The sequence below is a fragment of the Alligator mississippiensis genome, chromosome 2 (assembly GCF_030867095.1).
Source record: "Alligator mississippiensis isolate rAllMis1 chromosome 2, rAllMis1, whole genome shotgun sequence".
NCBI lineage: Eukaryota > Metazoa > Chordata > Crocodylia > Alligatoridae > Alligator > Alligator mississippiensis.
This window is the reverse complement of record NC_081825.1, coordinates 289,982,323-290,126,501: the sequence shown is the minus strand read 5'-3', so window position 1 is coordinate 290,126,501 and position 144,179 is coordinate 289,982,323. Positions and strand designations below refer to the sequence as shown.

Sequence of the window (144,179 nt, the reverse complement as noted above, 5' to 3'; positions counted from 1 at the left end):
TGCTTCCCTCCACAGCTGTGGTGCCCCCAGGACCACCGGAGTCAGGCGCCTGAGGGCAGGTGCTGACTGTGGGGGGGCACTGCTGCCACGGAGGGAAGCACCAGCCCACAGCCCAGGGACCGCTCCATCTGCCGGCAGCTTGCCCTTCCCAGCCTACTGTCAGAGAGGCAGGTAAGTCAGGTGTTTGCACAACATGGGGATTTAATTGGCACTAAATTGAAGCGGTGTTTTAAAAAACCCACTGCTTCAATTTAGGGCCCCGGTTTCGTTAGGGCTGAATGTGAAGCTGGTAGGATGTGTTAGACGTGCTCTGAGCAATCTACTAAATCAACCCTGGTGCCTAGAGAATACTACCGGTGAAAACTTAGTGTGACCTAGGGACTTTCAGGCACCTTTGGGTTTAGACAGAAGTTTTGTGAGCTGCACCCTCTGGGTGCATCTACATGTGAATATTAATGTGACACAATAAACTGTGGTGCAGCACATTGAGCTGGAACGGTGCAGCCCTAGCTGGCAGGGAGTCCAGGGGATCATCCTGCCAGCCTGAGCTGCTTCGCCCCAGCTCAGTTTGCTGCTGAGGAGCTGGCTGGGACACAAGGATGCTACAGCGTAGGGCTAGCTGGCAGGCAACCCTGCATTGTAGCACCTTCATGCTCCAGCCAGCACCTGTTGCTGTGCACACATGCATGTAGAATAGTACTTGTGTTGGGTACTTCTATCCTAATGTGGAGTTAGTTTATTCCAGCCTAATAGCACCACTCATGTAGATAGGTGACACTTTACTGCAGAACTAATTGGGCAGCTCTGGAGTAAGCATCTTATATAGATGCACCCTCTGAGTGGAAGTCTAAAGTCCGCCTAAGTCCTGTTTTAGGTGCCCAGGTCTTTAGCAGTTCTGGGCAGCTTTAGTGTCTGCTTTGAGGTTGCACAGGAAAATCACAAAATATACTGAACCCAACTATGAATCTATTTGCTCAGAAAATGGGGGTCAAACTGTATCACAGATAACGTACTTCTCTGGGTCACATCAGTTAATGGTCTCCTATAGTCTAGAGCATAGTGTTACCTCTCAGCTCCGTGTTCTTGGGGAACCTGGCACAGGACGCAGCCTGCCTGACTCACAAAGGACTCTCCCCCTCCCCACCTCTGCCTGAACAAGAGCTGATTAGAGGAGGGACTTACAGAAGACAAAGAAGATGCAGTGGGAGACGCACCTAAAGCCCTCCAGACAAGGGTGGTAAGAGTGAAGCAACTCCCCTGGTCTCATTTGCATCCGAGATGGAACCAGATGACAACTCATTTAAATGGGAGATGGGACCGGCATGCATCTTCATTAGCATTCAGGATGGAGAACAGATTCCATGGCAAGGACCGCACTGAATTCTGGGATCAGAAGAGCAGGGGAGCACTGCATGATGGGGAATCCTTGCTCCAAATGCTAATCAACCCACATCTGCACACACCCGGCTCAGCATTTATCAGACCAATTCTAGTAATGACTCCTCTATTGGTATCCAAAACACTGAATCTTCCTGTCTGTATTGTGAGCTCCCCCAGAGTAATGCCACCTATAGCCAGCAGTGATCAGTTCCTCTTATCCAGCATATCAGCCATTGCTTACCCTAAACAAACCTAGTGTTCTCCCTTGAGACATTGTTAGTTCCCTACAAAAACCCCTACACAAGCTCAAGTGTCTGTCCTGGTGCTTGGATCCAAAGCTGCATCCGATCCACGCCTTTTCTGCCTGGAATCTCTCCATTGATTGTGCTGGGGGCTCTGCCTGTCTGCCGGCTCCAGCAACACCTGGGAACTGCAACTGGTTCAAGCTTCGCTGAGTGGCGAGACCCCCAACTCCCTCCCTCTCTCTCTCGCTCTCTCTCTCTGACTCCAGGAACCTGACTTATTCTCTTACTCCAGGCACAGCTTTGTAAACCTGACTTTTGCTAATCAAACTCAAGCTAGACTTCCCCAAAACCCTAATTGAAACTATGTAATATTGTAACTGTTTAGTTGTCTCTCTTGTATGGCTATTATAACTGGTATCATCATAAGTTCATATACCTGGCAATAAATAACTTTTATGGTCAAGCTGGTTGCTATATTTTTTCTATGAACCTCACCTACTCTTTCTTTCCCTCGACCTCTCCATTTGCTCTGCAGCAACACTTCTTTTACCTACGCCAAAGATCCCTGTAATGCCCAAAACCGCAATGGGGTCTGCTTATCAAGGGGGTTACTAGTAGGTCAATTAGGGCAGAAGATTGGGACGTGCTGAGTTTGAGACACGTAAGGGGATCGGCTTGTACAGGCTGATTGACCCAGTTTGGCTCAGACGTGCCTTAATGAACTGAATGCTGGCCCATGAAAGTGTCAACTGGACACCCTGCTGGATTCAGAGGTATTCTGTTTACCCGTGTGCTTGTGTCTGACTGCATTTTGTTGTTACCTTAATGAACTGATACCTGGCATATGAGGGTGTCAGCCTGTCCACGCTGGTCAACCCGGCTGGGTTAGGTGTGTCACATTAATCTGTGTGTGTGTATATTTGACTGATTTGGTGGCTGGAGGAACCCAGCCCCATTGAAACTGAGTCCTGCAAGGTAGCTCCATTGGAGTGAGGACTTGCAAAAGGGAGAGATACAGCTCCATATAGAAACACAAGTAACACAAGCAACACAAGCAGCACAATTACAGAGATCCCCAGAAACGAACTCCTAATAAATGAGCACACCCCGAAGTGATGGGCAAATCTGGTAACAATAGGTTTTGACTAAACAAAATAGTTTGAACTTTAGTAATTAAGATGGTGCTTAAGAGTGTTTGAAACATTTCACATGTGATGTCTATCCACTCCTATGTTTTGTTGCCAATGCGCAAGATGGAGATGGTGGAGTCTCCATCCCTGGAAGTTTTCAAGCGCAGGTAAAACAAACATTTGGCTGGGATGGTTTAGGCACAGATAATCCTGCCCTGAGCAGGAAGTGGGGACTAGAAAACCCACTGAGGGTCCTTCCAGGCCTACTTTCCTATGATTATAAGGCCACTCTCCACGTGTGTAAGTAATGGCACAGTGGGATCTAATGTGCGAGTGTTATGGAGCACCTTCCTGATCTTTGGTGCTCATGCTGATCGCCGTCCTTTCTTGGACTTGTCTGCCACGCCTCGATGGGAGAAAGTAAAGAATGTACCAAAAGAAGGAAAACTGGTGACTTACATGGGATGATAGGTATGTGGGGTACTGGCCTCCATCACAGGGCTCTGCTACCCCTTATACCCTGTCCATGCCCAATCAACCCGTATTTTGAGGTCTGTCTCTGAGGTGGCCATGAACTCCTCACCCAGCTTGCAGACTCAGTGGGTTTGTTCAGCCAGCCGCCCTCTCCACCCCCTCAATAATGGTACATTCTGTTCTTGAAACCCTGAGTTTCCTGTCACAGGGCTCTCGGTAGTCCTAAGGGGGCCAAAAAGGTATCTGCCACCCCTGATCCCCCTCTAGAGTCTCTCACTCCTCTTGTTGTCTCTCAAGGTTGCAGGGTCACTGATCCACAATGGCCCTCTCACATCACTCCTTCTCCCACTTTCCACTGGTTGCACGATCGCCTGATACCTTCTCTCCATCGCTCAGCTACCTTGTGGTCGTACACCCACACTGCTGCAGATCCACAGCTGTCTCAGTCAGTAGAGCTCTATGCCTCCGTGTAGACTGGTGCAACCCTCTCGATTGCCCCGTGGTCCCCTTTTCTGGGGCCCTCACCTTCTCTGTTGTTACCTTTTCATCGGTACTTCCCACCATCCGGACCAGTCAGGGACATCCCTCGCACCGCCGGTTGCAGATGGCTTTAAAACAGCCTGCCGTGGGCCACACATCTGTCTCTGGTAAGTAAACTCACTGCATTTCTTCTTCTAAACAGGGGCCGGTAGTGGTCCCCTGTTACAGCATGCTACACAATCACACTCCTGCCATGCCACATGTGTGCTCCTAAGTCTTGCACAGAGATCCATCTTGCCACATCTGCTTAACTCTCCCTTGGCTTTTGCTGCTTGTTTAACATCAGGTTAAGTCACACTAGGGTATTATGAATTTATAATGAAGACTTGCTTATTTTCACACAAAGGGGAAAGTATAGACAGCAAATATTGCAGGATATTTTCTTATTTATAATATATGCGTTTTGAGACGAAAGAAGTTTTCCTCTGTAATGGAGAAATGGAAATTGAAGGTAAAGGAAAGGCACCTCTCAAACTAGAAAAGAATTACTCTAGAATTGAAGATGATTCAAATGGAATAATCTGAGCATAAAAAATGTGGCGGCTAAAACTGCCTTGTGTTAATAGCTGTGTATTTACTTTCAAGTGCTTACTGGAATAAGTCACCATTGCAAATGGGAATAGATACCACTTAGTCATTAGCAGACATAATTGAAATGTTTTTTTTCTGCTGGAAAAATAAATCTTCAACAACGACTGTATTATGTCAAAAGATAAAATCAAGCTTTGCTTGGGGAAACTGAAGAGTTTACTAGAAACCAAAAACTTCATCTTTTCCAAAAGTGTTCACGGAGTGAAAAAATCCTTTTCTCACTAACCCTAGCTTTTAGCTTTGCTTATTGAGATGTGCTGCTTTTTTTGGCCTGTAATAGAAAAAGTAAAGAGACGGGCTAGAGAATAGTCAATACACAATGAAGTCATTTCTTCTGTCTCTACAAAACACCACTCAATAAACATTTGGCACAATGGAGAAGTACTGATATCAGATATTGCCAATAAATTCCCAGCTGCACTAAGACGTAAATGTAAAAGACAAACATTAAAAACAGAAGAGAAACATTTTATGTAAAGTGCATTCGGGCTAAAGAAACATGATCTAGACAAAGAAAGAGGATTGGATTGGATTCTGCGGAACAACTGGTTTTTTTAGAAATACAGTATTAGCTGCTAACTCTTAAGAAATATACTCAGGAACATTGTAAATATGACCCATTGAAATGATTCCCACGGTGGAATTTCTGATGGGTTTTTCCAACCATGTAGGTAGGACAAAATTCCCTCGTGGGCTTTGAAAATCTCAGCTTTGGCTTTTGCATTCTCAGGTCTCTGCAAAGAGGTCTCTGCAGGCTTCAGCTCCCTGCCCCGTGCACAGTTTTTTGCATGATCACAGCATTGAGTATAAAACCAGCCTGTGCATGTTGGACCAAATTCTGCTTCCAGCCCGTCCCAGGTCACCTCATGTTCACACTGGAACTGAAAGCAGAATCTGGCCTTTTCTATGTAACCGTACCGTTTACGAGGTATAAGAAAACACATTGACAAACCTATCATTTCATTGAAGCCCACCCCTTACAACGAAGACATGAAACTACATTCCAATGTTTTCTTTACAGTAAAATAAATGAAATGGAGGAGAGAGGAAAAACCATGAGCCTTCTGTTTAAAATAAGAGCTGTAAGCAAAGAGCCCCTCGAGCAGCCCATATTAGGCAAAGTTCACTCTTTTCTTGTAAAAAGTTTGAAGAATTGTAGATCTGCTGTCCCCTCTTGTAAGCATCGGTGCACTTGTATATCTTGAATGAAAACAAGACGAGATGCCAGGATACCGGAGCAGAAGTATGAACTTTAAAATCTTCGGTTAGGGCCGAGACCTGTAAATTACCCAGTGACAAAATGTACACACAGAAAAATGAAATAATATGTCTGCCTGAAATGTATGCCCTGGTGCTGGAGTTTGGTTTAGAGGGCTGGAGCTGTGACTTTTAGCACGCTCGGTGCCCAATCCCACTGCTTGTTTATTCTAAATGTGTCGGAAGTACCATTATTTCCTATATTTTATTTTAAAATATAGTAAATCTTTCTGCTTGTTACTGTTTTTATAATCAGTTTGGATTAATATAAATAACTTGTATTGTGCTACCTCAAGGAGGTTTCAGGTGAGGTTGGCTCCCATTGTACAAACACATCAGGAGACATGAGCTTTCATAGGCAACAGCTACTGTCTGATGTAGGAGGCTGTCATCTATGAAAGCTCATAGAAGCTCTCTGGACCAGTTAGTCTCTAAGGTGCCACCCTGCCCTGCCTTCTGCCTGACTTCAGACAAACACAGCTAACTACCTCTCTCAACTCCTAGTGAGAGACAGCTCCTGGACCACTGATCTCACAGTTAGAGACAAGTCATACAAAGCATCTGAGTAGAACATATTATTATTCATATTCAAGGTCATGGCAGTCTGGGCACAGCTGAGAGCTGACCTCTGGCTTCTGGAGTTTCAATGCACAGGATTGTCCTTTTTGATATGGAGCCAGAATTAGACACAGGTCGATTTTTATTTTTTTGCTATGGCTATTTTTATTTTTTTTCTCTGCCAGACCAGAAAAGGGCAAGTTCTGATAGAAATCACAACCTTGAAAAAAAATGTATTCCTGGGGGTTGTCTACAGGGGTGCCAAAAGCAGAAGCTTAATGGGGAGTTTTGAAGGACTATTTATAGGCACCTGTGCACTGAGCCCTCGCTGTATTCTTATGTCGGCGATGTGCATTCGAGGCAGAGTGCACCACAGGTACTTACAGAATAAAGGCTGCATACAAAATCGAGAACTTGGTCATGAGTAATGGTGATAGGTATCCTAGCGAGGGGAGCACGAGTAATCAAAAGTATACCATAATAAACTACCTGGGTCCAGATATCCAGTTATGATTGCTGTCAGGTACACAGTTGAAAATGTGCTGATGATATCTGTTCTCTCTCAAGGTTGGGGGATTAGATTGGTTTATAGTCATGCTTATATTAAGAGCAAACAGTTTATCATTGTAGATTCTCCCTGTGCTCACTTCATTCTACCTCCTTGACTTCATACCTCCATATTATACCTACCACTGGGCTACTTCACTCCTCTTAGTTCCCACCCCGCAGGCCTCTGTGTTTGAGGCTGTTTTGTGCTGTCCCTGTGTTACACTCCTTGCCCCCCTCCCTCCAAGCCAGTAAGATGCTCCCCCTCACTAAATCTTGCCCTAACATCTTCCTTTCTGTCCTTCATCCTGCAAAGTGATCTGTGCTTGTGCATGTTACGCAGCACGGGCTGGTATATGATATGAGTATGGCATTGTAAGTTGTCTGTCCTTTAGCCACCGTTTTCTGCCTCGCTTGCCAAAGGTTTGGGGTTACCCTGTCCTCACTAAGGTATGTCCCTTTCCAGATAAACTCTGACATGCGGTGGTGCATTAAAAATTGCTGCATCACCAAATAAAAGTAAACAACTCTCTCTCCCGGGTAAGATGATGAAAAACATAAATTATGTGATCTTTAAACAAATGGGAAAGAGTTGCCTTATTAGGCTTCAGGGTGTTGTGTGTGTATATGTCCCTTGTAAAATCCCTGTCATCCCGGGGGCTGTAGATCTGTCTAATGTTCTGCACAGATCCAGCCGAGCGGTCAGCATTTCACAGCCCTGCCTGGCTCGGGGGACCTCTCATACACATGTGTATTTTTTTTTCTTATAAAGTGGCTTGGCAGAGTTACAATCCATGCTGATACTTCTGCAGGACCGTCACCTTTGGGAGGGACGGCCTGTGGCTTGCTCATGGTGAAAGATCTTTCTTCTTTTTTTTTTCTTCCTATCAGGCTTTTTCTTTCTCTCACTTCACAGCAATGTTTCCTCCAGCAGGCCAGCGGACTGCCAACGGGCTGCGCTCTGCAGTCTCATTCTCTTTTGCTTCTCGGTTGCGTCTGGTTGTTTCCTCTCCTGCCATCATTCACCTCCATTGCTTCTCTTCAGTCCTTCTGCCTCAAGCAGGCAGTTGGACAAGATGACCTTTGGAGGTCCCTGCCGAACCTACTTTTCTATGATTTCTATAATTTCATTATTTCCTCCCATTTTCTCCTCCTTTCACTCATTCCCCAAAACTCTCCTCTGGTTCTCCCTCTCTCTGTTTCTTTCTGTCCAAGTTCTCCTGCTTTCCCTTCTCCCGTATCCTCTTTCTCACCCGCCAGCTGCCCTAGTCCTGCTCCTTGCTCTTCTCCCACTCACCTGCTGCTCTTGTAGAAGGCCCTGCATCTGGGCCACCACCACCCCCAGTTGGGAAGGCCAAGCTAACTTCTTCACTGCCCATTTCCCCTTGGACAGCTCAGTCAGCAGCAGCCACCGAAGGGTTTGGAGGCCTGGCATCTGCTCCCCAAGCCAGGAGAAGCAGCCATGGGTGTAGGAGGGAACGGGAGCCTGAAACACCCACCCAGCACTGGTCCAGAATTTCCCGTTGCAACTTTTCATGCCAGAAAATTATCCTTTTTTAATTGTTTTGTGGAATGCTTTTATGAAAAGTGTTCTTCCCACAAAACTCTGTTTGAGTTTTTATCTGAAAAACCTGAACAATGCCTGTAAAAAAAAAATTCTGACAAAAAAAATCAGTTTGGGGCGTTTTCAGGGTTTTTAATGGGGAAGACAAATGCTAAGCTGAATGTGCTTCCCCGTGGAGCACTAAGGATCATGGAGTCTACACACAACTAGGAAGGGTGGTGTGAGAAAGAAATGTATTTTTAATGTTGGGAGGAATGACTTCAGTTTTGTTGAATCTCTCCATGGCAATTTAGGATTTAATGGATACAGCTTGACCTCTGCCTGGCATTCAGCAGCCTGTATTTAAATCCCTTACCCCAAGTAAAAAGGGTTAACCTGCTGCAGTGGCTACCATTAAGACCTGAGCTTTCCCAGTCTGTGGCAATCATATTTGCTGTGGTCTTTGAGGCATCCTTATCTGAATGATGGTGAGATATGAGAGCACAGTACCTTCATTTTCAAAATGGTGCCAGATTTCCCCTGCGTTCCAGCACTGGCCCTTACCTAAGTAAATACTTTTACCTAGGTAAATAAAGTCTAGTTCCTTGTATGCATTATAGGAAATATTTGAATACTACAAATAATGAGGTTATCAAGCTGGAGATAAGGCAATTGCCCTGTTTTTAGGGGCCACCACTATTGACTGTGATTAAATAAGAGCCTGTTGATATCTGTTTTACACGTTCTTACAAAATCTAAAAGGTTTGCTTTCTTCTGGGGAGCCTTTGAATGCAAACTTCCCAGCCTGGTCTTTTCCCCCAGCTTTATTTTCTTAAATTATGATCTTTTAGCTCAAAATAGAGAAAAGGAACTGACAGAAGCCCCTGACTACAAGAAGAGCTATGGAAAGGTAAATGAATAAATGTGTAATGAAGCCTACTTTGATATCTGTTGTAATACTCTCCCTCCTTCCTTCCCTCCCTCGCTGCTGATTCCCCCCCACCCCCAACTGCCCCAATCTATGCATGCTGCTATGTGTAATTTGGGTTTGAGCACTAGCAACTCACATTAAAGTTAATGAATTATTTGAAGCTATTCATGTCAGTGGAGAATGTGGATGAACAGCCAGTCTCAGGATCAGGCCATGAGATTATACACTCTATTGAGCATCTGTCTGTTTTGCTGGTCGGTAACGAAACATGCACAGCTTTCCTCCTCCTTTCCTTCCTTGTATTCCTGCCCATCAGCTCAGGGCTGAATTAAGTCTTGCCACGCATTTGGTTTCTATGATCTAGCATTCACCAACTGTTTAATCACAATTCCTTGGCTTGCAGCTATGGTGCCTGGGATTCCAAGGTGGTCACCCATCCAAATACTAGCCAGGCCTAGGGCTGCTTTACATCTAAGACCCAATCAGATCATGCACATTCAGTTTGGCAAGGACAGTCCATAACTGCTTTAAGCACTATGTTAATACTTACATCGAGAACAAACTATTTTAAAGCAATGCTGAGATTGCAGCATCGAGCACACAGAAGTTAGGATATACTAGAATGAAGGCTGCCCATGCAAACTGACTTCAGCTGCCTTACGTGTAAGCTTTACAATAGATACAGTTTATAATTACCTAATAACACGTAAGTTTTCCTGCCTTCATTCAGTATTTCTTTTTATATATCTCAATACACTGATGCTCCCCAGTCTAATTTGGCATATCAGTCCAACTTTTCACTCAGTACAATATTATGAATTTCCTCATGGGCATTTTAAAGTGTATGTACTGAGCACGTATGTAAAGCATCTGAGCACATGCCAAACAAGAATGAAAATATCTTCACATCATCCCTGTGAGATTAGGTAGTTTATTACTCCATTTTTTAAAGACAGGGAAAGAAGAGATTAAGCCTCAGACTGGCATGCACTCGTTCATTTTGACTGTTCTTTCTGAGACACTCGGGCTAATTTTTCACAGTAGTTTGTATTTATAGTTCTTTGTGTATTCAAAGCACAGCTCCCATTGACTTCAACTGAAGCTCTGAGTACTCGGCACTTCTCAAAGTCTGAAATCAGGTTTAACACTGACCCCCTTTGTGCCCCTGAATACCAGCCAACCCCAAAATATATAAATTTACCTGCCTTTAAAAAACAATGAATGACATTTTTTAAAAGACAAACAGACAAACGCCCACCCAACAAATGAAAGGGTTCTAGTCTAAGCAGAGATGTGACCCTAAAGAATCACCAGTGATCTAATACTGTCCACTAGCGACTTTGCTATGGCTGAGGATTATACATGGAAGACCATCAGACACTTTAACTATGGACAATAAGATAAAGGTATGAGGTAGAGGTCTCATACTGGACATGCCAGAATATGAGGAACAAACTGGCTGGGAACAATTAACAACACTTCTGTTCAAATGAAGTGCCCAATATCACATAGGGGCTCTGCGGCAGAGACAGGGGTAGCATCTAATTCTCTAGGGTGGCGTTCACTTACCTTAACCATGAGACCATTTTTTCTCTTCCGTTGCTTTGTTCACTACACATCTTCCAGCTTCCGCAAAAAAGGAAGTAAGGAGTGACCCTGGAGACCAGCGGTGTACAGCCAGTCTTGTGCTGCTCCTAGGCCCGAGGAATCTTACTTGTCATGAGGCCCTAGATGTGTGAAAGGTCTGTTGTTACACCTGTTGTTGTATTCAGCTTAGGCCTCAAACCTGCAAGGACTTGCACACATGCTTAGTTGTACAAACACAAACACACGTACACATGCAGGAGCATGAATCCTGCATGCCCCTGGAGCTTGGGAGTGCATGGCAACTGCCCGCAGGCAGCAGTGGCAATGTTGGCAATGGGGGCATGGTGTCGGTGACTGGGGAGCTCCCACAGGCAGCCGCGGGGCTCTCAATGGTGGGGGTGGGCTGAGCAGAGATCTCCCGCAGGCAGCCGCAGCAGTATCCGTGGCACAGGGTGGGGTGGCGAGCAGCGACCACCTGCAGGCGCCACAAGCAGTGTCGGCAGCACTTTTTGCGGGGGGTGCACCGCCAAGCTCACCAGTGCACAGGGGGAATGCAGTGGTGCAATCTCACCCTTCTTTGATTCTGTGTCCATACAAAGTGTAAAACCAACTGCCTGGTAGTGGCAACAACATTTCTATTCAGCCAGCCTTGAGGGAATCATTTATCTTCATGACTTATCATAATCTACCTGATTCCTTCTAAACTCTTCATTCCACAGAGTTAACAACCCCCTCTCTCCTTTTACATGGCCTTGATGTTCCACTAATCAAACTGTCCTTTCTTCTGCAATTCTGCTGTCTGTTAGCGGTTCCTGGCAAAGTAGCTCCTATTTCACAGCTCCGCAGACTGTTTTTAACTTTAGCTAAAAAAAAATAACTTGCATGTGGAAATGTATCTCAGATGAACGTTAACTACGGTGTGGAAATAACTTTCAGTGAGGTATTGGATGCACTGTCAAGATGCTCAAGAAAGATGGATTTTGTTTTATGAATCTTAAGAGAACCGTACATTTCATGCTAATGACTACAGGGATAAGGAAACAACATATGTTGATTACTTTTTGCCTAATCTGTTGTGTTTTATGCATGATATATGACATTACATTATAAATTATATAGCACATTACATTCCAAGAAAGCTCTACTTGTTTTTGCTTCAATCTTAAACTGAATAATATAACCCTAGGGCCCTAACATATTAGCAAAGCTTCTAGTTTCTTTTCAAATGAAGAAAAATATGTGTTACGCTTTATGTGGTGATGCACCACACCATCTGCACCACATTTTTCAAAATCCTAGATCTGCCCATGTGCACACACAAATGCACATGCACACGCACACATGCACTGACTTAACTGACTGTCCTATATGAGTAAATTTACGTGTGCACATAAGTCTTTGCAGGCTTGGGGGCCTAAGAAAGTGAGTTCTGTGGGGCAGTGGACAAGCTAGCTACCTATTAGGGGTGTGCAAAGCAGGCCCTATTCAATTTGGATTTGGATTCGGCCTGAATTGTGGACAATGATTTGATTCGTCGATTTGGATCACTGTCCCTGATTTGATTCAGCTGAAACCGAAATGAAGATTCGATGCTGATTCAGAGAATCAGCAATTTGGACATAGACACAGCTTTAGAAGTTTTTGCTACATGTTTTGAGGTACCAGTGTGGCTTGTAAATCTGATGCTGGGGCAGATGCAGTGTCCCACAGGAGTGTGGGAGGACCCTCCACGTGCTTGGTGGTGAACCTAGAAGTGGGCTGGAAATACTTCCGGTCCACTTCTGGGTCCGCCAGGGAATACACAGGGGGGACCCCCATGCCCCCTGGCTCAGCAATCAGCCATGGAATGACCCTGTGTGCCCACCCCCAGGCCCAGGAGGCACCAGTCGCTGAGCCGGGGCAGGGGGGAGAGAAGCGTGCTCCCCAGCAGACCTGGAAGCTGTCCAGAAGTATTTCTGGTCCACTTCCGGGTCTGCTGCCAAGCACGCTGGGGAGCCCCCCGTGCTTCTGTGAGACACTCCATGTGTCCCAGCATTGCAGCATTCACAAGCCGCCTGCTACCTAGAGGTATGCAGAAAAAACATTTAAAGCTGCGTCTATATCCAAATCTCTGAATCTTTCCGAATCAATTCGGAGGGTTCCAATTCGATTCAGAGAAATTAAAGGGTCCTCTAATTTGATTCAGATTCAGAGATTCAGCCACCGAATCGGGCCAAATCTCCGTTGAATCGAATCAGGCACTGAAGCTTCACACAGCCCTACTACCTATCACGATCTTTGTTCAAACTGCCTCTGCCTAGCTTTGTGCGTATTCCAGAGATCAGGGCAGCTTAAGGGAAGACAGAGGTTAAAATCAAGCAAATCCCGGGACGTCATTCTCCCCCTGTACTCGGCCTTAGTGAGGCCGCAGCTGGAGTACTGAGTCCAGTTTTGGGCTCCACCATTCAAAAAGGATGTGGGAGAAGCTTGAGAGAGTCCAGAGAAGAGCCACGCGCATGATCAGAGGTCAGGGAAGCAGACCCTACGATGACAGGCTGAGAGCCCTGGGGCTCTTTAGCCTGGAAAAGCGCAGGCTTAGGGGTGATCTGATGGCCACCTACAAGTTTATCAGGGGTGACCATCAGTATCTAGGGGAACGTTTGTTCACCAGAGCGCCCCAAGGGATGACGAGGACGAATGGTCACAAACTACTACAAGACCGTTTCAGGCTGGACATAAGGAAGAATTTCTTTACTGTCCAAGCCCCCAAGGTCTGGAACAGCCTGCCACTGGAGGTGGTTCAAGCGCCTTCACTGAACACCTTCAAGATGAAACTGGATGCTTATCTTGCTGGGATCCTATGACCCCAGCTGACGTCCTGCCCTTTGGGCGGGGGGCTGGACTCGATGATCTTCCGAGGTCCCTTCCAGCCCTAATGCCTATGAAACCTATGAAACCTATGAAGCCTATGAAACCTATGAAATGATCTGGATGAGCAAAGCGATATAGGTGCTCGAGAGGCAGAGGCAAGATGCATATGGACTTAAACCTCAGCCAGATGGTACTGGGGGCTGATTCAAATCAGTCATTGGGCTTAGTTAAGGACCTTGCTTTCAATTAAATGGGCATGTTTTTAAAGTGGTCAATAATTTAAAGGTGATTTTCATTTCTGAGTTCTTAGCTATGCATATCAGAGTGAATTTGTTTAAGGACTCTTTCTCCAAAACCCTGTTGTAAATCTATCTGAACCAGAGCAGAACAACATCCTGCATTTTTGCTGAACACACTCTCCTCTTGTTATTCAACACCCCACATTATTTTTATCCGATTACTGATTAATTTTACTTGCCACAATCTTGTCAGAACCCCACAAAATCATAGCACACATAGATTCATGCATTGCTTTGGAGAACAAAGGCTTTGTAATCTAACAAAGTGACTGGAATTACTTTCTGGGGAGAACAATGCAGTTCACACAGAGGAAGCTAATTACAAACATTTGCAAAACTCAGCTATCTGCCATTTTATCTCATCAAATGGAGATTTGCTGTCATAAGTAATTCATCTTAATTTATCATAATATTCAAAGTCTAATTCTCACTTCATTTACACTATTATAAATCAGGAATGCATCCAGGCATGTAAGTGGAGGTTAAAAAGGACAGAAGGTCATATGCAGGCCTAGGAAGTCTAGGCAAGTTTAGTAGTTCTGCAGTAGTCCCAGTTTTTCATCTGCAGTGTAGCTATTAACTGGTTAATTAACAATTTAATTAGCTGATTCATCAGTGATTTAGAAAATTATTGTAGGCTTATAGTATTCTATGGCAGATGAGTGAGTTATGCATTTCAAATGAATACTGTGATTCAAAACGTAGCTTAGATTTGTGAGAGTCACAACCCATTATCTCCAGCAACTGTACTGAAATTACCCATACAAAGTAATTCCACATGAAAATATACAGGACAACCTTGCTGATCCATGCTAATTACTGGGAGATCTTTCCACAACTCTGCCAGGAGCACAGGTTAACAATATCTTCATGGAAAATTTAGTTTTTTTCCAGCTTGAATGGCCATCATTGACAGTAGATCCAGCTATGTCTCTTTGCTAAGGCAGGGCCAGGTGAGGGACCTGTAGAGATCACTGGCGTGATTTCCAGCTGCCCTACTAAGGCATTGTGAAGTCTCCTGTATGTCAACTTTTGTGATAGTTTCATAGTAGCTAGGGTCAGGAGGGACCTGAACAGATCACCTAGCCTGACCCCCTGCCACAGGCAGGAATGAATGCTGGGTTCACAAGACCCCAGACAGGAGATCCTCCAACCTCCTCTTGAATTTGCCCAAGGTAGGGGCGAGGACCACTTCCCTGGGAAGTTGGTTCCAGATTTTGGCCGCCCTAACTGTAAAATATTGCCTTCTGATCTCTAACCTAAACCTATTCTCCACCAGCTTATTACCATTGTTCCTCGTCACCCCAGGTGGTGCTGGGGAGAAAAGGGCTCTGCCTATTTGCTGATGATCTCCCCTGATGAGTTTGTAGGCAGCCACTAGGTTCCCCCTCAGCCTCCTCTTGCTGACACTGAACAGGTTCAGGTCCTTCAGTCTCTCCTCATAGGGCCTGTCCTGCTGCCCTCTCACCAAATGGGTGGCCCTCCTCTGAACCCTCTCCAGGCTGGTCACATCCTTTTTAAAGTGTGGCGCCCAGTACTGGACACAGTACTCCAATTGTGGCCTGACCAGTGTCGCATAGAGGGGGAGTATCACCTCTCTGGACCGGCTTGAGATGCACCTTTGGATGCATGACAAGGTATGGCTGGCCTTGCTGGCTGCGGTCTGGCATTGGCGGCTCATGTTCATCTTGGAGTCAATAATGACTCCAAGATCCCTTTCCGCCCCTGTGCTTTCAAGAGGGGAACTCCCCAGCCTGTATGTATGCTGTGGATTCCTTCTCCCAAGGTGCAGCACCCTGCATTTGTCTACGTTGAACCCCATCCTATTCTCATTTGCCCACTTTTATTGTCTGTCTCAATCTAGTTGCAGCCTCTCTCTCCCTTCAAGTGTGTCCACCTCGCCCTACATCTTAGTGTCATGATCTCTCTCTTGTATCTAAGTTACAGAGTTGGGTCACCCTGAAGCAGTGGAGCCAGAAGGAGGAATGAAGGATCGAGGTTGTTTACATTTACGTTCATTGGGTCTGTACAGTCATTTCATTTAGATTGACCTAACCAGAGTTAGGTCAATCTAAATGCCTGATCTTGCAGGCATTCAGAAGGGTTAAGTCAACCAAAAAATGCCACACCTGGTCTAAGTTAGTGCACCTCAGGAGGTGCGCTAACCTAGACTGAGAAAGTGGTAACCCAATCTAAGAAAGGGTTAGCTAGATCTCCTAAACACCTATCATATGGTCTTGGGCATGACTGTAAACTGCATCCAACTGGAGGGCCTGGTGGCAACATGGTTGGGCTACTCAGGGCAGGGTAGCTCCTATAAAATACCACAATGTTGCAACCTCCAGAATAAAGCAAATATAGGGAGCCCTAGCCCCCACTGCCTTGTGGGTATTCCTTAATTAGAGTTAGGCTAAGGGACATCACCCTGACAGAAATGTGCTCTCACTAAGGTATTAGGCAGCTAGCAGCAGGTCTAATCTCTTGCTGTCTGGCAGAAGCTACAACCATCGAGACACTGAATGTCTGGACTCAGTCTGGCCTTTGGACTCTGTCTCAGTGGTCTAAGGGGAGGATGGTAGGTCTAGGGTAGCCTCCACTCCTCCATACTTTTGCCTAGTCATACAGATCAAAAGTCATGATATAATGGTTGGATTGAACACTATGGAATTCTGTACTCCAGGGAGACTGAAATAAAACAAGAAGAGCTTGAAGGATTACCACAGTTCAAAGTTATGATGGATTTGGACAACGAGCCATATTAGAAGATTTGCAGAAAGCCATTAAATCAACCCCTGGGAACAAGGCATCAGACAATGACTGCTTGCCAGCTGAAATCTACAAGTGTGCCAAGGACAAATTACTTCAAAAGCTCCATGAAGTTATACTGCCCTGTTGGAAAGAGGAAGCGGTACCACAAGACTTCAAAGATGATTGGTTTGTACAGTTATACAAAAACAAAGGGGACAGAAGCAACTTTGACAACCATAGAGGTATCTCCCTGTTGAACACTGATGGAAAATTTGTCACTTGAATCATACTCCCTAGGCTGCAATCTCCAGTTGAAGGTATCCATCCTGAAAGTCAAAGTTTTTCTTCAGGACGCTTCACCATTGATGTTCAGTCAAGCAACTGCAAGAGGAGCATAGAGAAAAATGAATACCACTGTACATAGCCTTCATCAATCTGATGAACGCTTTGAATATGGTCAACAGACAGGGGCCTTTTACTGTTCTCAAGAAATTGGGTTGTCCCTCCAAACTGTTGAACATCATTCACTCATTACATCAAGGTATGAAGACAACTGTAGTGTATGAATACCAAGAATCAAATGCCTTTGCCAAAAACAACTGAGTGAAACAGGGTTATGTCTTAGCCCCTGTGTTCTTTAACATCTTTTTAATTACTTACAATTATTGACAATCTTAATTACAATACTTTTTAATTCTTGCTTCTTCATGCATTTAAGGACAGCAATGATGGCATTTATCTTTGAACCAGACCAGATGGAGGCTTGGTTAACATCGCAAGGTTTAGAGTGAAAACCAAGGTAAAGGACCTGGTTCCGAGAGATTTCCTGTTTGCAGATGATGTGGACTTGGTTGCCCACCATGAATCTTCCCTCCAAAATCTCTTGGGCAGATTTTCTAAGTCATGCATGAGCTTTGGGATGACAATGAGTCTCAAGAAGAATGTGATCACGTACCAAGGGGTGGAAGAACCAATACCTAACATCACTCTGGAGGTTAAATCTCTTGGTGTCATGGACAGCTTTTGTCACTTGGGTTCTACGATCAGCAGGAATCTTGACCTTCAGACTGAAGTGACTAACACAATAAGAAAAGCAGCTAAGAATTTCAAACTATTCTAGAAATGTGCATGGAATAATAGCAAACTATCAACAAAGGTGAAGATGTGAATCTATGAGACTTGTGTGCTGGTATCCCTGCTTTATGGTTCAGAAACGTTCATATGCTGGGCACATCAAGAGACTGAACAGCTTCCGTATGAGATGCCTGTGTAAGATCCTGGGAATAAAGTGGGAAGATAAAATACAAACACAGAGGTACCAGAGCACACAGGGCTGACATGCTTAGAAACAGTTATCAAGAAAAGGAGGTTGCAGTGGCTCAGCCATGTCAGGAGAATGGGAGGAGACTGTATCTCCAAGGATATTTTGTACACCAAGATTTGAGATGGCTCTAGAAAGCAGGGTTGCTCTCTATGGCTGTACCATAACATGTGCAAAAATTATATGAAGTCATTCAAAATCAGCATAGAAAGCTGGGTGGAGCATGCAGAATCCTGCCCAATCTGGTGGGAACATGGTACTGGGTGCAGGTCAACATGATGCAGGTTTGCTCCAGAGGATGGAAGCAAAGTGAGGAGGAAGAAAGCAGCATCCTGCAAAGTTGGATTCCAACTCAGACAATACATGGATCTGTGAAACTTGTAATAAGCTGTCTCACTCTTGCATTGGGCTCATCAGGCACTCGAATGGACCTCTTACGCATACACCACGATCCAAGGGATCAGCACTTACCTATATATGTGTTCTCAGAACTGCCCCAGGGCTGGAAAGGTCCAGCTGCTCATCCCAGCCCTGGGGCTCGGCTATTCCCACCCCTGCAACCCTGACCGGATTATTTTTATCCCCCCGCTCCTCCTCCAGCCAGGCAACCTCTGCCACATACCCACCATTGCCCCTTCTGCAGACCCACTAGCCTCCCCCTCCAATCCCATAAACCCCTGCCCCCTGGCCAGCCCTTCCCTTCACCCTGACTTAGTTCCATCAGGCTCGCCATGCAGCTATCTGCATTGCACTGCTCCTGGTCAATGTTTTGGTGTGAACATACACTGGGTGTGGTGAGTGGCTGTACATACCCCTTACTTTCAAATGTCAGGAGGCTTTTTAATGCATAATGTTAACACTGAATTTCCCAGCATCCTGATGTTCGAGCTTTTACCTTTCATTTGCTGATATGTACTTATAGCCTAAACTCTACCCAAACTCATCTGGAAAATTGTTGTTTATTGCATGATGTCATCCATATGTAGCTGTTTGAATAAACATACCTATATCTATAGCTAAAGTAATGGAGAGAGGAAAGAAATGGGTGGAAACTATACTACTGCAGTGGTTTCAAATGTGACACGCTTTCTTGAAATGTCCTTGTCAGTCAAGCTTGTTCTTTCCCACATGTACCCCTAGCCTACTGGTTTCAGACAAACCTTAGAGCTAAGTACAGACAGTCAAAAAGCCTGAGGCAGGTTAGTCTAAGCTGCGTAGATTGAACCAATAAGCGAGTGAATAGACATTCACTCTTGAGTCTGGAAATGCAGCCACACGCCTGCAGTGGTCCAGGCCAGAAGCCGGGGCATGGAGCAGACAGCTTGGGCCAAGGCTGGCCCACCCACCCTGTAAGGGGTGAGGGGGAGTTGTGGGGGAGGTGCAAAGCATCCTGGGATGCTGAGGGACTGTGAGTTAACTTGAATCTGGAGAGGATCTGAGACAGAAGTTCTATAAACTGACGTAACCTAAATCAGTTAAGTCTGATGCCACATCTATCCTGATTTATCTTAAACTGATTTCAGCCATTTTGAAAGCAGTTTATGTGCACTGAACTTCTGTTGCATTACAGATTTGAACCTGTTTCTGATCACTTAAACCAGTCATGTGTAATTTCTGTCCCTAGCCCAGAAGATCTTTGTAGCTTACTGAAAGAGCAAAAACCCAACGCTGATATTTCTGTTGCTGCTCTATCCAATGTTAACTGAAGAACTGGGGATCCAAGCAGCACTTCTAAATGCACAGCCTGGTATTTCTCAACGTTAAGAATCTTCCCCGAAACAAATAGGATTCTAGGTGACAAAAACCTGCAGTATTGTAGGTCACAGTAGTTATACTGCAAGCTCATCTATACTCATCTAGTTCCAACCTTGGTGACGTACAAAGGGAGGAAATGTAGTAGAATGTAGTAGAGCTGTAACACTGCACGGTTTGTTGTACAGGAGAATTGCTATTGGGCTCTCTTCTCTCTCTGTAAAAGCCATTGAGAATCATGATTTCCCCTTTCACCTGCCTATAAACCCCCTCAATATATACAGGCAGAATGGTGTGGCTCCCATGATGACCATAATAAATAAAACATTTATGCCCCCAATATTCCCAGTGGTATTTATGGCACTGCCAGGCCAGCTGCAAAATGCAGTTTGTGAGCTACAGCTTTGCAGTGAGATCAATTAGAAAATTGCTGTTATGATTTAGAAATACTCTGGTCCTTTTTGCTTCTCTCTTTGCCACTCAATTTTCTTTTTGTTGAGATTGCCCTTTGCATTTGGAGCTAGACTGTTCTCAGTGGTGGCAAATGACAGAACAAGGAGCGATGGTCTCAAGTTGCAGCAAGGGAAGTTTAGGTTAGATATTAGGAAGAATTTTCTCACTAGGAGAGTAGTAAAACACTGGATCAGGTTACCCAGAGAAGCTCCATCCTTGGAGGGGAGGTTTTCAAAACCTGGCTAGACAAAGCTTTGCCTGGGATGATCTAGTTGGGGATGGTCCTGCTTTGAGCAGGGGGTTGGACTAGATGTGACCTCCTGAGGTCCCTTCTGACCCTCATTTTCTGTGATTCTATGATTTCAGAGTTCCATTTTGCAGAACCATGCCTTGGGCTAGTGCACATTATGGAACTGTGTCTGGCCTGCCAAACTTGGTAGAGGCTTTTTGATAAACCTTTGGCCAAGATCTGTACCTATATTGCAATTATATGTACCACTTGCCATTGATTTTACGTGGAAGACACTTGAAGTCTCCAGTGATGGATGGCAGAATAAAGCCTTAGATACAAAAGAAAGAAGAGAGGGTCTCAGTGCAACTCACACATGTATACTGTAGCATTTTAATTTACATTTGATTTTTTTTTAAGTCAAAAGAAAGGCAATGAAATAATGCTGCAACACAGAGATACAGACTTCAAATGCGTTTTCTATGTGTCTGAAGACAATGCCTCAGGACAACTTGAAAGGGCTGTGGGTCACCTAGAAGTCAGTGACTGTTTCTGAAACCACACAGAAAGTTTCCATTAAGGGTAAGTAGCTTACAGACTGCCTGCTTTTGCTGCAAGAGTGCAGAGCTAATGGGAGTTAGAGGGGCAGGTCTATATGTATGGGAGGCAGACACAACCCTGTTGGATCCAGAAGCTGACTGATGTAGAAGCTGACTGTAGAAGTAAGATCCCTCAGCTCTAGTCCGACATTTTGTACTTTCCCAAGTAGTGACTAAAGGCTTCCTCTCTTACCAGAAACTGAGGGTGGTCAACAGTCAGATCAATGTCTGCTGTTGGCTGTAGGAGACTGTTTTATTGAGGAGACTCCTCTGTGTCTAGGGCAGATCTCTACCATTTTCCTTCAGCTCTGAAGAATCCACAGGACACACATACATTTTGAGGCCACGCTGCAGGGACTAAGAATTCATCTGTGTGAGAACTGGTTGGGTTCAGTCTGTCTGCAGCTGTCTGTGGAAACCTGTGAAATAGTCTGCTAAAGAAATTACCTTAAAATTCTAATAGAATAAAAGGCTTAGTCTATCTGTCTGTCTGTCTATAGAGCTTTTGCCCAACTACGCGTGCGCCGATTGGCTTCGTGGGCCAGGCGACTGGGGGCAAGGCTAGCTGAGTTCAAATGGGAGCCCCTCTGCCACTGCTGCCTCCTTCTGAAGCCTCCTGTGCAGTGGCTCCCTCCACCTCACCTCCACAGTGGAAAAAAAATAAATTGGCATGAGCACTTGACAAGTGGCATGGCCAGCTGAGGATAGGTGGGAGCCCCTCTGTTGTAGCAGGGTCCTACCCAAGGGGGGAGCGGGGTCACACCTGAATGGGGGGCGGGAGGTGGGATGGAGTCAGACATAAAGCAGACGGAGGGGTTGGGGCAAGGCTGGACCCGAACCTGAGTGGGGAGGGAGTGGAGCAGGGTCAGACCAGAACCTAGGGGGAAGTGGGGTTGAGTGGGGTCAGATCCAAACATGGCGGGGGTGGGGAAAGATCGGACCCGAGGCGGGTGGAGCAGGGTCAGACCCAAAGTGGGGACAGGGTCAGACCTTAACGGGGGGGTGGGGAGCGGGGTTGGACCCAAATGGGGTAGGGGGGTAGGGTGGGTAGGACCAGAACCTGGGGAGAGAGGAGTTGTGCGGGGTCACACCTGGGAGGGGGGTGGGGGGGGCTGGACCTGAATGTGGGGGAGCAGGGTTGGACCCAAAGCAGAGGGGGGGGGGAAGTGGGGTCAGACCCGAAGTAGGGGGTGTGGGGGGGACAGGGTCGAATCCAAACAGGAGGAGGGGGCGGGATCAGACCCGAAGCAGGGCCCGGGGTTGGACCCTAAGCAGGGGGGAGGGGGTGGAGCGGGCTTGGGCTTGAACTGAGGGGAGGGGGAGCAGGGTCAGACCTGAATGAGGAAGAAGGGGATGGGGTTGGACCCAAACAGCGGGGGGAGGGGGCGAACCTGAACTGGGGGAGGTGGGGGCGGGGCCGGACCCAAACCGGGGGGGGGGGAAGTGGGGTTGGACCCAAAGTGGCGGGCTGAGGGGGAAAGGGTTGAATCCAAACAGGGGGAGGGGGTGGGGTCATACCTAAAGCAGGAGGGAGGGGGTGGAGCGGGGTTGGACCCAAACTCAGGGCAGGGGGGGTGGGCTCGAATCTGAATGAGGGAGAGAAGGTGGGGGCGGGGGCGGACACAAACGGGAGGGAGGTGGAGACAGGGCCCGGGGCTGACCTGAAGCAGGAGCGGGGATGGGGTTGGACCCAAAGGAGGCGGGCACAGGGCCAGATGCGGGGCTCCATGCCCTCTGGCATCTCCTCCCCCATCATTCTTGATAGGCGATTTGCTAGTAGGTCAAATATTTGCAAACACCAGTGTATGCACTAATTCGTTCGCTAATAAATAGCACGGTGCTCTTTCTGTCTACCGGTGACAGGTATTAACACCTACTCAAGGTTCTACCTGCATTAGTTAGGAGGCTAAACTCTGTCTGATTTTCATTTCAAGTGAATAGACCGAACTTCGCCTGTGTCTCAGCATGGAAATAAGATGGAGGGAGGTAGGAAGGGAGAACTGTAAGTTTTATGAGTTACTTCATCATCCCCTTAGCCCAGAAAAAAATAAAACCAGAAGTAATGTAACTGTGCAGCTCTGTATCCTGATGGCCCTGAGATCTGGAATGATTCCCACTTGAAACACGATGCGTTGCAGGAAGTACATGCGGTGTCCTTAGTTTACAGAGATCTTGCTCCAAGGTGTTGAAACGTTGGAGACCATGTTAATCTGAGGTTTAGCTCATACATTTTTAGACAAGGCCCGAAAATAGCAGTTGAACTGGCACTGCTCGTCTTTGGTTTTCAGAAAATGAGTGATAAAGTGAGAACCCACTGTGCTGCTGAGTTGTTAGCACCTAAAGGTTGGTGGGCACAACCCCGGTTCATGCAATTCTCGGAGGGAGCTCTCCATAGGAATCAGTCCCAAGGGAGGGAGATGGCTAAACTTTCACCTCCTGCTATGCCTTTGGGACAGCCCCTCCACTTAGGAAGTGATGTGATGATGACAAGGTTGTCCCTAAAGGTTTCTCTGGTGGTTAACTTCGAGCAGACACCTGGTCCTGTTCTTTCACTGCTTTGCTCCTTAAGGAGTCCTTGACACCTGTGAATACTGAGTGCAAAATAGGTGCAAAATATTTCTGCAATGTTTCTCATCCCCTTTTCACTCCCTTCTCAAGACTGTGAATGATTACACGAGGGACAAAGCAATGGAAAATCAAGCCCTGGGTTTGAATTTGTCACAACTGCAAGACTGGGATTTTAAATATCTCATAAGGTCAGCAGCTTGGGCTCTGTGGATTTTGGTTGGACTATAGTGAAATATGGGCTGCTTGCAGAACTGGATTCAGCTCTGAGTTCAGCAACACAGACTATCAAAGTTCTGGTAGCAAGATGTGCTTAGGCACATTTTATTTCATGTGCGTGGCCTGGGAAGAGTTTAGTTCTAAACTTCTCCACAGGCAAGGCAAGGGCAGGATCAATTCTCTCTCGGTTTTACTCTATCAAAAAGTACCTTGAGAAAGATAGCTAACCTGAGGCCTCTTAGGGCACCTGTATAATGTGGCAGCAGTGTACCTGGTTGGGATGTTCTCTAGAGTGGTGGTTTTCAACCTTTTTTCATTTGCAGACCCCTAAAGAATTTTGAATGGAGGTGCAAACCCCTTTGAATTGTACATGTGGGTATTCACATACTTTTGATCGATTATAGTCATCTTTTGCAGACCCCTTAGACATAGTCTGAAGGCACCTAGGGGTCCACGGACCACAGTTTGAGATGGACTGGTGAGGTTGCTCCAGGGTCATCTCCAGTGGCTGCATACAAACATGTTAGATACTGAGGTCTTGAGAACCAACCACAGGTACATTTATGGGCTTGCTGTGTGGAAGCAGGAGTGGGGAGGGGTGGCAGCATCCCTACTTGAAACTGTGGTGGAGACATACACTTGGGCCAATTTGATTCCATCTATTAGGTGTGTAAGTGGCCTTAGGTGCCTAAATGTGATTCTATTCCACCCTGCTCAAGCCCCTTTCCCCTTGCCCCCCCCCCCCCCCCCCCGCCCCAGTCCACTAATGCAATGCTTGTAACATGCCGTTACCTTATCCTTAAGACTGAGTCAAAAAAACAACAAAAAAGAGGAGGAAAAGAACCCACCTCCCTTTGGCATTAATCGTGCATCAGGGATGTAGGGTGGAAGATGGACCAGGATTGCACTTGGGCACATTAGAAACACCTTAGAAAAATAAATTAGCTTTGGCTTTCGTGAATTAGGCTGGAGAGTTGTCTTTCTTTCAAAGCTGAAAACAAGCATTCGGTGTTTGTGTGGGGTTTGAATTGGATTCAGAGGCTATTATCAGCTGGACCTTGAAAAGAATCCCACAGTGCATTTGATACATTAAAAAAAACAGAGCGTGGTGGCGAGTTACCAATAAGTGAGTCAGTGAAGGGCTGTTTATCATGTAATGACAATCATTTGTGGAAATGTCTTTGTAAGAACAGAAGAGTCTATTTGATGGTGGCACTGACTAATGTAAATGAGGATTAATTAATGTTTTCCTGCAGTGATGTTGGCAGCGATAGTGCTGTATTCATGTAATTTAATTTCTATTGACAGGCTGCTAATGAAAATGGATACTAATGGGCGTTGCATACAGCAGGCCCCTCTTTCACAGGAGTAATTCTTACTAGTAGTGGGACATGTTCGTTGCTGGAAAAGTGATGTAATAAAAGGGGACTAGTGAGAAAAAGCAGTTCATAAGTTGATTTGTACCAGCTGCCCTTCTTACCTTCTATACCTTTAGTGCCTTGAAAAAGAGCTCAGAAGTCACCTGTGAGTGGGTTGAAGGTTCTGCAGCTGTGAAAGCATGAAGACAGAAATTAAGTGATTATATATTGTATCCCAAGATACTATCTCATGCTGAGGTCTTGGAGTGATAAACTAACCAGATTTTACTGTATTTTACAGTGGAGCACAGGTAGGAGCTGCGCTCAGAGCTGCGTAGGCTGGGGGTGATCTGAGCATTACAGAAGGAGGATTGTAGGCCCTTGGTGGGTTTTGGAGTCAAACAGGGAGGTGCCCAATGAGGTCAGGCATTTCAAGGCAGCAGTGGAAACAGAGTTTTTTGGATTAGGCACCTCAGTTTCTCCAAGTCCTACTTTCAGTGTCTCTGTTATTTATTGAATCTAATCCCAAAAGTCTCTGGGAAGACACATCCAGACTAACAGGCATGTGCCTGTTGCAGCATCTCAATGCACTATATATAGAGAGGCACATTGGGAACAAAAAAAATGTTTCCCATGCGCTGCATATTTGCAGCACGGACTCTAGTTTTGATACCAGGAAATCCAGTATCAAAAAAACACACACCGGAAAAAAGGGGTGCAGGGCACACTCCTAGAGTGTGTTCTGAAGCAACTGGAGGCTGGGTCCTCAGAGAGACACTCTGGCACCTGGCCAGAGTATCTCTATGCCTACCCCTGTACCCTGCTACTCAAGCATGCTACCGCAGCATGCTGGGGAAATAGGAGTGGGGCAAGGCTGCAGCGGTGGAATGGGCCCAGGCTCTGTGCCAGGTAAGTAGAGACATGGAGGTGGGAAGACTGAGGATGAGGGAGAATTGTGAGTGTGGGGGGACTGTGAGGGTGGTGGGGACTGTTTGGGAGAGGTGGGTCCCATGCCCACCCCCTACATGGTGCACCCCCCCGCCTCTGCAGCAGCAGCCACTGGGGTGCTCAGGGTCCACCTCTTCCAGAATCCCACCATGGCACGGCACAGAACTGGCCACCTGGGACCCAGCACATCTGCACAAGACCCATACCCCCAAAAAGCTCATCCCCACAAACCCCCACCCACCCCCCACATCTCACCACAAATCTCACAGCCTGTGTGCCCAGCTGCCAGATGGGACAGGACCTGCTGGCAGGAGCCATGATGACTGCCACACTGCAGCCCTGCCCCATGTCCACACCAGTGCTGGGACATGCGGCCCCAGACTCGGGGGCTCCTGGTCCCACTCACTTGGGTGAGTGATGGGCTGGGAGGAGAGGCAGAGGTGGCAGCAGGGTGTGTGTGAGAGAGAAAGAGGGGTCGGGGATGGGGGAGCACTCTGGGTAGGAGAGGCCACCAGAGCCGGGCTTAGAGCCCATCAGCCCCTCTCAAGCAGCCTGTGCAGGGGAAGGCTGGCCTGAAAGCGAAGGGGCTTGAACAGCCCAGTCCCTGAGTCCCAGTCATGAGCACCCCAGGAATGACATGGGGATCGCTGGGGCCTGGGCACAGGGAGCAGAACAGCGAGGGCTGACACTGCTCAGAGCCACAAAGCAGAGGGTGGGACAGCTGCAGCTGGACTCATGTCCTGGTGCTGGGACGGAGCTGCTGCTGGGAGGGAGCTAGTGGGGGAGGCAGGGGCTGTTGGTCAGGAGTGAGGGGTGCTGGGGGGGCTGTGGGTTGGTAGTGAGGACCAGGGGCAGGGCACTGGCATATCAGTGCTACTCAGCGCCTCACATCCTGGTAACAAAGGGGGCAGGAGCAGCTCTGATTTTTCTATGATAAAAAAAACCAAACACAAATGCTGAAGTGTATAGATATTTAGAATTCATTTATTATGATGATAGAAGCACTGGTAGGCTTCCCCATCGTAAATATATCAACAAAACATTGCCCAACTGATCTCTCTATATATAGTGCATTTAATTTTAATAGCAGAAGAACATGGATTTTGGGTATTTTTATGAAAGAATTTGGGTTTTTTATTAGAGAATTTGCAATTTTTAAACAGGGAACACCAGGATCTCTGCTTGGGAGGCAGGTGGCAAGACCCAGGCAGAAGAGTCAGCCCAGGGCCAGCACTGAGAACCCAGATGGAGGGCAGACAAGGTGGCTAAACTCCTGGCCATTTGGGACGAGGAGGACATGCTTTGGCCAAAGCAGGCCACCACAACGAGCATACCTTCTGGGCGATAGCTGCCCACATGGCAGAGCGGGAACACCAAAAGACATGACAGCAGTTTCACACAAATGCGAGCTATGCAGACATGGCTCTGTTGCAGTGCCCATATCACAGCCCTGGCAGCTGTGCGATCCCCATCTGGGTCTGGCAGGCATACAGCCATAGGGCTACAGGTGCAAGGGGGCAAATGATGTCACAGGTGGCAACCAGTCACAGCCAGGCAGCAGTCCCCAGTGCCAGACTGCTACAGTGGGTAGAGGGTGCAGGGGCCACTCTAGGCTAGGGCTGCTTCAGCAGTCCAGCTGGCACAGGGGGTAGTGACCCCAGATACCATCTGGCTGGGCCTCAGAAGCTCCTGAGGGCAAGTAGCCCTGAGCTGCTCGCCAGGGCAGCTTTTTATACTGCTGGGGCCAGCACAGGTGCCGGCCCCAGCCTCTAGCTCTCACTGGCCAAAAATCCAGGAGGAGTTGGGCAGGGTCAGTTTGCCCAAGTGGCACAATTTGCCCTACAGCAAAGAGCATGTTCAGGCACATGTGCTGAGGCACAAATGTCCAGCACAAATTTATGTCACTGCTATTTGTCTGCATGTGTGAATGCCGAAAGAGTCCTAAACTGCACTCTAATAGAAATAAACACTACTGATAGGTGCCTCATTCATGTGGGAGCAGGTTTTTCACTGGCTAGAGGTGCTTTATGGACTGCAGCCTGAGAACTGCACATTTTAGAAAGCCTCATGTGTGTCCTAGAAATGAATCTATTTCCCCGGCTGCTCCTCCTCCTTGTTCCTTGTGTTGGGTCTCTGACAAAGAGTTTAAAAGCCACTTCTGGATTTGGTTCTTGGCAGGCTCAGAACAATGTTTCTAAGTGACTGCCCACATCTTTACTCAGAGGAGCTGTACCATTATTCTTTTTTTCTAACCACTTGGGCTAGGTACAGACATTCAAAGCCTGAGGTGGAACCAGTCCAAGTTACATGGTTTTTTATAAGCGGCGTAGTTTAGATTGGTATTGAACAGAGCACACATTCACCCTTTGGTTTGGGGGAGCAAATCTTAAACCGGATTCCTCTGTTTTTAAACCAGTCCATGTGTGCCACACTTCTGTTCAGTTATGGGTACAGACCAGTTTTGTGCGCCAAACTTCTGTTCTCTTATGGGTATAAACTGGTATCCAGTGACTTATATCAGGAAAAGTATAATTTCTGTACCTGCCCTTGGTGGCATTTCCCTTGCTCACTGGCATGTGTAAGCACCTTCACTTAAACTCTGTTACTCTTCTTCCAGGAGATGTGACCAGAATAACTCATCTTACTCTGCTGGATCCATGTCAAAAACATTGATTATACCCTCTGCTTCTAAAAAACACTCTGGTTGGTCTTACTGTAATGAGAGTGTGTCACAATAAGTCATCAACATTTGCATGCCACATAGTAAACGTGCAATTATCAAATGTTGTAAATGAAACAGAGTTAGAAAGTCTATCTGGAGATATTAGAGGCAGGAGGGCATTGTTCAGTTTGCAGCACATCACTGCAGTTTCAATCGACTCTTTCATGCCCAAGGTGTAAACAAACAGCCTATTTAATAAGTAGCAAAATTCTGTCAATGTGGGTAGTTGCTATGGTGAGAATTCTCTCTGCAGCAGTGTACTACTTGGCCACTATGAAATGCCTACATTTGTCTGTTTAGATGATAAAGCAGTATTTACAACCCTGTGTTTGAGATGCATCATAGGGCAGGCAATAAGATAGCACCTAAGAACAAAAGAAGCGCCACACGGGTGCACCCAGAGCATCACGTGTATCAGCATCCCTGCGCTGAAAAATGGTGGCCGGGGTTCTAAAACTAAAGCTCATCTAACAAGTTTTAGTTAAAGCACCTGGGCCACCATTTTTCAGCAAGGGGGACACTGATACACATGACACTGGAGTCTGCTGGAGCGTGGTAATTACTATGCTCCAGCAGACTCGATTAATTGATTCTGTTCAGATGCACAGTACCTACAGCACATTGGAGCAGCCTCCCTGCAAGTGTACAGGCACCCCTAGTTTTCTGGGTGGGCCTACCCCACCACTCCCTGCATGACAAATAGTCCTGTCTGACAGTGGCAGGAGTAGATGCTTTAGTGGGAGAGCACTGAGCCCGGGTATATCAGGAGTCATCTGTCCCCTGTTCATTATTTGCCCTGGCATCTGCCTTCGTTAGTTTAAAGATGCTGGAGGATACATCATTGACTATTCTGTTTAATAGCTATTAATAAATCTATTGTCCATAAATTTATTGTCTAGTCACTTTTTGAACCTGCTTCCACAACTTCCTGTGGCAATGAGTTTCACAAGTTAACCACATGCGGTGTAAAAAAGGACAGAACATCTAAGATAGAGCGGGGAGGAAAGGCGGGGCTGTGGCGCTCTACATTAAAGAGCAATACACATCCTCAATTAGCAGGATGGGGTCAGAGGAGGAGCAGGCTGAAGTGCTCTGGGTCAGAATACAGGGGGGTCATGGGGAAAGGGACTTAATGGTGGGGGTCTACTACAGACCTCCTAACCAAGGGGAAGAGCTGGACCGCGAATTCTTGGGTCAGCTTGCGGAGCCACTTAAGGCAAGGGATGTAGTTGTCATGGGTGATCTAAATTACCCGGACATCTGCTGGGAGGAGCAGTCAGCCATGTCGGACAGCTCATGAAGGTTCCTTGCTGAGATACAGGACCTCCATCTAACCCAGGAGGTGCACAGTCCCACCAGGGGGAATGCCCTTCTGGACCTGGTCCTGGCCACAGACAACGACCTGGTGAGGGGACTCCAGGTTCTTGACCACCTGGGCGACAGTGATCACTGCCTGCTGGAATTCACCATCCGGCGCAGGGTGTCAAGGGCCTTCAGCAAGGCAGTAGCCTTAGACTTCAAAAGGGCCAACTTCAATGAGTTGAGGAGATCGGGTCTGTAGGGAGGCTGTTAGGAAAGCTAAGGCAGATACTAGGGATCAAGGACAACAAAAAGTCCTTTTTTAAATGCACAGGGAGTATGAATAAGGCCCCGGGTAATGTGGGGCCCCTGCAGGATACGCTAGGCAATCTGGTGGTTGCACCAGAGGAAAAAGCAGACCTTTTTAACAATTTCTTTGCCTTCATTTTTTTGTGCAGGGACCGAGACTCCCTCACCGAAATTCGGGACGGACTCAGGAGAGACTCTGCCAGGCTTTGGGTCAGGGAGGACCAAGTTAGAGAATTTCTGGAGGGGCTGGACTTGTTCAAATCAGCAGGTCCAGATGCTCTCCACCCCAGGGTGTTGAGGGAATTGGCAGGGGTTATCGCGGGGTCCCTGGCACAGCTTTATGAGCGCTCATGGTGCTCTGGCCAGGTGCTGGACGAGTGGAAGAGGGCCAATGTGGTCCCCATCTTCAAAAAAGGGAGGAGGGAGGACCTGGGCAACTATAGGCCCGTTAGTCTTACTTCAATCCCGGGGAAGCTCTTTGAGAAGATTATCAAGGAGCACATCTGTGAAGGGCCAGCAGCAGGGATGATGCTCAGGGGCAACCAGCATGGTTTCATTAGGGGCAGGTCCTGTCAGACCAACCTGATTGCCTTCTACAATCAGGTCACAAAATCACTGGACTCAGGTGTCACGGTGGATGTAGTCTTTCTGGACTTCAGGAAGGCCTTTGACACTGTCTCTTACGCCATTCTCATTAAAAAGCTAGGCGACTGTGGCATTGATGCCTACACAGTCAAATGGATAGCAAATTAGCTAAGAGACCGCACTCAGAGAGTGGTGGCAGACAGGTCATATTCGACCTTGAGGGATGTGAGCAGTGGAGTCCCCCAGGGCTCGGTCCTCGGGCCCACATTGTTCAATTTCTTTATTAGTGACTTGGACAAGGGGTGAAAAGCACCCTGTTTAAATTCACAGACGACACCAAGATTTGGGGTGAGGTGGGCACGCTAGAAGGGAGGGACAGGATACAGCTGGACCTGGACAGGTTACAGGGGTGGGCAAATGAGAATAGGATGGGATTCAATCCTGACAAGTGCAGGGTGCTGGACTTGGGCAGTAAGAACCAGCAGCATACCTATAGGCTGGGGAACTCCCTTTTCATAAGCACAGAGGCAGAAAGAGATCTTGGAGTCATTATTGACTCCAAGATGAACATGGGCCACCAATGTGAGAACATGGTCAGTAGGGCTAACCGTACCTTGTCCTGCATCCACAGATGCATCACAAGCAGGGCCAAGGAGGTGATCCTCCCCCTCTATGTGACACTGGTCAGGCCACAGTTGGAGTACTGTGTCCAGTTCTGGCACTGCACTTCAGGAGGGATGTGGACAGCATGGAGAGAGTCCAAAGGAGGGCCACTTGCATGATCCAAGGACAGCCGGGCAGACCCTATGAGGAGAGGCTATGGGACCTTAACCTGTTCAGCCTTCACAAGAGAAGGCTGGGGGAGGGGACCTGGTGGCCATCTATAAACTTACTAGGGGGGACCAGCGGGGAATGGCAGAGACCTTGTTGCCCCAAACGCCTCCCGGAGTAACAAGGAATAACGGCCATAAGTTGCTAGAGAGTAGGTTTAGACTAGACAGTAGAAGGCACTACTTCATAGTTAGGGCAGCTAGGATCTGGAACCAACTTCCAAGGGAAGTGGTGCTGGCTCCGACCCTGGGGGTCTTTAAGAGGAGGCTCAACATTTACCTGGCTGGGGTCATTTGAACCGTTTTCTCTCCTGCCCAGGGCAGGGGGTCGGACTAGATCTGCAAGGTCCCTTCCGACCCTATATCTATGAATCTATGAATCTAAGAGCACTAGAATGTAGCATCTGCTTTAAGGGTCTAGTAATGAATCAGTCATATCCAGGAAATGGCATTAGGAGAGTAGCTGGAAAAAGAAGAGATGTGAAGCCAAAAGATCAGCAGTTCAAATCCAGCTCAAGTTAGGACAGCAATAAAATTATCAGCTGATGATCACTGGTGAACCTTGTGAAACTAACTGACCTCTAGAGCATAGTCTTGAGTGAGTAGAGGTCCGTAGCACATAATTCACCAGCACAGCTGCCAGAAGAGATGCCAAGGACCAAATATAATTGGAAAATTAACAGCTCTTTTGGCCCTACCGGTGTGTTGTGAAGAGTGGAGGATAAAGTGTTGCTTGATGTGCCTCCGCCTATGCTCTATCTTTTCTATGGAAGGAAGATTCCAGGCTCCAAGGCTGTCAAGACATCAACATTCAGGAAATTAATTTTACGGGTATGGTTACATTTAAAGAAAATAAAAGATTAATAAGTGATAGCTGCTGGAGACGGTGATGGCTACAGAAGCTTAGTTTTCACCAGTAGAAACTGAGTATTATTTTGTGATTTGGCACCAATATTTTAGCAGCCTATAAAAGGTAAAGTCAGTACTATAGCCAGCCATTTGTACTGTACAAATAAGAGCTGTAAATGTATTCTGGAAGTAATGTCAAAGAGGACCAGATGGGAAATGAGCAACATTCATTCTGATTTGACAAAGACAGCTAACCCAGAACTCGCATTAACATTTAGCATTCAGACTCCATTCAGAACAGATTCTCAACATCGTTTCCAAACAAAGGAAACTGAAGAAACTGCTCCTCCTCTGTGAATTACTATTCTTTTGAAATAGCAAAGTTTTGCCTTTTATCACAAGGTGTTGCATGTTTGGCCTGGAAGCTGTGCAGGCACCCCAAAATCCTACATTTGGGCAGCCAGCCAGACATATGCATAGTGCTCTAACTCCCTATTTGAATGCACACATGGGTGTGAGGCACACCCATTCTGCTTTACTTTGTATTTTTGCTCCATAAGGACAGGGGGAAGATGCTAAATGCTAGACTTTAATTTTTCAAATATTAACTCCTTCTTGTCTATCCCAGGAGCAATTAGGGTGGGACTAATGGGAAACTTGAAGGGAAACCATGGAAAATTATTGCCCCAAAATAATAGGGTTTTTTCTGAATCCAGCAGAATATGCAATCTTGTTATCAAACCAGGTGCCTTTGTTTTTTTTCTTAAATGTACAAAAGGGAATTAAATGGAAAGGATAAGCAAAATACTAAACTTCTTTCTAAATTATTTTGGTCTTTTTTTATTCTATAGTTTTACTTTCTTGGGTGTCTTTACTGAGGAAGGAGTTCAGGATTCTCATGTGAAAGTTTTACCATTAATATATGAAGGCCAAAAATGCAAGGGTCCTACATTTGATCACACTGGAATGCCCTTGTTTATAGTGTTATGGGGACACCAACTAAAGTGGAGCAGGGTGTTCATTTAAAACCAGATAATTTATGAAAAATGCAATGCAACTCTCATGTCACACGAGCAAATATATTGTCAGTGAATTCCTAGTCTGTCACAGAGAAATCTAGAAATCTTGCTATATTTGATACTAAGCTTTTTCTAAATCTCAAACTAAGTAAAAACCTGCAAAAAAAGAGTGAGGTTCCACCAGACTGTCATTATGGTTCATTCTGGCTTTACAAATCTATACATCTGATAAAAATGTATAGCTGTGAATTGCAAGTTGACCCTGTACAGAAATGTTTTCTCTTGTGATCAAAGCATCTTCTTTAATGAATTATTTCAGGCCTTTAGCTGGGCTGTTATTCTCCTATTTTCATGTTTTCACCAAAAGCTTTGTGGCAGTATAAGCCAGTAATCAGTGTGTGGAGGCCACCGCAAATCATCTTTGTCTCTTGCAATATACATATAATATATACAGATGGTATGTGAAGAAGTCACTCTCAGAAGCAGAATAGGATCTCTAACTTTCCAAGTGAATGATCTGCCATTGATCTAAAGGAGCAGCTGTGCTAGCTGAGCTCAGCGGGGACTCTGTTATACTTGGGGCCGATGGAATTCTACAGCATTCCAGGGCTAATTTCTGCAGCAAGTGCAAGATAATTTTGTGACAGATTTTACCAAAATTTTCTGTACTCCTGTGGATGTGCCAACATGTAACCATCTGTGATTCTGCACCCACAGATCTCTACAATATTTCATACACACTGGCTTTTCACAAACCTACCCAGCCACAGCATTAACTAAGGAAATATTTGCCATGTCACTGATAAAGTTTTCTCAGGACTCCTCGGAGTAGCGTTGAAGACCACGAGTGACCGAAGGAGCCTTTGCTGGACTCTATGTAGAACCACTGCTAATAATTCCTACCTACCTACCTGCTCCCAGGAGGTACGAGTTAGGTCCTCATCTTGATGTTGCATTTCACGTGATGCAGTTCACGTGAGTCAGGTTGTGCTTATGTTTCAGTGTATACAAGTCCAAGGATTTACTGCCTATCCAGCAATTTGAACAAAGTTAGGTTTCTGTATTATATAAAGGCTAGGGGTTGTTATTGTCAGAAAAAAAACAGCAAAGGAGAAAATCCCAGCCTACAACCACGTGTGATATTGTATATTTAATATACCAGGGAATTGCTGTGATTTTCCTTGTATATAAGCGCCTTCTGCAAAGCCAAGGTGGCAAATATTTGCAAAGACCACTGTAATAAGACTGTGATGTCTTGATATTGAAGTCCAAGCAGCAACAAGCCTTATAGGAAAGAGAGTAAGTAGTAATTCCAATTCAGAAACTCTGCTTGTAAAAGGCTTTTAAATAATATCCTTCCCCTTAACGAAATTACAGGCACAGTTTCCTCCTTTAATAGCACTCTTCTGCTGGATAATCTTGTTTTAGTTATGGTTTGTGACGGGAGGGCGCCGATAACTCCTTCAGCTGTCCCCCCTGGAGTTTTCCTCACCGGGCTCCAGGAAGAGAGAGGTTTTTTGGTTTTTGTTGGAGTTTTTTTTGGAAAGAGGAAGTCCTCATTTCCATTTGCTCTTAACAGAGAATAATGAACATTTTATTTGACTGGTAAGATAAGGCATAAAACTGCATAAGCCTGGCACAGAGTCTTTCCTTTCCAATTAATTGTGTTACGTGGTCCACATTGTAGAAGTGTCTTTTGTATTTCCCTATCCACAATGCAACACTTCTTAAGGAGAGGATGGCAGGCACTGGCCAAAAGAAAGGCCAAAGGCTGCCTCTAGTCCTTGATGAAACAAGAGCTAACAGAGGCAAAGGGTGGGAGGCAAGTGTTTGAATTCAAGATCACTGAGGCAATAATAGCCATTTCTCTGACATCCTACAAAAACTTAGTTATGCAGTTGTCCAAATAAATGAACCCAGAGGAATCTTAATCCATTTGTGGCCGCTACTGTATGTGATAGTGTTGCTGTGTGGTCAACTTTGCAAAACGATGATGTAGAAATAGTCCTTCTTCTCTATTCTGCAGATTGATGCCACATAGGCAGCCTACGTGCCACCCTAAGAGCTAATTGCAGGATCAGGGATCAGATCTGATCTTGCATGTACTCACTCAGTCAAATCTACTGACTCTAGTGCTAGAAATACATTTTTACTGCCATTAGCCCTATACATGCAAAGCAACTAACTCCTATTCTTTCTTGAGCAGCAGCAGCAGGATTGGTGCAGCTCTCATAACCTTCAGCCCCTCGGATATCAATAGGCTTAGATGAGTTTAGCTGAGGGGACAGTCTGACTTCTCCTAATTGGCCCACAGAGCCTTTATTGCTAGTGATGATGTGTAAGAACCAAAGAAGTCAGAATGATTTTTAGATCCCATGATGAATTTGCAGGGCTGGCAGCCTGAATAGCTTCTTTGCTTGTAAACTGAACATTTTGATATCATTATTACTGAGGCCCAGCAAACTTGGACCATTAAAGTGCCAGTTTTATAATAAAAATAAAGGAGGAGGGACAGGTCTGCCAAAGGAACAAGGTGCACATTAAATTAAATTATGTGCCAAACATCAGCTTCAAATATGTTTGTAACAGGTTCAGTGGGGAACACCTAAAACCGTGATGTTATTGCTGCTTTTAAACAGATCTGTTACAGTAGTGCGTAAGGACCAGCCCAGACTGGAGCTGTATCGTGTCAAGCACTGTGCAGACACCGTGACCCCCACCCCCTCTCAGTGCTTCCAATCTAAACAGCCAAGAGAAAAAGAGGCTGGGGGATGGGGTATAATCCACCAGCAGAATGAGCCGTGGGACAGGAGAGGTTAGGCCATGAGATCAGCTACTTGGAAAGAAAAGTGCAGGTAGAGGTGGGTAAGAAGCTGTCTCAGCTCATGATGCGTCTCATCTCCCGCCCATCCTGGAAAGCACTCTTTTTCTCTCTGTCTTTCATATGCATGTGCTGTTATCAGCAAGACCAGCACTCTGAGTGACCTCTTTCCTGGACCCACCAACATCCCAGGTGGGTTCCCTGGTGATGAGTGAAAAGGGTGACACGCAGTGCTGGATTATGACATGTTGCGGCCCTAAACTATGTCCACTTTAAGAGGCCCCATATGATAAAAAATAATCCATGAAATCCATGAAAATTTCATAGATTTCATAGATTTCATAGACATTAGGGCTGGAAGGGACCTCGGAAGATCATCGAGTCCAGCCCCCCGCCCAAAGGGCAGGACGTCAGCTGGGGTCATAGGATCCCAGCAAGATAAGCATCCAGTTTCATCTTGAAGGTGTTCAATGAAGGCGCTTGAACAACCTCCGGCGGCAGGCTGTTCCAGACCTTGGGGGCTCGGACAGTAAAGAAATTCTTCCTTATGTCCAGCCTGAAACGATCTTGTAGTAGTTTGTGACCATTCGTCCTCGTCATCCCTTGGGGCGCTCTGGTGAACAAACGTTCCCCCAGATACTGGTGATCACCCCTGATAAACTTGTAGGTGGCCATCAGATCACCCCTGAGCCTGCGCTTTTCCAGGCTAAAGAGCCCCAGGGCTCTCAGCCTGTCATCGTAGGGTCTGCTTCCCTGACCCCTGATCATGCGCGTGGCTCTTCTCTGGACTCTCTCAAGCTTCTCCACATCCTTTTTGAATTGTGGAGCCCAAAACTGGACGCAGTACTCCAGCTGCGGCCTCACTAAGGCCGAGTACAGGGGGAGAATGACGTCCCGGGATTTGCTTGAGAAGCATCTATGGATGCAAGCCAGCGTTTTGGTCGCTTTACTAGCCGCAGCATCGCATTACTATGAAAATGGATTTTCATAAAATTTTAAGATGAATGATTGCTATTTCTGCACAAATTTATGAATTCAATATGAATAATAATTCTGGAACCATATATTTATGTATATTTTTGTCATATTAGAATGAAAATACCCAGTTGGTTTTTTTCTTATTTAGAGGCCCCTCATATTATGATTCCCTAAGCTGTAGTTTAAATATCTTAAGCCTAAATCCGGCACTGGTGACACAGAAGCTTTTCCTACCAGTCCCCATGCTTGCTGGGCTTCTTGGTCAAACAGATTCTCTAGCAGATGATTAGGCTTGAGTTTTTCCCCAGAGTGACCCCACTGGAGGGTCTTTCTCCCCTCTGGATTGCCTGATGCTAAAGTGTGAGCAGGTCATCAGTACCCCTGAGCACCATCTATCCCATGTCCTGGTCTGAACCCAGTTTGTGCTCGTTTCAGTTAGAAAAGCTGGCAATTGCCCTTTGCCTAGTTTTTTTATGAGCTTGGCCAGCGATGGTTGGGCATGGACTCATACAAGATAGTAATCAGGCTGAACCAACCTACCCTGAGTGGGTTTTTTTCACTTTTGGTCAGACAACTACATGCTTGAGGGTAGAAGGAAGGATTTCTTCCAGGAATGAAGCACTGGCTGTTTTGTCCATGAGCAGCACTGGTTGCCTTTTTTAATTGCATCTGAATGGAAGGAGATGCAACAGGAAGCATAAGGAGGGGAGCGCGGCTGTCAAGTGGATCCCCACAGACAGCAGGGCAGCTGAGTTGCTTGCTGTAGGGCAGTGGTTTGTAAACCTTGTTCCAGGGCACCCTGTGGTTCCAGGATACCTCGTTGGGGTTTCGTAAAGAGACGGGAGGTATTGGCGGAACGGGCAGGGAGGCAGTGCACTGCCTTCAATTTGGTATCCCACGATCACCTCTTGGCAAAACTGGCTAACTGCGGGCTTGACCTCACCATGATCCGCTGGCTGGGGAATTGGTTCCATGGTAGGACCCAGAGGGTAGTGGTTGATGGAAGCCAACCGTCTTGGTGCGCTGTGACCAGCCTCAAGGCTCTGTCCTAGGGCCTATACTGTTTAACATCTTCACCAATGATGTGGACATTGGTGTCAGAAGTGGACTGGCCAAGTTTGCTGATGACACCAAACTCTGGGGTAAAACATCCACACCCGAGGACAGGAGGGGTGATCCAGGCAGATCTTGACAGGCTCATGAAATGGGCAGATGAGAACCTGATGGTGTTCAACATCGAAAAATGCAAGGTTCTCCACCTTGGGAGGAAAAACCTGCAGCATCCTTATAGGCTCAGCAGTCCTACGCTGGCTAGCACTACGGATGAAAGGGACTTGGGGGTCATGATCAACCACAAGATGAACATGAGCCTTCAATGCAATGCTGCAGCTAGTAAAGCAATCAAAACCCTGGCTTGCATCCATAGATGCTTCACAAGCAAATCCCAAGTCGTCATTCTCCCATTGTACTTGGCCTTGGTGAGGCCGCAGCTGGAGTACTGCGTCCAGTTTTGGGCTCCACAATTCAAAAAGGATGTGGAGAAGCTTGAGAGAGCGCAGAGGAGAGCTACGTGCATGATCAGAGGTCAGGAAAACAGACCTTATGATGAGAGGCTGAGAGCTATGGGACTCTTCAGCCTAGAAAAGTGCAGGCTCAGGGGTGATCTGGTGGCCACCTATAAGTTTATCGGGGTGCTCATCAGGATCTGGGGGAACGTCTGTTCACCAGAGCACCCCAAGGGATGACAAGATCGAATGGCCACAAACTCCTCCATGACCGTTGCAGGCTGGACATAAGGAAGAACTTCTTTACTGTCCAAGCCCCCAAGGTTTGGAATAGACTGCTGCCAGAGGTGGTTCAAGCACCCACTTTGAACGCCTTCATGACACATTTGGATGCTTATCTTGCTGGGATCCTATGATCCCTGCTGACTTCCTGCCCATGGGGCAGGGGGCTGGACTTGATGATCCTCCAGGGTCCCTTCCAGCCCAAATGTCTATGAAATCTATGAAGATAAGCTCCATCCAGGAGATCAGCAACTTACCTCTAGTCCAATCAGAATGAATGCAGCCCCTTGTCTTGGGTTACCAACTGCTATAAAATAGCATCCTCATAAGCTGATGCTGCTTTGCTTTCAGGAAGAAAGCATGCTCGTTGAAAATGAACCACAAGCATGAGACAAATCATGGGCTGAATAGGAAGAAAAGGAAAAAAAAAAAAAAGACAAAAACAATGTTTCTCTCAGTCTCAAGGGAAGAAGCACATCTTGATTCAGACAAATTCAGAAGTATTTCACTTCAGAGTTTTCCAGGGGGAAAACCCTCTCCTCTGTTCCTGAGGAACTTTCCTTGCTCTGATTATTAGACTCAGCTCACAGTACTGTCCTTGTGAAGAATGAGAGGGAAATAATTCATCACCGCTGGATCTGTCCTGTAGTTCCAGCACGCACGGCAGGCAGCCACAGTCCTTCTGTCCAGAAAGGCAAGGTTAACCTCCGATCTCTCAAGCTTTGAATGAAAGAATGTCCATCCTAGCACACCTTCCAGTGTGATCCTTCTGCCCTCCACCCATTTCCTGGGGTTAAAGGTTACTGTCTGATGTGGTTTACTCCTATAGAATCAATCAGTTAGGATGTCTAAGGCAAATAAGTGAAGTATCCCTTGTGTCTTCATAACCCACCGGGGGAAAATTGAGCTGACTGTCAAGTGGTTAACTGGCCAGTCATCAACTGGTTCCCTCCTTTAAGGTGCAAGTTTTGTGCAGCTCCCTGCATGAAATACTTCATGCAAATGATCTGATGAGCTTTGAGTTTTGCATATACCCATATACATTAAAAAACAGCATGTGAGGGGGTAGTGATGAAAGGCACAAATCCTGCTCCAGAGAGCTAGGTGCAGGGAGGAGTGGGACTGCAAACAAACCCCACCCCGGTTCCTGCAAAAGGTGGTGCTGAGCCCCTCACGCCAAGGTTCTTCATTTGCTGCTGAATGAAGTTCTGCTGAGTTCAAGATGGAAATGACTCTGAGTCCAGCATAGCCTCTCCCAGGCCCCTTTCTACTGGCTGGTCCTCCTCCACACTTGGTGTCCTAGACCTGGATGCATGAGGAAGAACAGAAAGAGGTGATAATAACTCACAGCTTCCAGGCTTTAAACTTCATCTCAATAGTGGTTAACTGTGTATAAATGAATACCCCAAGAGCAAAGATGAGGAACATCGGAGACCTCAGGAGGGTGGGGAGGAACTCTGAGCCCCTCCTCAGGCAGAGGCCAGTTGTCCTCCCATGAAGGAGGTATTGTATGCTGCTAGCCCAGCAGCAGGTGAAACGGCTGTCCTACTTAAAGCAAGGTAGATTTGCATCTTTTAGACTATTTAAATCACAGAGGTATAGCACAAGCTTGCATGAGCCCAAGCTCACTTTGGGACTCTGTCTCCTGAGACGGTGAGAGTGATGCATACAGTCACTGTACAGGTGTTGGGGTGTAATGGTAACTGCTGTGGGGATACCACTTAAGCTGGAGTAAGTAGTTGGGGCAGCAGCATTTAGTGACAGGGCAGCTGCAGTACCCTCCCCCTAGGATCCAGCAGGTGAGGGATAGCAAGCTGGCAGGGGGCTTCCTACACTGAAGCAATCCCTTGTTTCCTGGGGCAATAAGTGCCAGTAAAGTGCCTGCATCTTCTGCGCAACCCAGCCAGATGCATGAGAGTCGGGCTAGGCTATGAGATTGGGTGACATTTTGGCTGGGCTGCAGGCATAGAAGTAACATGGGATGTGTCACACTTGGCAGCCTTGGACCTTGTGGGGGCACTGGATAGCACAGCTGATTGGGAGTGAGTTATAAACCTTTCACCTTTAAGTTGCTTGTTTAAATCTAGTCCCAAGACCTTGATCCTACGTGCTGCTTTATGTGCCTACACCACAATTGGGTGCCTGATCAGGGCCCTCGCCAAAAGCAATAGAAAATTATTCTTTTTCTGGGGTAGATTCTGCAGTTGGTGCTGCTCACCCAATCACCTGCTGGCCTCACAAGTTTAAGTATAAGCCTGCTGGGGGCTGGGTGGTACTCCTGTTAAAGAACTTGGTGATTTCAAAACAGCCCCCCTGGGACATAGTCCGCACCACCAAAATCACCACAATTGGTAGTCTCTATAGAAGAGACAAAGAATAAATAAGGGAGGCAGTTTGGCCTCCATTCTTAGAGATGGCTTCACTGGGACACACAGACCTGATGCAGATGGTTTGAGCAGTGAAGGAAGCTTCCCCTGCTTATTCTTTGCTTGTCCTATGACTAGTGAGCTTCCTTCTCTGCAGCTAGTAACATGACATATCCCTAAAGCACTGGAAAGCTTTTTTTTTTTTTTTTTTTAAAGCAGCTACCTGTTGTCAATAACTGCTCCAGACCCAGGTGTAACCAAACAGCTTTGCCTACAGGTAGAAGAAAAGGGTGATATCCTGCAGCAGCTGAGAAATAACAGCTATGGTGAAACGCAGAATAGGAGAACAAAATGAAGCATTAGGAAACCACTGTTGTGGCACAGTGAGAAATAGCTAAACTGGTGGGAAAGGCACAATCTGAACCAAGGAGAATGACTGGAAAATGGATGAGGGGAAGCGTTTTTAAAAAGTGGTCATAGGCATAGATGATACTTTGGTGGTCCATCATCACAACTACACTGTGCAGGGCCAGACACAGGCATGGACGAACTGGGTAGCTGCCTGGGGCCCGGGCAGAAAGGGGGCCTCAAAATGGTAATTTTAAAATTATTATTATCATTATTTCTGGTGAAGGGGGGCCCGATACTAAAAGCTTCCCCGGGGCTGCCGGGAGTCTAGGTACAGTGCTGACGCTGTGTCCTGTACTCCTGGAGGGCCTGAATACCTCAGCATTCACAGAGGGGAAGCTGAGGCAGAGAGACTCGGGCAATAAAGGGGCCCTGTGGTAGACACACAGATCAAAGTCCCAACATATGTATATGGTGGGAACCCCAGGCTCATCTTGCTGCTTCTCCTGGAAAGAAGCAGAAAGTTGCTTTTAATGCTTGTTCATGATGAGCTGCAGAACCAGAATGGCCTTTGCTTCAAATATAGCTGGCTCCCACCTACCGTTCTCACATCAGGAGGCACAGATCTGTCTCAAGAAACCTCCCCACTGGCTGTCAGAAATCTCTACATGCTGAAATGCAGTTTCCCCTTCCATGTAGGACTGGGGATGGGATTTAGATGGATGGGAAAATGGCATGGGCTGGGATTTAGTGGAGATTTTGCCTAGCAAGGCATAGCAACCTTAAAACACCAGACTAGCTCCACTTCTGTTTCTTTTCCACTTCCTTTCCCTTCTGCTGAGAAATAACCCTAAGACATTTTTACAGGCAGCCATATTTTTAGAGGAAGGAGATAGAGCCAAGGCTGTCTTAACCATTAGATGTATAAGTGCTGCCATGGTGGAGGGCACCTTTTTTGGAAAAAGCAGCGTAAAAATGAAAATGACTATTTTCTTCATTTCTGAGTTTTTTGCTTGTTTGTTTGATGTGTAGAGGGAAAACCAGGCAATCAATGGTAACTCTTTGTGGGGAAGGAGGGGAAAAGGTTTCCTGAAGCGAGAGTCAGGTGAATAGGGACAGCTGTGGGGGTGGGTCCAGGACAGCAGGAGAACTGGGGGCACTGGAGCAGATTATGGGAGTGGGAAAGATGGAACGGGGAAGCAGGTCTGAAGATGGGTAAGCAGGAAAGTGACAGCAACAAGGGAAGCAAAGCAGGCAGGAGGACTTTGGCGAGTGGCTGGCCAGCTGACACACATTTAGCAGCTGCTGCTGTGTCAGCCTAGGGAAGTAGTTGCAGCTGCATGCTGGCCATGAATAGCAGGAGGAGTGGTGTGCCGGCTGGCTGTCGGAGAGTCAGGCTGGGATCTGAAAAGAAAGGAGGAGGGTGGGCTCCGTGAAAGGGTTGCAGCACAGGGGGAATGCTACAGCCCTTTGATTTCTGACCTGTTTGTTCCCATTGTGCCCCCTTAGTGGCTCACCAGTACTACAGGGTTAATGAGGAGGGGAGGCTGCAGAAAATGTTAGGGTAGAAATGCTGATTTAGCCTCTGATAATGTATCCATGGCACTGCAGCTCTATACAGCTAGGCCCCTTCGTGGTTGCCAATAGAGATCAAAACCACAGACCTCCGCTTTGCGGGCTGGCGGAGAAATCCTCTTCTGCACCACTTCTACAGTTTCAACCAGTCCCTGCAGGACACCATCACCCCACTGAGCCATGTGCCCTGTACGTGCCACGCATGACTCCCGCCACACTGCAAGCGCTCATGTGTATCCCCACCCACGACTGCCTGACTGTGCCTCTCCCTAGGCCCGGGGAAACCCACACCACCGCTCCCCAAGGGCGAGGAGGGCAGCTTCCCCTCTACCTTTCGGGGCCAGGAGAGCATCCAGGTGGGCAGACGCCACACAAAACCCTAGGCCGTCAGAAATGCAGAGACCAGTCTCCTCAACCAGGCCTTTTTTTTTCCCCTTCCTCGGAGCAGTCGATCCCAGCCCTGCCGCTGCCCGGAGGTTTCTGCCAGCTGCTGCAAGTGGCAAATCGTCCAAACTCCGGGCGGGCTCCAGGCAGCGCTAAGCATCAGGTCCAGGCTCCTGCAACAGCAGCAGCAGCAGGAGGAGGCGGAGGCGGAGCTGCCCTCCCCGAGGGGTGGGGCCGGGGCAGGTATGGGAGAGGAGGGTGGGGACGGAGGAAGACCCCTGCGAAGTGGGGAGCAGTGGGACACCCGCCCCTGCTGCCAGGGGCTCCTCAGCCAGGGGGCGGTGCCGCCTCCGCCTCCTCCTCCCGGCTGCGGGCGGTTGGGCGGGCGCGGGGCTGGGGAGTCCCCGGGGCACGCAGCGCCCTCCCTGCTAGCGCGGGTTAGCGGAGCGCCGCTCGTGGCCACACCCGCCCGCTCCGGGCTGGGGCCCTTCCCCCTCATGAATATGAAGGCAGCGGCGCCGGTGACTAATGGGTAACGAAGCTGTCACTCCGGCACCTACTTGTTGGCCGCTCGCGCAGTCGAGGCGCAGAGAGCGGAGCCGCCCGCGGTGCAGCGCGGCCGCCGGCCCATGCCCCGCGCCTCCCGGCTCGGCCGCGCCGCGCCGCCCCCGCCCGCGGCCCGTGCAGCCCCGGCGGCCGATGCTGCTGCGAGCGGCGGGCGGTCCATGGCTTGTGTGTGATTGCCCGGAGCAGCAGGCATGCGGGCTGGCGGCGGGCGGCGCCGGGCTGCCCTGGCTGCGGCGCTGCTGCTAACTTTGTGGGCGCAGGTAAGGCGCCGCGCGCCGTCCCGGGGGCTCCTGCGATGCACCGGCGGGATTTGTGCAATGCACCGGGGGGGGGGGGGGGGGTTCTGCAATGCACTCGGGCGGGGGGGGCGCCTTTGCAAAAACCACCTTTTTTTTTTTTTTAAAGAAAAATATTATTTCTTGCATTTGATTTTTATGTATTTTTTTTAATGCGTTTTCTGCCCCCCCCCCTCCCCTTCTTTTATTTTTCTGTCTGGAGGCGTCGCAGGCCACGGGCTATTTCGAGCTGCAGCTGAGCTCGGTGCGCAACGTGAACGGCGAGCTGCTCAACGGCGAGTGCTGCGACGGCGCCAGGAGCCCCCAGAGCCGGGCGTGCGGCCGGGACGAGTGCGACACGTACGTGAAAGTCTGCCTCAAGGAATATCAGGCCAAGATCACGCTCGTCGGGCCGTGCAACTACGGCTCCGGATCTACCGCCGTGCTGGGTGGGAATACTTTTTATTTGAACGGCAACCGATACTCCCATCAGGGCCGGAGCTCCGACGGGGGCAGGATTGTGATACCTTTCCAGTTCGCCTGGCCGGTAGGTTGCTTCCTTTCCCCCTCGCCGGGCTCCGGCGGGTCCGCCTGCCCCCCCCTCCTCCTCCCCCGGGGGTGCTTTCTCGTGCGGGGCTGCTCGTGCTGCCTGCAGCGGACAGCGCGTGCCCTGCGCTTGCGGGCGTGCGAGGGGGCGTGCTGCTCTGGGCTCGCACATGGGGCTGCCCGCCCTGTCCCATCCCGTCCCGTCCCGTCCCGTCCTGTCCCGGTCGGCCAGCCAGCCGGCCGGCCGCTCGGGGCGGGAAGGCGGGAGACCGCGCAACAGGTTGCGACCCGCCGGGTGGCCGACCGGCCGGCAGCTCCCGCCCTTGCGAGCGCCCGGCGGCGGCTCGGAGCGCGGCGCTGGGGGCCCCCAGCAGGGGGCGCTGCGGGGCCTCGCGCGTGCCGCCGGGCGGGGCGGGGGGAGCCGGCGCGTGCTGCGGGGGGCGGGGCGGGGCGGGGCGGGGCGGCTCTCGCGCGCCCTCAGCGACCGTTGGGCGCGAGGCGGCGGCGCGGCCCTTTCCCGCGCGGAGGGGGCTCGCCGGCGGCACGCGCGTGGAGTGGGCGGGCGAGGAGCGAGGGACAAGCACGCGCACAGGTTGCATGCGCTCCTCACGGGACCCCCAAGTGCACACGCACACACACGCTCCTGATGGGACCCCAAGTGTGCACGCACACACTTTGCATATGCTCCTAATGGGACCCCAAGACACACCTTTCATGTGCTCCTGTTGGGACCCCAAGTGCACACATGGACACGCACAGCTTGCATGTACTCCTGACAGGACCCCAAGTGTCCTTGCACGTGCCCCTGATGGGACCTAGGGCTGGATTGGGGTCTGGGTGTGTCGGCCCCTGCACAGCAGCGTGCTGTGCCCCTGGCCTTCTCCAGCTGAGTTTGGGGCTGTCGGGGCTGAAGGAGAAAGCTCCTGAGATTCCCTATCTGCCCCCTCGCTTCAGGTTGTATGGCAGTCTGAGGAGAGGGGTGGGCAGGAGCGCTGCTGTGCGGGGAGTGCTTGGGCAGGGGATTTGGGGGAGCTTTTCAGCTCTGCTGTAGGCAGGAGCAGGTTCACAGCTGTTACCCCTCCACACACCAAAAAACTGGGGCTTTGGGGATGGGAATTGTTAGGTTCCTGGTGAAGCCTGGGCTGCAACGGTAGCGCGGCTTCAATGGGATGCAAGCCGGATATTGGCGCACGATCCCCGATTAGGGAGATGCTAGAAAATGGGATTTTCTCTACTAGTATCTTGCAATGCAAAGCTGGCACTATCTTTTTTTCCTCCTTGCTTTTGTCTGGGTGTCAGTCACTGAAAATGTTTGTCGTGAGCCCTGTCTGTAACTTGAAGGAATAAGTCCCGCAAAATTTTAAAATCTGTGCAGTGCTGAAGTCTCTTCCTCTTAAGGCTCGCACTTCCACCGAGAGAGACTCCCCTTCTCCATCCGAGGCAGGCTGAGGCTCTGCAATAAAGGAGGGAGCGGAGGTGCTTCTGATTTAGAAAGACATTGGCATGTTTTTAAATTGTGAATTCTAGACGAAGGATTTTCGAGAGCATGTGAGCTTTTACGTGTTGGGTTATGTGCAAGGTGGTTCGGGTTTTACTAGCCACGTTAGAAGGCCCGTGTTGGCTGCATAGTTCTGCTGAGTTGTCAGGGTTCCTGTCGATGGGGGGATGGTGCCTCGTACAGAAGCAAAAATGTCTCTAAAACATTAATCCAAGAAATAGTGTTGGGTGTGGCACTTTTTAAGTGAGCTGTAAAATTTAGGCAAGGAGGAAATCCTAGTTTTGACTGAGCAACAGAGTTCAGTAATGTTCACGTCTCGGATCACAAATGATCTCGGTGAAGAAGCGGAGGCTGTTTAGCTCACCGTTTTAATTTACCAGTTTCTAGTACTGATACTTGAAACAGGCAGGGAATTGGCTAATCCTTTTAATACAGGTTCCTGCGGCCTGCCCTTCTATTCTTGTCTGTCAGAATAAGCACTCTCTTATCTTGCAGCTGCCGGATATTATGTTCCTCTTTCCTGGATGAACCTTAAATGTTTTACAGCTCATAGTTCTGCAGGTGAATTTAGTGCAGTATGTCTGGCGCACAAGCAGCATGCCTTCCATTAAAGTTCTTATACTGCTACATCTCACCACTCTGTGAAATCACTGCTGCTGAAACATTTAGTGTCTTTATTTCCAATGCTTTTTTGCAGCTGTTGCAAACCAACCTGTAATTCATTTAAACTTTGCAGCTGGGCACAAAATGCGTTCTGGTGGGTGGCTAGCATTTGATTTTGGAAGGTATACTGAGCACTTTTCCTGCCCACCCTTAACACTAAAAATAACTGTAGACTTGCTGCCTGGCAGTTTTCAGAACTCCCCAGGCTTTATTATAGCCTGCATATAAACTTTTATATCTGTCTCATATACTGTAGCCTCTTCCTAAGTGATCTCATTGTAGCTTAGTGTCAAGTCTGATCATGGAGAATAGCGGACATTAGTGACAAGCTGCATAGTAAGGCGCATAATGAGTGCAGGCTCTGTTCCAGTTACTTAGATATGTTTTGATATAGATGCTAGAAATAATAGCTTAACATCAAAAAGTTTTTTAAATGGGTTTGCGCTTGTTGCTGAGTCGAATCAAAATAGAGGCACCATTTAAAACTTTCTAAACTGTTTTGATAACTGATCTTTTTTTGAAACTTTATGTATAGTGTTGTTTACTGTAGTCTTGGTGTTGTGGCCTAAAAATTAGCCCAGTGACACTTGTACAACAGTGTAAAGGATTGTCTTTTATCAACCAAGCTGGAAGAGAGGCATTTTCTTGTCCCTGTTAGTGGTAATCTTGATCAGTTTGGCATGCATTTGGCTTGACATAGGATTTTTTTTAAAGCCCCTAAATCAATCTAAAACATTTTGGATAGAATTGGAAAACACAGACTCAGTATAAACCACATTTGATGCACGTGGACCTCTTGCTGACCACTAATGGAAAGTTCACTTGCTCACCGCAGCAGACTAATGTTAACATTGATTGGTCACAGCAGCATGGGCACTGAAGGTTGTATGGCATTGGTCTTCCTCTCCCACTCTCTTCTTTTGTCACAAGCTAGCAGCAGCTGGAAATCAAATGATCAGTGCTAGTTACAGAAAGCACCCTCTTAATTGTTAAAGACTACTTAGTTAACCTAAATTGCAGTTTTAGCTGTTCATATTTAAACTGTCCCTTCCCTTTTTTAATTAAAAAAAATATATGTATTTTTAGTCTGAGGTATGACATACCTATTGTATAGCACCCAATTTCAGAGGTGCTTGGAACTTGATATGAACTGTCAGTTATGTTGCTTATTCGTCACTAGTCTGATCTCCTTTCTGTAAGTGAAGGTTGAAATATTGCCAGAAGTCCTTTAAAATTGCTACCTTGGGATACATCTTCTGCATAAATTTAGCAGTGGGAGAAGTTGAACAGCTAGAACAATGCAGCTGTCGTTTTCACCCACCTACCTCTCTTCTCCCTTCCCTCATGCTCTAAAATTTGAGAAGCTGAACACGCAAAAAGAGAATATCAATAAACAAATTTTACTTGGTTTAAAATAAGATAAATATTAAAACAATATTTTTATTTGTAATTAGAATATTAAGGAGTTGTTCTACATAATTTAGAATTATCCAACAGGGTCTTCAATACCATTGGCATTGCACCTTTTGAATACAAAGTAAAGTAGAAGTTGTTTGACTAATATTGGGACTAACATACCCCCAAAAGCAGACTTGTCAGTAATCTTCAGAGTGTAGATTGTTCAGAGGTAGAATGTGACTTGGGTTCTTCTACTTGCAGAGCTTCATCTCTTGTTCAGTGTAAAAATGAATCTGCTTTCAAAAGTTTGTGACTTTTTTTTTAAGCACGCTTTAAACTGTTAGGTTCTTTGAATGTCAAATGTACTACATAGACCTTTGCACTAGTGGGTGCTGCCTGTATCAAGATTGTTGGAAACGTCAATTTTAATGTCCCTTCACCTCTCGCTACACAACATGCCCTTCATATCTTCGCCAGTGTTTATGCTGGAATAAGTTGTCATGGCAACATGTTGCTAACTATTAACACTTCACTTAAATTATTGCTGCATAAACCCAGTTCCTTTTTTCCCTGCCTCCCTCATGAGTTCACTTGTGGCTTCTTTAAACATAACTTTTAATTTTGGAAGCAAGTCCCTGATTTAAGACACAGGAGAAAATAAGTGATAGGGTAGCTTTCAAATTTTTAATACATCTAATATTTGGGGGAAAATGTCTTGTAAATTCTGCTCCTGCATTCCTCCAGTTCATGCCTTTATAATTTTAAAAATTGCTCTGTACCTCTATTTGGACGATCAAATATTAACATCTCTGTACTAGTATTTTGTTGGCAGTTATCTCTGGTGGTTAGAGCAGAGGACTGGAATATGGGTCACTTTTTAATGACTTTGACACTTGTAAAACTTAGTTTTTGTGAACAGACAAGGTTCCTTGGGTGAATTTGATATCTTTTATTAGACCAACCCAAATGGTTGGAGAATAGTTATTAAGCAAGCTTTTGGGTTCAAAAACCCTTGGAATTCTTGAGATTTATAGTTAAAGGTGGTAATTATAATGCTGGGTAAAAATAAATTATCCACAGCTGGGTTCTGGCTTTGTCGAGTCAAAAGGGGGACGGATGCCTTCTTCTGACTTGCATGGTTTTAGGGCTGTTTGAGCCTTTTACAGAAGGGAAGGTAAACTTCCTTCCCTTGCCTCCATCCTTTCTAGGATTTCAAATTGTATCTGTAAGTTTTTGCCAAGAAAGCGAACATAGATCATATGTTCTGGAGAGATCTGGTTTAATGCTGGAAAAAAAAATCTGCACTGAACTGACTTCTAAGAAATGGGTTCTCATAAACTAACAGGGGACTAATTGAAAACTTGTACTGATGACCGTTGTTTCTGAATCCATTAATTGGGATGAACACATTTCACTTGGGTTATGAATGGTTGCTCTCCTTTTTAATGAAATTTGTCTTTATCCACTGTAGTGGGAGAGATCCCTGAAAATCCAGCTGGAAGCCAACAGAGTGGTGCCTGGCTAAGCTGAATGCCACAATTCAAATTGTGGTCCCGTGGGTACATGGATGTTAGCATTTCTTCTTGGTGCCAAGAAAAGGGTGGGGGGGAGGGGAAGAGTATGATGCATGAATGTGTGTGCCCTATAAAACTTGTTGTTTTTCTGTACCAGGCTCCCTAAACATTGATCCTGTATCTGGGACCTCATTTAAAGATAGTTCTGCAAATGCATCCTACTAACAGGTCTCGATGTTCAAAAGTTTTTTAGACAAGAAAATGGTTTCTTACAGAGGTGTGTGCATGTGGCATAATAGACACAATTACCTTGCTTTTCCGGACAGCCATTTATCAAACCCCTTGAGCATGATAGATGGTTGTTGTTCTTTGGTTTGTTTGTTTGTTTGTTTGTTTTTTGGTATGACAGAAATGGAGCTCCAGCGTTATTTCACATTGGGCAGAGCTGAACCAGGATGGTGATGAGTTATCGAGGGCAATGGAAGATGGGGCATTCAGTAACTATGTGATTTGCAGTCTGTGCAGGGCACTGCATTCCCAAGTGGCACTTGATGTCAGGCCTGTTTGATGCAGGAGCGGCCATAGCTGGTTCAGAGTCTATTGAGGCAGACCCAAGAGAGTCTGTCTGGGTCTGCCTCAATAGACTCTGGGAGGTCTTGTAGAGGGGTTTGAGATAAATGTTTTGAGTCTGCAGTTTTTGAAAGCCCATCGCTCTTCCCATAGTTGTACAGCTGAGTTATCTGGGGAAGAACCTTTGGAAATAGAGTTCAGGTGGGCAGTGCAGGATTTCTTAGTTTGGAGGTGCTGCTGGACCGGAGGGTCTGAGAAGATGTGCTGAGCAGGTAGTGAAAATATGAGAAATTCAGAGTGCTGGGGTTTGGAGAAGGAGAGATTGTGATCAGAGTGGTCTGATTCTTTCTTTCTCCTTGTGACATTTGGTCTGCACCTTGTCTAGAACATTCAGGCCAAGTAAAGATTGATATCCAGCCTCTTTTATCCAGAGTTAGCTACTTTCAGAATTTGCCAGAGTAAGGTATGCTCTCCAGTTCTGAAATGTGACTCAATTGCCTGGGATATTTGTGTTTTCAGCTGCTTGAATTTAATCTAGGTATCCTCTGCATTAAAGATTTGTAGTGCGGAGGCCTGTACCTTCAGGAATTTTCAGCTCTTTATTGCATAGGGGTACCACTTGCTATGATAGTGAATCTCATCCACATATCTGCAAGTGTCTTACCTTGAATGAAAGCATGAATTAAGAATAAGTAATATATGATAAACAAGACTGCGTTAGTACAATTTTTCTAAGCAACTGTCCTGCAACAAGGAACCTCGCTTTGGAAGAGATGCATCAAGTTTATGCTGTTGAAATTACTTTTCCAAAAACAAAACAAACAAAGGAAAACCTTCCATACATAATGGAAAGTAAAGGAGGGAATGAGGGAAGGGTGTGCAAGTCCTCTGTCAAACTGCATAATTCTCAGATATCATAGCAATAAGTGCAGCAAGAGTGCATTAAATGAACAAAGCGATTATAATGGGAGACTAATATGGAAGTGGTGTAGGTGGTAGCTTAATATTGCTTGATAAGCTACATTAAATATTTATGTTGAATAATATGCCTGCAGTCCGAGTGTCTTTCCAGATGGAAGTCTGTGTTGATAACAAAGCTTCTTTTATAAACACTTAAACAAAAGAAATATTTTCTTTTATAAACTCTCTCAAATGAAATGTTTCTCTTAACTCGTACCTTACTATTGGTGTTTCAGATTGCCCAGTCAAAATATTCTAGAGGCATTGCACTGAATATTACAAGAGACTGTCACAACTCTAAACCTTACAAGGACATGCTCACTGCTAGTAGCCTCAAACAGCATATCCAGAGACACCTATGACTATTGATGGATGTGCACCTAAAAGCATCATCCCTTTCTTTCTGTACTCTGACAAATGGGTTGAGCCCTGAGACTTGCTACCAAACTGGCTCCCTTCTGTTGGTTTAGCTTGGAGAAATGTTCACATGCTTACCACTTGTTTATATAGATTTTTTTTTTTAAATAAGTATATGTGGCACTAGTTGAGTAAATATGAAACAGCCCTTCAAATCTGAGTTCAAACAAATCTAAAATGTTTCAATCCTGCCTGCTTAATGTAGTAATGATTTAGGGACTGACTTTCAAAAATCCTGAGTACTAATGACACAGTTTTACTGTAGCTACTGCAGATGCTACATGTAATGAAAAAAATACTTAGTTATGAGCACTTCAAAAACACATTTTAAAGGGATTTACTGGCATGTTCTGTGTGCCAACAGCTATTTGCATCTTGCACAGAACTGCAAATCTTAAGCTGATTTTTTTTTTCCATGAAAATACTGAAAAAATGTCTTGCAAGTTTTAGTGGAGAGATGAATAATACATCAACAGACATGTTTAAGTCATTGATATGACTGACAACTAATGTCCAGTCAGCACACTGGAATAGTTTGTAGACTAGACGAGCTGTATTTTTATAAGTTAAAATACAGTTGTTCTAGATAACTATTTGTTCAAGGCAAAACAGCTTCCCCTGGTCATATTCTGTTATTCTGATGTGTTGCCTATTTCATTATAAAAGTACTTCTTTGGTCCTGTGATGCTCTAAGGTATCAGAAATAGAATGGAAATACTATTCATTCAACCCCAGTCTCTTACAGACCTGTCTCAGTGTCTTCTGGGTTTTACACCGTTGACCTGAGTACTGTTTGTGTTTCTGAATATGTATGAAGAAATGTATACAACTTGCCAAAATGAGTCTGTTGGAGTTGAGTTACTTTGTAGTTTGTCATGTTGGCAGGAATAGTCTGATCAAAAATGACTGGTCCCTATGCCTCCAGAATCAGAAGTACTTCAACACATGGCTTGAAATATTAACTTGATAATAGCAATTGGGTAACTCAAAGAAATCCTTGCTTTTGGGGGAAGAGGGACAAGATATTTCCCTGAGACAGCTAATCCAGCAGAACTTTTAAAATGTAAAATCTTGATACTTTTAATGCATGCAGTAGACTCTCTATATAAACATAAATAGATGTGATATTACCTTCACTCTGCAGACAGTTATGTATACTCTTGTGATTATAGGCTTGTCTTCTATCACCCCACACCCCCACTTCCCCAAATGGAACTGACAGTCTTGTGCCCACCTTTGTATAGACCCTGTGCTTGGAAATCACGGAGCAGAAACAAGCAATGAAATGACCTGTTGGGATGGGGGGGGAAGCCTAATGTGTGTTGGAGAGCAGCTTACTCCTGCTTCTTTTTCTTCCTGCTCTTCTGGGAACTAGCAGCAACCAGAGGCTTGTGAATGGCAGTTGGAGGAGGGAGGGAAGGATAATCTCTTTCAGGAGCAGAATCGTGGAGGTTGAGCACTGTGGATCCAGCTTCACACAACTTAGAAGCTTGTATGAAAGATGGAAGGGGGGGGTGTGTGGATCAGGAGTGGTTCCTAATGCCCATTCCCAATTCAATGGGTACGTCAGGGTGGTGAGCTCTGGACCTGGAGGATGGCATTGGCCTTGCCGTTGTAGACATTAAGCAAGAACACCCGCCCCCCACAACTTTTTTTTTTTTAAGGCAGTCGATGTGTACTGCTGAAAACTCTTGGGAGAGTTCTGGGACGGAGGCTATCAAAAGTCACGCATGGTGTCCCCAGTTTGTAATCTTAAATGTCTTCTGTTCAAACTCCTATTTGAATAATTGCATTCTTTCTACCTGAGTTGCTCTCTACTAACAAGTAGAGGGTAAGTGTTAAAAAGGCTTCTCATGTTAATCACCAGAGCCAGGTACAAGCATTACACTTTTACTGATATAAGTAATCAGAAACTGGTCTATACCCATAACAGAACAGAAATTTGGCACGCACAGACTGGTATAAAAATGGTGAGACCCGGTCTAAGATTTGCCTGCCTTTCCTCCTCCCCCCCTCCCCCCCCCCCGCCCCGAGGGTTAATGCATGTTCTGTTTGCTATTGATCTAAACTATGCCACTTACAGAAAACCGTGAATCTTGGATCTCTTTTGCCTTGGGCTTTGAATGTCTACGCAGCCCAGAAGCGGCTGCATTAAATGGAGGATGCAATGATCCACCATCTCCACATCTATCTCAAGGGCTTTTGAGATCTCAAATGCACTTGGGTATTCAAGGTGATAAGGAGTTATTTTGTTTACGGAGAAGTCCTTTTGATGCTTTTCAGATACAGAAGAATTCTCTTTATCATTATGAAATTATTTGTTGTTTTGTGAATTGGGTTAGCTTCTTCTTTTAGTGCCTTCCTTCTAAAGGCTCCAGGTATGGGCGCCTAATCCTGCCCTCATGAGTAGCTTGGCTTTAAATGCTTTTATCTTTGAATGGTGTATTTCAGGAGTCAGAACATCAGTTGTTGAATAGCTTTTCTGATATCTGGACATTTAGGAGGAACTTTCAGCTGAAAGGTTGAGCAGACATGAATATTATGGATGGCTAAAATTACTGTTTGTTTGCTAATAGCAGTTAGAAACCTGAATTGGATGAAACGGGCATGCCATCTCAAGGCTAAATGACAATCTTGGCTTTACTTGATTAGAGCTTGTACAGGTTGCTAAGAAACGGACTAATAGTCCTTGAGTAACCAATTATATGCCCCCTGGACAGATGCACAGGTGCTTGTTCTCTTAAGTGCCTGTACGTAACTCTTTTGTTCTTTTAAACCTGGGAAATTTCTGAAGTATTAATAAGCAAGTTTCAATCTATTTACACCCTATCTCAAGTTTTAAAAAAGTTTTGTCAGCCTTGAGAGTCTCCCGTAGATGCACTTCTGTATACATGGAATAAAAGCTATCACTAAATGTATGATTCTATGAACTGCACTACTAAAGTAAAACTGCAAGAGAAAATGGTGGCCCTTCCAGAACAACTTGTATTCCTAAAAACTGGAAACATGCAGCATTCCTTCAAGACCAAACTCTCATCAAAGGGACTCCTGTACTTGAGGCTTGATGGACTCTACAGCTGTATCTCTCAATGTTTTTGTTTTAAAGAGTTGGATTATATCGGCCTTTTCAGGGCAGAAATCTTCAGAAAATGGCTTGCTCTTCACTAAAAATGAGTGGCATTTGACATAGGTGTTTGTGCTTTGCCTACCATTCAGTAACTTTCAGGTAACATCTCTTAAACCTGGCCATTGTGCATGGAACAGCATTGGGATTCTGGAGTTCATCTTGCCAGAAATGTGCTTAACACTAGTATTTTATACTAAATAGTAAGACAAGAATGGTTTGAGGTAAAGCTGATGACTTTTTCATAAAGTTTCAGTATTAGTATGTGATCAATTAAGCCTAGTTTTGATATCTTGAGCGTTTACTGTGTATTCTTACTCATTGGCTCCCTGGTCTTTCTGGGTCACCAGTCTTTTTACCATACTAAAACCGCTAGTAGAAAAGATCACTCTTCTTGCCTGTGCATTACAAATTTCTTCATTTCCCCTTCTCCTTCTCCCCACGGTGTCATCTGAAAAACATACCACCGCACTCTGCTGGTGACAAGTATTGGCATTCTTGAGGATTGCCTGCAAGAACTGGTGACCTGCATCTCCATCTTTCATAATGGGCTACCAAAAGACTAATCTTTCTTAAACTTTAAAAGAGCAAATACTTCAGTTGTCCAGGGGGTGGAGGAGGGAAAGCGTACATAACTAGAGGATCTACTCAATTTGTGACTTTGTGCAGAGTTGCCGGGGGGGGGGGGGGCAAAGGGCAGTCCTCTGCCAATCAGTGTTGAGGGGTGGGGCTGTTGGGGCCCATCAACCAGTCAGTGGCTGGAGAGGCTCGCTGCGAAAAGACTAAAAATGGCATGTGGCCCATGATTGTTTTTTCTTTTGTTTTCTTTAAGTAAATCGTATATTCAGAAGGAACAGTGCACAGGGAAACGCATATTTGAATGGGGAAACAATGTCAGTGTCCCCAAATTTTATAATGGCCTCGTCGATTAAGGCGCCTTAAATTTATGTATCCAGTATGCATACAGAGGAGAAACGGTAGGGTCACTGCCCTTGTCTTCTTTCACAAGGCGAAAGCACCTAACAGAAAAACCAAGTTCTAGTTTTAATCTTGAGTAACATCTTCAGGTTTGAATGGTTTGAAGTGGAGGGAGCCTGAGAAGGGGAGATGTTTACACACTCCAGAGAAAAAACACTTCATGCTTTGTACTGCCTTCAGTGCCTGAGGCTCTCAGCTTTCTACTTAATAGCATCAGAGGAGAGTTGTACAGTTCTGTTGTTGTTAGGTAGGCACATGCCCCTGTACTACAGACAAGCTACTCAATGACTCCCCCAAGGTTAGTCAGCATCAGTGCAGCTTAGGAAAATCCAACATGAGATTCTGCCTTCCCTCAGGAGAAATTGCCACCCATGGTTTTATATCATAATTATCATAAACATGCTGGCTAATCGGCAGAATTTATTTAAAATCTTAAGCTTGAAAAAGGCACCTGAAGAAGATAAAATAACTATAAAGAATTGGTGACAAACTTATCAATGCTTTCTTTAAATGCTGAAACTTCAGTTTTTACCAGCTGTCCCCAGTAGCGTAGTAGGAATTTGTTTTTGAGTTATATGAGACTAGATTTGAACTAGCAAGGTTAAATTGAATAATTAGTAGTGATGAACTGCTGGTGTCTAATTTAAAGTTATCAGTGGGGTGCTTGGTCATATTACAAAAGCAATAGAATTGGCACCCGTCTGGAAACTACTTAGAGGCCAAGGCTTGAAAACCTTTGGAAGTTTACTGAACTAATCTTATCCACTTGGAATAGGGCTGGTTCATTTTGCTAGGAAAGAATGGGGGAAGCATCTCGCTTTGACCTTTGTACATGTAGTTTTGCACGGGCTTTTTTTTTTTCTTATTTCGGAGAAGCTTTACGGTATACTACTGTTGGAGCACCTTAGTCTTAAGGGAGAAAGTTGTTTTAGGGGTAAATGGACTATCACAAGGACTACATCCATTGAACTGTGTTAGCATTTTATGCTTTCTAGTAAAACATGGTGGCTGTGTAAATGCTTTAAAAAACTAGGCTTGTATTCCTATGTACTGTGCAATTTGCTCTCTGTACAGATATACATACTGACCACTATACCAGACTTAAATTGAATAGACTCCTAGGCTGCATCCAGACGAGCACGGCCTGCATCCAGATGGGCATGGCCAGATGTGTCTGCTGCGCCACACATAGCATGTTCAGCTGTTCTCCACACTGCAAGGGAGCAGTAGATATCAAGCAGTCAAAAAAACCTGTGCAAAAAGGTGGAGCAGTCATGCGGGGACAGCGTGCACTGCTCAGTACCAGAGCATGGCTGGCCAGAGTTGCACTCCAGCTGCCAGCCAGGCTCCCAGTGGCAGGATTGCTGCTGCTGCAGTTCCAGGACCTCAGGTAAGGCTGCTGGGGCCAGCACAGTGCTGTCCCCAGCTTCCCCAACCCCATCTGGGGTAACCTGTCACGTGTTGGGGACAAGTAATGGCAGTACAAGGTGCGCCGCTGCTAGTTGTCCCTGGGGAACCAAATGTCCACGCTTGTGTGGACGTAGCTCTCTTGACTATTTATATATTACAGATTTAGCTTTACTTAAGAGTATCAGAATAATACCCTTTCATACTGGCAAAAATGCATATTGCTTATTAGCTGTTACTTACAATGTTCTCACAGTTATCAAATACAGTGTAGTGCTTAGTGCCACAAATCTGAGGTAACTTCTTTTTGTAGCAGATGTGGGTGTGATTACTTCAATAAAGTAGTATTCGGAAAACTAAATTCTTACCATCTTGTTCCCGAAATGCATGCTTTTGGTTTGGTACTATGCCCTACACACTTGATTTTGCCGTATAATTAGATTAACTGCTGAGAGGCTCAGTTGTGAATGAACATACCCTCTTGCACTGGGCAGCAAGGTGCCCCTTAAACCCCTGTTTTGAATTACTTGTATTGTCATGTAATTCAACTTGAATTACATGGATAACAGCAGCTCTTGTGGGGTAGCTTATTTTCCCTCCTGCACAAATTGGTGCAGTGTAGGCAGGGCCTTTGGCTATGTTTTTAATGTGTTGGACCACACAGCTAAACAGTACAGGTAGGTAAAGGGCACTGCTACACATGGAATTAAAATAAGCTGTCTCCTAGACCAGGATTGTATGGGGGTATACGAGGAGCTAAAACTGAGGGGGTGTTTTTGGTCCCTCTGCTGCTTGAGGGCAAGCATGGTGGCACTGGCTCTTATTCTGCTTTGGAAGTTCCATTATTTGAAGCTGATCAAACTGCTGTTTTTGTAAATCAAAGGTTACAATGAAGTAAAAATAGATCTCTCGCCTGTTGGATATATGCATATGTCTCTTTCTTAGAAGCTGAATTAATATTATTTTTAGTGTGTCTGTTAGAACATGGCTGCCAAATGCTGCTTGAAATGACCAGGGGTTAAAAATATCTTCTCAGTTACTAAAACTTTTGACACATCCATTATTGTTTTTCAAATGTATTCTTTATTTATTTTTTTTTATAATGGATACTTTTAAGATATATGCGTCCAGTAGAAAATTGAATACATGCAGGTGTACTTTGTTTAAAATAGTAATTAAAGTATGTTGTTACATGGCTAGTTTAATTGCCTCTTGACTTCAAGTTGAAATTCTGCTTGAAATTATAATGATGTGCTGCTTGAAATGCCCATAGGACATTATAATATCAATGTGCATGGAGCTAATGGGGGGAGGGGAAGAACAGTATTTATTACTAGTTCATCTCTGAATTCTCAAATTAACATAAAATAAGTCTTGTATAAACTATTCATAGAAAAGTAGGGCTGGAAGGGCCCCTAGGAGGTTATTAGTCCAGCCCCCTTTTTCAAGGCTGGATCATCCCTATTGAAACTGTTCCAGATGAGAAGTGGTAGTCCACAACCTCTCTGTATAATCTTTTCTAATACTTAGCCACCCCTGTAGTGGGAATATTCTTCCTGATATCCAACCAATATTTCCCGTGCTGCAGTTTTAAGACCATTGCCCCTAGTCCTGTCCCCTGTGGCCACAGAATAATCTCTCCCCATCCTTTCATATAACCACTCTTCTGTATTTGAAGACAGTTATAAAGTTGTGTGCCCCCCCCCCCCTTTTCTCCAGAGTGAATAATCCTAGCTATTCCAACCGTTTCTCATAATTCTTACACCTCTAATCATATTTGTTGCTCTCTGGACTTTTTCCAACATATACTTATTTCTTGAAGTGCAGTGCCCGGAATTGAATACCATATTCCAGATAAGTCCTCATCCGTATTGAATTGAGTGAAAGAATCACTTCCCATGACTCAAATGCTCCTGCCAATGGTTTCTATAACAAGAACATACTGTTGGCTCATTTACCTTTTCATAGTTTCATAGTTGGTAGGGTCGGAAGGAACTTGAGCAGATCATCAAGTCCGACCCCCTGCCATGGCAGGAAAGAGCACTGGGGTCAAGTGACCCCGGCCAGGTGTTCACCCCCCCCCCCCCCCCCCGTCAGCCTTCTCTTGTGGAGGCTGAACAGGTTCAGGTCCCTTAGCCTTTCCTTGTAGGGTCTGTCCTGCTGCCCCCTGATCATGCGGGTGACCCTCCTCTGGACCCACTCCATGTTGTCCACATCCCTCCTGAAGTGCAGGGTGTTTGGTATGCAAGAAAATAATGTTATTAATCAGTACTGGACTCGAGACAGACGTCTTGGGAGCCCTACTTAATACTTCCTCCTAATTGGATATCAGGTCATTGGCACTCTCTGAACATGATGATCCAACGGGGGACTTCATTCAGATTTAATCGAATGATCAAATAGGACTTCATGGTCCCAGTTCCATCTCTGCCTTGGCCTTCCTGACCGCCCCACTACAGCCCCGAGCAACGGAGGTATAGTCCTCTCTGGTGATGGCCCCTCCCTTCCATTGGGTGTTTGCCTCCTTTTTAGCTTGGAGATGTTTCCGGATGCTTTTGGTGAGCCATGGGGGCCTTTGCGCCCCCTTGTCCCCCTTTGATCCCTGTAGGGATTACCTCCCTTTGGGCTTGGAGGCTCGTCTCCTTAAGGAATGACCACTCTTCTTGGACACCCGACTCCTCTCCCTTCTGGGACCTCAGTCTCCCCCCAACTAGTCTCCTTACCTCATTGAAATCTGCCTTCCTGAAGTCCAGGGCTGCTGCCTTGCTGCAGGCCTTTGACACCTTGCGCTGGACGGTGAATTCCAGCAGGCGATGATCGCTGTCGCCCAGGTGATCGAGCACCTGCAGATCCCTCACCAGGTCATCGCCCGTGGCCAAGACCAGATCCAACAAGGCATCTCCCCTGGTGGGGCTGTGCACCTCCTGGGTTAGATAGAGGTCCTGCATCTCGGCTAGGAACCTACACGAGCGGTCAGACTTGGGTGACCGCTCTTCCCAGCAGATGTCTGGAAAGTTTAGGTCGTCAGTGATGACCATGTCGTTTGACCTAACTGCCTCCGTGAGCTGACTTAAGAATTCCTGGTCTAGCTCTTCTCCTTGTTTGGGTGGTCTGTAGTAGACCTCCACCCTTAAGTCCCTTTCTTCCTGACCACCTTGTATTCTAACCCAGAGCAATTCAGTTTGCCCCTCCTCTGACCCAGTGCTGCTCGTTGAGGATGTATATTGCTCCTTGACATAGAGTGCCACACCCCCACCTTCCCTCCCTGTCCTCTCTCCTGTACAGCCTATAGCCCTCAATGTTCACTGCCCAATCATGCGTTGGGTCCCCAGTCATGCGTTTATAGTACACTATTAAGCTGCAATCATTTTTTTAGTGCTCCAAACTAATCAGTAATTTCCCTAATCTGTTTTTACACTATTTGATTGCTCCACCTTAAGTGTAAAACTTTGCACTTGTCCTTAATCATTTCATTCAATTTAATTTTGGATCACTCTTTCCAGTTTATTGAAGTTGTTCTGAATTCTAATCCTATTTTCCAAAGCACCTACAGCCACACCAGTTTGGTGTCATTTGCAGGTATGCTAAGCATGCATTTGATCCCACCCTCCAAATCATTAATGAAAACATACTGTGTTTATTCAAATATGACATAGAGCTTTTTCCCCTGAAAAATTAACTGCTAGAAATTGGGACTGGTGTCTTCAATGAAAAATGTAAGGAGCAGAAGTCCTGATCCTACTGGAGTTGAGTTGCCCTACCTTGCTAAAAGCAGGGGGCTGGACCTGATGATCTCATGAGGTCCCTTCCAACCCTTAACTTTTATCAATCCTTTTTCTCAAACTCGGTGGGGAGCCAGTGATGCCTGCCAAGCCAGCTGAGGGCATACCTGGCTTGAGAAGAAGAGCTGCACAGTTCAGATCCAGCAAGATCAGGCCCTCAGTTAACTTGGCAGGTGCCATTGGTCAAACCCCTCTGCTGAGGCCCTGATCCTGCTAGATCCAAACAGCTTGGCACCTTTTCTGAAACTAGCATCACTTGACTTGTCAGGTACCGTTGGCTAGGATTGGGCCCACAGCTGACCTGGCAGGTGCTGCTGTCTCTCCTTGAGAGGAGAAGGGGGGCTGGGCTCAGCCATTGGCACCTGCTGTTCTGCAGGTAGGAGATTGACAAACTAGCCACAGGTTCTTGTCTTCCTTCATCCCCTTCAGTTACTTGGTTTTCTATATAAAAATACTAATGTACAGGTATTTTCAAGGAAATTATCTTTTTCTTTCTTCACTTGGCCTTTCAAAATCAAGATAAATGCCCTATGCAGGGTGTGTGGTATGCAAGAAAATAATGTTATTAATCAGTACTGGACTCAGGACAAATGTCTTAGGAGGAAGTATTAAGTAGGGCCCCCAATTGGATATCAGGTCACTGACACTCCCTGAACATGATGATCCAATGGGGACTTCATTCAGATTTAATCTAATGTTTAAATAGGACTTCATGGTCATTTAAATACACTTAAAGAGCCAATCTAGCTGCATTTTTATCAACATAAATCAGAAAATGCATGTATACATGATCTAGAACTTAACCAAATTCTCTGAACTTTTGGGAACTTCATAATAAAGTATAAGCATGCCAAAACACTGTCAACGGGTGATTTTTAGTAAGGCTGAAACCTTTTGGATATTCAAATATTCTAGTGAATATTTTGAGATCAACCTAATTGTCTATAGCTGGGACAAATGTTGTGTTCCCCCTCCTCCTTCCTTTGTCTCCCTAGTTCCCCTCTTTCCATCCCTCTCTCTCCCAGCTTCATAAATGCTTCATGTCTACTTGGCTATTGGAACACTCCATGTGAATTCCTGGAAATGGCTTGCTGCTCATTTCAATCAACTGGTGTGGAGAGCTTTAAATCTTAATAGTCATGGAGTCATGAAAGCATCTGGGCTGGGAATAGAAAAGGAAATGATCCTGGGCAGTGATGACCAGGCAAAAAGCAGGTCTTTTGTAGTTAATCTATTGTGTCCCTCCTCTTAAAACAATATCCTCTTCTGAAAACTTTGGGCTTGTCTAAAGCCAGAGTTCAAAGAAAGACGTTTGCATGGACTTTCTGTTTTTCTTCTTCAATGGTTTTAGTTTCTTAACCAAGTTAATGCTAGCACTTTTAATTTAAAAAAAATACTGCTTCCTTAAATGAGTTTGCCACAGAAAGTGACTTCTGTGTCTACTTTAGAAAAAATTGTTGCTAAGGCTATCTACTATTGACTTTCACTCTCTTTCCTGTCTTTCTTCTTCCTTCTCTTCACTTTTTAATGAAATTTCACTGAATTTCACTTTTCTTCCTATTATAAAAGTTTCTCCCAGTTGGGAAAATCTGATAAACTTGAAAAACTGAATTCATATGACAACCTGATGAATCCCTGGGTCATACTACTAGCTTTGTACTTGAAATAGAAGTCAAATTGTACATGGCTGTTTGTAGGGCTTAAACAGCTACTAAAATAATGGAGTTTTAGGTTTGAAATTCAGAATAGTTTTGGTGAATTTTTTTTTTTTTTTTTTTTGGTTGGCATTTTGCCATCTCTTCGGATTTCCCTCCATTCCCCTTTCCACTTAAGTTCTGCATGCAAACTCCCCTGGAACAGAATTGGGTATGAATACTTTTCCATAGAGATATTGAGGAGTAATTGATTTAACACGTTGGAAGTGTGACACAAAAGTTGCTAAGTATTCAAATGTGTTTGCAAATTTAAAACTTTGTTAAGAAAATGTTATAGTTGTTCCATGTCTTGGTAGAGTTGAAAGACCATGTGGAACTCTGCACTTTGTACCTACATACACACATAGTTGGTGTATATTGATGCAATCTAGGACATGCAATTTAAGGGTGCACCGATTTTTGGCTGGTTAATAATCGGCCATATCGGCCAATGCCAATATGCAGCCCTGCAGCATGTAGAGCAGTGTCCAGCCAGTAAGTCTGTGTGTTGGGGGGGGGAGCAGATTGAGGCCTTCAAAGTGAGGGAGGGAGTGGGGCAGGGGCAGGTGCTGCCTGGGCAGATGGAGCAGGGCATGAGACAGAGCCACAGGCAGCTTGTCCAGTGGGAGTGCAGGGCAGGGGGAAGATCCCTGCCACTGCACACCTCCAGGGGAGGCATGAGGGGCATGTGCCCCTTGTATTTGTGCACAGGGCGAGGGTGGGCTGCCTGCTACTGGCTCGGAGTCAGGGGCTGCGCCGGCCTCTTTCTGGCAGGGGGGCTGGGCTGGGGCTGCAGGTGGGTGGACGGTGGCAGCGCTGGGAAGGGGGACTATGGGGTGGGCTACGGCCAGCCCAAAATTCCCCATAGCCCCTCTTCCCACTGCTTTCCCCCTCCCCCTCCCCCCCCCCCCCCCCCCCGGCCGACCCAAGCACAGCACCGGCCCAGCACTCCCTCTTGGAAGAGGCTGGCGCAGCTCCTGGCCCCAACCCCACAGTGGGTCTGCTGCCCTCACCCCACACGCATCTGGGGGGGGCACATGTCCCCCATGCCTCCCCTGGGAGCGCGTGCACCAGTGGGGAGCTGCGCCCTCCAGACGAGCTACCCATGGCTCCATACTGTGCCCTGCCCAGCTCTGGCTAGGGAGCGTGTACCCCTGCCCCATTCCCTCCCTCAGTCTGTCCCCACCATGCCCTTTCCCTTTCCTTTCCCCCACAGGCTTACTGGCTGGAGGCTGCTGTTCAAGCTACCAGGATGCATTCCTGGCTGTGTGCATGCTGCAGCTGCACATGCATGTGGTGTTTATTGGTGACATTATTGGCTACATTGGCCAAAAAAGCCAATTTACCAACAAAGTCCATTTTTCCTCTTTATCAGTGCCCATCTGATGTGGACTGATATATCGGCGCACCTCTAATGCAGTTAGTCACGCATCCTATGTTTTCCACAGAGTAAACTAGTTAGAAAATTTCAGTATAAGGTGATAGAAAAAAGAGGGGATGTTACAAACACTCTACTTCTTTCTTTTAATACTTCCCCATGCTAATACAAGAGGACTTACTTCATTAGTTATCAGGCGGAAGATAGTGAGTGGAGCTCTAATACTGCTTTCCCCATGTGGGGATTTGTTGGCTACATTAACTCTGTTTCCTGTTCAGGGTTCAGCAGGTGAAAATGGTTCTTTTGCGGTCTCCTGCCTTTTTTTTCCTGATACTGTTATTGCTGTGAAAGAATGATTTTTGCATTAACAGTATGTTGTACTGCTTTGGCACCTATGGAAAAACTTGCATTGCAAGGAAAGCTCTTGGTTTTTGTGTTATGTGCAGCAGGAGAAAGAGCCTAACTTTTACAGAGAAGCATTAATCCTGCTCCACTGGACTCAAGAAGTTAGATTGCAGGCAGTCAGTCGGATGCTCCTGTTTATGTATAGAAATGAAAAAATATATTGGTACTCTGCTTTTTTTCAGTGGAAGAAATGGAGGAATTAATACTTGTGAATGTTGTTGAGTCCCTATCAAAATTCTGTAGCATCTACAGAAATGTCATGAGAAGGCTGTTCTTGGGCATCGATCGAAATATCTCTGTGCTTGGATCCATGGTTTGGCTCTACCGACAGGTGAGCCCGTGGAACTTCATGCAGTGGTGACCCCTCCCTCATCTGAAAATGCCTTACACCAGGGGGTAGGCTTTTCCATGCAAGCTTGGACTCAAAAGGAGTATTAAAAAAAAAACTTTCAGTATGTAATTTGGTTCAGCTGAAGTTGCATACCAAGTGGGTCCTATACTAATCTCAATCTCCTGATGCCACTTTTCAGAATGCATCTCTCTCTGTGGAGATTCATCTGTGCATGTTGCAGGGTTGGTTACTCAGAAAAGGACAGCAAGTGATAATGTGTGGGAACATCTGCTGGGAGTCCAGGCAATAAAATGCCTTCATTCAGGAAGAGACTGAGTGGAAAAATGTGCTGTACCTTGTTTGTCAAGTCTGTTCACGACTGACTGTGGACGTTTGTTTAAAAATATCTGAAGATACCATTTATAGATAGCAATGCCGCCATCTGTGATTGAAGTGTTTATTAGGGGAAATCTCTACTGGCATCCTACAGGATCCTACGTGCTTTTCCTGATTTTGGCTTTAAAGTCCTATCGAGGTTCTGTCTCTTCCTTAGCTGAAATTTCCAGACTGTTGCAGCTTTTTATGCCTTCGGCTGACTTCTTTGCCAGCCATGCTAAACTGATTTTCCCACTCTACTTAAATGGTTGGTTCTCTAAAAGAAACAGAATAGAGGTATTTTTGTGGTGGTGGCAAGGGCTGTGTTGTGTTTGTCTTCCTGAGAGTGTCCCACCTCACTCCACATCTTTTTCAAGTTTTTTTAAAAACCCTGATATGGATTTCTGTCCCCACTGCAACCAGATGAGGCCAGCTTTCCCCCTTCTCAGTAGCTACAGTGATTTATAAAGGGTCATGGATGGCTGATCAGGGTGTATATTCTTTGGGGAGTTTGGTCTCAAAATTAGATTTAAAGGTGGGGTGCAAAATGGTACTAGCCTTTTAGTTCTTTGTTAGGTTTGTGTTTGATTCTTTTAGACCTACCATAGATGGGGTGGCTGTAGTTTGCAGCTGAATTTCTCTTATGTACCTGCCAGTTACTTCATACAAACTTGTCTTGCCTCTCTCCCTCCCTGCCCCCCAAGACAAATGACAGATATTTTTTTCCAGTTAAAAGAAAAAAAAATTAAAATCTATGCTGACCATGGATAACCTGTCTATTGCTGGTGCACTGATGCATGAATTTATATACAGGTTTAAAGGGGGCTCTACTCCTTCAAAAATCTTCTTCTAAGATTGTCTTTGCTTCACTGGATTTTTATTTTATTTTTTTTTTAAGGTATACTGGGAATAAGTCTTCATTTGATCCTCTTAAAAGGAGCTATCCTGGTTAACTGGTTCACTGTTGCTGGAAAGGGTCCCTCCCAACACACACAGCTCTCCCTACTAAGAAGATGGGTACTATCCTACTAGGTGGGTCGGCTGTGCATAAGCAGTCTAGTGTGGCCTCGTATGGGAACTTTTTACTAAGCTTAGTGCTAAGAATAGGTACCTGATATTACTGTAATATTGAGCTGTCTATTATGACTTTATCATGCTGCAAGTTTCACAACTTGCTTTTGAATGGTTTTGTGGCCGGGACTTAGACTGGTTTAGCTTAGTCTGACTAAAAGTGCAGTTTTTACAAAAGAGCTACTTCTCTGTTTTCCATGGTTTGAGCTCTTTTTTGATTTGTGGAATAATGACAGATTATTCAACAACAAATATAGCATAGGTTTGTATTTGTTTTACAGTATAAATGTTGTCTGTCACCATGCTTGATGTCTGAAACTTTCTTCACTTGATAGTTACCATTGAAATACTATAGCTTAGCTAGGAGAGCAAATATCGTTTCCTAAAGACTATCTTCAGCATATGCAACACAGAACTAAACTTTCTTTGGACATGGGTGGGGAGGGAGGAACAAATCTCATAGCACTGCTTCCTCAGAAACTTGTTTTTTTAATTTGTAGGCACAACTTGATTTGCCACTGTTGAGTTGGCTTTTGGTATGGTAGAATAAATGGTTAATCATTTTGTTCCATAACCTGCAAAGCTAGAGACGTACATGATTTTACAAGCTGGAATGCTTAAAATCTGCATGGGAGCAATGTTTATAGGTTTGAAGAATGGTTTAACTCTAGTGTACAAACCAAAATATTGGATGATAAGGTAAAGTTAAAACTTTGAATAGCAAATCATAGAAAATGAGGGCTGGAAGGGACCTCGGGAGGTCATCTAGTCCAACCCCCTGCTCAAAGCAGGACCATCTCCAACTGTATCATCCCAGCCAAGGCTTTGTCTACCCAGGTCTTAAAAACCTCCAAGGATGGAGAGTCCACCACCTCTCTGGAGTGAAAGCAAAATGTCAAAGTGAAGGTATACAGTGCAGCTGTAAAGTAGAGAATGTGACTGAGACTCAAGTGTTCGATTATTCAAACCAGGACACTTTATTTCATCCTAGCCTAAACATATTCTTTGTCTACTGTCTTCGACAGTATGTATGGAAAAGACCTTGTGTCTTGGAGAAAATATCATTTTTTGTTCTCTGGCTTCTACCAGCAGTACCTAAAACTTAAGGTGGAAGAAGCTTACAGGCTTGGTTTGGGGGTGGGGAGCGAGCAGAGCAGGCAGAATAACTTGACTAGACTTTTCCTTTAAAGGGGAGCTCTTCTAGGTATGGACAGCAGTTGTTTTGGACTATTGTGAACTTACTGAAAGTAGATCCACATCCTTGTGCACTTCTGCTAGACTGGTTTAGGACTTGGCAGCTGTACAGCTTCCTTTTTAATGCCTCTTTTTATTCTGACCCTGGACACCACCCCCTGCCCCTTCCCACTTCCAATCACTTGCATGGGGAAATATTAATCTTTTATATAAAAGAAATCAATTTTGATGGTGATTGATTTCAACTTGCACAGCTTTACAGTCAAGCATGTTCAGTACCTTAAAACGTAATCTAACATAGCGAGCTCCAGCTAAATGAACCTTCTTGTCGGTAGTGTTCTTCCAACAAAATCCTAATGAGAGCCTTATCCATATACTTTGGGTTAAGAAAGTTTTGTTTCTTGAGGTGCTGTTAGGAGTGGACATGCACACTTAAGCAAAACCAGGCTTGTTTTTTTCCTACTGTATTTCTGGACAGTGATGTTACTAAAGGCCATGGTCCACTTGTACATCTGGACAGAATATGCAAGACTAAAACTGTCATTGCTTTTGCTCACCACAGTAGTCTGAGTAGCTTCTGCATGAAGTTAGTAACTATAGTAAAGTCTGTTGGTTGGCTTTTCAGAGTGAAATCTGCTGTTTGCTAGGGTTTTTGGGGTGGGGGGGATTGTTGGTTTATAACTTGCTATAGTGAAGAAACTCTTTTTTTTGAAGAGGAAGGTTTTTTAGGTCTCCTAAAAAAGTGATTGGACTGGATTAATTGAAGTTTGAGCCACATCCAGATTAGCTACATCTGACTCTTGCATCCTTTGTCCTGGCTTTTGTGTGACAGCTGCATTTTAATAGTTTCATAGTTGTTAGGGTCTGGAAGAGACCTTTGAGAGAGATCACAGCGGTTCCTGATTTGATTTTGAAAATAAAGATTGAGCAAGTTGAAGATCTTTTAGGCAAGACTGCTATGGCTACCTGTACTGATGCCTGTAAAATTGTCACTTATCTCCCTCGCAATTCATTTAGAGTAGGCCAGTGCTGAGCAAGAGAAAATGCCTATGCAGTTCCCATACTCCAAAACTTGCTTCCGAAGTAACGGAAGTCGGCAACTATAAGATTGTTCCAAGGATGGTGTTTGTTTGCTTTGCTTTGTGATCTTCAGAGGATCAGTTTTTTGCATGGAGGATTTATAGCAATTTTACCTTTTACTTTTGTCACTATATATTTTAACGAAAAATGTACTGTGGAGGGCTCTGGTTTAGTGTATTTTGATACCTGTCTTTCACTGGGCTGAGTGTCAAACTAATAATATTAAAATAAGGTCAGTATTTATAACGATCTATTAATTTACATATCTTTAGAAGTGAGAATCATAGAGATGATCTTTTAATGCAGGAAAAATATTGACACCTTCTCTGAAGACATCATCATGCAGTGTTCTCCTGTGTATCTACCCTCAACTCTGCCTGTGTGTGTAGTGGGGGGAGGGGTATTTCTTTCCGTGTATCGCAAGTTCAATTCTTGCTTTTTGTTTCTGTTAAACACTTGTTGGTCTTATCAGTGTTCAGGAGCTAGCTGGACTTTTTCCATCTTGAAATCTAGTAAATTGATTTGATTGTCTAGAAAACAGGATTTGTGTGTGGTTCTTCACCCATGAAACAACCTGTAAGGGCCTAGATTGGGGGTCGGCAATGTTTTCGGGCAGAGTGCCAAAAGCCCTCACAACCTTGACTGAAATGTTGGTGTGATGGGGCGGACAGCAGAGCCGCAAGGGGCCCAATTCTTGTTGTGACAGCGCAGCCCTGGCTCCTTCCCCACTGTCTGACCCGAGATGTCCGTGCCAAGCAAAATGTCTTAGTGTGCCATGCTCTGGCACACACATGGGTTGCTTAACCCTGGCCTAGATTATCTGTGTCCCACCAACCTAACAGTTTATTTAAAACTGTTGAAAGCTGAGAACATTGACTGCACAGAATTAAAGGGTGCAGCTGTTTGGGAAGTAGCAGTGAAACATCCTTGTTTCTAGTTTGGCCCTTGGTGTGTATCAGGTCAGAGTAGTGAAAGTGATTGGACACAAGGTAATAGAAAGGTCTGGCATCAAGCATCCACAGCATAAAAGCATCACTTTCTCCAGAGTGCACCACGGATAAATGATGTAATTTGATCCTGGCACGATGAAGCATCACTGAAAATTGCAATGTGAAATTAGAGAAGACAGTGCATATAAAAAAAATAAATTAATAAAAAGGATTTAATCATGGAACAGAAAAAAGCAGTCTGGCTCTGCTGAGGTTCATGGGCCTTTTTATATGGCATGTTTCTTCCTCCAACCTTCAGTCTATTAAAAATGTGGTTAATTTTGACTGTTGAGAAGGAAAATCTCAAAGACAGATTTGAATCAGTAGCTTGTTGTTGAGACTGAGACTGAAACAAGAAATAATGCATCAAATAGCATGTCCATCTACAATTACAACTGCATAAACGTTTAATTTTTTTTGAGCATGTGCGGGCAGGGGAAGAATAAATAAGTTATCAATTTTAGATTAGATTCTAAGGTCCATGCATCAGCATAAACTTTCTTCTTGAGACGTTGGTATCCTTGACACAAACATTGTGTGTTGTTCACTTGAAAATTTTTGGGAAAGTATTGCAAGTATTAACCTGTAAAATCCATGAAAAATCTTTTGCCAAGCAAAGTTTGGATTTGAGAGGAAGACCAGACTTGGAGCATGTATGACTTTCATTAAAGACCTTTGGTCATCCTGAAGCTTGATTTATAAACCATCCTTGTTGGGTTTTTCTGGTGTTGAATGAGAAAACGGTGTCAGACAAGGTAGGGCAGAGTAGCACCTTAAGACATTTTTACGTGTTGCTGATGCAGTGCCAGGCGCTTCTAATTAGTGAGCTGTGTTAATAAAAAGTGCCCGCATGTCATGTATGTCAGTGATGCATTGCGCTTCTGCGCTGAGAAAATGGCGACAGCGCGCTTTGAACTAAAGCACATCGAAGGTGTTTTAGTTGAAAGCGCACCACTGCCATTTTCTCGGCACAGAGGCACACTGTGCTGCTGATGCACATGATGCACGAGGCTGCCAGAACGCATCAACTTAGATGCTCCAGCAGACTCGATTTAATTGAGTCTGTTCCAACATGTTGGAGCAGGCTCCCTCCCTGCATGTGTGTAAGTTCCCTTGGAGACTAATGAGTTGAGAGAGGCATGAGCTTTTGCAGCCAGCAGCCTATTTTGTCAGATGCTATTCATATGAAATGAGCTATACAAATGCTCATTATATTGGCATGCTTTCTTCTAAAAATGTAATTCTTTATGAAAGTTGACAAAACATATGACATGGTATCTGACAAAATAGGCTGTTGTCTGTGAAAGCTCATGCCTCTGAACTCATCAGTCCCTCAGGTGTTACTGTGACTTACCTCCTGCCTCATTTACACACGTGTAGGAAGCCTGCTCTGATGTTCTGGAAATCTAGCATGTCGAAGCGGGCTCGATTTTTAATCGAGTTTTGCTGGAATATAGGAATTGATGTGCTCCGGCAGCCTTCCGCATCACGTCAGCGTCTGCACTGAAAAAATGGCAGCAGGGCACTTTGAAATAAAACCTGTTCAATGAGCTTTAGAGCACCCCGCTGCCATTTTTTCAGTGCGGGGATGCGCAGGGATGCTGATGCATGTCACACAGGTGCTTTTAATTAGCACGCCTTACTAATTAAAGCACCTGGAGCCACGTCCCAGAGCATATGTAAAAATACCCAACATGCCTAAGCACCTAACTAGATATCAGTCAATACATATAATGATTTATAGTGACTCATGTCAACAGTTTACTGTAAATTTTCTTTAATGGGGGAAAAAAAACTTAGCATCTGCTAATACTTCTTGAAACGATGAGCAGTGACCTTTACTTAACATTAAACAGCTTCTGTTAATATGTTAATCTTGGTATGGGGGGGGGGGGAAATATTTATGTATTATCAGAGCGCTGAGAAACACCTCTATGGAGCAGGACCTATTACGCTAGGTACTTTACAAAGGTCAGAAAACAGGTGACAGTTTAACTTGTACAGATTTGTCCCTTCGGCATATGTTGGGTTGGAGGTCTTCAGCACTGTTTTGTAAGCAAAGCATTTAAAAAAACAAAACCCTAAATCTATGCCAAAACAGTAGCGACTGATTACATCAACGGGGAAGTCTTGTCTAAACTATCAGTCTGTGTCAGATGTTTTGAAAACTAACTTGCATTTGTTTGTATTTCTGGCTCTTTGGAGCTGCATTTTTGGCTAGTGATTTAATCAAAGATAAGACTTCAAATATAAATCGGGCTTCAATTTATAGTAAAGAATTGGCTATGATAGATTTTCCTCAGAGTGCTATGTCTGGTAATTCAGGACAGAGTATGTTTTTATATTAAAACCTCTTGTGTTCTAAAATTGACTCTTAACTGGCAGACATTATGATGTCTAAGTAATATTAGTTAAATGTAAAATTGCAGAGTCTGAGCTTTGCTACTCTCAAGTAGTCCTAGTTTAATAAAATTTGAGCTTTCATTATTATGGCCAAGATGTATAGTTTGAAGGATTTTTGTTTCATAAACCTTTGGTATATCAGTGTATTTCTGTCACTATTGAACAGGCCGTATGTCAAATTATTGATATTACAATAAGGTCATCACGTATAGCTAATATTCTACTGATTTTTTTTTTGATTTTTTTTTTTTTTTTTAACGTGGCATTAATGTAATTATATGGCTACTGAATGCCAGTTTGATAGTTAGCCCATAATTGTAAGTATGAAGCACAAAAAATATATCATTCAGAGAGGTACTTGGATGGCTGTAATAGAGGAATGTGAATTACAGGTGAATTTCTGCTCTAATCTTAAATTGGGATGCCAGACCTAAAGGGGCTAATACAAAATATCTGTTGGACAAACTTGTTAACAGGTTGAAAACAAGGTTTTGTTTTCTTTTTTTGTAGATGTGGATTTAACCCCCCTGCTATTACAAGTGATAGGAATAAGGAAGGAATGCTTGCTTTAATGAGGCATCCTGGTTGCATGGGGGATATGTGACCACACTACAAAAAAACCCACCTTTTTCAAATTTAAGGAATACCTTGGAGTTGTTGGATCAAAGGTTGATCTGACCTTGTTTATCCTCATAAAGTTAATTAGAGTGACTTTGACATGTTTATAGAGTCAAATAAAGGAGGGAGTTTGTATGAAGGAAAACTGTTCAGCATTATAAACAATTGAAAGAAAAATATTGGTAGAGGGGAATACTTCTTTATAACATTTTAATCTGATAATCCCAATATCTGCTGCTCTACATGCTACTGTTCTTCTACATGTTGATAATCCCAATGTCTACTGTAATTATAGCCTAAATGTATTGAGAGTTTATATACTACCAGGCTCCTTAAGTTTTATAATCAGGTTGTAGAAAAATGAAGGTTGTGCAATTCTAGGAACACAATGCTAAATACCATGAGAGAGTTGGAACACAAGTTAAGCTAATAGAATACCTTGCATCTGTGTTCACATCTTGCAGTATAAACTGATTTAACCAGTAACTTTTGTGGAGGGTTTGTTTGTTTGTTTTTTAATGTAATGCAGTGGTCCATTAGCAGTAGGGGAGGGAACCTAAATTGCCTTTCTCTATCAGAATAGCAAAGAACTGTGGTCACTTGCATAAAGATTTACTCTATTTACTCAAGTATAAGACAAGGTTTCCCCTCCCACCCCCCTCCAGTCAATGCAAGGGGCAGGGGAGGGAAGCCCCATGTCTTATATTTGCATACAAGGAAACTGTATTGAATATATTGCCTGTCTTTGAACTGATGCTAAAAGCGGCATGTACTCAGCAATAAACTATGAAGTTGATTAAATGCGGTCAACACTGAGCATGACAATAAAATACATGGCCCATATGGGTCAAACATGCTGATGGGAACCTACCTCTAAGATTTTGAATTTTGTTTCCCAGCCCAAATTAGTCATTCAAGTCTGTGTAGTGCTATCACTGGCATGTATCCTCTCTCCCAGATTCTTCAGGCTAGGACTTCAGATGCACCCAAATCTATGGCAGGCGTCCTATGTGCAGTCCCCAAGCCCAAAGACCATTAGCCAGAAGGCTAAAGGAGCAAGCTATGGAGAAATCCCCCGTCTCCATAAAATAAAGCATGTACTGCGATCCTTCCATTGGGAGGCTATAGTAGACTCTTACAGAATCAAAGGACCAGAAGGGACCTGCAAGATCATCAAGTCTGGTCCCCTGCCATGGGCATGAAGTTATTAGGCTCAACCGAGCTCAAGGTGCTTGTCTATCCTCATCTTGAACACCTCCAAAGATGGCAGCTGTACCACCTCAGCTGGCAATGTGTCCCAGATTCTGGCGACCCTTATGGGGGGGAGGGGGTTGGGTTTTTTTTCTTATGTCCAGCCTAAATTTTCCCACTATTAGTTTGTGCCTGCTGATGCTCGTCCTCCCTTTAGGTGTGTTTCTAAAGAGTTCCTCCCTTTGGATCTTGATGTTCACCCCTAACATACTTGTAGGTGGCTATCAAGTCACTTCTCAATCTTCTCTTGCTCAGACTGAACAGGCCCTGTTCCCAAAGTCTCTCCTCATAGGGCCTATCCTCCAGGTCCCTGATCATATGGGTGTCCCTTCTCTGTACCCTCTCAAGCTTATCCACATCCTTCCTGATGTGCGGTGCCCAGAACTGGACATAGTACTCCAGCTGTGACCTCACCAATGCCAAATAGAGGGGGAGAAGCACCTCCCTGGATCTACTGGCAACACATCGGCTGATGCACGCCATGGTTCTGTTTGGCCTGCTGGCAACCTCATCGTGCTGTTGGCCCATGTGCATCTTCCAGTCGATGGTGACCCCCAGGTCCCATTCAGATGTTGTACCAGCTGCTGTACCACCACCCGTCATATGGTTTTGATAAAGGTTCTTCCTACTCAGATGAAGAACCCTGCCCTTCTCCCTGTTAAACCTCATCTGATTCCATTTGGCCCATAAATCCAGTCTGTCGAGGTCATTCTAGATCTTTATGCTTTCCTTTGATGTGCCTGTGTTTCTCCACAGCTTAGTATCATTCACAGACTTTAATGACTGAGCTTTCTACCCCCTCATCCAAGTCATTGAGAAATATGGTATCCCCTAAGCACAGATCCCTGGGGGATATATCACTGGAGACGACCTTCCAGGATGAGGCCATCCCATCGGTTACAATTCTCTGGGATCAGCCTCTAAGCCAGTTGTCTACCCACCTCACTGTAGACTGGTCCAGCCCAGAACCCTCCAGTTTAGTTGAGAGAATCTCGCAGGAAATGGAACCAAAGGCTTTACTGAAGTCCAAGTAAATGACATCAACCTCATGTCCCTCATCCAGATGGTTAGTTATTTGGTCACAGAAGGACACCAGGTTTGTCAGGCATGATCCACCCTCAACAGAGCCATGCTGGTTATTTCTTAATGTCCCACCAGTTACCAGCTTGTAATTCATGGCCGCCTCTAACAAATTTTACAATTTTTTATTTATTTATTTTTTTTCCCCAGGACCGAAGTTAGATTGACCAGTCTGTAGTTTGCAGGATCACCTCTTTTCTGAAAGACAGGTACCACGTTGGCCCTCTTCCCGTTGCCCGGGACCACTTCCATGTTCCACAACTCTTTAAACAGCTTCACCAGTGGCCCTGCTATAAGCACAGCTAGTTCTTTCAGGGCTCTTGGATGCAGGTCATCTGGCCCAGCAGACTTGATACTGTTCTAAGAGATCCCTCACGTGTTCAGGACTGATTTCATGTAGTCTGTTATCTTCTCCATATTCCCTGGGCCTCTGAACAGGTGAGCAACCCCCATTTGATTTCAGGAATACCCATGTATTGAATATATTTTAAATTCTTTACTCCCACTGCTGAGCTGCACCTTTCTTTCCCATTTCCAATTCTTCTTGTTTTTTCACCAGCCTTAAATGTCTAGCAAACATCACTACCTGGGGCTTCAAACAGTTTGTTTACCCAGAGTCCCTCTGTCTGCCCCTCTCTCAGACTGTTGCATATGATTAGTGTGGCCCCACCCTGCATGAAATGGACCTGGACTGGATTGCCCTGTGCCTCATCTGTATCTACATTTTTGGAGAACCCCAGGACTCATGACAAGAACATCTCTTTCCAGTCGTGAGTGGGGGCACTAGTTAGCATATTGATCCTTCGTTGGGGATATCTAGAGTACACGCGCCTAATGCTCTGGGGTCGTCATGGCTTGAAATGCTGTTGACTCAGGGGCACAGCCCAGTGAACTGCACAGTAAATCATGAGCCTTTTGGCTTTGGACTAATATCAAGCATAGTTTGTACTGTAAGTAGGTGCTAAAATGCTACTTAAAAGTGTGTTTATGCAGTACCTGTGCAGCGGTTTCAAAAGAGGCAAAATGCATCATTTCTGAGTGAACCAAGTCTATGGCAGCTGTAGCAATTTGCATACAGTAATGTTTATTTCAAGGTCAGATTTTTAAAAACTTGCTTGTTACTTCCATGTGCTCGTGGAGAGCACTGGCTGACAGTAAGGGGTTGGGGAGAAGGGGCTGCAGAGGGAAGAAGCTGGGGGGGAACAAAAGGGCTACCTAATCCCCCAGTGTTTTTTCCCTTCCTATAGCCATAGACAGTAGACCAATTCAAGGCAAACCTCTAATAATTAGATTTTTATACCTGGAAAATTATATCAAACTTTGTAATACAGGTAATACAAATTAATAAAAGGAGGGACCATAGCAAAATTCCCATAGGGAGAGAAAGAAATGGGTGCTACAACATTATCTTGCTCATTTTAAAGCAAGACAGCCTTAGGAAGACTTACTTTTATGTATTGATCTATGCAAAATCCTTACTAAAACAATATTTTTCAGTTAAAGGGACCCCAAATCGGTGCGCTCACAACTATCAGAATCCAGTATTAGGGTGATATTTTTATATCCCTGTCTGCATTTAGTTTGAGAGAAATTTTATGTTAAAAATTTTAATGCATACCCATTTCTTAAATTGGTACTATGTAGGTAAAAAATATTTTGGAGTAGAACCGAATACCCTTTGGCAATGAGATTTCAAAGTGGATGCGGGAGGGGTCTAAAGTCAGTGGAATAGTATTGGACGGTCTTGCTTTGAACAGGGGCTGGGCTGTGCAGGGAAGGTAGGGAATCAGATGTGTAAATATCAACCTACATCATCTGCTTGGCTAAAGAGGAGTTTTGCTTCCCTGTGCAGCACTGTTACTGTCCCTTTTGTTATCTCCTAGAGCCTGAAATTACTATTTATGGCAAAATCCTTCTGTTGTTTGTTTGTTTGTTTGTTTTTTAAGTGCAGAAGTCTGGAGAACTCTCAAGCTGTTAGAAGTGGCACCTTCTACCTGAAAAATTTGTATGGCATACTTTACTGTAATTCTAGCATTAACGTTCCCAGTATACTCTTAACTGGGCATGTATGTCTGCACAAGATGTTTACTGTGCAGTAGATTAATTAGCTGAGCAGTAAATACCTTGCTTCTATATGTGCACCCCTATTAGGCTGGAGTAAACTAATTTACCCCACTGCAGTATAGTACTTGTAAATGCAAGTACTATGCTGCTGTGGAGTGAAAAACTCCACAACAGCACATGTGTAGACATGGCCCTGGCTGGCTGGAGCATAAGGGTGCTTCAGTGCTGGGACTCATGCTTTTTTGCCTCAGCCAGTCCCTCTGCAACACATTGGGCTGGGGGGAGTAGCCCCAGGCTGGCAGGCCCCCCCCACCCCAGACCCCCTGCCAGCTGGGGCTGCTCCAATCAGGCTCAACGTGTTGCTCATGAATAAAGTTCAGAGTTCATTGCTCCTGGGTGCACATTCAAATGGCACATCTGGGAGCAATAAGCTCTGCAGTTTATTCATACACTTTACTTGCACATGTAGCCATGTCCACTGACAATTGGTTTAGTTGAAAAAAAAACAAACCTGCTCTGGAAGCCACACAAGTAAATAGACCCTACTTTTATCAGAATATTCCCCTCTCCTTTCTTGGAATACAGCATGAACTGTTTTTTTTTTAAGCAGGTAGACTTTGAAGTTGTAAGAAGCTCGTTTTAAAAGTGCATAAATATTAAAGATCCATATTGAAACATTGGTATTCATCTAGGGTTGGTAGCATAGCCCTAGGTAACCTTTCTTGCTGCCTCCTTCCAAGTATAACCGTCATAGATTCTCTTCCACCAGCAGGGGCTTTCTGTGTCAAAGCTGAAGTGGTTCAAGTAGATTCAGCTTGTTAGTTTGCTGTGTGCTTCAGTGTTGTAGATGCTGTGTTCTGTAGATCTAAGTGCAGTGTTCAAGAATGTCATGGTTTCTTGCTTTTTAAACAGCTTTCTTTGAAACGTTTCGTTGTGGAATAGTGGTGCACTTCTTATTTTGTTTTGTTTTCAGTTTTAACTGTATACAGGAACTTCAGTTTGACACAAACAGGACTGTAAATGAGCACAGTCGGAGCCACGTTAGGTGCTATTTTTCAGTTGCTGAAGTTAAATATATTTGACTATTTAGACTTGCAAATAAGCATTTCATTTTCTGCCAGGACAAGATTGCCCTTTAAATAGGTCATTTAAGACTGGTCTAAATGCAGGTCTATTAAGTTTTTACAGTCTTCATTAAAGTAAATTACAGTTGTCTTCTCCTTTCTACCTCCAGACCATAGTTGCCCAATTCCTGATGAAAGCCAATTACCTCTTCCCTTTCTGTGGAAAAGCAAAAAGTATGTGTGCCAAAATACTGTATTTTCCCTAAGCATTTTCTCTGTTCAACTTGAAGACCCAAGCCATGAGGTTTTTAATCTGCCTTGCCTTCTCCATGTTCACTCTTTTTATAATTTTCCTTCTAATATTTCTTAAGTTTAAATTTTCAGTAGATATGAGTAATGGAACATGATGAGCCTAAACCAGGATTCAGTTTGTATTAAAGTGACTTTGCTTTTGAATGTAGGCTTCATTTAAGTCTAAATGTTTTCTAGTCATTAGTTACCTGCTTCTGAACTCAAGTGTTTTTTAATAGGGCTATCAAAAATTTACTACTACTCTCCATGTGTGTTCCTTAGGTCTGTACTTTTTATTAAAAATGTCTTAACAACCCCTGCCCTGAAACCTAATGTTGCAATATTGAAAGGTTTTAAGAAGCTAGTTTCCAAGAATTTCCCATTAGATCAAAAAGGTAGACTATTGACCATTTGTTTTTAGACTTACCTGCCTTTTACTAGCAGAAAATGTGACTGCTTGGTTATTGTGTGGTTGGCAGGTTTTATTACCTAGTCAGTAATAAATCAGTATCTAATTAGTGTTTTGTTTCTTTTCAGAGATCATTCACATTAATAATAGAAGCATGGGATTGGGATAACGATACAAAAAGTGGTGAGTATTCATAAACAATTTCTGTATTTAATTTGTGCAGTAGTGTGCTTTTATGGGCTACAGCAAAATGTATATCTTTAAAAATGCAGCCTTAGAATGGGAAGGCTAATCTTGAATGTATTGAGGACAGTGCATTGGGAAAATTAATGGCAGAAAGGGAAGAGTCTTAACACTAGTAATGGGGCCACTGTTGGAAGAAATGGAAACTCATGTTAACATAATATTCAGGGACAGACTTCCACAATTGCATATTATTGCACTTCTCTCTGTTAAGTAGAGAATTTGTAAAAATACCCTGTAAACTATGTTGCATTGAAAATGTGACTCAATAGATTTCTATTAAGCTCTGAGGGGCTGGACGGTAGCAAGTGAATATTCTTATCTGTGGTCTTAGAAAACTAAGTGATGATTTCCCTTCCCCAAGGAAAAATGTGAGTACTTTCTCTGGTTACTTTAGCAATTCTGTTCATACTGTAGTATTACATCTGAATGATGCTGTTGTCTACAGTTCATACCATGGAAGATAAAGTTCTGGAATAACACAGGTGTAGTGATTAGCCTTCAGTCTTCCCCTGGGCATTAAACCAACCAAACACTTTTCCTTTCCTAGCAACCCACCTCTCCACTCCTGAAAAAAGCAAAAATGTACTTAACATTTCTTACTGCAAAACATTAGTGTCATTCCTTATATAATGCTTTTCCCCTACCATTTTAGAAAGCCTAAGTGTTTTTTAGGAGAGGGTTGGAAGTGCTAACATGTTTATTAGCTCTGACTGATGCTGATCCTGTGGGCAGACACATGCCTCTGCTTTTGGAGATGCAAAGCAAAAGTGTCAATAGTTTTCAAAACTTAGAAATAATGTGAACTAAGCTGGCCTCCACTTTTCTCCTCAGTCTTGTAAAAGAATCTAACTTGAATATTTTCACTTAGATTATTAACATTCATAACCCAGCACCACAGTATGTTAAAGGAATAATTAGAGTTTCAAGAACCTCTCTGTTGCTAGTAGAGGGCACTGACACATTGTGCTTGATGCCTGTTCCCACACGTGCTAATTAGCACGCATCGGAGCAGACTCAATTTTTAAATGAGTCTGGAGCATGCTAATTAGCACGCTCCAGCAGCCTCAGTGTCATGTGTATTCAGCATCCCCACACTTCAAAATGGCAGCAGGGGCTCTTTAAAGCTCACCAAACAAACTTTAGTTAAAGCATTCCCACCACCATTTCGAAGCACTGGATGCTTAATACATGAGATGCTGCAGACAGTTTAATTAGAGCAACTCCTGAGACCTGCTTTAATTAACATGCCCTTCCTCCCCCGGAGCATGTGTAAAGATGGCCAAAGAGCCTAATTTTAGAAGGGATGGGGAAAAAGTTTGGAAACACCAAAAATCTTTGGCAATCTTTGCATTTGTAGGTTACCTTTAACTTTCCCTCGTTGTTGCTTTACTAGTTCATTGATCATGTTTGTCCCGTACTTCAAGTAAAAAATAAAAAAAAGTGTTAAGGGTATTAACTCTTCATGTGAACTTCATGCTCTTGATTATGTATATTGGCTTCTTGTGAAGTCACAGCTGCTTACCAGAACTATTGTATACTTTTCATAAATCTTTTCTGAAAAAGATTTAAAATTAGGTTTTAGATCTACCTTGGTAATATGACTAATTTAAAGATTTCAAAATAAACATTTCAAAGTGCATTAAAATTTTTTTGCTCTAAAAGTTTTTAATGCTTTATGAAACTCCTTCAATACAACCAAGGTGTTTTTTATTAATATTAAAGAATGTAGATATCAAACTGCTGTTCTGATTTGTTTTATATCGGAGAAATGGATCAGTAGAGTAACTGGATTGCCAACCTAAACTTGACCTGAGGAAACAATTGCTTGGTTTAGAAATATTTGATTTGTCTGGCATTGGTATTACTAGTTGGCATTTCCAGTCACACACATACATGGCTATGTTTTGAGGGAATGGATGGTAAATTTTATAGTGTTTAGGCTTAAGTAATATTTCTCTGTTCTTGTAGGCTGGTTCTTGTGAGCTTTTAAAACTATTAAGCATCTGGCCAGGTAGCAGCACTAGCAACAGTCCATACCATCTAATTATGCTCCAAAATTTACTCTTCCATGTCTTAACGTCTTTAGTATCTGTACTACAATCTCAAGGCATCCTACAAGCATAACCTTCAACTTCCTTTGTAATAAACCTTGTGTACGTCCTGGCAGAGCTGACTTCCCTATGGAATTTTAACAATCAAATTAAGATGATTTTGTAACTTTGGATATCTGCTAGCAAAGTAAGGTCCCTTTCACTGAGGTTGCAGAGGCAACTACTAGCGAAGGATTGGAGCCTGAACGTGTTCTTACAGTGAGAGGGCATATGGCAATTTTTTTTCCAATTTTTTTGGTCAAAGTTTTGTGGAAAAAGGAGACCTACAAAACCAAATCCCAATCTTTCTCAGAAGATATCGATTTAAACCTTCAGCAATGCTGTAAAGCAGGAGTAGGCAATTATTTTGGGTGGAGGGTCACTTAATGAATTCTGCTGAGCTGTCAGCCAGTCCCACCCCTTGACAGTTGCCCCACCCCTTGTCACCATCTTGGGACAGGAAGTCCCTCCATTTGCCGAATGGAGATACTCCTTTTGAGGCGGGGTTTTGCCATCTTAGAACCAGAAGAAAAACAAAATCGTACACTAAAGGTCAAACACCTACTATAACATATTTTAATTTTATTACGAAAAATATTTGTCATGATTTGTGTTTGTGTACTTTATGTAGAGATGATTGCATAATGACTCAAAAATAAATTCGTAGTCTTGTATATTGTGGGGGAGGATGTGGTTGTGTGTGGTGGGGTATTGGGATGGGTGTTAGGGGTGTGTGTAGGGGGGCATAGGGTATGTTGAGGGGGGGGGGGTTGTGTGGGGGGGTGTGGGGACCTCCTGTACGTCCCCGTGGTGCAGCAGCAGGTGGGGCACCCATTGGGGCACAGCTCTGGCCAGCACTGCACATTGCATCAAGGGGCACAGCCTCTACTGAGCCCCCTGTGTTGCTGGTGCTCCCTGCCACTTGCGCACAGCTCCTGCACTCGCCGGGCACAGGAGGGAAGCTCTGCACGCTGGAGCCGGCTGCCTTCCCCACTGGGGCTGCGCTGCTGGTGGGGAAGCCTCAGGCACCTTCCCTGGGTGGGGAAGGCAGCCAGCTTCGGCGCCTGAGGCTTCTCTGGTGCTGCAGAGCCTCAGCGGGGAAGACAGCCGGATCCAGCGTGCAGGGCTTCCTTCCCATGGCCACACGCATGGCCCAGTGGAGGCTGCACCCCTTGCTGCAATGTGCAGCGCTAGCTGAAGCTGTAATCTGCCGCAAACCTGCACCTGCCTGCTGCCGCCACTGCCAGCAGGGACTGCATGCCACGGGGAGACTGTAGAAGGGGTCACCAGACCTCATCTCCCCCCCTCCCCCCCCCCCCCCCCCCCACTCTCTCTCTCAGTGCTGCTGCAAGCCCCAGCCCTGCGCTCCTGGCCAGCTGCAGCCTCACCCCGGCTGCTTCCCTACCTGCTGGCCAGAGCCATGGAGCAGGTCCACAGAAGCTGCAGTAGAGGCAGCTGCAGCCCTGTGCACAAGCTGCACAGTGGCTGAGATGGAACCTGGATGAAAGTATTTAGTGGGCTGTATTTTGCCTGCCTCTGCTGTAAAGGGTTCTCAGCTGGGGACCCATGGCTCCCTGGGGCGCTGAGAAACCAAAGATCCTCAGGTGTGGATGTTGCTGGGGCTGCCACCAACAGTTGGAACTGCCCCACGTACCTTGGGCACAGCCAGACCAAGAAAGGCTGCGGCATGAGCCCGCATTCCTGCCTGTATTAGGGTTACTGATAAACCTAATGCAGGCAGGAATCCCCAGTCTTGCTGGAGTCATTCCCAGTCTGACCTCACACCACATCTCCCAGAAACAGAGGTACCCAAGGCAGGTGAAACTGTCCTGCCTGCCCTCTGCTTCCAGGAGGGGTGTGGAGAATGGGGGAGAGGGCGGTGGACTAAGAAGGTTGTGTACTCCTGTGTTGGCCTGGGGATGGCTCCCAGGATCTGGATCTCTCCCCCCCCCCCCCCCCCCCCCCCCACAGCTGTTCCCTGGGTTGCCTAGGGGCAGGATGTGCAGCAGAGCAGCGGCAGCTGGAGAAAGAAGGGTAGTATGTCTCTGAAGAATGATCTAGGGGCATGGGGTGTGGGAGCCAGTTTTAAGCCCTGAATGCTGCAGCCCTGGCCAGTGCCAAGCACAGGAAGAAACAGCCTGTGGTGGGATCTTAGCAGGGCTCCTGAAAGGTGGCCGCCCCTCATAAATTTCTAGAGATTTCATAGATTTCTAGAGTTGGAAGGGACCTGGTAGATGATCGGGTCTGACCCCATTTTGATTTAATCAAAGCCTGTGATGGGATTGAGGGCTCCTAAGGGAAGGAGTTCCTAGGATACAAGGCAGCTCCAGAAGACCTACTACTGAGCATCCTTTTCTCTCTGCATTGTCTAATTATTTCAGAAATGCAGCTGAAAACTATGGCTGGTATCACCTGGAGGAGAGAGAGTGCATGTAGCGCAGGGAGGCAAAGTAGTTTGCACATTGTCACCAGTGATGTAAAGAATAGTGAAGCTAGGCAGGACTGTCCCTATTTGTGGACATGGGGCCCTGATCTTGAGAAAGTAGAAGCTCAGCATTTCTGAAAATGGGTTTCTCTTGTAAAGTGTCTCAGCCAAACCCAGCAAAAACTGGAGCAGCTAGAACAGTGGTGCCCAACCTTCTGGCCATGATTTGGGTGAGTGGCATGGGGCTGGTCCACAGGCAGGGTCGGTCTGTGTGATGAATCTAATGTGGTGTCAGTGCGTGGAGTCAGTCCATAAGGCTACCCTGAACACCAGCCTGAGCCTGTGCGCCAGATCTGACACTTAACCCCCATGTGCCAGATCACATGACCCTATGTGGTCTGGCCCGCAGGGTTTCCTATGTGGCTCTAGGGGCATTAACTGCCTCTGGGAGCAATTAACACTACCACTTCTCTCCCCCTGATAAATTCCCAGACCTGTGAGGAACCCCATGGGTCAGATGTGATCTGCGGGTCAGGGATGCTGTACTTCTAGCCTACAATACTGATTCTCAATTGTAGCTCTCCTGGGCTTCATGCATCAAGGGTTGTGCGTGGGGCACGTCTCCCTTGCATGGCTCCTTCTGCTCATATTCACAAATGGTGCTGCTAGATTCAGAGAAGCGATGGAGAAGTGCCTTGAGTCTCAAACGGTTGAGAAACATTGCTATAAAGCTCCATACCGGGATACTCAAATTGTATAGCACTATATGCCAAATCCACTTGAAGGTGGAAAACGTAGACCTGCCAGTGTGTGTGGAGATCTAGTCTGCTGAGGGGAGTGATGCACATGTATTTAATTGTTAGACCTGCTTAAGAGTGAATTTTTAAACCTGAGCTGATGAAAACAGAGTCATAATGGTTAACTTCAAACGTATTACAATGATCTGGCATGCTAAAGGTTTGTTATAACATTTCAACTGTTTTTATTCAGTGGCAAGGCTTTAAAACACAAGTCCATTTTTATATAAGCTTTGTGAAGGGATGATTTTTTTTTTTTTTTTTTTTTTTAAGAAGGTAGGCCTTGAAGGAATTTAAGCATTTTTAAAACATAGGAATTCTTTTATTGTAATAAACTTAATTACTTTAGAACTAGGTAAATGGACAAGAAATATTTCTATAGAGCTTTTAAGGTTTGCCACCTACTGTACCTGTGGAAGTCCACAGACGTGTCAAATTATGGGCTGGATCTCTAGAGAAGGTGCTGATGCAAAGGTGCATACATGTAATTTTACTCATTGAGAGTATTTTTAATGTAAGGTGAGAATGTGCTGTTGGACCAAAACTTTTCCTCTAAATTGAGAGAGTTTCTCCCTCCAGGACTTGGCAAGATAGTAGGTAAACTAAGTGCCTGATCTGTAAGGTGTACATTGTTTTATTCCACTTTGGCAAGTCTGTGCTAGGGACTCCTTTCTGTTGCTTTGCAGTTTTTGAGTGTTAGCTTTATTAGATCTCTAGGAAAAAGTCTCTAAAAAAACAAAAGACCAGTGTTAAAAGGTGTTCATTGTTTGGATTCCTCATAGCCTGTCCTTGCATGTGGGTCTCTGGTGATATTAAGACACATCCTTGTCCCTACTACAAAAGGGGTGAATTCAAGCTAACCTCTACCCCCTTAGTCCAGGTAAAAGTTCTGAACAGGGAATGTAGGGAAGAGTACTAAAGAGATGTCTGCAAGGACATGGGGAAAGTGAATCTGGGATTTCTTTCTTGTGTGCTGGAGAGAAAAGAACCTGTGCCCAAGATATTGAAGGAAGTATGTATGGGAAGATGGGCTCTGCACCAGGTGCTACATATAGTGGGGTCAGCCTGAGGTTGGAGTTCTGTGTGTTTTGCCTCCATTGGAAATCTCTGCATCAGTTTATGAGGTTGGATAGCACGTGACATTAAAATCTCCCTTGGATTTTGCAGAAGTCTTTTTACTTCCATTAGGAGCAAGGATTGTACTGGTTATAAAGTGATTTAGAGACCTAAAACTACCAGACATTTTTTCTTATAATCTTTCTCTTTTTCCCCAATATTTTCTCTCAAACTTTTTTGCACAATATTTTTGTTTGAAAGTAGTAATATCTCTAAAGAACTGTTCTGAGTGGAATTGTTTGATGTGTGATGGAGAAGGCAGAAAGGGAAAAAGCAAATTGTCTAGACCCAAAACTGTTGCAAAGAGCTGGTTATTCTGACAGAATAGACCCTGCTGGCTGCTTTCTAAGTTTGTTACCTGACTTGGAAATGCTTTCTTCCCATAATAAAGGGAAGGGGAAGGCTCAGTATAAAGCAGTATAGTAAGCAGGTTAGTGTCATCTTGGGTAAAGTAGTCTTCAGCATGGCTACTAGGCAGCCTGATTCCTGAATGTTGGGATAGCGTCTTTCTCTTCCCTGCAGTCTCTAGGTGACTAATGTCTTTTCATGGCTTCGAAAAGATGGATTGAAGGGAACTGGACACACCAGCTTTCTCATTTAGTAGAATAGCACGAGCATCTAAATGAACAGCAGATATCTGGGGATCTCTTTCTTTGCAGTCCCAATGCTGCCTTTTTGGGAACAGGCAAGGATTTTGTGGGGAGGGGGTGATACGATCTCTCTTTGGACCTGTTGCATTGTTGGGAGAGATCTCTCCCAGCCTTTCAGGCAAAGGGTACTTTTTCTTAGGTCAGGCTTTGCATGCTTATCTCAGACCTAAGTAGCAAGCAGTTTTTATTTACATGGGGAGCTTCACACAGTATTGTCTGCTTAAAGCAGTGATTCTCAGCCAGGGTGCTGTGGCACCCAGCGGTGCCTTGAGATTCTTTCAGGGGTACTATGAGGTGCTATACAACATTAGCAGGCAAATATGATTCACCTGATAAATCCAGAGATTTCAAACAGGATTCTGTAGTGTTAAAAACATTCTGCCCTTTTTGTAGTCTTTCATACTTCTTTGTAATAGAATAATTGCTCTATTATTTTTCTATAGTTAACAAACAAGTGGAAACTAAGTTCTGGCATGTTCCAAGGGAGTACCTTGGGTCTGCCCAAGGATGCCTTGCGAACCACTGGTCTAAAGGAATGGGACAGGGTAGTAAAACAGGAGCAAAGAGACTATATCAGGAGTAGCCAAGAGATGAGAGAAATGCAGTAGAAAGGATAACCTGATTAGTGGAAGAGCAAGGCCAATCAAGGGGGAAAAGGGTTTTTATCACCTGTGGAGTGCAGAGAGCTTAGTAGAGATCATAGGTAGATTGTAATGAGCTTTAAAGTCAGTGTTTGGGCTTAGTCCCTAGTGTCTAACATCCAGTAATGTTATGAATATTTGTTTCCCATGTCTGTCTTCTGATAGTGTTTTGTAAGTTTCCCTTGAGCACAAGCAATTTGAGGTCACTTCAGTAAATGAAGATCTGGCCAAAAGCAGATATGCTGGTGAGCATGGACCATGTTCTCCTTATGTGTGGCTTTTTTTTTTTGGTAGGTAGAATCTGACACGGCTCCCATCATAGATACGGGTATGTCTAAAATCTCTTCAGAGATTTCCTAAGGTTCGGAAGGATTGTGGGATTAATTCTTTCGGAAGAAACACTGGTCATTAGCTGCTGCCGTACATTCCCCTGTTACTGTCCTTTATTTCCAGAAAAAACAGGTGTGTTGGAAAAGTAAAAATATTAAATTTTGAGCATTTAGTGAGATTCTGAGAATCTGGATGAGGAGGCTGGTTTAGCAGAACCTGACAGCAGTCACCATCTTCAACTACATTTAACAGCACCTTTTGAAAATATGCAGGATTCAGCAGCAACATTAATTTGATCCCGAAGTAGTACCTGACCATGTTAGCATTTCTATGCTACAACCCTCAGGTGAGGGCTGATATGCCACCTTTTCCCCCTCCCTCATCTCACTCTCTCCCCTCCTGAGCCTAAATCAGTTGCTTAGCTTGTTGATCAAGATTGTTAAGCAGTCTCTTGCAGGCAGGCACTGGAGGAAAACTTTCCAAGAACAAAATTTCTCCACATTGAATAAACTACTTCTGCAATTAGAGTAAATTTTTAAGGTAAAACTTCAGCTCCCAAAGGACAGTGTTCTGGATGGAAATGCTTTGATTCTCTTGCAGAAGTAAACCATGGTTTTAGCACCTTAACTGGATCTGATCATTGAAGCCCACAGATGTTAACAAGATTTCATTATCTAAGTTGCTCCTAAATTCGGATTGTTATATACAAAAAGATTTTAAAAATCCTCTAGGTCTCTATATGAGCAGTAGGCATTGCACTCTTAATTTGTAAGGACTTAGTTGATTTGCCCATACCTGGAAAATGATTATTGATGTTAGTTGGCTCAAGATGGTCAGAGCCATCACAAGACTCAGGCTGTAGACTTGCATGTTCCTCTCTGTGGAAAAGTTTCATTTTATTGAACTGAAGTGTAAATGGTCTAGGGTTATGGATTCAAAAACCTTTTAGCACTTGTTTTTAAGCTCTTCTTGCCATGGTAATACAGGTTAGCCTGCGTTGTACATTAGTTTTTAGTGCATCATTACCTGGCCTTTTAGAGAGTTTGAGTGGCCTCCACGTTACTGCCTAGTCTGCAACTAGTCGTTTGCTACAGTCCAATCATACAAACACAGTAAAAGAGCTGGGAAGGACCTTAGAAGGTCATTTGGTCCAACTGCTCCATGTTTATCCCGGTCTAAACGATATCAGACAAATGTGACTAGCTGATTGCTCTTCTGCTGTCTCTCATAATTTTCCATATTTCTTCTTATCTTCCTAGACCTTTATGCAGGTCACCTTTCTCTTTGTTTACATGTAGACTTTTGTTTCCATCTGCCATTGAACCCATTTTTAAAGCCCTTCTTGCTAGATTAGGGTATTAGAGCAAAGTAGACTAAGGACTTCGAGTAGTGCTTCTCAATCTTCTTCAGACTCGAGGCACCCCTTGGAAAATGGCCCCTCTTAGTTTTCGCTCTATCTTTCCATAATCTGAAGGGGGGGGAGCAGCAATTTTCTGTTGCAAAGAACTTGGAAGACCAAAACAGGTCAGAATGGTTTTTAACACTATGGATTCCTATTTGATATCTCTTGGTTTATCTTGTGAAGCATGTTTGCACTCCTACAATACCCTAGAAAGGATCTCAAAGAGGAACCCTGGTTGAGAGTCACTGACTGAGGCAGTTATGAAATTTTAAAGAATAGGAATGGACAAAAAGAGCCAAATACCTCTATCCAGTTCCCAGTGAACAAAACAAAATTGGTTTGCATGGGGTACTGAAACCTTATTAGGGTAACTTTTTTTTTTTTTTTTTTTTTTTTTTTATCCTGGCTTGATTTTAGATTTGAACTGGAACTTTTTATTTGAGATGCTATATCCCACTACTTGACGCCATCCACACCCCGTCCTTCCCTCCTCTTTCTCTTCCCCACCCCAATTCACGTGGAATTTTCTGTTCCTCTTAGTCTTTATTTTAAACATGAGTATTTGTTTTTTGAATAGCAAGTGTCCTTTATTTGGTAACTTTACCACTTTTGTTACGATTTGTAGAGTTCGTATTTAGTATACTTAACCACTTCAGGAATTGCTTATGAAGAATATTTGCAATATTATGTAAACTTCAGTAAATAACTTAGGAAAGTTGTCATAGTACCACATTATCAACTTTTAATTTGAAGATGTTTAGGTTGCTCTTTTAACTCCTTTTCAGTGAAAATATTCACTATGGAAATTTTTGTATTTCAGTTTTTAAATTTAGAAGTTTTAAATATGGAATTTTTAGGTGTTGAGGGTTTTTTTCCCCCTGTGTAAACTTTTGTATGTAGTATGTATGTAGTCATGCAGTATTAGATTGTAGAGCTGGGGAAATGAAGCCTAATATTCATTTTTCATTGCCTGAGGCTGTAGGTGCAGAGCAAATCCACAGCCACTTGTGCTGCTCATGGAAGCAATTGTCAGCAATGGAAATTTAAGTCTACCTACAGAACAAGCCCAGTGTTGGCAGTTCCTTAACCTTGTGTCATATAACAGTCTTCACGTGAGACTACTTAATGTTTAATGTCTTCGTTCACCCTGGTTGCCACCTGTCATACCACTCCGTTTTGAGGGTGGCACTATATCAAGTGTGTGAGAGCTACACAATGAGCTATTTGTTTAATTGTACTGAAAAAAATGAACATGGTATAGAATAACTAATATATCATCATAAATGATCACAGGTGAACTCTAGGCTTATTTAGTAACAGATACCCAGTCTAGGTTTTGTACTAAAATGTCCTATTTTCAACTCTGGAAGAGGGCAACAGCTGGTAGGTGAGCTTGGTACATAAGTAAAATAAAATATATTAAAGAATACATGCGTGATAGGAGTGAGGGGTTCCTTAGTCATTTTACAGCTAACAAACTGAGCAGGTTGCTTTGCCATCTTAAAAAAAATTGCTCAACGTCCTATTCCAATATTTTAGGTACAGGATTTATGCAGATTTTGCCATTTTTTTTTTTTTTAAGAGCAAAAAGGAACTAGAGCCTGTCATTAAGATGGATTTGTTGGTTGTCATTGTATGGGTGTGGTGTGTTTTGCTGCCTTGAAAAATAAGCCATTTCCTATAGATTATGCTCCAGGTTTTAATATTTCCTTTCGTTGTTTTTATTTATTTTTTTAACCTGATGAGCTTTGCAAGGCAAGAAAAAAATAAGTTTGCTGGCAGTCCTTCAGGATTGAATAACCTTAAGTATTTTTATAGTAAAGGTTGTCTGATTTTAAAAGAAAAGTAGAAGTTATTCTATATTGTGGGGGATGTTTCCATGTAATCACAGAAAACTAGTTTTGGAAAGACTCTCAGGAGGTCAGCCAGTTCAGTGCCCCTGTGCAAGGCAGGAACTTCCCCATCAAACTGTGTGTGTATGTCTTAACCTTCACTTAACTTTCTGCAATAGATATCCAATAAACCTCAAGGTAAATCTATCCTGGTACTTACCCAGTTACCAAAACCTTAAGGATTTTTATAGATTGTTGTTATAAAAGGGGACAGTAAACAACTGATGTGTGCCCACATGAGATGGAACAAGTTGTAAGGGGCTGAAATTGCACTTGAAGACTGCCCCCATCTTCTCCTCTTCTCCAGACTAAATAGTTCCAGTTCCTCCAACCTTTCTCCATATGGCATATTTCTCTACACCTTTAATTGTATTTGCTGCCTCCCTTTGCACTGTCTTCAGTTCGTCCATATTTTTCTTCAAGTGCAGTGCCCAAAACTGAACACACGACTGTACGTGAGGCCTCCCCAATGCTGTGAGGAATGGAAGAATTGCTTCCCAGGACTTGCATACAACACTCCTGTTAACTAAGCCTGATACACTATTAGGTTTTCTCGTTCTGTTTTCTACTGTAGGCTTCTATTTAGCTTTCTTTCCACTATAACCCCAAGGTCCTTTCCTATATCATTGCAGTTGTTCCCTGTTTTGTAGCTAGTCTTTCCCCATTTTGTATTGGTGTATTTCATTGTTCCATCTGAAGTGCTGCATATTTTTGCCCTTGTCCTTTCTGAATTTCATCTGATTTGTTTGACCATGTTTCCAACTTATCAAGGTCACTTTGAATCCTAATCCTCCCAAGTGTCTGCTATCCCATCCTGCTATGCAACTAAGTGGCCTCAGTTCCATCCTCTCAGTCACTAATGAAGATATTGAACTGAACTAGCCCCAGGGGACATACCCATTGGGAGCCTCTTCCTCTTGATCATATGCAAATAATGCTGGAACAGACCTCACAAGGTCAACTAGTCCAGCCACCTGCTCAAGGCAGGATCATCCCTGATTAAACTATCCAACCAAGTGTCTGTCTTGTTCTTGAAAATTCCCAAGGGTAGAGAGTCCCCAGTTTCTATAGGTAGCCTGTTCCAGTGCTTGGCCACCCTTGTATAGTCAGAAAGTTCCTACTAGTCTCCAGTCTACACTTCTCCTGCTTCAGCTTGAGGCCATTGTTCCTAGTCCTGACCTCCATGTCCACAGAGAAGTCCATTTCCACCCTCTGTCATCACCCTCCAAGTATTTGAGGATTGTTATCAAATCCCGCCCCCTTCCCCCCCAGTCTTTTCTTTACCCGATTAAGTAGCCATAGCTCTTTCAGCCTTCCTCCTAAGTCTTACTTCCCAGGCCCATATTTGTTTTGTTGTTCTACTCTGGTCTTTTTCCAAACTGCCCACATCCTTCCTGAAGTCTGGAGCCCAAAACTAGGCACAGTACCCAGGTAAGACCTAATCAGTGCTGAACAGAAGAGAAGAATCACTTCTTTCCTTGACTTGCAAGAAAGACTGCAGTTAATACAACCCAGGATACTGTTGGTTTTTTTGCAACAAGAGCACACTGACTCATATTCAGCATGTGGTCCACCATGGCCCCTGGGTCTTCCTCTGCAACACTGAAGCTTGGCCAGTTATCCCCCAGTCTGTATTTGTACATGTAATTATTTTATTCCATGTGCAGAAATTTGCACTTGCTCTTGAGCTCTCAAAAGAGGATAGCAGAGGTAATTTTGGACCCATTGGCTAATTCCTAGGATGCAATCCTCCTAGCTTTTTTGACTTGGAAGTTTCTAGCTTTTCCAAGTAATCCCTAACATAATCTGGCATTACCCTAGGCCAGTGGTGCTCAACCTTTTTCCCTGGTGGGCTGGATGGGCAGTGCCTGGTCCAGCTGTGGGTCAAATGGTGATTTGGAGCTTGGCCCTGCAGTGGGGGGAAAGGGGCCTCACCCAGCCCTGTGAGTTGGGACAGGGAGTGCAGAAGGATGTGACCTGGTGGGAGGAGGGAGTGAGGGTGGCATGGCTCAACCTCACAGGGGCTAGGGAGTGTGGCTTGGCCACAACGTAGCCCAGTGCAGGGGGGGAGAGAAGGAAAGGGGGCTTGACCCAGCCCCACGGGGCAGAAGGAGGCCTGACTCAGCCCGCAGGGGAAAACTTGTGTGGCCAAGCTTCAGAGAGAGAGGCATGGCCCAACCCTACACTGGCCCTGCCGGGAAAAGTGGGTATGGCCCAGCCCCAACCCGGCCCTACTTGGCACGTGGGGCTTGGGGTTTGGGAATTTGGCAGGGTGGGGGGGTGGCCATATTAATGGCCACTGCTCTTCCACCACCAAATTTCCCAACTTGTGGGCCAACTATGGGCCTCCTGTTCGTCTCCTTCCCTATCTTTTCTTTCAAATGCACTCATCATCTGATAGCTGCCCCTATTTGTGAAAACTGAAGTAAAGTAAGTATTAAATACTTCAACCTTCTCCGATTCATCCATAATTAGGTTGCCCTCTACATTCAGGGACCTATGGTTTCTCTGGTCTTCCTCCTTTCTTCTGACATACTTGCAGAATCCCGTTTTTATTGCCTATTTATGTTCCTTGCTAGCTGCATCTCAGTGTGCCTTGACCTTCCTAAGTTTGTTCCTTGTGATGTGCTTAAACTCTTCCCTAGTACAGAGCTTCCACTTCTTATAGGATTTCATTTTGCATTTCAGCTCATTGAAAAGATTGCCAGCCAGGGTGATCTCTTGCACTTTCCCAATCTTCTGTTGCATTGATACCTCCTCCCAGTTGGACATTGAGCCAACTAGTCATGCACTTAGCTTAGCACAGTGCCAGCTAGACTTACTTCCTTAGCTTGCTCATGAAAATCTCATGAGTGATTGTCAAAAATCTTGCTAAAATTGCAGTATACTGGAGAAAATGTATATGAAATGTACATTGTATTATACTCTTACCACCACTTGATGAAGCCCATTGCATAGACATAGAAGGTTATTACATGGATTAAGCTTGACTTTCTCTTTACAGCTCACATTGGCTGATCTTTATCACTTCATCTTCCATGTGCTTAAAAATTGCAGTATCTTTTGGTGGTGTGCTCTGGTATCTTTCTAGGTATCAAAGTTAAATTTAGATAAAGTTAGTATTTGTTCGATATCAAGCTTGTAATATTAAAGTGTGGGGGGGGTTTGTTTGTTTTTTTAAATAGGTGAAGATCTGCTAATAGAGAGAGTGGCGCATGCTGGTATGATCAATCCAGAAGATCGATGGACGACCGTACATTTTAATGGTCCCGTCGCCCATTTTGAAGTACAGATAAGAGTGAAATGCGATGAAAATTATTACAGCGCACTATGCAATAAATTTTGTGGACCTCGTGATGACTTTGTTGGTCACTACACATGTGACCAAAATGGAAACAAAGCCTGCATGGAAGGTTGGATGGGAGAAGAGTGTAAGCAAGGTAATGGATTTTTTTTTTTGTGTTACAACTAGAAGACCTGTTGCTCAGGGGCTGTTTGGTGCCCCAAATTAATCCTGCTGCACAGTACAGGACCAAGTGAAAAATGCTTAGTTATTTTTTATGTCTTAATGTCTTGCCCCAAAGGAATGCTTAGAATTTGTGTGTGTTTTTCAAAGAGGGGTAAGCAACCTCTTTCTGGCTGCAAGCCAAAATGATTCGCTCTAAGTCAAAGGCAGGCAGGGTTGGTGGATGCTAGGACCTGGCCACCACTGGGGCTTTTCTTTATGGCAGCATGGGGAGAACACCCGCAGCCAGGCCCCCCTGCTGCCAAAGCACCAGGTTCACGAGATGGATGTAATGGTGCTGTAGGTCATGAACCATAAATTGTTGACCCCTGCTGTAGAGCATGCACAAGCCTACCAAACTAAGTGGCTTTCAGTTTAACTACTAGTATTTAATGCTGTTCAAGGAGGTTCCTTTCAGAGTTCAAAGTGTTTTAAAAGTTTACTGTATAAAGTTTTTAAAATACAGATTTTCTCCTTTAAAGGAGAAAGCTATAGAAACTGTGGGTTTCCTTGTGTAGGCTAGTAGTCTTCCAGCCTGCAGGGAGCTTCTTGGGGCTAAGGGGAGCGGGGGAAGGGTGATTGGAAGCTGGGGACATGTGTTTGCATATGCACCTGTATGTGGCTGGCGTACAGCTAGGTAGTGTGGTGGGAGCAGCCCTGGCAGCAGGATGCAGGTAAGGCTATGGTGGGTATTGGAGGGCCAGGGCTTAGGGACTGTCGGGGGGGGGGGGGGGTGTGAGAAGTGGGGGGGTGTTAAGTGCCTCCCAGTGCTTGAAAGAGGTATCCAGGCACTGGGGCTGGGGCAGGAGGGAGGTGCCTGTCTCTCCAGTAGGGGAATGAGGTGGGGGGGGGGACCCTTTGGGGGCCGTGGGGAGCTGCATGGCCAAGCTGGTGGTTCCGGGGCTGGTGATTTGTGCTCGCAGGCACCAGGTGATGCTAACCGGGAGGGTGGGGAGGGGAAGCCAGGCAGCCTGGTGTGACACAGGAGCCCCAGCCCAGGTTGGTGGGTACCACAGGCCTTCCCTCCTTCTCCGTCCAGCTCACACCGGGGCCAGACTCACTATGTTGCTGCCTGCACAAATTGCAGCTGCTGTGCTCCAGGCCAGTTTGGACAGGGGCAGCTGAGGGCTGGACAGGGGGTTGCAGGTTGGGAGAGGGGCACCAGCAGGGTTGGGGCAGCTGTGACACAGGAGTAAGAAGTACCAAGGGAGGTGGGGGGTTGCGGGTGAGGGGCACCAGCATATCAAAGCTGCTCAGTGCCACAAAACGGGGGGGAGGCAGCCACAACTGGACCTGCATCCTAGTGATGGGGGGAACTCTGATTTTCCATGATTTGATACAAAAACAAAATCAAACCCCAAGATGTATAGATATTTATAATTTTATTTTATTATAATAACTGAGGCACCTGGTAAGCTCCCAAATTGCTTTAAAATTGTGAAAGTTAATAAAAAGTTAAATTGAGATAGATATAATCTCGTTTCATTTTAATTGTGGGGAAAAAAGTGGATTTGGGGTTTTAAATTGGAGAATTAGGAATTTTTTATCAAAGAATTTGCAGTTTTTAAATGGCGAAAACCAGGACCCCGACTGATAATCTTCAAGCTTCAGCCTTGGCATTTTGCCTCGTGTATTTTACTCGTTGAAAGACAGTTGACATTTGCTTGAGATTCTTTTTAACATAAGACACAAGTGCTTATAACAAAGGTCACATGATGAGACGGCATGAATTTAGAAGCATCTTTGTTGAACTTTAAAGATTTTAAGATGCAGCAGTTTTTCTAATAATGTGGAGGAGAGTTAGGGATTTAATTTTAGTGTGTGACCAGTTTCAAAAGTGGCTACACTCCTGTAGAAATCAAATTTAGTATAAGAATGTCATGAGTGTTTTAGCGCTTCATTCAGCCTCAGACTACCTCAGGTTTATATATTTATATATATATGGGGATGGGAGGGAGACCAACCTTGTATTAGGAATGTGCAATGAATAATTACCCCATTCTTAAACTGCTGTAATTGCTAGACTGGCTGTTTGTGTTGCTATACTACCTGACATCCAACTGCCCATACCAACTGAAGCCTAAACCTTTTTTTCTATTTACAGCTGTATGTAAACAAGGATGTAATTTGCTCCATGGGGGTTGCAGTGCCCCTGGGGAATGCAAGTAAGTATGTGTGTTTAGATTTATTTATTTTTTTTTGTGTTGAGGGCAAACCTTTCTAGTGTTTTCCATGTACTCTGTCTAATTGTTAAAAATCACTGCTAAAAAAGCAGTCTTAAGACTTTAGTGGAGGACTGTGGATGTGGAGTACATTCCATGTGCAAGAAAAAATGATTTGCATTACAGTCCTAGAGTCTCACAAATCTCTTCCTGCTTCTGTGGTTTACATGATTGAAGGGATTTGCAGATAATACAGTTGGGATTAGATGGAGCACTTACAAGAACCCTCACCGTATTTCATTTAAAGATCACCCTTGATAGCTAAAAGTCTATTGGAACCTGTACAAACTAGTATCCCAGATGTGTCTTGCCATCTTTTTTTTTTCTAGGGTTCCGAAAAACACTTGGTCTTAAGCCTGTGCTACAGGGATTCTGCTGCTTTAACTCTGGCAACAGAGTGACAGCAGCAGAGGTCTCTGTATAGATGCAGCTACTTTCTGCTGCCGGAGTTCCACCAACACCTTAGTTGGTAGAAACAAAGCAGCATTTGCCACAAGGAGTGGGAGTCGATAAGTACTCCTATACATAGAGGTGTACCAATATATCGTCCATATTGTATCGGCACCAATTAAATGGAAATTGGCATGATCAGGAGTTGATTGTTTTTGGGTGGTATAGCCAATAACGTCACCGATTTAAATTCTGCGTCCATGCACACAGCCAGGAATGCAGCCTGACAGCTTGGAGAGCAGTGTCTAGCTGGAAAGTCTAGCGGGGAAGAGGTGGGGGGGGGCAGATTGAGGCCTCCCCCCCAGTGAGGGAGGGAGTGGGGCCAGGCCAGGGGCAGGTGCTGCCCAGCTAGGTGTGGGATGGAGCCTCAGGTGGCTCATCCGGGGGCATGGGGGAGGGGAGGGTAACTCCTGGCCACTGCACGTATACCCCTGGGGAGGCATGAGGAGCATGTGCCCCCAGCATTTGTGTAGGGCGAGGGCAGGCTACCCATTGTGGGCTCAAGGCCAGGGGCTGCACTGGCCTCTTCCTGCGACAGGGGCAGGGGCTGGGCCAGGGCTGCGCTGAGGTGGGCAGGAGCAGGGGGGCGGCAGCAATGGGAAGGGGGCCTATGGGAGGACTGGCAAATTTTGGGGTGGCTGTAGCTCAGCCAATAGCCCCCCGTCCCCCATGCCTTCTTGGGGGTATGTGCAGCAGTGGGGAGCCAACACTTCCCCCCCCCCCCGCACCCCCTGGATGAGCTGCCCACAGCTGTGCCCCAGTCCCTCTCACATATTGGGGGCCTCAACCTGGCTCCTTCCCACCCACAGACTTACTGTCTGGATGCTTCTCTCCAAGCTGTGGGTCTGCATATTGGCAATCAAATTGGTATATGTGGCTGGTTAATAATTGGCTGTCGGTATTGTCCAAAAAATCTCTTATTGGGGCACCCCTACCTGTACAGAAATTCAGCTCCTGCTAGCAGAGAAGGTTTTAAAAGGAGGCCCAGGCCTCTAACTTGGTAAATGTTGGTCAGTTGAACTGTTCAAGACCCAATGCTTGTGCATGCAATAAAAAATGAGCAGGAAGGTTTGCATACTCAAACCACTGGGCATCCGTAAAATAAGTAACTTTCGTGTAGTGTTTCTTTTCATTGCAATTTTTTTTAAGTGTGTATTGAGTCCAATGTCAGTTATGTGATTCTTGCCAACCTACCAGACTTACTGAGCAACCCATTAGACGCACTATAAATGTCTATATAATATAATACTTTGCATCTTTTGACACCCATGGAGTATTGGTACAATTAAATTAGCTGCTGTCTTTGGGAATGTAACAGTACAGAACAAGCAGTCTCACTTCAAAAAAGCTTTAAAAATCCCCTAAAAGTGCTTTCCTGACACTGAATGTTTATGTTGTATGTAGAGAACATAATTTTGTTTATCGTACTGGTACAAGAACTTGTTTCTTGGAATTTAACAAGGCTTTTGACGTGGTCTCACAAGCAAGCTAAATACATACAAGTTTAATGAATGGACTGTAAGCTGAATAGACGACTGGCTGGATCATTGGGCTCAACAGGTAGTAATCAATGCCTTGATGTCTAGTTGTCAGCCAGTATCAAGAGGTGCACCCCAGGGGTTGGTCTTGGGACTAGTTTTGTTCAATGTCTTCATCAATACCATCTTCCAGGTCATGAAGTGCACCCTCAGCAAGCTTGCAGATGACACCAAGCTCAGCAAAATAGCAGATATGCTGGAGGGGAGGACTAGGATGCAGAGAGACCTTTACTTTTGGTCTAATCCTCCAATTTATCTCATGAGGTTCAATAAGGAGAAGTGCTAAGTCCTGCGCTGAGGAGGGAACAATCCCATGGACTGGTACAGGCTGGGGACTGACTGGCAGCTCTGCAGAAAAGGACCTGGAGGGTAGAATGGACAATAAGCTGAATAAGAGTCAGCAACATGCTGTTCTTGTAAAGAAAGCTAATGGCATACTGGGTTGTGTTAGGAGTGTTCCCAGCAGATCAAGGGAAGCAATTATTCCCCTCTATTCAGCACTGCTGAGGCCTCATTTGGAGTATTATGGTTCAGTTTTAAGCCCCCCAGTACAGAAAGGATGTGGACAAATTGGAGAAGAGTCCAGTGGAGGGCAGCGAAAATGGTTCGGGGCTTTTGGAACATGACTTATCAGGAGAGGCTGAGGGAACTGGGTTTATTGAGAGGAGATTTGATAGCAGCCTTCAACTACCTGAAGTGGGGTTCGAAAGAGGCTAGAGCTAGACTGTTCTCAGTGGTGGCAGATGACAGAACAAGGAGCAATGGTCTCAAGTTGCAGCAAGGGAAATTTAGGTTAGATATTAGGAAAAACTCTCTCAATAGGAGGGTAGTATAAAATACTGAAACCTAGAGAGGTTGTAGGATTTCCATGGTTGGATGCTTTTAAGATCTGGCTAGACAAAGCCTTGTTTGGGGTGATGTTGTTGGGGATGGTCCTGCTTTGAGCAGGAGGGTAGAGCTAGATGGCTGGTTGGACTAGATGGTTTCCTGCGGTCCCTTCCACCCCTAATTTCTATGATTGCGATTTACCATGAGCTCTTTACATTTTGGTTTGGTTAGATTTTCTACTGGATTAATATAAAATGTCTGTCTGCCCTTCTGTGATTTGGGCAAATGGCAGTCAGCCGAGATAGAGAATTTCATTGTGTGAGAACCTTCAAAGAAAAAACTTAAAATTTTACTTTTGCTGAATTTTGGTTGAGGTAGGCACCTATTTAGAAATGTTGGGATATTCAAGAATACCCTAAGTTCAGTTATGTGCAATAGTGGGATGTGACAAGGCACTGTTGAGAATTGAACAAATAAGACAAGGTGCTACATTGCCAAAAAAACCTAGATGATTGCTTTGATTAATGCAAGTCTCTTCATCTTACTGAAAACCATAAATGCTGCCAGGAATGCATCTTGCAGGAAAAAGGCATAAGAAAATAAAATGCAAAAGTTCAAAAGGGACTTTCTGATGGCTTGTGGGAGTCTTAACCTTTTTTTTTTCTTATGACCTCCTAAAGAGGTATCACTGTTGTGAACAAATGTCCCCTTATTGTTAGGAGTCCATATGGCCCTTTTAAAGTACCACAAGTGAACAACATTTCAGAAAAGTAGTTCTGTTTCATCTTTTAAGGGTTCTAGCTAAAGCTTCTTCCTGCTCCTTTTTTTAAATTTGAATGCATCCACTTTTAGAGTCTGAGGAGATTTTAAGCAGTGGCTTCCAGTCTGCTAGAAGAGAAGATAGTGGCAGACCACCTACAGTATCTTTTTAAAATACCATAATAGTTTGGAGGGAGGTGATTGCGTGGTTCTTGATGGATGAGAGAACATCTGTAGTTTGAAGTGGTATCACCAAGTCATGGCTGGTATGTCTGTAAAAGGTTTTTGGATGGATCTGTAGGTAGTATACTGTGTTCTTAAAGCTTCCATAATGCAGGAAGTTTAAAGATACAATTTTCTAAATATAACTTCTTACTATTGTTAAGTATCGTAAGCCAAAATCTCATTTTGGGGTTTACAGAACCTATTATGCATCTTGTAATACAGATCAGTATATATTTGACTAGATACTTATACAAAACATTGCTAAGAGCATAAGTGCCATTGGTCAGACCAGTGGCCCATCTAGCCCAGTAACGTGTCTTCAACAGTAGCAGTAGTAGATGCTTTAGAAGGGAAGCGTATGAACAGTGTATATCTAGAGTGATCTGTTCCCTGTCGCATCCTCTCTGGCATCCAACACCATTGGTTGGAGATGCTACAGGATACATCCCTGACTGCTTATTTTTAATTACACACTTTCAGAACAAACTTCTTGATCTTTCATGCAAGAGGCTGTTTTAGATGTACTTGGGGAAGACTGCAGGAGCCTGGGTCCTGACCAAGGAGGTTCCTTGTATATCCCTGTTGTAGTCTTATGTTAGTTAATAATTTAGAGTAATTCCTTGCATTAGATATTGCAGAAAAGATGTACCCTAGACTCTTATGTGTTTGGTCAATTTAGCCAATAACTATTTAAATTCATAGATGTGTCTTTGGTAGCAGTGGCAAAATTGCCTTTTTCAATATGCTGGATAATGTCTTTGGTTTTCAGAAATCATGTTCATCTTTGTCTGGTTGGCAGTATAGAAAAAGTTTTGAACTGCTTTAAGCACCTCCAGAGAACTTTGTTACCTTTGGTCTGATTATTTTACTATTGAGTTTGTTGAGGAAAAAGTAACGAATATTAACTTGCTCAGGTGTGATGTGATGACAGTTTGGAGAGAGGACACCCAGTGACTCTTGTAGTGACAAAAATCTACTGTCAAGCATGTAGTGTCAGACATTTTGGGTAAAAGCTCTTGGCCTCTAGGCTTTTATTTCGAGGCCGGGGCGGGGGGAAGGTGCTGGGGGTTGGGTCGTTTTTGTTTTGTTTTGTTTTGTTTTTGTTTTGTTTAACTTTGGGGCTGTTGCAGACTTTCATAAATTTATTATGTTTGCTATAGCATACAGTATAACATATTATGAAGTTAAAATGATACATTTGGAACACCAGGGGTAGGTATACATAAAAGTTTGCATTTCTAAGTTAACCCTTTTTGCATATATTGTTTAAAATATATTTTTTTCTGTGCAAGTTTTTTTTTTTTTTTTTGTAGCTGGCTTCACATTTATAACATTTACCTAAGTGTCAGATACCTTTTGGAGATCTTTGAAGTTATACAGGAAAAGATCACTGACACCTTGATATTTTTGCATCCAGACATTTTAGAAAGGCTGACTGTGCCAGTTTATGTAGGACTACTAAAGGTAGCAAAACATCTTTTTGACATATTCTGCATCTGTGGTGTCTGCCTTTCTGGAGGCAGACAGAAGATTTTAAATGCTTTCCACTGACTCCACTCATAGCTTATTGCTATCCTGGGTCTCGGACAACAGAAAAACTAAACTTCCAAAAGCGTTGGGGTCAGAGGGCCGTTGCTAAATTGCAAAACAGCTGAAGCTTATCTACTGCAAGATTAGAATCAGTGCCTTATCGACCAGTTTCAGACATCTGTAAGAGTGCCTCAGACTTCTTGGCTGGTTAGGAGGAAATAGTTCAAAACAATTCAAAAGTAGTTTTACACTATTTGTAGTATGCGCATAGCATTAGGTTTCAACCAGGAGAATTGCAGGTCTCTTGGTAGAAACCACAAATTTCCAGGTGTTCCCACAGTTTGTCTTGGAACAAAAAGGGCTGTTCCAGGAGAAAAATAACCCACCCAGTAGACATTGCTCCAGAAGAATGAATTCCTGTATACTTCCCTGCTATTTGACTCCTGGGCACCATAAAATGGGAAACAAGCCATAATGATGTTTTGCATATAATGTAGAACATTTCTGTGGGTCATTTGTATGGTGGCTTACATTTTTAATATGTGGCCAGGGACAACAGTCAGCTGATTGTTGGCCTGGGCCCAAGGATGGGGCAGGGGACTAAAGGTCTTCCCTCACCAGGGACTTTAAACCCTGTGCCTAGCAGCTCTGGCCAGGCTACTGCGCATGGGGTTTTGACAATTAGCTGAATGTCGGCTTCAGCCCAGATGGTGCCAGGTCTGAAACCTGAGGCTGTCTGGGCTGGTACCAACAATCCGCTGTGTGTTGGCCTTGTGTGTGAGGCTGTGGCATCCAGCTTTCAACTTGCCAGTGCAGGGGAAGCCTAAGATGATAATCTGCACTGGCAAGTAGTAATGACATGAATGAACTGAGATTTTTCCTGATCCCAAAATCGCACCATCTGCCATACACATGTGGTAAGGCAGGAGGCACAACTGTTGTGAGGAGATCAGTTCCCACTGCACCATTAAATTAGGACCCTGGCACACATTCATTTATGTTCAAGCATTATATTAATTGGAATAGCTTGTCTTGTCCCACCAGGACTCTGCCTGCTCCCCTGCTATACAGTCACTAAAGTGGAGCAGCTACATAGGCACCAGTCACTTTTTTTCAGAAAATAGTGCTGTGCAAAATAGTTATAAAGAGCATCCACTCACTCTGGCTGAGCTGCCTTGCAATTATTATTCAAGTAGGAAATGGATGTTTGGAGTCATCTAAGAAGTCCCTGTTGGTGAGTCACCAGAAGTGGAGTACGTGTGGGAAATCACTTCGAATGAAAGGTACATTAACATTGTGTGCCAGCTGCGGTTCTTAGATGCGTCGTCCACGTTTTATTCCACTTCTGATGCATTCATTCCTTGCTGCTTCAGGGACTTGCGACTTCTGGATTCTCTCTTGGGGATTGAAATCAGACCATTCATCTGGTCCATGGCATAAGGGCAGAACAAATCCCAATGGATGCTGCTGGCTATGAGAATCCACTCTTGCTCTGCATGGCGCATATGTGCACCATAAATGGCATATGTATGAGCAGTGCATCTCAAGGAACCTTTTGCTGTTAGGTAACTTGCTCTCCTTTTCTCAAGTGGTGATTAAAATAAATCTTAACACACACAATGAGGAGAGTAGCCTTCAAGTGACTCCACATACTCAAGTAATAAGATTAAAGTGTCTTTCTAAGTTTCTGAAATTGAATAAGTATCATCCCTGTTTTACAGGTGCTAAAATTGAGGTACCAGGTTCTTAAATGTCTGTGCTGTTCAAAGCAACTCTAGTGATCTATAACTATAATAGTAGTTAAGATTTGAATCCTAGTCTTTTCTTTTTATTCTAATAATTAGGCCAAGTTATCTCTTAATATGTAGCAGTTAAACTCTTAAAAGATTAAACAGACTTTCTTATAGCTATTTTAAGTAAATAACTAATACATGGCTATTGTTCTGTCCCATACAACACCTTCCTGTGCACGTCATTAGAAAATGTAGTGGTTCTCTATTTGACTAGACTATTTCCCACCCCCACACACTGAGTGATGCATTTCGTTTCTGTTGTTAGCGTCACTGGTTCTCCTTTGTTTTCCCATCCTGAGTGTTTTGGCTGAAGTTTGTGATTGAAGTTTGTGCAGAAGAACTTCAGTCTTTGTCAGGAAGGCTGTTTAAATAAATCACACATGTAAATAACAAGGCAAAAGTTATGATCTTTGCTGCTCTCTTACAGGATGTGTGAGGTCACCAGGAGGGAGAAAAGTTGTTTTGTTTTAAATACTTGCATTCTCTCTCAAAATTGCATCCGACTGATGTTCTCACTAGGATTTTCATTTTTGGCTCAAGTGCCAGCCTTGGGAAGTGTTAGGTTCCTTCCGCTTTTTTGAAATGCATTGACCAAAAGAGTTGTCATAGCGTTCCTTTCCAGAGCCAAAAAGGCAACTTGCTCTTGGGACGCTGAATTATAAACGTTATAGTGTCACCTGTTAAGCAGGATTCTTTATACCTGTATTAATATGTTGCAGTTTAACCTGACTGTGTAATCAGCAGAAAGTTCCTTAAATCTTTTAATTTTGTTACATTTTGACTAGTAAACTTGAGAGGTGAATTCTAAGTAATCTAGATTCAGCCTTACTTTATTTTCCGACCTTAATAAAATTACAAGAAAGCTGAAAATGGCCATCTCCAAATGGAGCAGATCAGCTGTACTGTGCTGCGTTATGCACAACCAATGCACTTCACTGGACAAAACACACATCACCCCTTGTCCCACCCTTGGTTGTGTGGTTCAAGGGTCAATAGGATCTTCCCCGCTGATCCAAACCAACAAGTGTGGGTTTGGAGCAGGGGAGAAAAGTGCTTCCTTGCTCCACAAAAATATCAGACATCCAACACAATAAAGCGGCAGGATCTGTTCCTACCTGTTGTTACGCCACTGTTTCGTTTTGGGCTTTTTCCTGTTGTGTGGTGAAGCAAAGAGTAAGGACATCTATTTGCTCAGTGTTTCTACTGTTTAAAAAAAAAAAAAAAAAATTACAGCAGCACAAATGAGACATCAAAGACATCTGTTTCTACCCTAAGATAGGTCATAGTTCTTAGTGGGGTTGGGAGTTTTTGGTTGTTTTTTGTTTGCTTTGGAAACACTTGCTATCATTGGGGCTTGAAATACCACAGCGTGAACTCGTAGCCAAAGCCAGATCCAAACTTGTCAAAACTCCTTCTGCTCAGTTGTCAGATGTGAAGTCTTTTAAGTGAAATTTAAATTCCAGTAATTCCTCCTGGGGGAGAGAATTGCGCCACTACATCCTGACTTTCACAAATCTTTGTGGTTAGGAGTGAAACCAAAAATTAGTTGCAATGTCTGGTACGTTTTCCCCCCCCCCGTCGTATAATTGGTGGGGACTTCCACCTACCAAGTTAATCTAGTTAAGGGAACTGATTGCAAATGTCTGGTGAAATTTTGTGCAAGTTTTGTACAAGTTTTGAGTATTAGGGATTATTTCTGAGTATTGAACCATTTTTATAAATGCTGAGTTTAATGCAAGATCTTACATTATCTTGGAAAATAAGATCCTAAATCATACAGTTTTTAGCATTTTAGCCCTTGTCTGCTCAGCAGTAGCTGAGCAGACATGTTGGCACCTTAAACTACACATTTAATACCTTGCATTACATATGTGGACACTTATGTCCTGTTTCTTTTTGATAATTTTTTCTTCCTTTTCATTAACTCGTGCTTCTAAAAACTGGGTCTCGACTCCCAATATCTTCAGTATTTTTAAAGTTATTTATAGGACAGTTTAAAAACAAGGGGCTTGTTTTCATTTGGAGGAGACTGAGGGGAGATGTCTTGAGGTTACTGCAAAGAGGGAGGTTTTATAAAGTGCAGTTATGGAGCAATTGGCTTAAATAGCACTAAGGGAGGTTTCGGTTAGGATAGTCAAGCACTAAAATGGATTAGCCAGGGACATTGTGGAATCGCCATCACTGGAGGGTTTTTAAGAGCAAGTGAAACAAATTTGTCGGGAATGCTTCAGTGTATGTTTGATGCTCCCTTTAGCAGGTGGATGGAATAGCTGGTTTCCTGGGGTCCCTTCAACACTATTTTCTATGTTTCTGTGATTATCTTAAGTGTGGTTTTAATATTCTACATCAATCAAAGGATTGAGACTCATCTACCGTGTCACCTCCCTTTTAATGCATTTTCCACTGGATTTGTTCAGATGCTACAGTTTTCTGAATACTACATGTATTGTTCCACTGTCTCTATTGTGGGATATTTTGGCCTTGCATTTGCTGTTTGAACACGCACTTTAATTGTAGTGGCTGTGTCAGCCCTCATTTAGCTATTACAATTCACACTTACCTGTAATACAAGTTACTTTTATACAAACTGAAATGTATTGATGAAACTTCAGCAACTCTAGCTGAAAATATTTATATATTTAGTTACTTCACAGGCTTTTGGTTTGGCTACTATATATTGAAATTTGTGGAAACTCGGTGTATTTTGGTGATACTGATCTTTTTAGCTTAATATCTAGCCTGTAGAGTTCTATTAAGCGAAGTTTCCCTGTAATCCATTTAGGTTTTGAGGGCAGCCAAGCAGGTTGGTAGACCTCTTGGTATCTTATAAGCGTAAAATGACTAAAGAGCATCCTAACTTGCTTGTTGCACTCCCTTCATATTGAACTTAATCTTGACCTGAAGGAATTTATTTCGTCTGAGACCAGATGCCTATGCTTCAACCTTCCTCCAGGAAATTACAAAACTATAACAGTCTATTTATGGTAGCTTCCTTTGTACTGTGAGTAACCCTGCAGAAGCTGAGATTAAGCTATCTCTGATTTGTTTTTATATCGCCATGGTCATAAAGAGGAGATGATACTAGTGAAATTGAAAGAACGGGAGGGGAGAAGGACTAGGTAGGTGCTGGCTTCTCTTGGCTTCCCCCATTACAACAGTGGGAGTGTTTTTCTTTACATGGAAAAAAATGTTATACCGTGTTAAGATCCTAAAATTATCTTTGAATCGGGGAAACTTCAAGTACATTCAACCAGTCATTATGGCAAAATACACTTTAAAAAAATTCTAGTTCACTGCTTGTTCATATAAGAGTTCCCTTTGGCCCTTTATTCAAATACCTAGTACTTCAAGAGATAAATTTAATGTTTTCTAAATGTAGCTTTCTTCTTCCCCATATTTGGATTTTTTTCATAATAGATTAGTAAACCTCTGAACCTTGTGATTTGCCGTGACTCTCCATTTTAAACCACAACCATCTGAGTAAGTTTCTCAGTTAGATTACATTTTTACTTCGGGAGTGAGTCGAGACCCATGTAAACATTATCTTTCTCAAGAAGGAAGTGGAATTAAAGCTGTTCTAGCACCTGCTAATGTAGGATGTGACCAGACTTCCTGTTTGAGGGGAAATCCTAATTTACTCTTCCTTGTAAACTGAAGATGGATCATCTTACCACATAGTAACCTTTTGACTTGTAAACACTGTGTTCTTTTGGTTGGACTGCTTCTAGCTTGTAGAAATGATTACCTTGGGGTATAGTGGTAACTTAACTTTAACTGTAAACTTTGTTTCCATTGGATGTCCTGAACTATTAGTAACCCTCTCCTACCAAATTTTACCTTTCTTGTGTAGTTTTACTAGTGCTAAAAAAAAATCTGTCCTATTTTTTTTAGAAAAATATTTAGAATCTTGCCCTTTCTACATCTTCTAGGACACCTATACAATTTATTTAGCGTAATTGGTTAATCAACTTATTCTACTTAAAAGATAACATTTTAATTTCTCACAGCCCAATTAAAAAGCAATTGCTGGAATAGTTCCAAACTAAGATTCACACTTTGTCATAGTTACACTGACGTGCAGCTTTAATCAAAGACTAGATATCAACTTAATTAAAATACTGCCTTTTGGCAATAATAAACAGCGTTATCCAAACTGAAAGTACTGTAATATGCATTGCAACAACTTAAGTTATTGGAAGAAATGTATACAGGCCTTACTATACCATTTTTGAGTATTCTACTACTGGAAAAGGCTCTACTCTGGCTGTGTAATTGGTACTGGTTAAGGAAAATGAATTACTTTTCCAACTTGTACATACACTTCACTTGTTGATTACAATATTAATGATACAGGAGAGAGCTGCTGTCTTAAACTTCATATACTTGGGGAAACCCCCTAGCAACACCTATCTGCACCTTTTCATTGTTTGAATTAAATGCCTTGTCCCTGAAAATAGACTGAACGCAGAGGTATTAATCCCTACAGCTTGATAAGAGTTTGCATCAGAAGTAGAAAATGCAGTTTTGGGAGGTGGGAGGTTTCCCATTCATGTGACTAAATGTGAAAGACCCAGCACCTAGTTTTAAGTAAGTCATTTGTATTAATGTGCAGCAGCCTGAGGGTTGGTTTGTTGTTTGTGTTTTTAATTTGCAGTGAACCAGGTTTCCCTATTTCTGCATTCTTCCCCCTTCCCCACCAAAATAGCTTCAGATGTTAGCTCCATTCTTTTACTGCATTTCTCAAGGGGTGCTGGTAATGGAACATGGAGATTTACATGAATGAATGTAGCTTTACTACTAATATTCTTCTTCCACTGAGCAGTGGTGTACAGATCCTCAAAAGTGATGGTCTAACTTCTATTTAACTTGCTGAGTTTTTGCATGTCACATGTTGTTTTTATTAGTACAGCTCTATTTAGGCTACTACTTAGACTGTAGGTTTTGCGTTGTTTTATAAATTTCAGGTTAATATTGTAATATGTGTAATAGAAATTTTTCTAATTTCAGGATATCTTAAAGCTTATTCAATGCCAGTGTTTAAATGCACAGTTTTAATTGAATTAAATACCATTTTTAAAGACCATCTGAGCTAGGGACAAGATTTATCCTGTATATTGGTGGTGATCTTAGGTGGCATACCTGTCTTTTTGGAGATCCTAAGCTATAGTTACTTTTTCAGAGAGCGCATCTAGAAAACAAGGATTCAAAAGTCAGACTTCAGTTTTTAAGTATTTCCTGTGGAGCAAGCAGCTAGTTCACTTGCAGATTTTCTGAACCCTATGAGTGCATGCTTACAGACAACATAATCTAAAGGATAATTGTTTATTAAGAAACAAGTGAAAAGATATTAAACCACAGTCTTTTTAAATTAACTAAATATTTTAATTGCTTTTTATTTTTGTCTCTTTTAAATATGCATGACTACTTTTGTTTCAAATAAAGACCCTAGAATAAGCAATTGAAAAACAGTGGGAACATAATAGACTAAATCTGTAGAAAGAGTTCTTAAAATAACGCTGAGAAAATTGACATGACAGCTGCATCTTTGATCACCCCCAGGTCTTGAAATATATGTAGTATTCGAAAATGAATTAGCTAATCTTTTGCAAACCATCTTCACAGAAAAAAATACAAGTATGCCTCTTTATCTGGTAGAAGAGACTGCAATTTTCACTTCAATTGATTGAACTTTTTATACAACCCATCATTTTTAATTAATGTGAAGCATGTTTATATCTAATTGTGTAAAGACCAGATTTGTTGTAAAAAGACAAGTGCATATGTGCACTGTTTAAAATATATTGTGATGTTTTGGGAGAGAATTTCTTATGTGCCTGGTGAGTTGCAATAAAGATGTGGTACAATTTGCTCACTACAAGTGGTATGCCAGCTCTAAAAAGAACTCCTCTACCCCCCCCCCCCCCTCATAATACCACTTAAATATTTTGTTACATGTTGAACAATCAACTTTGTTTAAATAATGAATGGTAAATGTAACACTGAATACCTGTATTGCAGATAATTAAGCATCATATTGCTAACATTTACTGTGCACTTACATCTTAGGTGTCATTATGGTTGGCAAGGACAGTTCTGTGATGAGTGTGTCCGTTACCCAGGCTGTGCTCATGGGAGCTGTAACGAACCATGGCAATGTAATTGTGAAACCAACTGGGGTGGTCTGCTGTGTAACAAAGGTACTTAACATTAATTTACAGGAAAAATTAAGAAAATTGCATAATTAACTGGTAACTTGTTAACAACTGTTTTTTTGCAAGTATGTAATTATTTGCGTACATCTGTTACTAACTCTTTTTATGGCAGACGGTTGCTTAAACATCATGAGTAACAGAAGTTTTAAGGGAAGGGGTTTGGAATGATGCATTCACCCTTTTACTTTTGCAGTTGTCTCTTGTTCATCCCCGTGCTTATTTCTTGGAGAGCCATGAGTTGACAGGCTAGCTAGTGATTGATGGCTTGAAGTTAAATTGGATTAAAAGGAGAGGGGTGGGGAGACATAATGTTACTCAAGTCTGACTAGGTACAAGAACAGTGACTTTGGGATTTGTTTCACTTATCAACTGACATGTTTCTTTTATCTTCTTTAATCTAGATTTAAACTACTGTGGAAACCATCACCCCTGCTTGAATGGTGGAACCTGTATGAATACAGAACCAGATGAATATCGCTGTGCTTGCCCAGACGGTTACTCTGGAAAGAATTGTGAAATTGGTACTAATGACCATAGCATGCATCTACTTGAATTTGAACTGCTTGTCAAAGATTTGGAGGACTCTGGGTCATATTCTGTAGGAAAAAATCAGGCGATTTAGAGATCCACCTCAAAACCCCCAACCTGTTTTACAAAAAGGAGGAGCTTTTGAGCGGGAACTCTGCAAGTGGTCACTCCCAGATTCTGTCTTCCTCCTGGGAAGCAAAAAGAGGGTCTCTCTAGAGCGGTAGATCCCAACCTTTTATTTTTTTTTCCATGCCCTACTGCTGGGAGCTCCCAGCACATGGCGTGGCTCATCCTTTCTGTGCAGCTCCAGTGGCATTGCCCCGGGTGACCCTCACTTGGGCCGTGACCCAGGGTTGGGAACCGCTGCTTTAGAGGGAAGAGCATCCATGTTTCTGTTAGCGTTCCTGTTGTCTCCCCTCTTAGGTTGTTTAATTCAAAGACTATTGATTTGGTAAGAGCAAATCTCCCACTAAATTCAGTAGGATTTGGTTTAGGCCTCAATTGCATCTCCTAACATTCCCTCCGTCCAAGAATTAAATCATGCTATGTTCTTCTAGGAAGTCAGTATAGGCACAACTTTTTTTCTCCTACCACTCTCTCCCCATCTTCCATTGTTGCTTAAAGGTGTGGCAGGTTTTTGTTGGAGTCACTGCCACCCCTCATAACTAAAGTAACATAGGACATTACCTGGAGAGGCATTCTGACTTTCTTTGAAGAGAAAGACAGGCCCAAGGGAGCATTTGTAGTTTATTTCGGGCAAGAATTCCCATTAACCTTCATTCTAATGAAAAGTAATTGCACACTTCTTACAAAACAGCAGAACTTTTTGGTTTAACATCATGTTGAGTGAGTACCACTTTTGGATATGGAGATTGAGTGCTGCTATGGAATAATCCTAAATCTAGTTCAGACTAGACAATTTAGTTAAAAGCTCTGTTCCTCTAAGTCGAGGAGACTTTTCAAAGGTAATTCTGTTGTAACCCTCTGACTGCAGTCTAACTGCTATGTGCTCATGCAGCACAGCACTGAAAATCTCCTTCCTTTTCCCACAGCTAGTATCATGCTGTATCTTTATCTTTTGGTTTCTTGACACTTCACACTTGAAACTGTGTTCTCATTTGGTATTGCTTTGACTCTTCTGGCAACATCTCTACATTTTTCTCTCCTCCCTGTGCTCTTACCCTTTGCCCCTTTTTACATCTTGCTCAGTTTTTCACTTTCTCCCACTGCACACATGCAGTATTTCATGTATTTCACCACCTCAATTTCTGTGCATCCTCATCCATTGCAGTTGCTCTGCATTTAACTGTCAGCTGGGTATTTTATACTGCTCTTCCATTTGCTATACCTGTGTCTGATCACGGAACAATGTTTTACATTTTTAAGGTGTCCTGAGCCTTTGTCAGACAGGGCAGCCTATAAATCTAATACATGCATAAACACAGCACCTCTAAACTTTCAAATCTGCTGCTTAGGAGTCATCAGGGATGCAGGTAGAGGAAATGATGTCTCCTGTGCTTTCACCTTAGCACTTCCCTTCTCTCCCTCCTACTTGTTAGTTCATCCATGTGAATATTAGATGGCAAGCTTGTTAGGTTATAGGTTTGTTCTTGCCATAGTGCTGTATTGGCCTCTGATTTGGTAGACTAAATCCAGAATTAGCTGCACCTAGCATTTGCTTTAGCTGCACTTGTGCAATAAGTTATAATATTTTCTACTTTTTTAAGAAATGTAGGGAAAATGTCTAGTTCTTTAGGTAAGGGCTCAAAATGCATGTGTCACTTCCAGTACTGTTTATAAGCTATAATTGCTATAGATTTAGGGTTTTGTGAGCTGTTGTAGTTGGATCACTTTTTTCCTACGAGCACCTGACTTGCAGGAACAATTAAACTAATACAAGACGTCGGTAAGCCCTTTGTAGGACAGACTGAAAGCCAGTTGCCAGTGATAATTGGAAAAGTTTCCCTGCTAAACGTTAAATACCTAAGACATCCAATTTCTGTAAAACTTAATTTAAATCTTCCAAAGCAATGCAGTGCCTTTCTGCATTGGTTAGATACGCAGAGCTAGTTTCCCAAAGAACAGCAGCAGAGTGAAGCTACAATGTAGGTTAAAGCCTACTCACTTGAACTTGGGGTTTTCAGAATGCTATACACAGCATTGGTAATATTAGAGCAATGCTGTATCTGTGATTAGTCTGGGAATTGAGAAGCAAGGATTTTTTTGTGGGGTGTTATCTTTTACTGGACCAACTACATGGATGGGATAAAGTTAGACAAGCTTTTGAATGCAAGGCATTCTTCATCAGGTTTGGCTGCTAAGTGAATTTTAGGAAAGGAAGGCACTGGAGCAGCTCGGAGGTTGACCTGGCAGCAGAAGCTGTACATATGGGGAGAGGAAGTAGGTGATCAGAAACAACCTCTCACTGCAGGAATGTTCTGACATGTTGGATAGTCTGCTCCTTGCTTTTTAGTAGATGCATGAATTGGACAGGCTGATATGTAAGATGGTACTGCCTGAGCAGAATCCTGGATCATCTTCCTAAAAGGAATCTAGCATGCTTCTCATCTCGGCAGCTAAGAAAGGGAGAACGCAAGTTTCTCATCATTGCAAGCATCCCACTCATTTTTATGCTGCTAGCGAGTTAGAACTAAATTAAAGATACCTATTGAAAAAATTAATCAAACCATAGTTGGTGGTAGAATAGGTAAGACAATATTGAGGAAGACTTTCTTTTTTTTTTTTTCACCTTTTTAGCGGAGCATGCTTGTGTATCTAATCCCTGTGCTAATGGTGGGATCTGCCATGAAATCTCATCTGGCTTCAAATGCCACTGTCCACCAGGGTGGAGCGGACCAACATGTGCTGTTGGTAGGTACAAACTGCTGTTGATCTTGACACATCGGGTTGAAAGGTTTGATAGGTGGATTTTCTCTGATGAATATGCCATGCAGTGAGGTGGATAGATACTAAACCAGATGTCTTTTGGTGTAGTGGTTATATGTTGGAAACTTTGCCACTGTCCCTATGATGTTATTCTAAGTGGTTTTGAAATATAAGAACATGCTGAAAGAAACAAATTTGATGCAATATAGCTGGGGTTTCAGATTTGTCTGGGGTCCCAGGCTGAATCTGAACAGCAGGGTTCTTTATGAGCCAAATCTAGCCAGGGCCCATAAAGAATCTGCCAGCTGAAGTGAGGGTCTGTGAGTGGGGTCAGACATCTGGAGGAGACAGTGACTCTGGGGAAAAGGTCTTGGGGTGGTGGTAGCAAGCCAGGCTCATTGCTTACGTCCCTGCTGGCATGGGCACAGGGCCCTGAATGCCACAGCAGGCTGTCCCCCACAAGTTCCAGTATCCTCACTGGAAGCCAGATGGGTCAGATGAAGTGACTCCATGTGTGGCCTACATGTTCAATACCCCTGCAACTTCTTCAACCTTTAGTCTTAAACCATGTTGCTTGCTTCATATAACACAGCATGTGGTGTATATACCACCTGCAATTTTGTTTTGAATACACAAATTAATCATTTCAGTATCACAATAGATTTTATTAGGTAAGGGCTGTTTAATTTTTCAAAGAAAATTAGCAATTTATCATTTTAAAATGGTACAATTTGGACAACCAATTAGTGACAATTTAAATCCCCTACTATAGCACATGTTCCATTTAGACGAGTCTGAGTGTGGGGTGTCTCTGTAGCCACCGTTGTCTTATTTAAATAATTACTGTGACCAGGGTCTACTATTCTTTTGAACTTGGAAAGATGCTGCCTGCATTCCCATCTATCTGCATTGATCTGCTTTATCTTTAGGCCAAAGGCTGTATTTTTTTTCTTCCTTGTTTGTATTGGGCTCAATACAAAGGTGTTCTGATCCAGAACTAGGAATTTGAAGTATGACAGCAATACAAATCGCTTAAGAGGAGTGCCTACACCTCTTCGAATTTGCTGGTGAATTCAGTGAATCTTCTGGCTTTAAGTGGACAGTGAGATCATTGTGAACTTCAGAAAACAAGATGTACACAGTAGCGTACAGTTGTCCAACTGTGTTTAAACAAATGGCAGGATCCACTTCCTAGAGAGTTTCCAGCTTTTATTAAGGAGAAGCTGGAACTATACAGAGCAACAGACTACAAAAATGGAACAGTGGGTTGCTGTCTGGACCAATGACCTATGCCATGCTGATAAAAAAAAAATTCCCAAACTGTTTTCCACATTTAAGTTAAGTAGAAATGGGTAGATATTTTCCAGGCAGTACAGAGGATTTAGTCACAACTCTCCCTACAGATGCCTGAAAATCTTTCCTTAGTTTCCAAAATTACCTGAGAGACCACATTTACTTCACAGATATTGATGAATGCGCATCTAACCCTTGTGCTCGTGGGGGGACCTGTATTGATCGTGTTAATGGGTTTGAGTGTATCTGTCCACAGCAGTGGATCGGAGCAACCTGTCAGCTTGGTGAGTAATTGCTTTTTGTGGCTCCTGAAGACAGTTCGACACTTTACACTTAATCCTTTTTCCAAAGAAGTACTTGTATTTAACTGTATTGTACCCTGATAGATATCTGAGTAAAGCTGTAATCCATGAGGCATTGGCTGATGGAGTCTTACCTCCTGTTAAATGCTTATAAAAATTAAACTTGGGAAAAGGAGGGGAAAAAAAGCACTTTTTTAAAGCTTTTGAGCGTAGACCTATATACAATTAGCTCTGCTAGGATGCCTGTACTATTCTGTTTCAAAATACAGTAATGGTGATGGTGGCTTCTGTTTAATGGTGGCAATGGCTGATATTGTAATAAGGATGACAGAAATTAGGGCTTTGCCGTAACTAACATTATCTGTTAAGTTTTGGGTAAGAGAGAATTGATGCAACTTGCATGCGACAGACTGCGAACGAATGTGCATTGAGATGCTGCGGTGTATTTAAACCGGCTTAGTGTCAGACATAAGTAAAATATTGAAATAGTTTCTGGTAACTGATACTTGCATTGCATGAAAGCTTTGCTTGGTGCAAGGGAAATCTGTTTCTGGGTTTGTTCTTTATTCTCTCCTTTCTTTTATCTCGTTTCACAGATGCTAATGAGTGTGAGGGGAAACCTTGTCTTAATGCTTACTCTTGCAAAAATCTCATTGGTGGATATTACTGTGACTGCATTCCAGGATGGAAAGGAGTAAATTGTCATATCAGTTAGTATTTCTTTAGTGTGTGTGTGTGAGTGTATGTGTGGGTGTGTGTGTGTGTATATATTGACTACAGGATAGACTGCTTTAAAAAGATTGCATCATAAATAATGATTGTGCATTTCTTAATGAGGAAAACCTTTTTTTAAGTCTATATCTAGTTTTCCTAACTTTCAGTAAAGTAAATTGGAACTACCATTTACAGTACCATTTATGGATATAGTTGGTGCTAAGTGGCTGATATAGGCAGCAAGCATTAGTATTCAGTTGTGAAATTAGGCTAAAACTGGGTGGGGGGGGAGTATATGTATAGCATAATGGAACTTTTTGGTTCATTCTGCAGAAGTGTTGTTCAGAATCTGAAAAAAAAAAACAACTTGTGTACTGAATTGTGTACTTTAAAATGTTGCAGCTTTGGTGTGTGAGATATTAAATAGTGAAAGTAAATTGGTGCTTATTTTGTTCAGACAGATTTTACACATGAATACTTTTTGTAAGGTACCTGTAAATTGCACTGTACCTGAGCATCTTACCAAAAGACTGCCCTTTTAAAAAGAAACAAGTCACTAGTATTACTACTTCTATTCTAGATCCTTACCTTAGACTCAGAGTCAAACTTCTACTGTAAGTGTTAATGATTGTACTTACTTTTTTCCACAGATATTAATGACTGTCATGGACAATGTCAACATGGAGGTACTTGTAAGGTAACTTTTTTGTAAAATTAATCACATAGGCATTTGTAAATAGAAAAAAGCACTGAATGTAAATTCTTAAACAAGAATTCTTGTCAGTTCAGTACAACACATGAATCTGCCAAGTAGCTGAACAAGAAGATGAGGTAGGGAGAGACTAAAACTGCTTTTGTAATGCTTTTTGTGAGTAGGTTCCTTTTTGTAATTAATGAAACAAAAATCTGTTGGGTGTTCCATCTACTGTATTTTATGGTGTATAAGTCAAGTTTGAAGCCCAATTTTAAGTCTTTAAAATTCAACTGCGTACACTGAGCGGCACTGTGCTTAGTGTTCGCCTGGTGTGGTCCAGGCAGTTCCACTCATAGGGGATGGGGCTGTGCCAGCCAAGCCCAGTGCTGCTCGCAGAAGGCAGGGATGGGGTGGGCTCGGCGCTTAGTTGGTGTAGCCCCCATTTCCTATGAGCGGGGCTGCCTAGGCCACACCAGTGCTACTCGCAAGGGATGGGGCTGCACCAGCCAAGCGCCAAGCCCAGTGCTGCTTGCAGGAGATGAGTCCGAGCCCAGCCCTGTCCCCTGCCAGTGGCACTAGTCTTGCTGCTCAGCAGTGCCATTCACAGCAGATGGGGCCAGGCTCGGCTGGTGCAGCCCCATCCCGTGAGCCCAGCGCCACACCTAGGGGATGGGACTGTGTCAGCCGAATGCTGAACCCAGAGCCGCCTGCATGGAATAGAACTGGGCTCACGCTTGGCTGGAAAGATGGCGCTCACTGGGGATGGGGACAGGCTTGGTGCTCAGCTGGCATGGCCCCATCCCCTGTGAGCAGTACCAGGCTCGCAGGGGATGGGGCCACGCCAGCCGAGTACCAAGCCTGGCCCTGTCTACTGTGAGCGGTGCTGCTGAGTCCGGTGCTGCTCGTAGGATGGGCCTGGGCTTAGCGCTTAGCAGCACCACTCACAGCGGACTGGGCTGGGCTGGGCTGGGCTCTTGGCTGGTGTGGCCCAGGCATCGCCACTCAGGGGATAGGGCCATGCCAGCTGAGTGCCAAGCCCAGCCCCGACTTATACGTTGTGCCTATGAAAATCCTAACTTTGCATCAGAAAACCAGGGGTCAACCTATACACCATGAAATACAGTACTTAAAAATACAATATATAAAATTGTCAATTTGAAAGCCCCAAACCTTTTCCCCCTCAAAACAAAAAACTTTCCTTACAATTTTTCCTTCCTTTTTTTTCTCCTGTAGGATGAGGTGAATGGCTACCACTGCTTATGCCCTCGTGGTTTCATAGGAAAAAACTGTGAGATAGAATTAAATGAATGTGCAAGCAATCCATGTCAAAACGGAGCACGTTGTGAAGACCTGGTTAATGGATTCCATTGTCCTTGTCCGCATGGCTTCTCAGGAGTTTTCTGTGAGGTGAGGGCTATGTTGAAATTGCTGTAAGAGCTTTGATGGATTGAGTTCTGGAAAGAAACACATCTCAGGTTTAAATTAGAGCAACCCAAGGCTAGAGCATTACAGATTAATGCAGCTGTTATGTGATACACCACGTGAATAAGCAAATTTGTTGTACAGTAGTATCATAGTGGCTGTAACATTTTAAAGATGTGGATTAATGTGTAGAACTGTAAAAGATTAAGCATACACATAGGATCTTTAAGTGTATTTAAGATTACAAAGTGTTCCTTAAGTCTTTTTAAGACTGCAGATATTTCTGCAATGATTTGAAACAACTCTATAAACAATTTAAAAATAATAATTTTTTTTCCTGCATTTCTTTTTGCAGACCCATGTTCTTTTGATAGACTAAAATGTGTGTTAGGCACTGTTCCTAGCACATGCTTATTTGAGAATAATCTCATTAACTTCAGTGAAACTTCATCGTAGTAGTATCACTTCTCGGCCTTTTGTAGGCTAAGATCAAGTAGATCAAGTGTAGCACTGTGGCTTGCTTAGAACAGGTTTTGGTGCTTAAATACAAAAGTATTTACAAGTTTTAAAATAGCTTCTGAGAATTTGGTTGTTTTGTTTTTTTTTTCTAAGGAGGATGTGCAGTCCTTTTCACACTACACTGAAAATGATTTCCCATCAACATATAGTACCTTTTGTTTTTTCAGGCAATTACCAGAATTTGCAGTCATTACACAGTTAGTATCACTAGTGTAGCAACATTGGCCAGTGCTAGTAAACTAGAATTTAGGAAAGGGACTGCTTCAAAATTCTGCATAGACAAAGGTAGAAGACATCTTTATTCCTATTTCCAAGGTATGTTTGCTGTACAACAATATTCTGGTTTTGTTTCAAACTTAAAAATGAGCTGCAGGTAATGGCCACAGGTTACTTAAACTGATAACATTACTCTTGGCTCAGATGTTGTTTGTACATGGGTATCACCATTTAAATGCTGTGCCCTTGGCTGGTTTCTTGAATAGTGCACAATTAGTTTTAGCAAATTTGTTGAATAATAGGGTGAGCTGGCAGACCGTGTGCAGGAAATCATCTTCAACTGATTCCAGATGCTACCATACCAGCTTGTATTGGGAAATATACGATAATGGAAACTTCTAATAGAAGAGATGTGGGCATATTTCTCAATTTGTGTTTTAATCTTCATGAACTGCTTTTCAAAATAACTGAAAAATAATTTGCCAAAAGTATTCTCATAATCTAATTTGAATTGAATCCTGCTTTGAATTCAACCGCATGCCTACATTATTTGAACTCTTATTTTCTGGTTAAAGTTTTTTTTTTTGCTCCTTTTTTATTATAGAGTTATTTTTCAGACTATTTAAACTGTTTCATTAAATGACAGGCATAGATTGAAAAATCTGTACTGAACTTAACAAAAATCTCCCCTTTTCACAGGAGAACAGTAAAACGGATTAGTATTTTACAACTTTTCTTAAAGGAAAACAACCCTTGAGAATAGCAGTTTATAGGAAGGATATCACTATGTAACAAGCAAAGGCTGGTTTAAACAAATGCAGTAGACATCAAACTCTCTTAATAAGCTGAATCGTTTCCTTAAAAGGATGTGTCTGTAAATGTTTCCATGTGCATTTTTGTGTTTTAAGTTCAGTTTTGAACTCTAATAGTCATAACAGATTAACATTCAAAAAAGAGTTTAAATTACCTTGTTTAAATGTGCATGTTCATAGTGTTAGTAAGGAAAATTCTTACTGTCACTGGGGATGGGAGGAGAGAGAAGCAGCAGCTGTAGAGGGATTTTAAAGGCTCAAGGAAATGGTGCCAAACAACTGCACACACAAGTGTACTGTGTGAGAAATCTGTAAATATTAGATTTGCATTCTGTTACTTGGTATGTGAATGTACCCATAGTAGAGAGCGGATCAGGAAAGATCCTAGCTTAGTCACTGTAAACTTCATTAATTTCTTGCACTTCTAGCTTTTTGACACAACTAAGCTATTGCAAACATGTCCTTTAGTAAGTCTTGTAAGGAACTTCCCAGCAAGTACCTCTGCTACTACTGTAAACTAAAATAACTTCACAGTCGGGATTTGGAATGCAATATAGGTGTGTTTAATACTTGAATTTCCCAATAAAATAACATCATCTGTCTCTATAGCAACATAGATAATGCTGCTTACAGAGAAATTGAAATGCTTGTGACAATTACTTTCTCTTCATTGCAGATGGATATTGATTTCTGTGAACCTAACCCTTGCCAGAATGGGGCTAAATGCTATGATCTAGGAGGAGATTATTACTGTGCCTGTCCCGATGACTATGATGGAAAGAACTGTTCTCACCTCAAGGACCATTGCAAGAACAATTCTTGTAAAGGTATCTGCTGTCCTCCAGAAATGTACTTAGTGTAACAGCAGTGTAGTATTAAATGGCAGCATAATACAGAGGATAGTAGTGACTGGAAATACCATGACTTGAACTTGAACCAGGGCTGTCCAGCTGGCAGGGGGACCCCCCCTCCCCTCCCGTTCCACCATCCCTTTCCTGCCCCCACCCCAGAGAGTAGGACAGCACAACACAGTGGTCAGTGCCAGGAGAGCCCACAGTCTGGGGTGCCTGAGTAGTGTGATGCAGTGATGGGACTTATGGCCAGGGAGCAGGGTGAGTCAGGGCACCTAGGTGCACAGTGCAGCAATGAGGCACGGGGAGCAGCAGTGTGGGTTGTAGCAGGAAGGGTTGGGAGGGGTGACCTGGGCATATGGTCCTGTCCCATCCTGTCCTGAGCCCATGATCCCTGCTCATGTGGCTCCCAGCCACTTAGAAGTTCTACAGTCCTGTCTCGAACCATGCAAAATGTAGTTGAGTTGGGAAACATGTTTGTAGTATGTGTTACTTGTAAGGCAATGGAGGATAAATTTCACTTAATTTGCAAATTCTTAGATTATAATAAAATGTCTTGCCATATAAAAAGTGCACTTATTACCAAGATTAAAAAGCCATGGTCATGGTTGACATTTTAACTGTAATCTTATTTCACTGAATCCAAGACCACTTTTACATTTAAGATGACTCCCCAATAGTTACATTCCATATGTGAAAAGTTATAAGTTTAAAATCTAATTTTGGAGTGGTCATCTTAAATTTGCTTCCTTCCTCTTCGCCATCCCATGTGGCAGTGAAAGTAGCTTGGTGGGGAGGGGGCAGGCAGGCTGGCCCCCAACTGCAATTCACTGTGCAGGCACCTGTTCTCCCCTAGGTGCCTGCCTCCTCTCCGCCTCATGCAGTGGCTGTGGCTCCAGTGCCGGCCACAGAGAACGTGGTGGCTCTGGTGTCAGCAGCCGCATCCCTGGTCAGAACCAAAGCTGGAGCCGCAGCAGCTCCTGTACTACTGAGCAGTCTTCCCTGCATTCATCGTCCCTGTTTAATACTTCCCTTCCCCCCCAGGCACTGAAGAAAGTTTCCTTCTTCCCACATCATGTAGTTCCCCTGCACTTTCCTGGCCACACTGCATGGTCTCCCCCATGTCCCCTACCATACTCAAATTCAAGGAGTACCTCATCTTGGATTCCAGTAAATACAGTATGTATAGTTAAAGATATTAAAAGTAATCTTCCCCTCCTGCTTTTTTTTTTTTTTATTCTTAGTAATTGACAGCTGTACAATAGAAGTCTTCACAAATGCTACTCGGGAAGGCATCCGTTTCATTTCCTCTAATGTTTGTGGGCCTCATGGACAGTGCATTAGTCAACCAGGAGGAAATTTTACTTGTGCCTGTGAGAGGGGTTTTACTGGAACCTACTGTCATGAAAGTAAGTAAAACCCCTTCAAAAAAAAACCTCGACTTCATGGCATAGATTTACCAGGACACAACAAAATCTCAAAAAAAATTACATCAGGGACTATGATGGTGGGGGGAGGCGTTGCCCTTTATCTTTTGGTGTTGCTTAAAGTTCAGTTTTTCCTTTGTGAAAAAGTTGGTGATTTCAATCTGGATATTAGTGAGAGAGTATTTTCAGCACAATTGGGACTTCCCTTGGTAATTCTTTCACAGGAAGCTATGGAGATAAAACCTGGACCAAGAAGTTTCAAAATACCTATCATTAGAACATTGCAGGAAAGCTTGCACTGCTGTCACTAGTGTCCCTAACAGTTGGGCACATGACTACTTTTAATTTTTAAAACAAGTTCTGTGCTCCTGTTTATTGTAGAGAGATGAAGGATGTGTTTTCAGAGCTGTCTGGCACACCTTCATGAGGATAAAGCTCCATCATTAACCTGGAACTGTCATTAGTTTTCTTGCAGGATGGAAACTGTCCAATTATAATTGTTGATATTTTTCCCTAGATATCAATGATTGTCTCGGAAACCCTTGCAAAAATGGTGGAACATGCATTGATGAAGTTGATTCATTTAGGTGTTTCTGTGCAAGCGGCTGGGAAGGAGAGTTGTGTGACACAAGTGGGTACTACCAAGAATTTCCATATTTAAACTATAGCTTTGTGAAAACAGTACAAGGCACTTGGTCTGTGATTAACATCATTGGAGTAGGGTTTTTCGTTCTGTTCCATAGAACCCTAACATTATCATTTCCAAGGTGCTCACTAATATAAATGTGACTGTAATGTCTTCTTTGCAGTATTGTGTTTTTGATTAAACACTGCTTAAAAATTATCACTATATTAGTTAAAAGATAGAAACACTTGTCCTTGGGACAATCTAGTAATGTGCAATGATCGCTGTAACAAAAGTAACTTGATCAGTCTGTATATCACTAGTTTGTTTTTCCCCCTCCCCCCAATCCTAATCAAAGGAAATATGGGTTAATGATAAATCAGGTGGGATGTTTTTATAATTGTCTTGCATGATGGAGATTAAAGAATGCTGTAGGTTAGTCTGCATTGCAGAGATGTTTTCTTCAATTGAACTCTAAGAAAGAATTATAAATAATCCCACTGGAACCTTCAGAAGTACAGTTAAAATACAATCCAAAGTATGCCAGCCAGAGATTGGCTAGCCTTTTATTTGTTGTTAGTGTCCTGGATAATATAATATCAGAGCTGCCATACTTAGCCAGGGACTTAAGTTTCAGAGAGGGGCTATCACTAATAAGAATCTGTTGCATTATCTAGATACCGAGTGCCTGCATAGAATAAATGGAATTAAACAGATGGCAAAAGTAAGCTAGAAGCACAATTTATATGATGTAGAGTTTAGAATCCAACATTGTAATTTAGTGCATATCATTAACTATAGGATACAAAGTTTATCTCCATTTCATTTTCATTTAAGGGTTGCGGGGAAGGGCCTTCACTTCCTCGGTGAAAGGGGCGTGTGTTCCTACTGCATTTATCTGAAAACTTTCAGAACTTACTAAGCAAAGATTTATGCCTGATCAGTACTCAGATGAATTATCTCAAAAGAAAATTCAGGGTTCTGCAGGAAGTGGTATTCCTGTTTTCCCTCTGTATTTCCCCCTCCCTCTCCCCTGCATGAAAACCATTTTTAAAACTTGAGTTTAGGACTTGCTAGTATACACTGCCAGTGCCATCTTTAAGATAAGGAGGTAAGGATATGAAGAGGTCCTGAATCCATCAGCAATTACCCTATTGATTTAGGAAGAGTTTTGGGTTGTTTTTTTAAGGTGATGGTCTTGACTGAGGTTTCTATCAAGTCAATATGTTGTAACCACCAAAACCTTGGTTCCTGTTTCAGCTGGAAAAAATCCTCCTCTCCTATTCTAGAAAACTCCCATACAGTGTCAAGTTACTTGATAGCTTTTACATCACTCTTTTAAAAATTAGACAGGCCAAAAAACTTAATTTAATGTAGGTACTGAACACCTCTAGGTCTTGGTTACAGCTTCTTGATTGGCCCTTATGGGGTTTATCTAAAGCCCATTGAAGTCGAGATCTATGCAAGAAAGTGTGCACTATGGCTGTTCACATTATACCTACTTTGGGAGTAAGTGCCAGGATATTAGTTTTATTACCTTTCCCAAGTGTTTCAAATCCGATAGAGCGTCTAAGGCTTCTTTGATTCAGAGTCTTCTATACTAAATGTTTTTATTTTTATGCCATCTTTGCCATTGAAGCATGGAGTTTTCTTAACAGCCAGTACAATCAAGAGCATTTCCTGTCTCTGGAGGCAACATTTTTAATTTTCTGCAAAGAAGATTTAAAAAAATAAATCAAAATTCATCCATCTTTAACCAGAATATTTTGTTGACTGTTCACATTTTTACAGATTTTAATGACTGTTTCCCAAATACATGTCACCATGGAGGCCAATGTATTGATCTGGTGAATGACTTTTATTGTGAATGTAAGAATGACTGGAAAGGCAAAACTTGCCATTCGCGTAAGTATTTTTCATGTTGCGCAATTATGTACATGCTTGTTTTCCTTATTCCTCAAAACTGCCAGTTTTCTGATGAGCATTTAAGAGCTCAGCCGTAGAGGAATCGATTCCATTTTCTTAATCATTTTCCCCAAACTTCCTGTGACAACTGAACCCGTTTTGAACACCCATGCAGAGCATTGGGCTTTTTGAATTAAGAGACTTTGAAAGAAAATTGGCAATAAGTACCACCTATTTGATATTACTTCAATATCAGAATAAATATAACTTTTTTCTCTTTCGTTCAATAGCTGTGTTTATTCAATTAAGAGAGTTTTCTTTATTTTGTTAGGGACGCTCTTAAGCTATAGCTAAACATTCTGCAGTAACTTTTCAAGTAAACATTTTTATACCTTTGTTAACTTTCATTCATTCAGTATGTGCTTATTTGTTTTACTGCAACCTCTAGGTGAATATCAGTGTGATGCAAATACTTGTAGCAATGGGGGAACATGTTATGATGATGGAGACACTTTTCGATGTTCATGTCCCCCAGAATGGAAAGGAAGTACTTGCAACATCGGTGAGTGTTTAGTTCATTCAGTGATGTACATTAGACAAAAACGGTCTGTAGAATCTTTTTTTCTGGATATTGCTCAGATGATTGGTAAATGGATGGGGAGGGACCTTTCTGCTAATTGGCCATTTCAGATCTTTCCTGTCAGCTAGTCAGAAGTCCATCATATGGATCTCACCATCACGCACTACAGAGAGATACAGGAAAGGTAGAATGGTCATGTGGAGCTTGTTCTTCTCAGGTGGCACTAGTCTGCATTGAACTTGCTTTTGAGGAGGAAATGGGGGTTGTACATGCTCTGTAAACAAATTAAACAGTTTCCATGGCTCTATTTCCATTGTATACATGGACCCTAAACTTTCTTTAGGGATTTCAGGACAAAAAGGGGATGCCAACAACCTACTTCTAGTTCAACTTAATTCTGATTTTTTTTTTTCCTTTAAGATCGTCAGATACGATCATGGTTTTTAACCACATAACAGAATTTTAAATTATAGCTCGTAGCTTTAATACTAGTGTTTACTATGCCATCTTTTTGTAGACTGAAACTTAGTGGCATGGGACCAGCATAATGTAAAGAGAGGCATTTAATCAGATAAAAATATCCAGTTCTTCCTAGTTATAGTACATTTTGAAATGGATATTAAACTCCACGCATTGAGGCTTAAATTAAATTGACTTTTTAATTAGGATGAGACCTCAAGTGACTGAGAAATTGTTACGTATCCTTTTACTTCTGCAGTCTTTAAAGGTTTCTCCAAATCTTGTGACACTGGTCGTCAGCTCAACAAAATTGGGATTGAGGCAATTAAACAATTCCTAACTGCAAAGTGATAGGAGAATTGGTATCTAGATTATTTTTATTGTATTTTGACATTCTTCTTTTTTTTTTAATCAAAGCTAAAAACAGCAGCTGTATTCCTAACCCTTGCATGAATGGTGGAACTTGTGTTGGCAGTGGTGATTCCTTTTCTTGCATCTGCAAAGAAGGATGGGAAGGACGTACATGCACACAGAGTAAGACTTCACTTTTTTTTTTTCTCCTTTGCATTTCTAGGAGTGTCTGGTACAGAGCTGTTAACTAAACCAAAGCAAGTCCTTAACGTTTGTGTTGCAACATACATGAATCATTCGGGATGGGAGGGGATGAGGGAAGACAAAGCTCGTCTAATGAACGAAGAGCTTGTTTGTTTTGCACCTAATGTTTGCCAATATAACTTCAACTTCCTGTGCAGAAATGATCTTTGGAAGTTTATCCTCTAAACTTTATGAAGATCTTTTCTCTAAAAAAAATTATTTTTAAATTACTTGCATGTTAAAAAGGAGAATGAACTCACTTCTGTCAGAAGTGGTAAAACGGTTCACTTTTATTCTTGACGTGAACATTTCACTAGTTTCGTGACATACCTTTACGATGATTTGTTTAGGTGGGGCGAAGTTGGAGTTTGCGTTTCTTCAAGACACAACTTGTAGAAAATATTACATCTGGACTGCATTATTTGTTGTTTTTTTAATTTAAAATCCACTCTGAAATTACCTTTTTTTAAAATAACCTGTGTCTTGCTCAAGTTGTTTAAAGTTCTGCGTACTAGTGTGATAAATACTGATTTTTCTAAATTATTTGCTCTTAATGAGAAGAAGTTTGTTAAATGCAGTAAAAAAAATTTTAAAAAACCAGTTGCATACATACAGAATGAGAAGCCAAAGGAGTAATGCTCCTTGAAAAAGCTCTTAGAAGCTGATTGAACGAGCAACAAACAATTCTATCATTATTACAGTCTTACCAGTTGTCCTTCAACCTTAAAGACTGAAATCTTGTCTCTCACTTAGCTAGGTCACAAGTGTTCAAATGTCACTAAATTAAATGGCCAGATACAATGTTTTTGCATTAGTCAGTTATTTTTTGTGCAAAGTTAATATTAGACCATTTTTCTGTCATCTTCTGGAGTTTTAACTAAAACATCTCTTGAAAAAATAGTGTTCTTCTAGTATATTGATACCAATATTACAATTTGATGAAAGCAGAATAGTATTCATTGTGTTATGCTTTCTTCTGTCTTGCTGTAGACTTTTTAGACGTGTTATATTATATTTAAGACTTAAGAACCAAAATAGCTCATTTTACTCCTTCCATTACAGATACCAATGATTGCAACCCCCATCCATGGTAAGTACTGAAAAAGCTTTTCTTCTCATTTGTTTTCACAATAGTTGAACATAATAAACAAATTCTCTTTATAAAGGGTAAATATGCAATACTTAAAAAAAAAAAAAAAAGAACCTTTTCATATGTTGTAGGATTTTTTAATAGTAGTCTTGAATTCACTAGCTGAAATTAATATCTGTTAATATGTTTAAGCTAGAAATATTTGATCCAATCAAAGAATAGTTATAACTATCTGATTTTAGCTGTGAATGATCAGAAAACTTTAAAATTAAGAGAAAATAGTCATTAAATAAACAATGTACCCTGTCAGATTGCAAAGTATTTAAACAGAAGAATTAAAGAAATGTATTTAGATATTATTCAAATTAAAATCAAATATGGATCCTGTATCTTCTGAAATGTCTTAGTGGAATTTCAGGAGTTATTGCCCATTCTTACACTGAAAGTACAGGTTTCTTTGCTTGTTTTCTAATATGTATTTTACTATTCCCATAACCACTTGTTTTCTGTGAAATTGACATCTTAAAACACAGACATTCAGGTTAGAGCAAACTTCCCATCAAATTTTTCATATGATCTATTTCTGACCCCAAATCTATATTTTGTACAGGGAAAGAATTCCTCTAAACAGTGGCAGAAAGCTTAATTAACAAAGGTTTAATTGGAGAGGCTGACAAAATAATGCAGATGGCTTATTAAGTTGTATATTATGAATTAGCAAGAACTTTTAATTCTGTATTGTTCAATAGTGAGAAAATGCCATGAATAGGAACAATAGAAATTTGCATTTGAACAGGCTGTTATATGAAAGACCTAAGGTTTTTGCTTATCTTTGGGCTTGCGAATCTACCCTGAGAACAGTCATTGTAACGGTAGGTTTATTATTTTTACAGTTACAATGGAGGCATCTGTGTAGATGGTGTGAATTGGTTTCGATGTGAATGTGCACCCGGGTTTGCTGGTCCTGACTGCAGAATTAGTAAGTACCTGCATGGGTGAAGGACTGAGAGGTCATGCCATCGCGACCCAAAAATCTTTGTTGTAGCCACCCTTTGACCTTTGATGTATTAAGCTTAGGTCAGCTGTACCCCAAATAATGAACAGAAGCTAACTGAATTATTCATAGACACTGATCCTCACCTTGCAAATAAAGGGATCTTTTGTTTGGGACAGAAGCCCTTTCTTCATTTGATAAATGCAACTAAAATGACTTGGCTTAAATTGTACTCAAAAGCTCTATTGCAGGATTTTATGTAGAAATTGTTTGGAAGTTCCAGGACACTAGCTTTCTAGCTGTAGAACTGTTCAGATTTTTCTTTTTCTTTTCTTTAAAAAAAAATGCTGTTTTTAGCAGAAATAACATTAGTGTTTCTCAGTGGAGTCTTATTTTATGTAATTAAAAATTACATGGCTAAGTGAAACACAAATATCGTGGGTAGAGTGCTGTCACAGGAGTAACACGTGGAATGTGTGGGCTTATGTTAATGACTATTTACGGCTGTTTTCCAAAACTGACCGTGAGATCTGTAAAATGAAACTTCTTATTTTCTACGAGGCTATGGTGGATCCTTACACTATATTTATAGTTAACTTAAATTTCAGCAATGTGTAATCTACTGGGTCTGTTCTTTACTCGTGGTGGCATTAACACGTGGAGAGAAACTAGACTGATTAATGTCACTGCATCGTTTTATGATCGACTGAATTCTTATAATTAAAGTAGACTTACATTAAATATAGCCAAGTGAATTTGCTGCTTCAGGCTAGAATTCAGGTATCTGCATTAGTGAGTCCATATAAGACAGCTGTAAGTGCTGAGACAAAGCAGGTGCGGTAGATGCAATTAAAAGAACTTTGCACAGGTCTGAAGTAAACATTGCAAGTGATGATGGCAGATCTTGATATGGGATTGCTTGTGATTTAAAACACTGCTTGTGTTTAAACTTTTGCCAGTGTGTCTTGCTGACTTTTTTATTTTATTCCACCCCCCCCCCCCCCCCAGATATTGATGAGTGTCAGTCCTCTCCTTGTGCATATGGTTCTACTTGCATAGATGAAATAAATGGATACAGGTGCACTTGTCCTCCTGGAAGAGTCGGTTCTAGATGCCAAGAAGGTAATACCTTAATAGTCTTAATTTAAAAAAAAAAACAAAAAAAAAAAAACTAGTTTAACTTTTAATAACAAGTACAGTGTGGATGTCCAATGGTGGCTTTCTAGAAAAATGAAATTATATCATTTTGATTTAGGGCTGTACTTAATTATTAGTGTTTCAAAAATTAACTTTTTTTTTTTCTTTAAGTGATTGGTTTTGGAAAATCTTGCTGGCTTAAAGGAACATCATTTCCTCATGGCAGCAGATGGGACCAAGAATGCAACAACTGCCACTGTTTAGATGGCCATATTGACTGCACCAAGGTAATGATTTGACCTATTTAAGTTTTCTACTGAAATGCTTTTTATTCTAGCTAAACTGGACCCACAATTTTTTTTATTTTTTTTTTTTTTGAGATGGCTGCATCATATTGTGACTACTAAAAATATAGCAAATCCTTTGAGCTTCTTGTAAACTATCCCAATGAAATTAGCAGACTGTTTGCCAATTTATTCAAACTAGGATGTGCAAGAGAATACACAGCATGCTCAATGGGTGAAATTTTGTCCTAAGCATTGGTCTTCAGTAGGGTAATATAGCACAGATCTTGTGAAAGTTACCTTTGTGGTCATTCATCTTTTCTATGTGGTGTAGATGATGGTAACCGTGTATGATAAATGCAGCTTGACTGTGTCTCTGCCCACTAACCAGTTTCTCTCCTTATTCCATCTAATGTTCCAAACATCTGAGCTGACTCCCAGCAGTTATCAATAAAATACAGTGCTTGCATCTATTACTGTACAGTCCAACTCTGGTACTGATGCAGCCTGACTGGAGATGGAATGGTATGAAAAATAATACCAGCATTATTCACCACCACTAGGTCATCCTTGATTTCTTGCAACATTACAAGTGATCTAAAAGACTTAAGTACAGACAGTCAAGAAGCCTGAGGCAGAATCGATTTCAGTCTTTGCAGGATAGTCTAAGCTGCATGGATTGAACTGATAAGCAAGTGAACAGACATTCACTTTTGATTCTAGAAATGCAGTCACATGCCTGCAGTTGTCCAGGCCAGAAGATAGTGGGCACTGGAGCACGTCTTCCTGCTCAGCTGGAACAGACAGTTTGGGCAAAAGCTAGCCCACCAACCTTGCAAGGGGGACTTTGTCGGGAGGTACAGAACATCCTAAGATGCTGGGGGACTGAATTAATTTGAACCTGGAGGAGATCTGGGGCAAAAGTTCAATAAACTGATTTAACCTAAATCAGTAAAGTCTGATGCCCCATCCATCCAGGATTATCTTAAACTGGTTTTGGCCATTTTGAAAGTGGTTTATATGCACTAAACTTTTGTTTGAACTGATTTTTCTGATCACTTAAAGCAGTTTATGTGAAATTTCTGTCCCTAGCCAAAGTGACCTAGAAAGTCTGTGACGTGCCTAAAATATCTGAAGTTTGATTGTGATGTTCTGGTGAAGGTGGACTAGGGGTATAATGCAGATGAGGTGCTCTAAAACTATATTACAAATATCTTGTTTCTCATGGCTTTTTCATACACAATGGAATACAGTTTGATTTTACTGACTAGATTAGATTCACAAAAGCAATGCACATGTTCCTAGAGGAATAGGCAGCATATGAATGTAACCCTTCTAGACACCTTCCATAAAACATAGATGCTCTTGGAATTAGGTAGCACAGCAATAACTGTATTTCTAGACTAGAGCACTCTTTTGTTGGAATGGGAATGAAGTGGTTTTGCATAAGCAAGCTAAATATTCACCTAGGTATCACTTCCTATCCTGACATTGGTAGAGTGTCTTGTTAGTATCATGTCCAAAGCACTTGGAAAGAGCTACTTATGAATACCCACAAAACTCAGCCCCCTTAATTCTTTGTTTCTATGCTGTCTATAAAGTACAACAGTGGTTAAGTTAGAGGTATGCTGCTATTGCCTGTCATGCTGACCAGTATTGTATCACTTTTTTTAATTCCTTATGAAGCTCCTGTCACTTATTTAAACTGAGCTCTTCGGGGTAGAGATCAGTCTGTGCTAGGTGTTATAGAAACAAAAAACCCCAACAAAACAGAACAGCGGAGCCCTTGTCTATGACTAGGTTTCCTAAACACTCTGATACTTGAAAGATTCCCAGTTGCTGGCATGCTGGCTGACTTTGGCAACTCGGAGGAACTATCTTCAAAACGAAGGTGATGCCTCTTCTTTTCAAGTGCGTTGGGATATGTGGGATAAAAGCAGTATATGGGACTTCTGATGATATGATCATTGCCACATTAGGAGAATGCCATGTAGCCTCTATCCTGGGCATCACAGTCTACATGTTACAGTTAAATAAAGCTACAGTAATCAAAACCAAAACCACAGCACTGTAAAAACAAACCAAAAAACAAAAAACAAACAAAAACAAAAAAAAATGACTTTAGTCACTGATTATGAAGTTTGAGTGCTGCCACTCTCCATGAATTAACTTTTTAATTGCTGTGAATTCTAGGTACCATGTATTTTAGTTTAAATAGTAACTCTTTAATTTTCAGGTCTGGTGTGGAAGGAAACCTTGCTTATTACAAAAACACTGGGATCATGCAAATAATCAGTGTCCCATTGGTCAAGAATGCCAAGAGAAAATGTACATAAAATGTTTTCAACCACCGTGCACTGGCTGGGGAGAATGCAGTGCATCGGAGCCTCTTCCTGTCAATATAAAGTGTCTGCCAAATTCTGGATACTTGGATAATGACTGTGCTAGAATTACTTTAACTTTTAACAAAGACAAAGTACCTCAGGTAAGACCAAAACCTAACGTCAGACTCAACCAGTGGTAGAAAACCTTTAATATTCTTCAGCAGATGCCAACAGAAATCAATGCTTTTAACAAAGGTTACTAACTGTCCCCTATTTGTAAAACTTTTTTTCCAACTATTTATAGCTGTACTTTGAGAACCTTGTTTCTATTTTTGTCATTCAGCCATAACTCAAAAAAACCCTGTAACTTAAGGGAAAAATAACGATACTTTTAATTTTTTTTCCTTTAACCTACAAATAAAACTGAGGTAATACTTATTGGTTCAAACCACTCTTGTTGTGTCCTAACACTACTTAGAGCCAAAAGAGCCTGGCCCTCTACCATTTTGTCCAGAATGCTCCTAGCTCTCAAATGGATTAAGTTACATACATACACAAGAAGCCAATTGTAGCACCAGGATACAATCCATTTTGTTTCCAACAGGGTACTACAATTGAAAATATCTGCTCTGAAATTCGCTATTTACCAGCTACGAGGACTGTTTCTAAAGAGAGGACTCTGATAATATTGTGTGACCTGTCATACTCCACGGAGAATGCAGTGGAAGTTGCCGTTGTAAGTACTAGATTATTTCTATAAACATAAACATGTTTTCTTGCTAGATTGGACCTGGGGAAAACTGGTTTAACATTTGTTTCATTTTAAAAGCAAATGCTGGAACTTGTGCTTAGTTTTGATTTCAGCATAACTTTTTGATCTCATGAAAACATTTTTAGCTCGTTTATTAACTATTGAAATGCATAGTTCACACTGGTAGAAAATTGCCACTATCTTAATGTTTATGGTAAGTTGTCTGTCAAATATCAATCTAAATTTGCCCACATCCCCAAAATCCAGGATTATTAACTCTCTCAGCAGAGAAACTAGATGGTTGATATTGAGGAGTGAATGGCTATGGTTGGGGCACATCAGAAAAGTGGAGACATTTTAGTTGGATGCTGTGCACGCTGTGATGAGATCTTCAACCTCCAGGGTGCTCAGTAAGCATTCCAAAAATGTCGTTGAGGGGAAGGGGAAATCTAGTTCAAGTAGTTGAAAATAATTCTTGTACTGCTGAACTGTTTGGCTTTTGTAGAAGAGTTTCTGTATGGGAAATGTCAGTGTTTGTTTGTAAGTTAGCTGGTCTAACCAGGCTTCCAGAAGTAGTAAAACGTTACGAGCCAGAGGGTGTGGTATCAAACAGATATTCTTAGTGATATTCATTGCTCACAAGTACCAGTAAAGAATATGTTGAGTTATGGTGCAAGCTGAGAGGCTGTACAGGTTAAATATAACAGATTATGATATTTGTGCAAGCTCACTTCTAGATAATATTTTGTAGTCCTTCAAACTATGACTAAGTTTAGCTCATGGTATAAGGAACACACAAGTCTGCTGGGGTTTTTTTGTTGTGTAGTAGCGGCAATTTTCCTGCCATGTGGAAGAGTTGAAAAGGGGGTACTAATTTAATACTTGCATATTTTACTTCAAACCAAACCACCTATCCTGTTGGAAGACTACATAGGGGTGATGCTTTTAACTTTTATTATTAATGTAATTATCAACAAGTAAAGCTAATTTAAGGCTTGTAATTGATAATTTTGGATGTGTACTTCGTTTAAGTAAAGGCAGTAACCTTTTTCCCCTCCTTTCTTGACTCTCTAGTCTTTTACCCCACACCAAGATGAACAAGATAACAGCCTAATACAAAACGCTTCTAATATTATAGTAAATGCAATCACCAAACGACAAAACAGCACTGTTACACTGGCAGTTACTGAAGTCAAAGTGGAGACCATAGTTGTTGGGAATTCATCCTCAGGTAAGGCTGTGGATACATTGACATCTTGTGTTCATTCTATGGCTCTGTTGCTACCAGTCTTTCGGCTTTTCTCCTGTCCTGCAAAAAAGGCAGCATTAATCTTAAAGAAGTTGGTCAACTTCCTCTTTCCCAGAGCAGATTCTAGTGTTATACTTGTTGCAAATCATAGTTCCATGCTTTAATGGTAACTGGAACCGATATTTTGATTTTAATCATCTCTCTAAATGACAAAATGGCGGGGGGGTGCTATACTTTGAGTTTCCAGTTCAGAAATGGTGTTGATGATAGAATCAATCTGGCAAGATGCTCAGTTCCCATTCACATCGATAAGAGTTAAGGTTGCTTATCACTTCCTTAATATTTGGCCTGTTATAATTAGTCATTGCTGTTCATGTGGCTTCATAACAGTCCCTTGCTAGTACATATCTGGTTCATACTGCAGTTCTTTGATTTAAGGGTATGGCATAATTAAAGGATGCACTTAGATGCTTTTCATTTAGATGCAACCCTCAGAGTGGCCAAGATCAGAGCAAATACAAAAATGGTTATATGTTGGGTCTTTTACATCAGCATTTCTTCTTCCCTTCTCAGCAGAGAGGACATAAATGGTTGTTGAAATCTTAGTTTTACTTGGAATCCACTGGGAAATCCTAAAACAGGGGTTTGAGATTAGCAGGAGAAACCCCATGGCTCTACTTCTCCAAAATCTTTTCTGGGGAAACACTTACCCACATATACTGTACGTTGGCACGTGTCCAGTTCCGTTGTCATCCTCCAAGATCCTTAACACAGACGGGCCACATCTACACGAGGTGCTACTGCGCAGTAACCAGAGTTATTGTTCAGTAGTGCCAGCAAGCGCCTTTTTTGTGATGCTACTGCTCAGTAGCATCATGGCAAAACTGTGATGCACAATGCTACTGCATAGTAGTATCAGGTTGCTGTGCAGTCAGTGTCTTGTGAAGATGTGGCCACACACTCGGTCTTCAACTTGAAGAAAAAAAATCTGCCAGCTTTGTTCTTCTCTGGACATGGGTTTTCTGGAGAAGGGAGAATTGGGCCAAGATTCTGATCCAGTGTGTAATACCCTTTCTACTCTTCACAGCGCACAGAATTACAAGAGTTGTTCTGGAGGAACAGAAATGCTTAGTCTCCCATTTCAGAAACAACAGGATTTATCCAGTAACGTAAAATGCCATGGAAGATGAAGCCAGCCAGTCTTTTTTTAGGCCTATAAGTACACCCCTCTTTCTCCTCAAAATAGGCAGTCAATAAGGAACATTTTCCCTGTGTTCTTTTTTTTTCATTTTTCCCCTAAGAATGAGCATAATCTGTAATTTAAGCCTTGCCTACCATGGTGTCAGTTTAGCCTTGTTTTAAGACTGACTTCAAACCAGCATCCCCTGGACTACCTCTGAAAGCTAGTATCTCTATCCATGGCCATCTGACTCTACAATTGTAGGCAATGGTCAAACATCTTTTGACCTAGTGTTAATCACTTATCTCTTATTTTTCAACATCTAAGCAAAGTATCCATTAGTTGGCTTTTGGAGCAAGCCAGCTATGAATGAGGACCCATCTTTTTTGCAATCACATGGCCCTGGTCAAAAACCTGTGCAAGTTCTGAGTGCGCAGTAGCCCAGGGTTCTGGTCATTATGAAGATGCAAGCTTCATATGTCATCTTGGAGCTGAAGATGGCTTGACTGGTGGTGCCCTCCTTGAAGGCTCCTGTCCCCGCCTTTCAGTCCCAGTCCAATCCAAGTTTTACATTTGCTTGTCAGGAGCTCTCTTTACTGTTAGGTGTGGGGGCGGGGGGGGGGGGAACAAACTTCTGTAGGAGTGTTGCATTCTCCAAATAGGATACCTTAATAACCCACATTCCCCTAGCTGCCAGTCCCAAATGGATTGTCTCTGAGGCTCAGGGCAGATTCCATAAATCATCTTCATAGGCTGCCTCTTCCCTAGCCCTCTACCTAGGAACTTGTTCAGAGGCCTTTTTTGACAGGACAGATATCTCAAAAGTTGGGAGAAATAAGCAAATCCTTCCTTCTGAAACAAAACACTGCAAAAATGGAAGTCTTTTCTATATCTCTGCGGCTAGATTCTGCAGCTGCGTAGTGCTTATCCTACAGAACTAGGCATCATCTGGCAATTTACTTTTAAACTCATCTGAGAATGTGGAGAAGGAACATTTATTTTGATCAGTTTTGGCTGATTGATCACTCACATCAGCCAAGTGCTCTTCCCTAGCACTAACTCCAGTCTCAAAGGAAAAAGCAGAGTGCCTCATCTTTTGAATTTCCTTTTGCAGTTTTCTCTTCCCTGCACTTATTTTCCTTTGAGAAATTCTTTCCCAATTTTCAGGAAAGAAAACAAAATCATTATGCATTGACAATAGGGCCATTATATAAAACCAGTTAAAACCAAATCCAGTGCAAATGGTGTCCCAGAACATCCTAAAAGGGTATATCTTGAGGAGCAAATGATCTGCTGTATGCCATGCAAGCTGTGGAAATGCTCACTAGGAAAGGCAGGCACAGAAATGGGGAAAAAGCTATGACTTGGTTTTATTGAGCAAAATGTCATTTTTCTTAGGAAGCAAAGGGCAAATTGTTCCCTTTTTTGCTTGTTAGTTTTACTTCTAAGGGTACAAGGGGTATTGTTTTTTAATCCTCAAGATTATTATCAATGTTTAAAGTTTGTTTTTTTTTTTTTTTAAATCAAGCATGTTGTGAGGACACAGTGTGTATTATATGTTAACATTTCCATGAACTCGCACGTTGATACTCACATTATGCCTTATCAGTACACAGGCCTGTAATAACAATCTATGAAGAACAAGCACGTGTTTGCAGTCTCTAGTACATATACCAATAGTAAGAGGGAAAGGAACAGTGGACACTTAGGTCATTTGTAAATTTACTTCCTGTAAATTAACTATAGAAAGAGAGTCCAGTGCAGACATCAGCTGGTCAAGGTAAATCAGATGCCGTATACAGATGTTCAGTTTCTACCAGGAGAATCTCTGTTCTCCCGGTAGAAACCAGAAGCATTCAAGCTCTTCCTCCTAGACCAAAAATAGTGGTTCTGGGAGGGGAAAAAAAGCCAACTCTAGCCAGGTAGAAGGGGAGAGGGAAGCTACTCTAGCCTCTCCCATAGACCAGGATGGGAGACTAGCAGCAGTCACTGCTCCCTGTCTCTTCTCCAAACTAGGCAGTCCCTGGTTTGAGAAAGATGGAAGGGGTTTGCCAGTTCCCTCTATCTTCCCTTTGCTCTCGACTGCTGCCCCTGCCTCGGGTACCTAGTTTATTTAAAAGCTGGAGGGGATCGAATTGGGATTGGCAAAAGCCTCCCCAAGCCCAGGGGCCAACCCTGTTGTCTCTTAAATTACAGGTAGCAAGGGGAAGTTAGTGGGCTGGGAGTTGGGCTTAGGAAGGTTCTCCCCAAGGCAGTAGGGCAAACCACCTGCCTGCTACACACACTGACATCTCCAGTATATGGAGTGTGCAAGGGCTTTGCCATTGGGTTCAGTCTGCTTGGCTCCTGGTGTTCAGGCGCTGAGAAGTGGACATCTAGTGTGCTTTGTCTCGCTGCCTCTGCTCAGCTCCCTGAGACCAGAAGCAGAGTGGACGAGCAGCTGCTCAGGAACTGGTCCAGGAGGAGAGCGTAGCAGCCACCACAACTCCCTGCCTCTTCCCCAAACTGGTCACTGCCTAGTTTAGCAAAGGGGTTGGGGACTTGCTCCCTCCACCCCATTCCCAGAGACTGGGAGGAGTGTGATATCACTGATATCCCCCCTGTCTTGGGAAGGCATGGAGAGCAGAGGAGTGAGGGCATCTGCAGGCTGCCTGTAGGCTCCCGCTCCTGGAAAGATTTCTACCAATGAAATCTTCTCAGAAATGTCCACCAGCAGAAATGAATGTCTGTTCATATCCTAATTGTCAGTTGGTCTCACTTAAAACATGGACTCTCTGAAGTTTTGTTTCCCAAATCATTCTGGCCTCTCAATTGCAGTGTTTTAAGTGGCCAGAAACTGTCAAAAGGAGGACTACAGTTTCAAGCAGAAATACTATAAAGTACCTCAATGTTTAGGCACGTTCACTTTTTTCCAAAAAGGCTTCAAAAGGGAGCTCTTAGAGCATTTGTGTGACCAGTTCCTAGTGCAAATATCCAGTATCAATAACCAGCTTTTCTATTCTGGTTTGTCCTCTAGGTTATTTGGTTCCAATTATTTGTGCTGTCTGTAGTATTGTATGGCTGACTTGCATAATCATCTGTGTGTGGTGGACTCGAAAGAGAAGAAAAGAGAGAGAAAGAAGCCGCCCACCTAGAGAGGAGGGTACCAATAACCAGTGGGCACCTTTAAATCCAATAAGAAACCCGATAGACAAATCTTACAGTAACAAAGACATTCGTTACGAATGCAAGAATTTCATTTCTCCTCAAAAAAGAACTTGTGATACGGTGGAGGGGTATGTGGAGTATGAGGAAGAGGATGAGGAGGATGAGGAAAGAGAGGTCATGGAAATGGACAAATTCCTTTCTCACAAACACCCAAAGCCTTTGCCAACAAAGGCATCCGACACGTCTGAGAGCAGTCCAGTAAAGAAAGCCTATCAGATAGTCAAAATGGACAACAGATCTGTAAAAAATGTGAATGCATCAAACTTTGAAGGCGGTAGAGACTAACCTGTACTCAGAACACAGGCACGCTGTGCCTGCACTTAACAGGGAGGGGAAAATTGACATCTCCATTTTGCATCAAGGACAAATATCTGGAGGCAAATGTTCATAGTTTCTTTATTTTGAGTAAAAAAATAAATAAATAAATAAATAAAAATAATAATAAAATAAAATAAAAAAAGTTTATTTTGTTTCTTTAGCCTTGTATAAATTATTCAATGACTGTCAGATGGAAAAAAAATGAGTAATCTTTGATAGTTGCTATTTTTGTAAAGTTTACTTATAATACACTCGCTGTATGGCAGAGGAGAGAGGCTGTATTTTCAATATGTGTAAAGTTTATTACAAAAGACTATACACTGTTTACAGAATGTATTTCTTTTTATTACTTGCTCTAATTTAACGGTGGCTTTAAAACCTCCTGGTTGAGGAAATTGTGTAAACTTAAACTGTTTTCTTGACTTTGAATCTCTATTAATGGCAGCTCACAGCACTTGTTACGTTAGTAGCTTCTGTAAGTTTTTTTTTGTTTGTTTTTTGTTTTCCTTTTTTATTTCCCAAATTTGCCTTACACACTTCGTAACAGGAACAGAAATTTATAGAGATCTTTCAACTGTGGTTTAAAAGTGGCCTTTTTATTTTTGTTTTTAATTACTTTAGAATTGCAGTATTGAAGCATGTGACAAGTGCCTTGAGATTTAAACTTTTTCTATAGCAACTGTCAAAGACTGCCATACCAATATAGTTAAATTGTGAGAACTGTAGGTTCCCGTAACTGACATGGTTTATTTTCTAATTGTGAAAATGCTTTTTTTTGTAAATATGTACATATTAAATGAATCACTCTGTATATTTGATTTAATAACTTAAAATATTTCTGTCTTTTTTTTTTTACATGTCATTCCTTTTTAATTTATGTTGCAGAAAAGGGAGGTTTTATGGCAGTTTATGAGACCCTTTTTTGGTATTATGTCCAAATTAGACAACGATGTTAATACAATGTTAGGAATCTGTTGGTCATTTGTATTTACATTGTAACACAATCATTTACATGTAAATAGATCCAGAAGTGTTTGTTTATTCCCAGGTTCTGCCCATCTCAAGAACACTAGAGGATGCATCTACTGTACAGTACCAACTTAGCAAGGCATTGTTTTTCTTTTGTGAATATGTTAATTACATGTGGTATTACATATTTTTTGCGTTTAAATACAGGCCTAATGAAGGGAACAATATTTCCTCATTCTTGTTTCTGTTGTGCTTATTCATCTATCGCTCTAAGAAAAAGGTTGGCAAACTTGGAAGATGGAGTACCTCTATAGAAATGGTTATTCATACGGGATGGCTTGCGCATTTTGTTTTTTGACTTTGAGGCTTTATTATTGCTATTAACTGGGCAAACTATAAGTTTATTTTAATTACTGGAAACCATAACACTACATACACCTAGTTATCCTACCAGTAAGAAGAGCGGATGTTTATCTGAAAGTATAAACTCTGGCCAATGAACAATATAAACATGAATGTTTTGAAACCAGTTATTTTATACATGAATGCAGGAATTGCTTTGCAGGATCTTCTGTTTAGTACATTTTGTTTGACATGTTCTTAAATAACTTTCAGAAGAAAATTATTTATTAAAGCATTTTATAACAATGTTTGTTGTAACTTTTTTTACTTGTGGTAAATATTCAAAACTTATTTTGATAACCTGATTAGGAGTTAGCTCTAGAAAGGGTACTACTATCCATCACCTGTTCCCCCGTATAATCCTAAGTATTTAAACCAAAAATACTTTTTTCTGCTACCCTTGTAACTTTTTGTACTGTAATGCTGCTGTCTTCCATAATCTAATAAAATGATTCCCTCATTGTGTGTAATTATATATTTCAAATTGTGTTTGCTTTCAAATTGCCTTCTAGGCGCCTAATATAATACTCTTCCAGACAATCATATCAACCCAGCAAACTTGGAAGACAAGTGCCCAGTAGCGAGTTCAGTTGCTGCTTCCACAGGCCTGTTTTGCTTTGGAAGTGTACTGCAGCAGAAGCAAATCTGAGTCCATAAGGGAATGAGATTAGCTGAGAGCCAAATTGCTTTGAATGTGGGCTGCATTCTTGAATGAGAGGTTGCCTGTGATCACAAACAGTTGGACTGCGAGGTCCAGCAGGGCCCTTCCTTGTGCTCCTATGTCGATGAGAGATCTTAAAATGCTCTATACCATGATCTAAGCACTGAATGTAGGTTGCTTACTAGTTTGCTAACTAGACCTCTACCACTCTGCACCGTACCTTGCTTCTCTAGGGCAGGGGTGGCCAACCCATGGCTCCACAGCCACGTACAGCTCTTCAGAAGTTAATGTGTCTCTTTGCGTGAGTACATGGTGACGAGCTTCCATGGCTGTTAACATCACGTCAGGTGACGCAAATGCGCACGGTGAGCACATTACTCAATTTGGACTCGGAAGTTTGGACTCTGCGAGTTGGCCACCCTGCTCTATGGGATCCACTTGAGGTAGAAATTATTATACCACAAGGGAATTTTTAAGACTTATCTGGATTAATTTAAATATATGCTTTTAATATACTAAATTGGTGTTCTATTGTGAATGACTCCTGTAGTATAAATGCCACTGCCCTTCTACAGTGATTCTTAACTGTTAACTGGGGTGCCACGAGATCCTTTCGTGGGTGCCATGGAGTGCCGTACAGTTGTAGCATAGGTGTGCAAACATAATTCACAAGATGGTAACACCAGCATTTTCACACTAGACTCCATAGTGTTAAAAACATCCTGGCTTGCTGTGGTCGTCTTGAGTTCTCCATAGCGGAAAAATTGTTGTATTATTTTTCAGTACTCTGAAAATGCCAGCTCTTAGTTTTCCCTTTTTTTAAAAGAGTGCATTGAGTCTAGGTAGGGGGTGCCTCAATGCTGAAATGGTTGAGAAGCACTGCCCTGGTACATGCTTTAAGGTAGGTAGAGAATGGACTGTAGAGTTTTTGGATCATGGAAATTCCTGGTCCTTATTCAGTGATCTGTTCCTGCAGATCACTTTCTTACTGAAGAATTAAGTATTGTGGTATTTGATGTACCTTATCAACCTAGGGTTGTTTTTGACTGGGCAGATAAGACGTACCAATATGACTTGAGGAATTAAGTGCATTGGCTGTACCAAGCAAACTGCTTTGGTTCTGCAACTAATGAAGTGGGAGAGGAAATGTTAGTATTCAGTGACTTGGCTTCTTTTCTGTTCTCACTTTGTAAAATATTTGTAGGAAACTGCAAAAATGATGTGCGACAAGAGACAGTCACAACAACAAAGGGCTCTACCGTAGCTACATAGCAGACAGTCAGATCAGAAAATACCCTTAAAACCAGTTGTAGATGCTCAACCCAGGTGAGAGCCATTTCCATCAGGTCTGGTTGCCTGCTGCCCAGTGTAGAGGAAGGGGTCCAACGCCAAAGTTGGTACTTGTTACGTGCTTGACTGACCCAACCAATTATGAGCAATCACATCTTCCTCTGTCTGCAGGAATTAAGAAATAAGAGACCATGCATGGTAATCACCATATAAAATAAAGAGATTTTTTTTTTTCCACTGGCCTATTATAAAGTTACCTTTCCATGGCACTTAATTACTTTGCTCACATAGATGAACTCGGCAAGATGCTTGAGAGGAATTAGATAAGAACTTGGATATCTATAAGCTGGGTGCTGCACTGACTCATTTTTAAGTACCTGGCTCTGCAATGGAAGCCAAAGCCCAGAGTTAAGGGCTCATGCTCCATGTCTGACCTGTGGGGAGAATTAGGTGCCTCGGGGGATCCAAGAAGGCTGTAGGTGGAGTGGGGAATTGCCTTCATCAGGCCAATAGGCGATACTAAGCCCAGGGCTGTGTCAAGACTTCCTCTCTCCATGGCCCTCCCTACCTCCTTCCAGGAGCTTCTATGTAATTCAAGACTTCAGATGAGGCCCTTGTGTTCACCTGGGATCAATTCAGAGCCTAGCTCTATAAATTATTTCTAACTACTGAGCAGGGCTTGCTCTCAAGCATGCAGCCCTCAACGGAGGAGGTGTGTGGGGTGGATCTAGTCTCCTCTCTACCCTGTTTGGACATTGGATAGAAGATAGAAATAATCCTGAGGGCAGGGACAGGAACCCAGGACTGAAAATCAGCAGGCTGCAATCTCTCTTAACCCTACTTTCTTGTATTTGCACCGTAGCCACTGCTGCAGGAAGGGGTGAGGGGTCCTATCCAGCTTAGCCCTAGCCTAACCCACTAGTTACCCACTAGCCTAACCCCCCTACTTTCTGCAAGTAGGAGATGCAGGTTTGACCCCCCTGTAAAAGCTGGGGGAGACCAAGCAACAATGTCTCCAGCTTTGTGCGTGAGTGGTCTAAGCTACTCTGTAAAAGGCACCATCACCACCAGCATCTCATGCTGACTTAGTGGTGTTTAATGGAAGCGGCCCCAGCTGCTCCACTGTGTGCTGACCTGGATGCTGGAAAGTGTGGTCAGAGCATGCCCAGCTGATCGGGCCCAAGAGAAGAGGTAGGTTCCTGAATCCAGAGGAGGCTTTGGCAGGAGCTGGGTGCTGAGCCACTTGCACAAGGGAAGTTCTTGAATGTGCTCCTACAGAAACTTTCAACCCCAAAAGAGAGGTGCCTCTGAGGGCCTGAAGTCTATCAAATCTGTCTTTGGGAGATAAAGCAGTGCACAGGAAATACCAATCCTCAAGGTAGCTTGTGGGTCTACCAGGAGTAGAGAGAGTGTTAATGCTTTGTCATCCCATTCACTGGGACAGGGCTACCTTGGCGCTCCCTGCAATTAAAAACAGAATCTGTGCCAAAAACCCCCTGGTATCACTGACATGTACACCAGGATCATAAAGAATGAAACTTGAATAAGACTTATTGCACCCATGAGGCTTACCCTAACAACCTGCTACATGCCCTCATTAGAAGTGACCTTGTGAAGGAACGTATCTGCAAATGAGCATTAATAGAAATATTGTCCCCTTTTCTGTGCTTAGAGTATTCTGTACAGTTCATTGATTTTTTTTTTTTTTTTTTTTCCTCTCAATCCTGTCTGAGGAGCACTCCTGTTAGGAGATAGTGCTGAAATCAAGTTTGCAAAATCTTGGTATTAATGGCATGCAATGCACTGTCTAGGATGTCAGTAGCATTGTGCCATGGTTCGCCTATAGGATGGCAGGCTGAGGCACCTAGATAGAGAAGAGGAAGACAAATATCTTCTGGAGGGCTCATAATGTATAAATATTACATAATGTTTAAAAACCCTGTAAAACTAATGTCTGCATGGAGCAGAAAGGCTCGGCTGCTTTTACTTTTCGTTCTAGTTGCATTTCTCCACACTTGTTTCTTAAACTCCTGCCCTCCTTATCCTGTACCGTTGTTGATTATGGGTTTCTGCAAAACACCATTAATGTTGGCTGCAGTAAACATTTTTCAATATATATGCCTGTCGTCATGCAAATCCTCCCATTACATAGCTTAGCTGTGCAATGAAGACGACATGAATTTTGTTCTAATATAGTCTTTTAAGAATACGCACAGGATGAACCGAATAGATAGCCATCTCCGGGTTCCCCCTCTGCATGGCCCCCAGTTCATTTTTCTGCTCTGCTGCACTGTTCAAAGTCCCACGCTGACCTGAACTTCTCATCAGGTTCTGCAGCTTGTGATTCTTTTGGCCACTTGCCGTCTTCTCTGTTTGTTTTGTTCTGCGCCAGGCCAGGTAATTAATCCTCTTGAGATCAAACTGTGCCTGAGTGAAAAGCTCCTGTAGCAAAAT

General features: G+C 43.2%; 1 protein-coding gene and 1 long non-coding RNA gene across 3 annotated transcripts; one reads left to right on the top strand and one right to left on the bottom strand.

The window, feature by feature from the left end:
- Positions 1-39,503: 39,503 nt before the first annotated feature.
- LOC132248855 (uncharacterized) lies at positions 39,504-44,484 on the bottom strand. Its single transcript, XR_009460311.1, has 3 exons — positions 43,943-44,484; positions 41,912-43,440; positions 39,504-40,627 (listed from the first exon to the last, which is right to left on the bottom strand). It is a non-coding gene; the product is annotated as an uncharacterized LOC132248855 (long non-coding RNA).
- Positions 44,485-44,546: 62 nt separating this feature from the next.
- On the top strand, positions 44,547-140,244 carry JAG2 (jagged canonical Notch ligand 2). Of its 2 annotated transcripts, XM_059723297.1 has the most exons (26): positions 44,547-44,822; positions 45,061-45,384; positions 79,520-79,574; positions 94,166-94,420; positions 96,590-96,650; positions 109,897-110,027; positions 110,444-110,563; positions 113,328-113,441; positions 114,920-115,033; positions 115,648-115,761; positions 116,416-116,462; positions 117,693-117,866; positions 120,105-120,255; positions 121,524-121,688; positions 122,224-122,337; positions 124,123-124,236; positions 124,685-124,798; positions 125,693-125,809; positions 126,932-126,959; positions 127,853-127,938; positions 128,962-129,075; positions 129,262-129,377; positions 131,611-131,859; positions 132,303-132,434; positions 133,524-133,680; positions 137,895-140,244. In XM_059723297.1, the coding sequence occupies exons 1-26, from the start codon at positions 44,754-44,756 to the stop codon at positions 138,368-138,370; spliced, it is 3,711 nt and encodes a 1,236-aa protein (XP_059579280.1). In that variant the 5' UTR covers positions 44,547-44,753; the 3' UTR covers positions 138,371-140,244. The 2 variants fall into 2 exon arrangements, with proteins under 2 accessions (XP_059579280.1, XP_059579281.1); XM_059723298.1 differs by lacking the exon at positions 115,648-115,761 and having other exon boundaries at positions 44,548-44,822.
- Positions 140,245-144,179: the final 3,935 nt, after the last annotated feature.

Coding starts and splice junctions, on each gene's coding strand:
- JAG2 (XM_059723297.1), top strand. CDS start 44,754: ATGCGGGCTGGCGGCGGGCGGCGCCGGGCTGCCCTGGCTGCGGCGCTG. Junction 45,385..79,519: donor CTTTCCAGTTCGCCTGGCCG/GTAGGTTGCTTC, acceptor GTTTCTTTTCAG/AGATCATTCACATTAATAAT. Junction 110,028..110,443: donor TGGTCTGCTGTGTAACAAAG/GTACTTAACATT, acceptor TCTTTAATCTAG/ATTTAAACTACTGTGGAAAC.